Source organism: Electrona antarctica (genome assembly GCF_951216825.1).
Source record: "Electrona antarctica genome assembly, chromosome: 10".
In the NCBI taxonomy this organism is placed as follows: Eukaryota; Metazoa; Chordata; class Actinopteri; order Myctophiformes; family Myctophidae; genus Electrona; species Electrona antarctica.
In genome coordinates this window covers 11,768,216-11,912,394 of record NC_136791.1, presented here as the reverse complement: position 1 = coordinate 11,912,394, position 144,179 = coordinate 11,768,216, and the positions used below count along the sequence as shown (strand labels likewise).

The 144,179-nt window shown below is 41.7% G+C and overlaps 2 protein-coding genes across 4 annotated transcripts; both read right to left on the bottom strand.

Moving 5' to 3' along the window:
• Positions 1-48,812: 48,812 nt before the first annotated feature.
• On the bottom strand, positions 48,813-77,375 carry prkg2l (protein kinase cGMP-dependent 2, like). 3 transcript variants are annotated; one of them, XM_079512124.1, is made up of 20 exons: positions 77,209-77,375; positions 76,654-76,900; positions 75,921-76,298; positions 74,561-74,727; positions 73,937-74,050; positions 73,391-73,496; positions 72,424-72,487; positions 72,237-72,314; positions 71,713-71,807; positions 71,387-71,455; positions 70,066-70,164; positions 67,042-67,189; positions 64,148-64,284; positions 62,585-62,674; positions 60,917-61,058; positions 58,220-58,383; positions 57,361-57,483; positions 55,773-55,835; positions 52,970-53,036; positions 48,813-50,184 (listed from the first exon to the last, which is right to left on the bottom strand). In XM_079512124.1, exons 2-20 carry the CDS (start codon positions 76,776-76,778, stop codon positions 50,089-50,091), a joined length of 2,325 nt encoding a protein of 774 aa, XP_079368250.1. In that variant the 5' UTR covers positions 76,779-76,900; positions 77,209-77,375; the 3' UTR covers positions 48,813-50,088. The 3 variants fall into 3 exon arrangements, with proteins under 3 accessions (XP_079368250.1, XP_079368249.1, XP_079368251.1); XM_079512123.1 differs by having other exon boundaries at positions 76,654-76,788; XM_079512125.1 differs by lacking the exon at positions 62,585-62,674 and having other exon boundaries at positions 76,654-76,788.
• Positions 77,376-79,849: 2,474 nt separating this feature from the next.
• col13a1 (collagen, type XIII, alpha 1) lies at positions 79,850-131,473 on the bottom strand. The gene is made up of 39 exons (XM_079511524.1): positions 131,443-131,473; positions 130,067-130,093; positions 127,012-127,062; positions 123,340-123,375; positions 122,574-122,600; positions 122,256-122,282; positions 120,440-120,466; positions 120,326-120,352; positions 119,963-119,989; positions 118,304-118,378; positions 114,528-114,611; positions 113,763-113,804; positions 113,628-113,645; positions 112,870-112,896; positions 112,312-112,356; positions 110,369-110,395; positions 109,568-109,612; positions 105,456-105,491; positions 104,270-104,305; positions 104,104-104,157; positions 102,925-103,011; positions 101,331-101,366; positions 101,082-101,138; positions 100,941-100,964; positions 100,726-100,779; positions 99,716-99,760; positions 98,926-99,060; positions 98,100-98,159; positions 97,739-97,780; positions 97,573-97,623; positions 97,344-97,370; positions 97,135-97,221; positions 94,009-94,044; positions 92,702-92,755; positions 92,208-92,261; positions 91,992-92,027; positions 87,719-87,805; positions 85,658-85,696; positions 79,850-82,222 (listed from the first exon to the last, which is right to left on the bottom strand). The coding sequence occupies exons 1-39, from the start codon at positions 131,461-131,463 to the stop codon at positions 82,190-82,192; spliced, it is 1,803 nt and encodes a 600-aa protein (XP_079367650.1). The 5' UTR covers positions 131,464-131,473; the 3' UTR covers positions 79,850-82,189.
• Positions 131,474-144,179: the final 12,706 nt, after the last annotated feature.

The window sequence follows — 144,179 nt, the reverse complement described above, 5'->3', positions numbered from 1 at the left end:
TTTCATTATTTATGACCATGGGCTATAGCCCATATCGGACGGCATACTATAGCATGCCGTTTTCCATCATTTTTGAGGATTTGAAAAAAAGACGAAAATCACTCCGAGACCATGGGCTATAGCCCATCGTCTCGGAGTCATTTTCGTCTTTTTTTCAAATCCTCGTTTTTCATCATTTATGACCATGGGCTATAGCCCATATCGGACGGCATACTATAGCATGCCGTTTTTCATCATTTTTGAGGATTTGAAAAAAAGACGGAAATCACTCAGAGACGATGGGCTATAGCCCATGGTCTCGAACGGCATACTATAGCATGCCGTTTTCCATCATTTTTGAGGATTTGAAAAAAAGACGAAAATCACTCCGAGACCATGGGCTATAGCCCATCGTCTCGGAGTCATTTTCGTCTTTTTTTCAAATCCTCGTTTTTCATCATTTATGACCATGGGCTATAGCCCATATCAGACGGCATACTATAGCATGCCGTTTTCCATCATTTTTGAGGATTTGAAAAAAAGACGAAAATCACTCCGAGACCATGGGCTATAGCCCATCGTCTCGGAGTCATTTTCGTCTTTTTTTCAAATCCTCGTTTTTCATCATTTATGACCATGGGCTATAGCCCATATCGGACGGCATACTATAGCATGCTGTTTTTCATCATTTTTGAGGATTTGAAAAAAAGACGGAAATCACTCCGAGACGATGGGCTATAGCCCATGGTCTCGAACGGCATACTATAGCATGCCGTTTTGCATCATTTTTGAGGATTTGAAAAAAAGACGGAAATCACTCCGAGACGATGGGCTATAGCCCATGGTCTCGAACGGCATACTATAGCATGCCGTTTTGCATCATTTTTGAGGATTTGAAAAAAAGATGAAAATGACCCCGAGACGATGGGCTATAGCCCATGGTCTCGGAGTGATTTTTGTCTTTTTTTCAAATCCTCAAAAATGATGAAAAATGGCATGCTATAGTATGCCGTCTGAGGCCATGGGCTGAACTTGAACCCACGACCTGTGGCTCACATAGACAGCAGCTTATCACAGAGTGCCACCATGCTTTCTGAGAATCTCCACAGCTTTCCATCTCTTTCCAGTTCTCTTCTGGATGTTATTCTCCAAAACATGCTGCAGAGTGAAAGTAGGAGGAACTCAGCTGGATTTGAACTCACAACCTCTGGCTCACATGGACGTCATCTTAAAAAGGGTGCCACTGAGCTCTCAGTGATATATAGGTTGTAAGTTGTTCTTCTTGGTGTCACTTTTCAAATGGGGCCTGGGATCATGTACAGAGCATTTGAATGAATGGTGCTGTGCATCAAAGGTGTCTTTAGTGCTTTTAAGTGTTATCGTGGATGTTAATCAGATAATAATCTGATAGTGATAATAATCACTCCGAGACGATGGGCTATAGCCCATCGTCTCAGAGTCATTTTCGTCTTTTTTTCAAATCCTCGTTTTTCATCATTTATGACCATGGGCTATAGCCCATATCGGACGGCGTACTATAGCATTCCGTTTTTCATCATTTTTCAGTATTTGAAAAAAAGACGGAAATCACTCCGAGACGATGGGCTATAGCCCATGGTCTCGAACGTCATACTATAGCATGCCGTTTTCCATCATTTTTGAGGATTTGAAAAAAAGACGAAAATCACTCCGAGACCATGGGCTATAGCCCATCGTCTCGGAGTCATTTTCGTCTTTTTTTCAAATCCTCGTTTTTCATTATTTATGACCATGGGCTATAGCCCATATCGGACGGCATACTATAGCATGCCGTTTTCCATCATTTTTGAGGATTTGAAAAAAAGACGGAAATCACTCCGAGACGATGGGCTATAGCCCATGGTCTCGAACGGCATACTATAGCATGCCGTTTTCCATCATTTTTGAGGATTTGAAAAAAAGACGAAAATCACTCCGATACCATGGGCTATAGCCCATCGTCTCGGAGTCATTTTCGTCATTTTTTCAAATCCTCGTTTTTCATCATTTATGACCATGGGTTATAGCTCATATCGGACGGCGTACTATAGCATGCCGTTTTTCATCATTTTTGAGGATTTGAAAAAAAGACGGAAATCACTCCGAGACGATGGGCTATAGCCCATCGTCTCGGAGTCATTTTCGTCTTTTTTTCAAATCCTCGTTTTTCATCATTTATGACCATGGGCTATAGCCCATATCGGACGGCATACTATAGCATGCCGTTTTTGATCATTTTTGAGGATTTGCAAAGAAGACGGAAATCACTCCGAGACGATGGGCTATAGCCCATGGTCTCGAACGGCATACTATAGCATGCCGTTTTGCATCATTTTTGAGGATTTGAAAAAAATACGAAAATGACCCCGAGACGATGGGCTATAGCCCATGGTCTCGGAGTGATTTTTGTCTTTTTTTCAAATCCTCAAAAATGATGAAAAATGGCATGCTATAGTATGCCGTCTGAGGCCATGGGCTGAACTTGAACCCACGACCTGTGGCTCACATAGACAGCAGCTTATCACAGAGTGCCACCATGCTCTCTGAGAATCTCCACAGCTTTCCATCTCTTTCCAGTTCTCTTCTGGATGTTATTCTCCAAAACATGCTGCAGAGTGAAAGTAGGAGGAACTCAGCTGGATTTGAACTCACAACCTCTGGCTCACATCGACGTCATCTTAACAAGGGTGCCACTGAGCTCTCAGTGATATATAGGTTGTAAGTTGTTCTTCTTGGTGTCACTTTTCAAATGAGGCCTTGGGATCATGTACAGAGCATTTGAATGAATGGTGCTGTGCATCAAAGGTGTCTTTAGTGCTTTTAAGTGTTATCGTGGATGTTAATCAGATAATAATCTGATAGTGATAATAATCACTCCGAGACGATGGGCTATAGCCCATGGTCTCGAACTGCATACTATAGCATGCCGTTTTCCATAATTTTTGAGGATTTGAAAAAAAGACGAAAATCACTCCGAGACCATGGGCTATAGCCCATCGTCTCGGAGTCATTTTCGTCTTTTTTTCAAATCCTCGTTTTTCATCATTTATGACCAGGGGCTATAGTCCATATCGGACGGCATACTATAGCATGCCGTTTTCCATCATTTTTGAGGATTTGAAAAGAAGACGGAAATCACTCCGAGACCATGGGCTATAGCCCATCGTCTCGGAGTCATTTTCGTCTTTTTTTCAAATCCTCGTTTTTCATTATTTATGACCATGGGCTATAGCCCATATCGGACGGCATACTATAGCATGCCGTTTTCCATCATTTTTGAGGATTTGAAAAAAAGACGAAAATCACTCCGAGACCATGGGCTATAGCCCATCGTCTCGGAGTCATTTTCGTCTTTTTTTCAAATCCTCGTTTTTCATCATTTATGACCATGGGCTATAGCCCATATCGGACGGCATACTATAGCATGCCGTTTTTCATCATTTTTGAGGATTTGAAAAAAAGACGGAAATCACTCCGAGACGATGGGCTATAGCCCATGGTCTCGAACGGCATACTATAGCATGCCGTTTTCCATCATTTTTGAGGATTTGAAAAGAAGACGAAAATCACTCCGAGACCATGGGCTATAGCCCATCGTCTCGGAGTCATTTTCGTCTTTTTTTCAAATCCTCGTTTTTCATTATTTATGACCATGGGCTATAGCCCATATCGGACGGCATACTATAGCATGCCGTTTTCCATCATTTTTGAGGATTTGAAAAAAAGACGAAAATCACTCCGAGACCATGGGCTATAGCCCATCGTCTCGGAGTCATTTTCGTCTTTTTTTCAAATCCTCGTTTTTCATCATTTATGACCATGGGCTATAGCCCATATCGGACGGCATACTATAGCATGCTGTTTTTCATCATTTTTGAGGATTTGAAAAAAAGACGGAAATCACTCCGAGACGATGGGCTATAGCCCATGGTCTCGAACGGCATACTATAGCATGCCGTTTTGCATCATTTTTGAGGATTTGAAAAAAAGACGGAAATCACTCCGAGACGATGGGCTATAGCCCATGGTCTCGAACGGCATACTATAGCATGCCGTTTTGCAACATTTTTGAGGATTTGAAAAAAAGACGAAAATCACTCCGAGACCATGGGCTATAGCCCATCGTCTCGGAGTCATTTTCGTCTTTTTTTCAAATCCTCGTTTTTCATCATTTATGACCATGGGCTATAGTCCATATCGGACGGCATACTATAGCATGCCGTTTTTCATCATTTTTCAGGATTTGAAAAAAAGACGGAAATCACTCCGAGACGATGGGCTATAGCCCATGGTCTCGAACGGCATACTATAGCATGCCGTTTTCCATCATTTTTGAGGATTTGAAAAAAAGACGAAAATCACTCCGAGACCATGGGCTATAGCCCATCGTCTCGGAGTCATTTTCGTCTTTTTTTCAAATCCTCGTTTTTCATTATTTATGACCATGGGCTATAGCCCATATTGGACGGCATACTATAGCATGCCGTTTTCCATCATTTTTGAGGATTTGAAAAAAAGACGAAAATCACTCCGAGACCATGGGCTATAGCCCATCGTCTCGGAGTCATTTTCGTCTTTTTTTCAAATCCTCGTTTTTCATTATTTATGACCATGGGCTATAGCCCATATCGGACGGCATACTATAGCATGCCGTTTTCCATCATTTTTGAGGATTTGAAAAAAAGACGAAAATCACTCCGAGACCATGGGCTATAGCCCATCGTCTCGGAGTCATTTTCGTCTTTTTTTTAAATCCTCGTTTTTCATCATTTATGACCATGGGCTATAGCCCATATCGGACGGCATACTATAGCATGCCGTTTTTCATCATTTTTGAGGATTTGAAAAAAAGACGGAAAATGACCCCGAGACGATGGGCTATAGCCCATGGTCTCGGAGTGATTTTTGTCTTTTTTTCAAATCCTCAAAAATGATGAAAAATGGCATGCTATAGTATGCCGTCTGAGGCCATGGGCTGAACTTGAACCCACGACCTGTGGCTCACATAGACAGCAGCTTATCACAGAGTGCCACCATGCTTTCTGAGAATCTCCACAGCTTTCCATCTCTTTCCAGTTCTCTTCTGGATGTTATTCTCCAAAACATGCTGCAGAGTGAAAGTAGGAGGAACTCAGCTGGATTTGAACTCACAACCTCTGGCTCACATGGACGTCATCTTAAAAAGGGTGCCACTGAGCTCTCAGTGATATATAGGTTGTAAGTTGTTCTTCTTGGTGTCACTTTTCAAATGGGGCCTGGGATCATGTACAGAGCATTTGAATGAATGGTGCTGTGCATCAAAGGTGTCTTTAGTGCTTTTAAGTGTTATCGTGGATGTTAATCAGATAATAATCTGATAGTGATAATAATCACTCCGAGACGATGGGCTATAGCCCATCGTCTCAGAGTCATTTTCGTCTTTTTTTCAAATCCTCGTTTTTCATCATTTATGACCATGGGCTATAGCCCATATCGGACGGCGTACTATAGCATTCCGTTTTTCATCATTTTTCAGTATTTGAAAAAAAGACGGAAATCACTCCGAGACGATGGGCTATAGCCCATGGTCTCGAACGTCATACTATAGCATGCCGTTTTCCATCATTTTTGAGGATTTGAAAAAAAGACGAAAATCACTCCGAGACCATGGGCTATAGCCCATCGTCTCGGAGTAATTTTCGTCTTTTTTTCAAATCCTCGTTTTTCATTATTTATGACCATGGGCTATAGCCCATATCGGACGGCATACTATAGCATGCAATTTTCCATCATTTTTGAGGATTTGAAAAAAAGACGGAAATCACTCCGAGACGATGGGCTATAGCCCATGGTCTCGAACGGCATACTATAGCATGCCGTTTTGCATCATTTTTGAGGATTTGAAAAAAAGATGAAAATGACCCCGAGACGATGGGCTATAGCCCATGGTCTCGGAGTGATTTTTGTCTTTTTTTCAAATCCTCAAAAATGATGAAAAATGGCATGCTATAGTATGCCGTCTGAGGCCATGGGCTGAACTTGAACCCACGACCTGTGGCTCACATAGACAGCAGCTTATCACAGAGTGCCACCATGCTTTCTGAGAATCTCCACAGCTTTCCATCTCTTTCCAGTTCTCTTCTGGATGTTATTCTCCAAAACATGCTGCAGAGTGAAAGTAGGAGGAACTCAGCTGGATTTGAACTCACAACCTCTGGCTCACATGGACGTCATCTTAAAAAGGGTGCCACTGAGCTCTCAGTGATATATAGGTTGTAAGTTGTTCTTCTTGGTGTCACTTTTCAAATGGGGCCTGGGATCATGTACAGAGCATTTGAATGAATGGTGCTGTGCATCAAAGGTGTCTTTAGTGCTTTTAAGTGTTATCGTGGATGTTAATCAGATAATAATCTGATAGTGATAATAATCACTCCGAGACGATGGGCTATAGCCCATCGTCTCAGAGTCATTTTCGTCTTTTTTTCAAATCCTCGTTTTTCATCATTTATGACCATGGGCTATAGCCCATATCGGACGGCGTACTATAGCATTCCGTTTTTCATCATTTTTCAGTATTTGAAAAAAAGACGGAAATCACTCCGAGACGATGGGCTATAGCCCATGGTCTCGAACGTCATACTATAGCATGCCGTTTTCCATCATTTTTGAGGATTTGAAAAAAAGACGAAAATCACTCCGAGACCATGGGCTATAGCCCATCGTCTCGGAGTCATTTTCGTCTTTTTTTCAAATCCTCGTTTTTCATTATTTATGACCATGGGCTATAGCCCATATCGGACGGCATACTATAGCATGCCGTTTTCCATCATTTTTGAGGATTTGAAAAAAAGACGGAAATCACTCCGAGACGATGGGCTGTAGCCCATGGTCTCGAACGGCATACTATAGCATGCCGTTTTCCATCATTTTTGAGGATTTGAAAAAAAGACGAAAATCACTCCGAGACCATGGGCTATAGCCCATCGTCTCGGAGTCATTTTCGTCATTTTTTCAAATCCTCGTTTTTCATCATTTATGACCATGGGTTATAGCTCATATCGGACGGCGTACTATAGCATGCCGTTTTTCATCATTTTTGAGGATTTGAAAAAAAGACGGAAATCACTCCGAGACGATGGGCTATAGCCCATCGTCTCGGAGTCATTTTCGTCTTTTTTTCAAATCCTCGTTTTTCATCATTTATGACCATGGGCTATAGCCCATATCGGACGGCATACTATAGCATGCCGTTTTTGATCATTTTTGAGGATTTGCAAAGAAGACGGAAATCACTCCGAGACGATGGGCTATAGCCCATGGTCTCGAACGGCATACTATAGCATGCCGTTTTGCATCATTTTTGAGGATTTGAAAAAAATACGAAAATGACCCCGAGACGATGGGCTATAGCCCATGGTCTCGGAGTGATTTTTGTCTTTTTTTCAAATCCTCAAAAATGATGAAAAATGGCATGCTATAGTATGCCGTCTGAGGCCATGGGCTGAACTTGAACCCACGACCTGTGGCTCACATAGACAGCAGCTTATCACAGAGTGCCACCATGCTCTCTGAGAATCTCCACAGCTTTCCATCTCTTTCCAGTTCTCTTCTGGATGTTATTCTCCAAAACATGCTGCAGAGTGAAAGTAGGAGGAACTCAGCTGGATTTGAACTCACAACCTCTGGCTCACATCGACGTCATCTTAACAAGGGTGCCACTGAGCTCTCAGTGATATATAGGTTGTAAGTTGTTCTTCTTGGTGTCACTTTTCAAATGAGGCCTTGGGATCATGTACAGAGCATTTGAATGAATGGTGCTGTGCATCAAAGGTGTCTTTAGTGCTTTTAAGTGTTATCGTGGATGTTAATCAGATAATAATCTGATAGTGATAATAATCACTCCGAGACGATGGGCTATAGCCCATGGTCTCGAACTGCATACTATAGCATGCCGTTTTCCATAATTTTTGAGGATTTGAAAAAAAGACGAAAATCACTCCGAGACCATGGGCTATAGCCCATCGTCTCGGAGTCATTTTCGTCTTTTTTTCAAATCCTCGTTTTTCATCATTTATGACCAGGGGCTATAGTCCATATCGGACGGCATACTATAGCATGCCGTTTTCCATCATTTTTGAGGATTTGAAAAAAAGACGAAAATCACTCCGAGACCATGGGCTATAGCCCATCGTCTCGGAGTCATTTTCGTCTTTTTTTCAAATCCTCGTTTTTCATTATTTATGACCATGGGCTATAGCCCATATCGGACGGCATACTATAGCATGCCGTTTTCCATCATTTTTGAGGATTTGAAAAAAAGACGAAAATCACGCCGAGACCATGGGCTATAGCCCATCGTCTCGGAGTCATTTTCGTCTTTTTTTCAAATCCTCGTTTTTCATCATTTATGACCATGGGCTATAGCCCATATCGGACGGCATACTATAGCATGCCGTTTTCCATCATTTTTGAGGATTTGAAAAAAAGACGGAAATCACTCCGAGACGATGGGCTATAGCCCATGGTCTCGAACGGCATACTATAGCATGCCGTTTTGCATCATTTTTGAGGATTTGAAAAAAAGATGAAAATGACCCCGAGACGATGGGCTATAGCCAATGGTCTCGGAGTGATTTTTGTCTTTTTTTCAAATCCTCAAAAATGATGAAAAATGGCATGCTAAAGTATGCCGTCTGAGGCCATGGGCTGAACTTGAACCCACAACCTGTGGCTCACATAGACAGCAGCTTATCACAGAGTGCCACCATGCTCTCTGAGAATCTCCACAGCTTTCCATCTCTTTCCAGTTCTCTTCTGGATGTTATTCTCCAAAACATGCTGCAGAGTGAAAGTAGGAGGAACTCAGCTGGATTTGAACTCACAACCTCTGGCTCACATCAACGTCAGCTTAACAAGGGTGCCACTGAGCTCTCAGTGATATATAGGTTGTAAGTTGTTCTTCTTGGTGTCACTTTTCAAATGAGGCCTTGGGATCATGTACAGATTTGAATGAATGGTGCTGTGCATCAAAGGTGTCTTTAGTGCTTTTAAGTGTTATCGTGGATGTTAATCAGATAATAATCTGATAGTGATAATAATCACTCCGAGACCATGGGCTATAGCCCATGGTCTCGAACGGCATACTATAGCATGCCGTTTTCCATCATTTTTGAGGATTTGAAAAAAAGATGAAAATGACCCCGAGACGATGGGCTATAGCCCATGGTCTCGGAGTGATTTTCGTCTTTTTTTCAAATCCTCGTTTTTCATTATTTATGACCATGGGCTATAGCCCATATCGGACGGCATACTATAGCATGCCGTTTTCCATCATTTTTGAGGATTTGAAAAAAAGACGAAAATCACTCCGAGACCATGGGCTATAGCCCATCGTCTCGGAGTCATTTTCGTCTTTTTTTCAAATCCTCGTTTTTCATTATTTATGACCATGGGCTATAGCCCATATCGGACGGCATACTATAGCATGCCGTTTTCCATCATTTTTGAGGATTTGAAAAAAAGACGAAAATCACTCCGAGACCATGGGCTATAGCCCATCGTCTCGGAGTCATTTTCGTCTTTTTTTTCAAATCCTCGTTTTTCATCATTTATGACCATGGGCTATAGCCCATATCGGACGGCATACTATAGCATGCCGTTTTCCATAATTTTTGAGGATTTGAAAAAAAGACGAAAATCACTCCGAGACCATGGGCTATAGCCCATCGTCTCGGAGTCATTTTCGTCTTTTTTTCAAATCCTCGTTTTTCATCATTTATGACCATGGGCTATAGCCCATATCGGACGGCATACTATAGCATGCTGTTTTTCATCATTTTTGAGGATTTGAAAAAAAGACGAAAATCACTCCGAGACCATGGGCTATAGCCCATGGTCTCGGAGTCATTTTCGTCTTTTTTTCAAATCCTCGTTTTTCATCATTTATGACCATGGGCTATAGCCCATATCGGACGGCATACTATAGCATGCCGTTTTTCATAATTTTTGAGGATTTGAAAAAAAGACGGAAATCACTCCGAGACGATGGGCTATAGCCCATGGTCTCGAACGGCATACTATATAGCATGCCGTTGTCCATCATTTTTGAGGATTTGAAAAAAAGACGAAAATCACTCCGAGACCATGGGCTATAGCCCATCGTCTCGGAGTCATTTTCGTCTTTATTTCAAATCCTCGTTTTTCATCATTTATGACCATGGGCTATAGCCCATATCGGACGGCATACTATAGCATGCCGTTTTTGATCATTTTTGAGGATTTGCAAAGAAGACGGAAATCACTCCGAGACGATGGGCTATAGCCCATGGTCTCGAACGGCATACTATAGCATGCCGTTTTGCATCATTTTTGAGGATTTGAAAAAAATACGAAAATGACCCCGAGACGATGGGCTATAGCCCATGGTCTCGGAGTGATTTTTGTCTTTTTTTCAAATCCTCAAAAATGATGAAAAATGGCATGCTATAGTATGCCGTCTGAGGCCATGGGCTGAACTTGAACCCACGACCTGTGGCTCACATAGACAGCAGCTTATCACAGAGTGCCACCATGCTCTCTGAGAATCTCCACAGCTTTCCATCTCTTTCCAGTTCTCTTCTGGATGTTATTCTCCAAAACATGCTGCAGAGTGAAAGTAGGAGGAACTCAGCTGGATTTGAACTCACAACCTCTGGCTCACATCGACGTCATCTTAACAAGGGTGCCACTGAGCTCTCAGTGATATATAGGTTGTAAGTTGTTCTTCTTGGTGTCACTTTTCAAATGAGGCCTTGGGATCATGTACAGAGCATTTGAATGAATGGTGCTGTGCATCAAAGGTGTCTTTAGTGCTTTTAAGTGTTATCGTGGATGTTAATCAGATAATAATCTGATAGTGATCATAATCACTCCGAGACGATGGGCTATAGCCCATGGTCTCGAACTGCATACTATAGCATGCCGTTTTCCATAATTTTTGAGGATTTGAAAAAAAGACGAAAATCACTCCGAGACCATGGGCTATAGCCCATGGTCTCGGAGTGATTTTCGTCTTTTTTTCAAATCCTCGTTTTTCATCATTTATGACCATGGGCTATAGTCCATATCGGACGGCATACTATAGCATGCCGTTTTTCATCATTTTTCAGGATTTGAAAAAAAGACGGAAATCACTCCGAGACGATGGGCTATAGCCCATGGTCTCGAACGGCATACTATAGCATGCCGTTTTCCATCATTTTTGAGGATTTGAAAAGAAGACGAAAATCACTCCGAGACCATGGGCTATAGCCCATCGTCTCGGAGTCATTTTCGTCTTTTTTTCAAATCCTCGTTTTTCATTATTTATGACCATGGGCTATAGCCCATATCGGACGGCATACTATAGCATGCCGTTTTCCATCATTTTTGAGGATTTGAAAAAAAGACGAAAATCACTCCGAGACCATGGGCTATAGCCCATCGTCTCGGAGTCATTTTCGTCTTTTTTTCAAATCCTCGTTTTTCATCATTTATGACCATGGGCTATAGCCCATATCGGACGGCATACTATAGCATGCTGTTTTTCATCATTTTTGAGGATTTGAAAAAAAGACGGAAATCACTCCGAGACGATGGGCTATAGCCCATGGTCTCGAACGGCATACTATAGCATGCCGTTTTGCATCATTTTTGAGGATTTGAAAAAAAGACGGAAATCACTCCGAGACGATGGGCTATAGCCCATGGTCTCGAACGGCATACTATAGCATGCCGTTTTGCAAAATTTTTGAGGATTTGAAAAAAAGACGAAAATCACTCCGAGACCATGGGCTATAGCCCATCGTCTCGGAGTCATTTTCGTCTTTTTTTCAAATCCTCGTTTTTCATCATTTATGACCATGGGCTATAGTCCATATCGGACGGCATACTATAGCATGCCGTTTTTCATCATTTTTCAGGATTTGAAAAAAAGACGGAAATCACTCCGAGACGATGGGCTATAGCCCATGGTCTCGAACGGCATACTATAGCATGCCGTTTTCCATCATTTTTGAGGATTTGAAAAAAAGACGAAAATCACTCCGAGACCATGGGCTATAGCCCATCGTCTCGGAGTCATTTTCGTCTTTTTTTCAAATCCTCGTTTTTCATTATTTATGACCATGGGCTATAGCCCATATCGGACGGCATACTATAGCATGCCGTTTTCCATCATTTTTGAGGATTTGAAAAAAAGACGAAAATCACTCCGAGACCATGGGCTATAGCCCATCGTCTCGGAGTCATTTTCGTCTTTTTTTCAAATCCTCGTTTTTCATCATTTATGACCATGGGCTATAGCCCATATCGGACGGCATACTATAGCATGCCGTTTTCCATCATTTTTGAGGATTTGAAAAAAAGACGGAAATCACTCCGAGACGATGGGCTATAGCCCATGGTCTCGAACGGCATACTATAGCATGCCGTTTTGCATCATTTTTGAGGATTTGAAAAAAAGATGAAAATGACCCCGAGACGATGGGCTATAGCCAATGGTCTCGGAGTGATTTTTGTCCAAATCCTCAAAAATGATGAAAAATGGCATGCTAAAGTATGCCGTCTGAGGCCATGGGCTGAACTTGAACCCACAACCTGTGGCTCACATAGACAGCAGCTTATCACAGAGTGCCACCATGCTCTCTGAGAATCTCCACAGCTTTCCATCTCTTTCCAGTTCTCTTCTGGATGTTATTCTCCAAAACATGCTGCAGAGTGAAAGTAGGAGGAACTCAGCTGGATTTGAACTCACAACCTCTGGCTCACATCAACGTCAGCTTAACAAGGGTGCCACTGAGCTCTCAGTGATATATAGGTTGTAAGTTGTTCTTCTTGGTGTCACTTTTCAAATGAGGCCTTGGGATCATGTACAGATTTGAATGAATGGTGCTGTGCATCAAAGGTGTCTTTAGTGCTTTTAAGTGTTATCGTGGATGTTAATCAGATAATAATCTGATAGTGATAATAATCACTCCGAGACCATGGGCTATAGCCCATGGTCTCGAACGGCATACTATAGCATGCCGTTTTCCATCATTTTTGAGGATTTGAAAAAAAGATGAAAATGACCCCGAGACGATGGGCTATAGCCCATCGTCTCGGAGTCATTTTCGTCTTTTTTTCAAATCCTCGTTTTTCATCATTTATGACCATGGGCTATAGCCCATATCGGACGGCATACTATAGCATGCCGTTTTTGATCATTTTTGAGGATTTGCAAAGAAGACGGAAATCACTCCGAGACGATGGGCTATAGCCCATGGTCTCGAACGGCATACTATAGCATGCCGTTTTGCATCATTTTTGAGGATTTGAAAAAAATACGAAAATGACCCCGAGACGATGGGCTATAGCCCATGGTCTCGGAGTGATTTTTGTCTTTTTTTCAAATCCTCAAAAATGATGAAAAATGGCATGCTATAGTATGCCGTCTGAGGCCATGGGCTGAACTTGAACCCACGACCTGTGGCTCACATAGACAGCAGCTTATCACAGAGTGCCACCATGCTCTCTGAGAATCTCCACAGCTTTCCATCTCTTTCCAGTTCTCTTCTGGATGTTATTCTCCAAAACATGCTGCAGAGTGAAAGTAGGAGGAACTCAGCTGGATTTGAACTCACAACCTCTGGCTCACATCGACGTCATCTTAACAAGGGTGCCACTGAGCTCTCAGTGATATATAGGTTGTAAGTTGTTCTTCTTGGTGTCACTTTTCAAATGAGGCCTTGGGATCATGTACAGAGCATTTGAATGAATGGTGCTGTGCATCAAAGGTGTCTTTAGTGCTTTTAAGTGTTATCGTGGATGTTAATCAGATAATAATCTGATAGTGATAATAATCACTCCGAGACGATGGGCTATAGCCCATGGTCTCGAACTGCATACTATAGCATGCCGTTTTCCAAAATTTTTGAGGATTTGAAAAAAAGACGAAAATCACTCCGAGACCATGGGCTATAGCCCATCGTCTCGGAGTCATTTTCGTCTTTTTTTCAAATCCTCGTTTTTCATCATTTATGACCAGGGGCTATAGTCCATATCGGACGGCATACTATAGCATGCCGTTTTCCATCATTTTTGAGGATTTGAAAAAAAGACGAAAATCACTCCGAGACCATGGGCTATAGCCCATCGTCTCGGAGTCATTTTCGTCTTTTTTTCAAATCCTCGTTTTTCATTATTTATGACCATGGGCTATAGCCCATATCGGACGGCATACTATAGCATGCCGTTTTCCATCATTTTTGAGGATTTGAAAAAAAGACGAAAATCACGCCGAGACCATGGGCTATAGCCCATCGTCTCGGAGTCATTTTCGTCTTTTTTTCAAATCCTCGTTTTTCATCATTTATGACCATGGGCTATAGCCCATATCGGACGGCATACTATAGCATGCCGTTTTCCATCATTTTTGAGGATTTGAAAAAAAGACGGAAATCACTCCGAGACGATGGGCTATAGCCCATGGTCTCGAACGGCATACTATAGCATGCCGTTTTGCATCATTTTTGAGGATTTGAAAAAAAGATGAAAATGACCCCGAGACGATGGGCTATAGCCAATGGTCTCGGAGTGATTTTTGTCTTTTTTTCAAATCCTCAAAAATGATGAAAAATGGCATGCTAAAGTATGCCGTCTGAGGCCATGGGCTGAACTTGAACCCACAACCTGTGGCTCACATAGACAGCAGCTTATCACAGAGTGCCACCATGCTCTCTGAGAATCTCCACAGCTTTCCATCTCTTTCCAGTTCTCTTCTGGATGTTATTCTCCAAAACATGCTGCAGAGTGAAAGTAGGAGGAACTCAGCTGGATTTGAACTCACAACCTCTGGCTCACATCAACGTCAGCTTAACAAGGGTGCCACTGAGCTCTCAGTGATATATAGGTTGTAAGTTGTTCTTCTTGGTGTCACTTTTCAAATGAGGCCTTGGGATCATGTACAGATTTGAATGAATGGTGCTGTGCATCAAAGGTGTCTTTAGTGCTTTTAAGTGTTATCGTGGATGTTAATCAGATAATAATCTGATAGTGATAATAATCACTCCGAGACCATGGGCTATAGCCCATGGTCTCGAACGGCATACTATAGCATGCCGTTTTCCATCATTTTTGAGGATTTGAAAAAAAGATGAAAATGACCCCGAGACGATGGGCTATAGCCCATGGTCTCGGAGTGATTTTCGTCTTTTTTTCAAATCCTCGTTTTTCATTATTTATGACCATGGGCTATAGCCCATATCGGACGGCATACTATAGCATGCCGTTTTCCATCATTTTTGAGGATTTGAAAAAAAGACGAAAATCACTCCGAGACCATGGGCTATAGCCCATCGTCTCGGAGTCATTTTCGTCTTTTTTTCAAATCCTCGTTTTTCATCATTTATGACCATGGGCTATAGCCCATATCGGACGGCATACTATAGCATGCCGTTTTCCATAATTTTTGAGGATTTGAAAAAAAGACGAAAATCACTCCGAGACCATGGGCTATAGCCCATCGTCTCGGAGTCATTTTCGTCTTTTTTTCAAATCCTCGTTTTTCATCATTTATGACCATGGGCTATAGCCCATATCGGACGGCATACTATAGCATGCTGTTTTTCATCATTTTTGAGGATTTGAAAAAAAGACGAAAATCACTCCGAGACCATGGGCTATAGCCCATGGTCTCGGAGTCATTTTCGTCTTTTTTTCAAATCCTCGTTTTTCATCATTTATGACCATGGGCTATAGCCCATATCGGACGGCATACTATAGCATGCCGTTTTTCATAATTTTTGAGGATTTGAAAAAAAGACGGAAATCACTCCGAGACGATGGGCTATAGCCCATGGTCTCGAACGGCATACTATATAGCATGCCGTTGTCCATCATTTTTGAGGATTTGAAAAAAAGACGAAAATCACTCCGAGACCATGGGCTATAGCCCATCGTCTCGGAGTCATTTTCGTCTTTATTTCAAATCCTCGTTTTTCATCATTTATGACCATGGGCTATAGCCCATATCGGACGGCATACTATAGCATGCCGTTTTTGATCATTTTTGAGGATTTGCAAAGAAGACGGAAATCACTCCGAGACGATGGGCTATAGCCCATGGTCTCGAACGGCATACTATAGCATGCCGTTTTGCATCATTTTTGAGGATTTGAAAAAAATACGAAAATGACCCCGAGACGATGGGCTATAGCCCATGGTCTCGGAGTGATTTTTGTCTTTTTTTCAAATCCTCAAAAATGATGAAAAATGGCATGCTATAGTATGCCGTCTGAGGCCATGGGCTGAACTTGAACCCACGACCTGTGGCTCACATAGACAGCAGCTTATCACAGAGTGCCACCATGCTCTCTGAGAATCTCCACAGCTTTCCATCTCTTTCCAGTTCTCTTCTGGATGTTATTCTCCAAAACATGCTGCAGAGTGAAAGTAGGAGGAACTCAGCTGGATTTGAACTCACAACCTCTGGCTCACATCGACGTCATCTTAACAAGGGTGCCACTGAGCTCTCAGTGATATATAGGTTGTAAGTTGTTCTTCTTGGTGTCACTTTTCAAATGAGGCCTTGGGATCATGTACAGATTTGAATGAATGGTGCTGTGCATCAAAGGTGTCTTTAGTGCTTTTAAGTGTTATCGTGGATGTTAATCAGATAATAATCTGATAGTGATAATAATCACTCCGAGACGATGGGCTATAGCCCATCGTCTCGGAGTCATTTTCGTCTTTTTTTCAAATCCTCGTTTTTCATCATTTATGACCATGGGCTATAGCCCATATCGGACGGCGTACTATAGCATTCCGTTTTTCATCATTTTTCAGTATTTGAAAAAAAGACGGAAATCACTCCGAGACGATGGGCTATAGCCCATGGTCTCGAACGTCATACTATAGCATGCCGTTTTCCATCATTTTTGAGGATTTGAAAAAAAGACGAAAATCACTCCGAGACCATGGGCTATAGCCCATCGTCTCGGAGTCATTTTCGTCTTTTTTTCAAATCCTCGTTTTTCATTATTTATGACCATGGGCTATAGCCCATATCGGACGGCATACTATAGCATGCCGTTTTCCATCATTTTTGAGGATTTGAAAAAAAGACGAAAATCACTCCGAGACCATGGGCTATAGCCCATGGTCTCGGAGTCATTTTCGTCTTTTTTTCAAATCCTCGTTTTTCATCATTTATGACCATGGGCTATAGCCCATATCGGACGGCATACTATAGCATGCCGTTTTTCATAATTTTTGAGGATTTGAAAAAAAGACGGAAATCACTCCGAGACGATGGGCTATAGCCCATGGTCTCGAACGGCATACTATATAGCATGCCGTTGTCCATCATTTTTGAGGATTTGAAAAAAAGACGAAAATCACTCCGAGACCATGGGCTATAGCCCATCGTCTCGGAGTCATTTTCGTCTTTATTTCAAATCCTCGTTTTTCATCATTTATGACCATGGGCTATAGCCCATATCGGACGGCATACTATAGCATGCCGTTTTTGATCATTTTTGAGGATTTGCAAAGAAGACGGAAATCACTCCGAGACGATGGGCTATAGCCCATGGTCTCGAACGGCATACTATAGCATGCCGTTTTGCATCATTTTTGAGGATTTGAAAAAAATACGAAAATGACCCCGAGACGATGGGCTATAGCCCATGGTCTTGGAGTGATTTTTGTCTTTTTTTCAAATCCTCAAAAATGATGAAAAATGGCATGCTATAGTATGCCGTCTGAGGCCATGGGCTGAACTTGAACCCACGACCTGTGGCTCACATAGACAGCAGCTTATCACAGAGTGCCACCATGCTCTCTGAGAATCTCCACAGCTTTCCATCTCTTTCCAGTTCTCTTCTGGATGTTATTCTCCAAAACATGCTGCAGAGTGAAAGTAGGAGGAACTCAGCTGGATTTGAACTCACAACCTCTGGCTCACATCGACGTCATCTTAACAAGGGTGCCACTGAGCTCTCAGTGATATATAGGTTGTAAGTTGTTCTTCTTGGTGTCACTTTTCAAATGAGGCCTTGGGATCATGTACAGAGCATTTGAATGAATGGTGCTGTGCATCAAAGGTGTCTTTAGTGCTTTTAAGTGTTATCGTGGATGTTAATCAGATAATAATCTGATAGTGATCATAATCACTCCGAGACGATGGGCTATAGCCCATGGTCTCGAACTGCATACTATAGCATGCCGTTTTCCATAATTTTTGAGGATTTGAAAAAAAGACGAAAATCACTCCGAGACCATGGGCTATAGCCCATCGTCTCGGAGTCATTTTCGTCTTTTTTTCAAATCCTCGTTTTTCATCATTTATGACCATGGGCTATAGTCCATATCGGACGGCATACTATAGCATGCCGTTTTTCATCATTTTTCAGGATTTGAAAAAAAGACGGAAATCACTCCGAGACGATGGGCTATAGCCCATGGTCTCGAACGGCATACTATAGCATGCCGTTTTCCATCATTTTTGAGGATTTGAAAAAAAGACGAAAATCACTCCGAGACCATGGGCTATAGCCCATCGTCTCGGAGTCATTTTCGTCTTTTTTTCAAATCCTCGTTTTTCATTATTTATGACCATGGGCTATAGCCCATATCGGACGGCATACTATAGCATGCCGTTTTCCATCATTTTTGAGGATTTGAAAAAAAGACGAAAATCACTCCGAGACCATGGGCTATAGCCCATGGTCTCGGAGTCATTTTCGTCTTTTTTTCAAATCCTCGTTTTTCATCATTTATGACCATGGGCTATAGCCCATATCGGACGGCATACTATAGCATGCTGTTTTTCATCATTTTTGAGGATTTGAAAAAAAGACGGAAATCACTCCGAGACGATGGGCTATAGCCCATGGTCTCGAACGGCATACTATAGCATGCCGTTTTGCATCATTTTTGAGGATTTGAAAAAAAGACGGAAATCACTCCGAGACGATGGGCTATAGCCCATGGTCTCGAACGGCATACTATAGCATGCCGTTTTGCAAAATTTTTGAGGATTTGAAAAAAAGACGAAAATCACTCCGAGACCATGGGCTATAGCCCATCGTCTCGGAGTCATTTTCGTCTTTTTTTCAAATCCTCGTTTTTCATCATTTATGACCATGGGCTATAGTCCATATCGGACGGCATACTATAGCATGCCGTTTTTCATCATTTTTCAGGATTTGAAAAAAAGACGGAAATCACTCCGAGACGATGGGCTATAGCCCATGGTCTCGAACGGCATACTATAGCATGCCGTTTTCCATCATTTTTGAGGATTTGAAAAAAAGACGAAAATCACTCCGAGACCATGGGCTATAGCCCATCGTCTCGGAGTCATTTTCGTCTTTTTTTCAAATCCTCGTTTTTCATTATTTATGACCATGGGCTATAGCCCATATCGGACGGCATACTATAGCATGCCGTTTTCCATCATTTTTGAGGATTTGAAAAAAAGACGAAAATCACTCCGAGACCATGGGCTATAGCCCATCGTCTCGGAGTCATTTTCGTCTTTTTTTCAAATCCTCGTTTTTCATTATTTATGACCATGGGCTATAGCCCATATCGGACGGCATACTATAGCATGCCGTTTTCCATCATTTTTGAGGATTTGAAAAAAAGACGAAAATCACTCCGAGACCATGGGCTATAGCCCATCGTCTCGGAGTCATTTTCGTCTTTTTTTCAAATCCTCGTTTTTCATAATTTATGACCATGGGCTATAGCCCATATCGGACGGCATACTATAGCATGCCGTTTTTCATCATTTTTGAGGATTTGAAAAAAAGACGGAAATCACTCAGAGACGATGGGCTATAGCCCATGGTCTCGAACGGCATACTATAGCATGCCGTTTTCCATCATTTTTGAGGATTTGAAAAAAAGACGAAAATCACTCCGAGACCATGGGCTATAGCCCATCGTCTCGGAGTCATTTTCGTCTTTTTTTCAAATCCTTGTTTTTCATCATTTATGACCATGGGCTATAGCCCATATCAGACGGCATACTATAGCATGCCGTTTTCCATCATTTTTGAGGATTTGAAAAAAAGACGAAAATCACTCCGAGACCATGGGCTATAGCCCATCGTCTCGGAGTCATTTTCGTCTTTTTTTCAAATCCTCGTTTTTCATCATTTATGACCATGGGCTATAGCCCATATCGGACGGCATACTATAGCATGCTGTTTTTCATCATTTTTGAGGATTTGAAAAAAAGACGGAAATCACTCCGAGACGATGGGCTATAGCCCATGGTCTCGAACGGCATACTATAGCATGCCGTTTTGCATCATTTTTGAGGATTTGAAAAAAAGACGGAAATCACTCCGAGACGATGGGCTATAGCCCATGGTCTCGAACGGCATACTATAGCATGCCGTTTTGCATCATTTTTGAGGATTTGAAAAAAAGATGAAAATGACCCCGAGACGATGGGCTATAGCCCATGGTCTCGGAGTGATTTTTGTCTTTTTTTCAAATCCTCAAAAATGATGAAAAATGGCATGCTATAGTATGCCGTCTGAGGCCATGGGCTGAACTTGAACCCACGACCTGTGGCTCACATAGACAGCAGCTTATCACAGAGTGCCACCATGCTTTCTGAGAATCTCCACAGCTTTCCATCTCTTTCCAGTTCTCTTCTGGATGTTATTCTCCAAAACATGCTGCAGAGTGAAAGTAGGAGGAACTCAGCTGGATTTGAACTCACAACCTCTGGCTCACATGGACGTCATCTTAAAAAGGGTGCCACTGAGCTCTCAGTGATATATAGGTTGTAAGTTGTTCTTCTTGGTGTCACTTTTCAAATGGGGCCTGGGATCATGTACAGAGCATTTGAATGAATGGTGCTGTGCATCAAAGGTGTCTTTAGTGCTTTTAAGTGTTATCGTGGATGTTAATCAGATAATAATCTGATAGTGATAATAATCACTCCGAGACGATGGGCTATAGCCCATCGTCTCAGAGTCATTTTCGTCTTTTTTTCAAATCCTCGTTTTTCATCATTTATGACCATGGGCTATAGCCCATATCGGACGGCGTACTATAGCATTCCGTTTTTCATCATTTTTCAGTATTTGAAAAAAAGACGGAAATCACTCCGAGACGATGGGCTATAGCCCATGGTCTCGAACGTCATACTATAGCATGCCGTTTTCCATCATTTTTGAGGATTTGAAAAAAAGACGAAAATCACTCCGAGACCATGGGCTATAGCCCATCGTCTCGGAGTCATTTTCGTCATTTTTTCAAATCCTCGTTTTTCATCATTTATGACCATGGGTTATAGCTCATATCGGACGGCGTACTATAGCATGCCGTTTTTCATCATTTTTGAGGATTTGAAAAAAAGACGGAAATCACTCCGAGACGATGGGCTATAGCCCATCGTCTCGGAGTCATTTTCGTCTTTTTTTCAAATCCTCGTTTTTCATCATTTATGACCATGGGCTATAGCCCATATCGGACGGCATACTATAGCATGCCGTTTTTGATCATTTTTGAGGATTTGCAAAGAAGACGGAAATCACTCCGAGACGATGGGCTATAGCCCATGGTCTCGAACGGCATACTATAGCATGCCGTTTTGCATCATTTTTGAGGATTTGAAAAAAATACGAAAATGACCCCGAGACGATGGGCTATAGCCCATGGTCTCGGAGTGATTTTTGTCTTTTTTTCAAATCCTCAAAAATGATGAAAAATGGCATGCTATAGTATGCCGTCTGAGGCCATGGGCTGAACTTGAACCCACGACCTGTGGCTCACATAGACAGCAGCTTATCACAGAGTGCCACCATGCTCTCTGAGAATCTCCACAGCTTTCCATCTCTTTCCAGTTCTCTTCTGGATGTTATTCTCCAAAACATGCTGCAGAGTGAAAGTAGGAGGAACTCAGCTGGATTTGAACTCACAACCTCTGGCTCACATCGACGTCATCTTAACAAGGGTGCCACTGAGCTCTCAGTGATATATAGGTTGTAAGTTGTTCTTCTTGGTGTCACTTTTCAAATGAGGCCTTGGGATCATGTACAGAGCATTTGAATGAATGGTGCTGTGCATCAAAGGTGTCTTTAGTGCTTTTAAGTGTTATCGTGGATGTTAATCAGATAATAATCTGATAGTGATAATAATCACTCCGAGACGATGGGCTATAGCCCATGGTCTCGAACTGCATACTATAGCATGCCGTTTTCCATAATTTTTGAGGATTTGAAAAAAAGACGAAAATCACTCCGAGACCATGGGCTATAGCCCATCGTCTCGGAGTCATTTTCGTCTTTTTTTCAAATCCTCGTTTTTCATCATTTATGACCAGGGGCTATAGTCCATATCGGACGGCATACTATAGCATGCCGTTTTCCATCATTTTTGAGGATTTGAAAAGAAGACGGAAATCACTCCGAGACCATGGGCTATAGCCCATCGTCTCGGAGTCATTTTCGTCTTTTTTTCAAATCCTCGTTTTTCATTATTTATGACCATGGGCTATAGCCCATATCGGACGGCATACTATAGCATGCCGTTTTCCATCATTTTTGAGGATTTGAAAAAAAGACGAAAATCACTCCGAGACCATGGGCTATAGCCCATCGTCTCGGAGTCATTTTCGTCTTTTTTTCAAATCCTCGTTTTTCATCATTTATGACCATGGGCTATAGCCCATATCGGACGGCATACTATAGCATGCCGTTTTTCATCATTTTTGAGGATTTGAAAAAAAGACGGAAATCACTCCGAGACGATGGGCTATAGCCCATGGTCTCGAACGGCATACTATAGCATGCCGTTTTCCATCATTTTTGAGGATTTGAAAAGAAGACGAAAATCACTCCGAGACCATGGGCTATAGCCCATCGTCTCGGAGTCATTTTCGTCTTTTTTTCAAATCCTCGTTTTTCATTATTTATGACCATGGGCTATAGCCCATATCGGACGGCATACTATAGCATGCCGTTTTCCATCATTTTTGAGGATTTGAAAAAAAGACGAAAATCACTCCGAGACCATGGGCTATAGCCCATCGTCTCGGAGTCATTTTCGTCTTTTTTTCAAATCCTCGTTTTTCATCATTTATGACCATGGGCTATAGCCCATATCGGACGGCATACTATAGCATGCTGTTTTTCATCATTTTTGAGGATTTGAAAAAAAGACGGAAATCACTCCGAGACGATGGGCTATAGCCCATGGTCTCGAACGGCATACTATAGCATGCCGTTTTGCATCATTTTTGAGGATTTGAAAAAAAGACGGAAATCACTCCGAGACGATGGGCTATAGCCCATGGTCTCGAACGGCATACTATAGCATGCCGTTTTGCAACATTTTTGAGGATTTGAAAAAAAGACGAAAATCACTCCGAGACCATGGGCTATAGCCCATCGTCTCGGAGTCATTTTCGTCTTTTTTTCAAATCCTCGTTTTTCATCATTTATGACCATGGGCTATAGTCCATATCGGACGGCATACTATAGCATGCCGTTTTTCATCATTTTTCAGGATTTGAAAAAAAGACGGAAATCACTCCGAGACGATGGGCTATAGCCCATGGTCTCGAACGGCATACTATAGCATGCCGTTTTCCATCATTTTTGAGGATTTGAAAAAAAGACGAAAATCACTCCGAGACCATGGGCTATAGCCCATCGTCTCGGAGTCATTTTCGTCTTTTTTTCAAATCCTCGTTTTTCATTATTTATGACCATGGGCTATAGCCCATATTGGACGGCATACTATAGCATGCCGTTTTCCATCATTTTTGAGGATTTGAAAAAAAGACGAAAATCACTCCGAGACCATGGGCTATAGCCCATCGTCTCGGAGTCATTTTCGTCTTTTTTTCAAATCCTCGTTTTTCATTATTTATGACCATGGGCTATAGCCCATATCGGACGGCATACTATAGCATGCCGTTTTCCATCATTTTTGAGGATTTGAAAAAAAGACGAAAATCACTCCGAGACCATGGGCTATAGCCCATCGTCTCGGAGTCATTTTCGTCTTTTTTTCAAATCCTCGTTTTTCATCATTTATGACCATGGGCTATAGCCCATATCGGACGGCATACTATAGCATGCCGTTTTTCATCATTTTTGAGGATTTGAAAAAAAGACGGAAAATGACCCCGAGACGATGGGCTATAGCCCATGGTCTCGGAGTGATTTTTGTCTTTTTTTCAAATCCTCAAAAATGATGAAAAATGGCATGCTATAGTATGCCGTCTGAGGCCATGGGCTGAACTTGAACCCACGACCTGTGGCTCACATAGACAGCAGCTTATCACAGAGTGCCACCATGCTTTCTGAGAATCTCCACAGCTTTCCATCTCTTTCCAGTTCTCTTCTGGATGTTATTCTCCAAAACATGCTGCAGAGTGAAAGTAGGAGGAACTCAGCTGGATTTGAACTCACAACCTCTGGCTCACATGGACGTCATCTTAAAAAGGGTGCCACTGAGCTCTCAGTGATATATAGGTTGTAAGTTGTTCTTCTTGGTGTCACTTTTCAAATGGGGCCTGGGATCATGTACAGAGCATTTGAATGAATGGTGCTGTGCATCAAAGGTGTCTTTAGTGCTTTTAAGTGTTATCGTGGATGTTAATCAGATAATAATCTGATAGTGATAATAATCACTCCGAGACGATGGGCTATAGCCCATCGTCTCAGAGTCATTTTCGTCTTTTTTTCAAATCCTCGTTTTTCATCATTTATGACCATGGGCTATAGCCCATATCGGACGGCGTACTATAGCATTCCGTTTTTCATCATTTTTCAGTATTTGAAAAAAAGACGGAAATCACTCCGAGACGATGGGCTATAGCCCATGGTCTCGAACGTCATACTATAGCATGCCGTTTTCCATCATTTTTGAGGATTTGAAAAAAAGACGAAAATCACTCCGAGACCATGGGCTATAGCCCATCGTCTCGGAGTAATTTTCGTCTTTTTTTCAAATCCTCGTTTTTCATTATTTATGACCATGGGCTATAGCCCATATCGGACGGCATACTATAGCATGCCGTTTTCCATCATTTTTGAGGATTTGAAAAAAAGACGGAAATCACTCCGAGACGATGGGCTATAGCCCATGGTCTCGAACGGCATACTATAGCATGCCGTTTTGCATCATTTTTGAGGATTTGAAAAAAAGATGAAAATGACCCCGAGACGATGGGCTATAGCCCATGGTCTCGGAGTGATTTTTGTCTTTTTTTCAAATCCTCAAAAATGATGAAAAATGGCATGCTATAGTATGCCGTCTGAGGCCATGGGCTGAACTTGAACCCACGACCTGTGGCTCACATAGACAGCAGCTTATCACAGAGTGCCACCATGCTTTCTGAGAATCTCCACAGCTTTCCATCTCTTTCCAGTTCTCTTCTGGATGTTATTCTCCAAAACATGCTGCAGAGTGAAAGTAGGAGGAACTCAGCTGGATTTGAACTCACAACCTCTGGCTCACATGGACGTCATCTTAAAAAGGGTGCCACTGAGCTCTCAGTGATATATAGGTTGTAAGTTGTTCTTCTTGGTGTCACTTTTCAAATGGGGCCTGGGATCATGTACAGAGCATTTGAATGAATGGTGCTGTGCATCAAAGGTGTCTTTAGTGCTTTTAAGTGTTATCGTGGATGTTAATCAGATAATAATCTGATAGTGATAATAATCACTCCGAGACGATGGGCTATAGCCCATCGTCTCAGAGTCATTTTCGTCTTTTTTTCAAATCCTCGTTTTTCATCATTTATGACCATGGGCTATAGCCCATATCGGACGGCGTACTATAGCATTCCGTTTTTCATCATTTTTCAGTATTTGAAAAAAAGACGGAAATCACTCCGAGACGATGGGCTATAGCCCATGGTCTCGAACGTCATACTATAGCATGCCGTTTTCCATCATTTTTGAGGATTTGAAAAAAAGACGAAAATCACTCCGAGACCATGGGCTATAGCCCATCGTCTCGGAGTCATTTTCGTCTTTTTTTCAAATCCTCGTTTTTCATTATTTATGACCATGGGCTATAGCCCATATTGGACGGCATACTATAGCATGCCGTTTTCCATCATTTTTGAGGATTTGAAAAAAAGACGAAAATCACTCCGAGACCATGGGCTATAGCCCATCGTCTCGGAGTCATTTTCGTCTTTTTTTCAAATCCTCGTTTTTCATTATTTATGACCATGGGCTATAGCCCATATCGGACGGCATACTATAGCATGCCGTTTTCCATCATTTTTGAGGATTTGAAAAAAAGACGAAAATCACTCCGAGACCATGGGCTATAGCCCATCGTCTCGGAGTCATTTTCGTCTTTTTTTCAAATCCTCGTTTTTCATCATTTATGACCATGGGCTATAGCCCATATCGGACGGCATACTATAGCATGCCGTTTTTCATCATTTTTGAGGATTTGAAAAAAAGACGGAAAATGACCCCGAGACGATGGGCTATAGCCCATGGTCTCGGAGTGATTTTTGTCTTTTTTTCAAATCCTCAAAAATGATGAAAAATGGCATGCTATAGTATGCCGTCTGAGGCCATGGGCTGAACTTGAACCCACGACCTGTGGCTCACATAGACAGCAGCTTATCACAGAGTGCCACCATGCTTTCTGAGAATCTCCACAGCTTTCCATCTCTTTCCAGTTCTCTTCTGGATGTTATTCTCCAAAACATGCTGCAGAGTGAAAGTAGGAGGAACTCAGCTGGATTTGAACTCACAACCTCTGGCTCACATGGACGTCATCTTAAAAAGGGTGCCACTGAGCTCTCAGTGATATATAGGTTGTAAGTTGTTCTTCTTGGTGTCACTTTTCAAATGGGGCCTGGGATCATGTACAGAGCATTTGAATGAATGGTGCTGTGCATCAAAGGTGTCTTTAGTGCTTTTAAGTGTTATCGTGGATGTTAATCAGATAATAATCTGATAGTGATAATAATCACTCCGAGACGATGGGCTATAGCCCATCGTCTCAGAGTCATTTTCGTCTTTTTTTCAAATCCTCGTTTTTCATCATTTATGACCATGGGCTATAGCCCATATCGGACGGCGTACTATAGCATTCCGTTTTTCATCATTTTTCAGTATTTGAAAAAAAGACGGAAATCACTCCGAGACGATGGGCTATAGCCCATGGTCTCGAACGTCATACTATAGCATGCCGTTTTCCATCATTTTTGAGGATTTGAAAAAAAGACGAAAATCACTCCGAGACCATGGGCTATAGCCCATCGTCTCGGAGTAATTTTCGTCTTTTTTTCAAATCCTCGTTTTTCATTATTTATGACCATGGGCTATAGCCCATATCGGACGGCATACTATAGCATGCCGTTTTCCATCATTTTTGAGGATTTGAAAAAAAGACGGAAATCACTCCGAGACGATGGGCTATAGCCCATGGTCTCGAACGGCATACTATAGCATGCCGTTTTGCATCATTTTTGAGGATTTGAAAAAAAGATGAAAATGACCCCGAGACGATGGGCTATAGCCCATGGTCTCGGAGTGATTTTTGTCTTTTTTTCAAATCCTCAAAAATGATGAAAAATGGCATGCTATAGTATGCCGTCTGAGGCCATGGGCTGAACTTGAACCCACGACCTGTGGCTCACATAGACAGCAGCTTATCACAGAGTGCCACCATGCTTTCTGAGAATCTCCACAGCTTTCCATCTCTTTCCAGTTCTCTTCTGGATGTTATTCTCCAAAACATGCTGCAGAGTGAAAGTAGGAGGAACTCAGCTGGATTTGAACTCACAACCTCTGGCTCACATGGACGTCATCTTAAAAAGGGTGCCACTGAGCTCTCAGTGATATATAGGTTGTAAGTTGTTCTTCTTGGTGTCACTTTTCAAATGGGGCCTGGGATCATGTACAGAGCATTTGAATGAATGGTGCTGTGCATCAAAGGTGTCTTTAGTGCTTTTAAGTGTTATCGTGGATGTTAATCAGATAATAATCTGATAGTGATAATAATCACTCCGAGACGATGGGCTATAGCCCATCGTCTCAGAGTCATTTTCGTCTTTTTTTCAAATCCTCGTTTTTCATCATTTATGACCATGGGCTATAGCCCATATCGGACGGCGTACTATAGCATTCCGTTTTTCATCATTTTTCAGTATTTGAAAAAAAGACGGAAATCACTCCGAGACGATGGGCTATAGCCCATGGTCTCGAACGTCATACTATAGCATGCCGTTTTCCATCATTTTTGAGGATTTGAAAAAAAGACGAAAATCACTCCGAGACCATGGGCTATAGCCCATCGTCTCGGAGTCATTTTCGTCTTTTTTTCAAATCCTCGTTTTTCATTATTTATGACCATGGGCTATAGCCCATATCGGACGGCATACTATAGCATGCCGTTTTCCATCATTTTTGAGGATTTGAAAAAAAGACGGAAATCACTCCGAGACGATGGGCTGTAGCCCATGGTCTCGAACGGCATACTATAGCATGCCGTTTTCCATCATTTTTGAGGATTTGAAAAAAAGACGAAAATCACTCCGAGACCATGGGCTATAGCCCATCGTCTCGGAGTCATTTTCGTCATTTTTTCAAATCCTCGTTTTTCATCATTTATGACCATGGGTTATAGCTCATATCGGACGGCGTACTATAGCATGCCGTTTTTCATCATTTTTGAGGATTTGAAAAAAAGACGGAAATCACTCCGAGACGATGGGCTATAGCCCATCGTCTCGGAGTCATTTTCGTCTTTTTTTCAAATCCTCGTTTTTCATCATTTATGACCATGGGCTATAGCCCATATCGGACGGCATACTATAGCATGCCGTTTTTGATCATTTTTGAGGATTTGCAAAGAAGACGGAAATCACTCCGAGACGATGGGCTATAGCCCATGGTCTCGAACGGCATACTATAGCATGCCGTTTTGCATCATTTTTGAGGATTTGAAAAAAATACGAAAATGACCCCGAGACGATGGGCTATAGCCCATGGTCTCGGAGTGATTTTTGTCTTTTTTTCAAATCCTCAAAAATGATGAAAAATGGCATGCTATAGTATGCCGTCTGAGGCCATGGGCTGAACTTGAACCCACGACCTGTGGCTCACATAGACAGCAGCTTATCACAGAGTGCCACCATGCTCTCTGAGAATCTCCACAGCTTTCCATCTCTTTCCAGTTCTCTTCTGGATGTTATTCTCCAAAACATGCTGCAGAGTGAAAGTAGGAGGAACTCAGCTGGATTTGAACTCACAACCTCTGGCTCACATCGACGTCATCTTAACAAGGGTGCCACTGAGCTCTCAGTGATATATAGGTTGTAAGTTGTTCTTCTTGGTGTCACTTTTCAAATGAGGCCTTGGGATCATGTACAGAGCATTTGAATGAATGGTGCTGTGCATCAAAGGTGTCTTTAGTGCTTTTAAGTGTTATCGTGGATGTTAATCAGATAATAATCTGATAGTGATAATAATCACTCCGAGACGATGGGCTATAGCCCATGGTCTCGAACTGCATACTATAGCATGCCGTTTTCCATAATTTTTGAGGATTTGAAAAAAAGACGAAAATCACTCCGAGACCATGGGCTATAGCCCATCGTCTCGGAGTCATTTTCGTCTTTTTTTCAAATCCTCGTTTTTCATCATTTATGACCAGGGGCTATAGTCCATATCGGACGGCATACTATAGCATGCCGTTTTCCATCATTTTTGAGGATTTGAAAAAAAGACGAAAATCACTCCGAGACCATGGGCTATAGCCCATCGTCTCGGAGTCATTTTCGTCTTTTTTTCAAATCCTCGTTTTTCATTATTTATGACCATGGGCTATAGCCCATATCGGACGGCATACTATAGCATGCCGTTTTCCATCATTTTTGAGGATTTGAAAAAAAGACGAAAATCACGCCGAGACCATGGGCTATAGCCCATCGTCTCGGAGTCATTTTCGTCTTTTTTTCAAATCCTCGTTTTTCATCATTTATGACCATGGGCTATAGCCCATATCGGACGGCATACTATAGCATGCCGTTTTCCATCATTTTTGAGGATTTGAAAAAAAGACGGAAATCACTCCGAGACGATGGGCTATAGCCCATGGTCTCGAACGGCATACTATAGCATGCCGTTTTGCATCATTTTTGAGGATTTGAAAAAAAGATGAAAATGACCCCGAGACGATGGGCTATAGCCAATGGTCTCGGAGTGATTTTTGTCTTTTTTTCAAATCCTCAAAAATGATGAAAAATGGCATGCTAAAGTATGCCGTCTGAGGCCATGGGCTGAACTTGAACCCACAACCTGTGGCTCACATAGACAGCAGCTTATCACAGAGTGCCACCATGCTCTCTGAGAATCTCCACAGCTTTCCATCTCTTTCCAGTTCTCTTCTGGATGTTATTCTCCAAAACATGCTGCAGAGTGAAAGTAGGAGGAACTCAGCTGGATTTGAACTCACAACCTCTGGCTCACATCAACGTCAGCTTAACAAGGGTGCCACTGAGCTCTCAGTGATATATAGGTTGTAAGTTGTTCTTCTTGGTGTCACTTTTCAAATGAGGCCTTGGGATCATGTACAGATTTGAATGAATGGTGCTGTGCATCAAAGGTGTCTTTAGTGCTTTTAAGTGTTATCGTGGATGTTAATCAGATAATAATCTGATAGTGATAATAATCACTCCGAGACCATGGGCTATAGCCCATGGTCTCGAACGGCATACTATAGCATGCCGTTTTCCATCATTTTTGAGGATTTGAAAAAAAGATGAAAATGACCCCGAGACGATGGGCTATAGCCCATGGTCTCGGAGTGATTTTCGTCTTTTTTTCAAATCCTCGTTTTTCATTATTTATGACCATGGGCTATAGCCCATATCGGACGACATACTATAGCATGCCGTTTTCCATCATTTTTGAGGATTTGAAAAAAAGACGAAAATCACTCCGAGACCATGGGCTATAGCCCATCGTCTCGGAGTCATTTTCGTCTTTTTTTCAAATCCTCGTTTTTCATTATTTATGACCATGGGCTATAGCCCATATCGGACGGCATACTATAGCATGCCGTTTTCCATCATTTTTGAGGATTTGAAAAAAATACGAAAATCACTCCGAGACCATGGGCTATAGCCCATCGTCTCGGAGTCATTTTCGTCTTTTTTTTCAAATCCTCGTTTTTCATCATTTATGACCATGGGCTATAGCCCATATCGGACGGCATACTATAGCATGCCGTTTTCCATAATTTTTGAGGATTTGAAAAAAAGACGAAAATCACTCCGAGACCATGGGCTATAGCCCATCGTCTCGGAGTCATTTTCGTCTTTTTTTCAAATCCTCGTTTTTCATCATTTATGACCATGGGCTATAGCCCATATCGGACGGCATACTATAGCATGCTGTTTTTCATCATTTTTGAGGATTTGAAAAAAAGACGAAAATCACTCCGAGACCATGGGCTATAGCCCATGGTCTCGGAGTCATTTTCGTCTTTTTTTCAAATCCTCGTTTTTCATCATTTATGACCATGGGCTATAGCCCATATCGGACGGCATACTATAGCATGCCGTTTTTCATAATTTTTGAGGATTTGAAAAAAAGACGGAAATCACTCCGAGACGATGGGCTATAGCCCATGGTCTCGAACGGCATACTATATAGCATGCCGTTGTCCATCATTTTTGAGGATTTGAAAAAAAGACGAAAATCACTCCGAGACCATGGGCTATAGCCCATCGTCTCGGAGTCATTTTCGTCTTTATTTCAAATCCTCGTTTTTCATCATTTATGACCATGGGCTATAGCCCATATCGGACGGCATACTATAGCATGCCGTTTTTGATCATTTTTGAGGATTTGCAAAGAAGACGGAAATCACTCCGAGACGATGGGCTATAGCCCATGGTCTCGAACGGCATACTATAGCATGCCGTTTTGCATCATTTTTGAGGATTTGAAAAAAATACGAAAATGACCCCGAGACGATGGGCTATAGCCCATGGTCTCGGAGTGATTTTTGTCTTTTTTTCAAATCCTCAAAAATGATGAAAAATGGCATGCTATAGTATGCTGTCTGAGGCCATGGGCTGAACTTGAACCCACGACCTGTGGCTCACATAGACAGCAGCTTATCACAGAGTGCCACCATGCTCTGAGAATCTCCACAGCTTTCCATCTCTTTCCAGTTCTCTTCTGGATGTTATTCTCCAAAACATGCTGCAGAGTGAAAGTAGGAGGAACTCAGCTGGATTTGAACTCACAACCTCTGGCTCACATCGACGTCATCTTAACAAGGGTGCCACTGAGCTCTCAGTGATATATAGGTTGTAAGTTGTTCTTCTTGGTGTCACTTTTCAAATGAGGCCTTGGGATCATGTACAGAGCATTTGAATGAATGGTGCTGTGCATCAAAGGTGTCTTTAGTGCTTTTAAGTGTTATCGTGGATGTTAATCAGATAATAATCTGATAGTGATCATAATCACTCCGAGACGATGGGCTATAGCCCATGGTCTCGAACTGCATACTATAGCATGCCGTTTTCCATAATTTTTGAGGATTTGAAAAAAAGACGAAAATCACTCCGAGACCATGGGCTATAGCCCATGGTCTCGGAGTGATTTTCGTCTTTTTTTCAAATCCTCGTTTTTCATCATTTATGACCATGGGCTATAGTCCATATCGGACGGCATACTATAGCATGCCGTTTTTCATCATTTTTCAGGATTTGAAAAAAAGACGGAAATCACTCCGAGACGATGGGCTATAGCCCATGGTCTCGAACGGCATACTATAGCATGCCGTTTTCCATCATTTTTGAGGATTTGAAAAGAAGACGAAAATCACTCCGAGACCATGGGCTATAGCCCATCGTCTCGGAGTCATTTTCGTCTTTTTTTCAAATCCTCGTTTTTCATTATTTATGACCATGGGCTATAGCCCATATCGGACGGCATACTATAGCATGCCGTTTTCCATCATTTTTGAGGATTTGAAAAAAAGACGAAAATCACTCCGAGACCATGGGCTATAGCCCATCGTCTCGGAGTCATTTTCGTCTTTTTTTCAAATCCTCGTTTTTCATCATTTATGACCATGGGCTATAGCCCATATCGGACGGCATACTATAGCATGCTGTTTTTCATCATTTTTGAGGATTTGAAAAAAAGACGGAAATCACTCCGAGACGATGGGCTATAGCCCATGGTCTCGAACGGCATACTATAGCATGCCGTTTTGCATCATTTTTGAGGATTTGAAAAAAAGACGGAAATCACTCCGAGACGATGGGCTATAGCCCATGGTCTCGAACGGCATACTATAGCATGCCGTTTTGCAAAATTTTTGAGGATTTGAAAAAAAGACGAAAATCACTCCGAGACCATGGGCTATAGCCCATCGTCTCGGAGTCATTTTCGTCTTTTTTTCAAATCCTCGTTTTTCATCATTTATGACCATGGGCTATAGTCCATATCGGACGGCATACTATAGCATGCCGTTTTTCATCATTTTTCAGGATTTGAAAAAAAGACGGAAATCACTCCGAGACGATGGGCTATAGCCCATGGTCTCGAACGGCATACTATAGCATGCCGTTTTCCATCATTTTTGAGGATTTGAAAAAAAGACGAAAATCACTCCGAGACCATGGGCTATAGCCCATCGTCTCGGAGTCATTTTCGTCTTTTTTTCAAATCCTCGTTTTTCATTATTTATGACCATGGGCTATAGCCCATATCGGACGGCATACTATAGCATGCCGTTTTCCATCATTTTTGAGGATTTGAAAAAAAGACGAAAATCACTCCGAGACCATGGGCTATAGCCCATCGTCTCGGAGTCATTTTCGTCTTTTTTTCAAATCCTCGTTTTTCATCATTTATGACCATGGGCTATAGCCCATATCGGACGGCATACTATAGCATGCCGTTTTCCATCATTTTTGAGGATTTGAAAAAAAGACGGAAATCACTCCGAGACGATGGGCTATAGCCCATGGTCTCGAACGGCATACTATAGCATGCCGTTTTGCATCATTTTTGAGGATTTGAAAAAAAGATGAAAATGACCCCGAGACGATGGGCTATAGCCAATGGTCTCGGAGTGATTTTTGTCCAAATCCTCAAAAATGATGAAAAATGGCATGCTAAAGTATGCCGTCTGAGGCCATGGGCTGAACTTGAACCCACAACCTGTGGCTCACATAGACAGCAGCTTATCACAGAGTGCCACCATGCTCTCTGAGAATCTCCACAGCTTTCCATCTCTTTCCAGTTCTCTTCTGGATGTTATTCTCCAAAACATGCTGCAGAGTGAAAGTAGGAGGAACTCAGCTGGATTTGAACTCACAACCTCTGGCTCACATCAACGTCAGCTTAACAAGGGTGCCACTGAGCTCTCAGTGATATATAGGTTGTAAGTTGTTCTTCTTGGTGTCACTTTTCAAATGAGGCCTTGGGATCATGTACAGATTTGAATGAATGGTGCTGTGCATCAAAGGTGTCTTTAGTGCTTTTAAGTGTTATCGTGGATGTTAATCAGATAATAATCTGATAGTGATAATAATCACTCCGAGACCATGGGCTATAGCCCATGGTCTCGAACGGCATACTATAGCATGCCGTTTTCCATCATTTTTGAGGATTTGAAAAAAAGATGAAAATGACCCCGAGACGATGGGCTATAGCCCATCGTCTCGGAGTCATTTTCGTCTTTTTTTCAAATCCTCGTTTTTCATCATTTATGACCATGGGCTATAGCCCATATCGGACGGCATACTATAGCATGCCGTTTTTGATCATTTTTGAGGATTTGCAAAGAAGACGGAAATCACTCCGAGACGATGGGCTATAGCCCATGGTCTCGAACGGCATACTATAGCATGCCGTTTTGCATCATTTTTGAGGATTTGAAAAAAATACGAAAATGACCCCGAGACGATGGGCTATAGCCCATGGTCTCGGAGTGATTTTTGTCTTTTTTTCAAATCCTCAAAAATGATGAAAAATGGCATGCTATAGTATGCCGTCTGAGGCCATGGGCTGAACTTGAACCCACGACCTGTGGCTCACATAGACAGCAGCTTATCACTGAGTGCCACCATGCTCTCTGAGAATCTCCACAGCTTTCCATCTCTTTCCAGTTCTCTTCTGGATGTTATTCTCCAAAACATGCTGCAGAGTGAAAGTAGGAGGAACTCAGCTGGATTTGAACTCACAACCTCTGGCTCACATCAACGTCAGCTTAACAAGGGTGCCACTGAGCTCTCAGTGATATATAGGTTGTAAGTTGTTCTTCTTGGTGTCACTTTTCAAATGAGGCCTTGGGATCATGTACAGATTTGAATGAATGGTGCTGTGCATCAAAGGTGTCTTTAGTGCTTTTAAGTGTTATCGTGGATGTTAATCAGATAATAATCTGATAGTGATAATAATCACTCCGAGACCATGGGCTATAGCCCATGGTCTCGAACGGCATACTATAGCATGCCGTTTTCCATCATTTTTGAGGATTTGAAAAAAAGATGAAAATGACCCCGAGACGATGGGCTATAGCCCATGGTCTCGGAGTGATTTTCGTCTTTTTTTCAAATCCTCGTTTTTCATTATTTATGACCATGGGCTATAGCCCATATCGGACGGCATACTATAGCATGCCGTTTTCCATCATTTTTGAGGATTTGAAAAAAAGACGAAAATCACTCCGAGACCATGGGCTATAGCCCATCGTCTCGGAGTCATTTTCGTCTTTTTTTCAAATCCTCGTTTTTCATCATTTATGACCATGGGCTATAGCCCATATCGGACGGCATACTATAGCATGCCGTTTTCCATAATTTTTGAGGATTTGAAAAAAAGACGAAAATCACTCCGAGACCATGGGCTATAGCCCATCGTCTCGGAGTCATTTTCGTCTTTTTTTCAAATCCTCGTTTTTCATCATTTATGACCATGGGCTATAGCCCATATCGGACGGCATACTATAGCATGCTGTTTTTCATCATTTTTGAGGATTTGAAAAAAAGACGAAAATCACTCCGAGACCATGGGCTATAGCCCATGGTCTCGGAGTCATTTTCGTCTTTTTTTCAAATCCTCGTTTTTCATCATTTATGACCATGGGCTATAGCCCATATCGGACGGCATACTATAGCATGCCGTTTTTCATAATTTTTGAGGATTTGAAAAAAAGACGGAAATCACTCCGAGACGATGGGCTATAGCCCATGGTCTCGAACGGCATACTATATAGCATGCCGTTGTCCATCATTTTTGAGGATTTGAAAAAAAGACGAAAATCACTCCGAGACCATGGGCTATAGCCCATCGTCTCGGAGTCATTTTCGTCTTTATTTCAAATCCTCGTTTTTCATCATTTATGACCATGGGCTATAGCCCATATCGGACGGCATACTATAGCATGCCGTTTTTGATCATTTTTGAGGATTTGCAAAGAAGACGGAAATCACTCCGAGACGATGGGCTATAGCCCATGGTCTCGAACGGCATACTATAGCATGCCGTTTTGCATCATTTTTGAGGATTTGAAAAAAATACGAAAATGACCCCGAGACGATGGGCTATAGCCCATGGTCTCGGAGTGATTTTTGTCTTTTTTTCAAATCCTCAAAAATGATGAAAAATGGCATGCTATAGTATGCCGTCTGAGGCCATGGGCTGAACTTGAACCCACGACCTGTGGCTCACATAGACAGCAGCTTATCACAGAGTGCCACCATGCTCTCTGAGAATCTCCACAGCTTTCCATCTCTTTCCAGTTCTCTTCTGGATGTTATTCTCCAAAACATGCTGCAGAGTGAAAGTAGGAGGAACTCAGCTGGATTTGAACTCACAACCTCTGGCTCACATCGACGTCATCTTAACAAGGGTGCCACTGAGCTCTCAGTGATATATAGGTTGTAAGTTGTTCTTCTTGGTGTCACTTTTCAAATGAGGCCTTGGGATCATGTACAGAGCATTTGAATGAATGGTGCTGTGCATCAAAGGTGTCTTTAGTGCTTTTAAGTGTTATCGTGGATGTTAATCAGATAATAATCTGATAGTGATCATAATCACTCCGAGACGATGGGCTATAGCCCATGGTCTCGAACTGCATACTATAGCATGCCGTTTTCCATAATTTTTGAGGATTTGAAAAAAAGACGAAAATCACTCCGAGACCATGGGCTATAGCCCATGGTCTCGGAGTGATTTTCGTCTTTTTTTCAAATCCTCGTTTTTCATCATTTATGACCATGGGCTATAGTCCATATCGGACGGCATACTATAGCATGCCGTTTTTCATCATTTTTCAGGATTTGAAAAAAAGACGGAAATCACTCCGAGACGATGGGCTATAGCCCATGGTCTCGAACGGCATACTATAGCATGCCGTTTTCCATCATTTTTGAGGATTTGAAAAGAAGACGAAAATCACTCCGAGACCATGGGCTATAGCCCATCGTCTCGGAGTCATTTTCGTCTTTTTTTCAAATCCTCGTTTTTCATTATTTATGACCATGGGCTATAGCCCATATCGGACGGCATACTATAGCATGCCGTTTTCCATCATTTTTGAGGATTTGAAAAAAAGACGAAAATCACTCCGAGACCATGGGCTATAGCCCATCGTCTCGGAGTCATTTTCGTCTTTTTTTCAAATCCTCGTTTTTCATCATTTATGACCATGGGCTATAGCCCATATCGGACGGCATACTATAGCATGCTGTTTTTCATCATTTTTGAGGATTTGAAAAAAAGACGGAAATCACTCCGAGACGATGGGCTATAGCCCATGGTCTCGAACGGCATACTATAGCATGCCGTTTTGCATCATTTTTGAGGATTTGAAAAAAAGACGGAAATCACTCCGAGACGATGGGCTATAGCCCATGGTCTCGAACGGCATACTATAGCATGCCGTTTTGCAAAATTTTTGAGGATTTGAAAAAAAGACGAAAATCACTCCGAGACCATGGGCTATAGCCCATCGTCTCGGAGTCATTTTCGTCTTTTTTTCAAATCCTCGTTTTTCATCATTTATGACCATGGGCTATAGTCCATATCGGACGGCATACTATAGCATGCCGTTTTTCATCATTTTTCAGGATTTGAAAAAAAGACGGAAATCACTCCGAGACGATGGGCTATAGCCCATGGTCTCGAACGGCATACTATAGCATGCCGTTTTCCATCATTTTTGAGGATTTGAAAAAAAGACGAAAATCACTCCGAGACCATGGGCTATAGCCCATCGTCTCGGAGTCATTTTCGTCTTTTTTTCAAATCCTCGTTTTTCATCATTTATGACCATGGGCTATAGCCCATATCGGACGGCATACTATAGCATGCCGTTTTTCATCATTTTTGAGGATTTGAAAAAAAGACGGAAATCACTCCGAGACGATGGGCTATAGCCCATGGTCTCGAACGGCATACTATAGCATGCCGTTTTGCATCATTTTTGAGGATTTGAAAAAAAGACGAAAATCACTCCGAGACCATGGGCTATAGCCCATCGTCTCGGAGTCATTTTCGTCTTTTTTTCAAATCCTCGTTTTTCATTATTTATGACCATGGGCTATAGCCCATATCGGACGGCATACTATAGCATGCCGTTTTCCATCATTTTTGAGGATTTGAAAAAAAGACGAAAATCACTCCGAGACCATGGGCTATAGCCCATCGTCTCGGAGTCATTTTCGTCTTTTTTTCAAATCCTCGTTTTTCATCATTTATGACCATGGGCTATAGCCCATATCGGACGGCATACTATAGCATGCCGTTTTCCATCATTTTTGAGGATTTGAAAAAAAGACGGAAATCACTCCGAGACGATGGGCTATAGCCCATGGTCTCGAACGGCATACTATAGCATGCCGTTTTGCATCATTTTTGAGGATTTGAAAAAAAGATGAAAATGACCCCGAGACGATGGGCTATAGCCAATGGTCTCGGAGTGATTTTTGTCTTTTTTTCAAATCCTCAAAAATGATGAAAAATGGCATGCTAAAGTATGCCGTCTGAGGCCATGGGCTGAACTTGAACCCACAACCTGTGGCTCACATAGACAGCAGCTTATCACAGAGTGCCACCATGCTCTCTGAGAATCTCCACAGCTTTCCATCTCTTTCCAGTTCTCTTCTGGATGTTATTCTCCAAAACATGCTGCAGAGTGAAAGTAGGAGGAACTCAGCTGGATTTGAACTCACAACCTCTGGCTCACATCAACGTCAGCTTAACAAGGGTGCCACTGAGCTCTCAGTGATATATAGGTTGTAAGTTGTTCTTCTTGGTGTCACTTTTCAAATGAGGCCTTGGGATCATGTACAGATTTGAATGAATGGTGCTGTGCATCAAAGGTGTCTTTAGTGCTTTTAAGTGTTATCGTGGATGTTAATCAGATAATAATCTGATAGTGATAATAATCACTCCGAGACCATGGGCTATAGCCCATGGTCTCGAACGGCATACTATAGCATGCCGTTTTCCATCATTTTTGAGGATTTGAAAAAAAGATGAAAATGACCCCGAGACGATGGGCTATAGCCCATCGTCTCGGAGTCATTTTCGTCTTTTTTTCAAATCCTCGTTTTTCATCATTTATGACCATGGGCTATAGCCCATATCGGACGGCATACTATAGCATGCCGTTTTTGATCATTTTTGAGGATTTGCAAAGAAGACGGAAATCACTCCGAGACGATGGGCTATAGCCCATGGTCTCGAACGGCATACTATAGCATGCCGTTTTGCATCATTTTTGAGGATTTGAAAAAAATACGAAAATGACCCCGAGACGATGGGCTATAGCCCATGGTCTCGGAGTGATTTTCGTCTTTTTTTCAAATCCTCGTTTTTCATCATTTATGACCATGGGCTATAGTCCATATCGGACGGCATACTATAGCATGCCGTTTTTCATCATTTTTCAGGATTTGAAAAAAAGACGGAAATCACTCCGAGACGATGGGCTATAGCCCATGGTCTCGAACGGCATACTATAGCATGCCGTTTTCCATCATTTTTGAGGATTTGAAAAGAAGACGAAAATCACTCCGAGACCATGGGCTATAGCCCATCGTCTCGGAGTCATTTTCGTCTTTTTTTCAAATCCTCGTTTTTCATTATTTATGACCATGGGCTATAGCCCATATCGGACGGCATACTATAGCATGCCGTTTTCCATCATTTTTGAGGATTTGAAAAAAAGACGAAAATCACTCCGAGACCATGGGCTATAGCCCATCGTCTCGGAGTCATTTTCGTCTTTTTTTCAAATCCTCGTTTTTCATCATTTATGACCATGGGCTATAGCCCATATCGGACGGCATACTATAGCATGCTGTTTTTCATCATTTTTGAGGATTTGAAAAAAAGACGGAAATCACTCCGAGACGATGCGCTATAGCCCATGGTCTCGAACGGCATACTATAGCATGCCGTTTTGCATCATTTTTGAGGATTTGAAAAAAAGACGGAAATCACTCCGAGACGATGGGCTATAGCCCATGGTCTCGAACGGCATACTATAGCATGCCGTTTTGCAAATTTTTTGAGGATTTGAAAAAAAGACGAAAATCACTCCGAGACCATGGGCTATAGCCCATCGTCTCGGAGTCATTTTCGTCTTTTTTTCAAATCCTCGTTTTTCATCATTTATGACCATGGGCTATAGTCCATATCGGACGGCATACTATAGCATGCCGTTTTTCATCATTTTTCAGGATTTGAAAAAAAGACGGAAATCACTCCGAGACGATGGGCTATAGCCCATGGTCTCGAACGGCATACTATAGCATGCCGTTTTCCATCATTTTTGAGGATTTGAAAAAAAGACGAAAATCACTCCGAGACCATGGGCTATAGCCCATCGTCTCGGAGTCATTTTCGTCTTTTTTTCAAATCCTCGTTTTTCATTATTTATGACCATGGGCTATAGCCCATATCGGACGGCATACTATAGCATGCCGTTTTCCATCATTTTTGAGGATTTGAAAAAAAGACGAAAATCACTCCGAGACCATGGGCTATAGCCCATCGTCTCGGAGTCATTTTCGTCTTTTTTTCAAATCCTCGTTTTTCATCATTTATGACCATGGGCTATAGCCCATATCGGACGGCATACTATAGCATGCCGTTTTTCATCATTTTTGAGGATTTGAAAAAAAGACGGAAATCACTCAGAGACGATGGGCTATAGCCCATGGTCTCGAACGGCATACTATAGCATGCCGTTTTCCATCATTTTTGAGGATTTGAAAAAAAGACGAAAATCACTCCGAGACCATGGGCTATAGCCCATCGTCTCGGAGTCATTTTCGTCTTTTTTTCAAATCCTCGTTTTTCATCATTTATGACCATGGGCTATAGCCCATATCAGACGGCATACTATAGCATGCCGTTTTCCATCATTTTTGAGGATTTGAAAAAAAGACGAAAATCACTCCGAGACCATGGGCTATAGCCCATCGTCTCGGAGTCATTTTCGTCTTTTTTTCAAATCCTCGTTTTTCATCATTTATGACCATGGGCTATAGCCCATATCGGACGGCATACTATAGCATGCTGTTTTTCATCATTTTTGAGGATTTGAAAAAAAGACGGAAATCACTCCGAGACGATGGGCTATAGCCCATGGTCTCGAACGGCATACTATAGCATGCCGTTTTGCATCATTTTTGAGGATTTGAAAAAAAGACGGAAATCACTCCGAGACGATGGGCTATAGCCCATGGTCTCGAACGGCATACTATAGCATGCCGTTTTGCATCATTTTTGAGGATTTGAAAAAAAGATGAAAATGACCCCGAGACGATGGGCTATAGCCCATGGTCTCGGAGTGATTTTTGTCTTTTTTTCAAATCCTCAAAAATGATGAAAAATGGCATGCTATAGTATGCCGTCTGAGGCCATGGGCTGAACTTGAACCCACGACCTGTGGCTCACATAGACAGCAGCTTATCACAGAGTGCCACCATGCTTTCTGAGAATCTCCACAGCTTTCCATCTCTTTCCAGTTCTCTTCTGGATGTTATTCTCCAAAACATGCTGCAGAGTGAAAGTAGGAGGAACTCAGCTGGATTTGAACTCACAACATCTGGCTCACATGGACGTCATCTTAAAAAGGGTGCCACTGAGCTCTCAGTGATATATAGGTTGTAAGTTGTTCTTCTTGGTGTCACTTTTCAAATGGGGCCTGGGATCATGTACAGAGCATTTGAATGAATGGTGCTGTGCATCAAAGGTGTCTTTAGTGCTTTTAAGTGTTATCGTGGATGTTAATCAGATAATAATCTGATAGTGATAATAATCACTCCGAGACGATGGGCTATAGCCCATCGTCTCAGAGTCATTTTCGTCTTTTTTTCAAATCCTCGTTTTTCATCATTTATGACCATGGGCTATAGCCCATATCGGACGGCGTACTATAGCATTCCGTTTTTCATCATTTTTCAGTATTTGAAAAAAAGACGGAAATCACTCCGAGACGATGGGCTATAGCCCATGGTCTCGAACGTCATACTATAGCATGCCGTTTTCCATCATTTTTGAGGATTTGAAAAAAAGACGAAAATCACTCCGAGACCATGGGCTATAGCCCATCGTCTCGGAGTCATTTTCGCCTTTTTTTCAAATCCTCGTTTTTCATTATTTATGACCATGGGCTATAGCCCATATCGGACGGCATACTATAGCATGCCGTTTTCCATCATTTTTGAGGATTTGAAAAAAAGACGGAAATCACTCCGAGACGATGGGCTGTAGCCCATGGTCTCGAACGGCATACTATAGCATGCCGTTTTCCATCATTTTTGAGGATTTGAAAAAAAGACGAAAATCACTCCGAGACCATGGGCTATAGCCCATCGTCTCGGAGTCATTTTCGTCATTTTTTCAAATCCTCGTTTTTCATCATTTATGACCATGGGTTATAGCTCATATCGGACGGCGTACTATAGCATGCCGTTTTTCATCATTTTTGAGGATTTGAAAAAAAGACGGAAATCACTCCGAGACGATGGGCTATAGCCCATCGTCTCGGAGTCATTTTCGTCTTTTTTTCAAATCCTCGTTTTTCATCATTTATGACCATGGGCTATAGCCCATATCGGACGGCATACTATAGCATGCCGTTTTTGATCATTTTTGAGGATTTGCAAAGAAGACGGAAATCACTCCGAGACGATGGGCTATAGCCCATGGTCTCGAACGGCATACTATAGCATGCCGTTTTGCATCATTTTTGAGGATTTGAAAAAAATACGAAAATGACCCCGAGACGATGGGCTATAGCCCATGGTCTCGGAGTGATTTTTGTCTTTTTTTCAAATCCTCAAAAATGATGAAAAATGGCATGCTATAGTATGCCGTCTGAGGCCATGGGCTGAACTTGAACCCACGACCTGTGGCTCACATAGACAGCAGCTTATCACAGAGTGCCACCATGCTCTCTGAGAATCTCCACAGCTTTCCATCTCTTTCCAGTTCTCTTCTGGATGTTATTCTCCAAAACATGCTGCAGAGTGAAAGTAGGAGGAACTCAGCTGGATTTGAACTCACAACCTCTGGCTCACATCGACGTCATCTTAACAAGGGTGCCACTGAGCTCTCAGTGATATATAGGTTGTAAGTTGTTCTTCTTGGTGTCACTTTTCAAATGAGGCCTTGGGATCATGTACAGAGCATTTGAATGAATGGTGCTGTGCATCAAAGGTGTCTTTAGTGCTTTTAAGTGTTATCGTGGATGTTAATCAGATAATAATCTGATAGTGATAATAATCACTCCGAGACGATGGCCCATGGTCTCGAACTGCATACTATAGCATGCCGTTTTCCATAATTTTTGAGGATTTGAAAAAAAGACGAAAATCACTCCGAGACCATGGGCTATAGCCCATCGTCTCGGAGTCATTTTCGTCTTTTTTTCAAATCCTCGTTTTTCATTATTTATGACCATGGGCTATAGCCCATATCGGACGGCATACTATAGCATGCCGTTTTCCATCATTTTTGAGGATTTGAAAAAAAGACGAAAATCACTCCGAGACCATGGGCTATAGCCCATCGTCTCGGAGTCATTTTCGTCTTTTTTTCAAATCCTCGTTTTTCATCATTTATGACCATGGGCTATAGCCCATATCGGACGGCATACTATAGCATGCCGTTTTCCATCATTTTTGAGGATTTGAAAAAAAGACGGAAATCACTCCGAGACGATGGGCTATAGCCCATGGTCTCGAACGGCATACTATAGCATGCCGTTTTGCATCATTTTTGAGGATTTGAAAAAAAGACGAAAATCACTCCGAGACCATGGGCTATAGCCCATCGTCTCGGAGTCATTTTCGTCTTTTTTTCAAATCCTCGTTTTTCATTATTTATGACCATGGGCTATAGCCCATATCGGACGGCATACTATAGCATGCCGTTTTCCATCATTTTTGAGGATTTGAAAAAAAGACGAAAATCACTCCGAGACCATGGGCTATAGCCCATCGTCTCGGAGTCATTTTCGTCTTTTTTTCAAATCCTCGTTTTTCATCATTTATGACCATGGGCTATAGCCCATATCGGACGGCATACTATAGCATGCCGTTTTCCATCATTTTTGAGGATTTGAAAAAAAGACGGAAATCACTCCGAGACGATGGGCTATAGCCCATGGTCTCGAACGGCATACTATAGCATGCCGTTTTGCATCATTTTTGAGGATTTGAAAAAAAGATGAAAATGACCCCGAGACGATGGGCTATAGCCAATGGTCTCGGAGTGATTTTTGTCTTTTTTTCAAATCCTCAAAAATGATGAAAAATGGCATGCTAAAGTATGCCGTCTGAGGCCATGGGCTGAACTTGAACCCACAACCTGTGGCTCACATAGACAGCAGCTTATCACAGAGTGCCACCATGCTCTCTGAGAATCTCCACAGCTTTCCATCTCTTTCCAGTTCTCTTCTGGATGTTATTCTCCAAAACATGCTGCAGAGTGAAAGTAGGAGGAACTCAGCTGGATTTGAACTCACAACCTCTGGCTCACATCAACGTCAGCTTAACAAGGGTGCCACTGAGCTCTCAGTGATATATAGGTTGTAAGTTGTTCTTCTTGGTGTCACTTTTCAAATGAGGCCTTGGGATCATGTACAGATTTGAATGAATGGTGCTGTGCATCAAAGGTGTCTTTAGTGCTTTTAAGTGTTATCGTGGATGTTAATCAGATAATAATCTGATAGTGATAATAATCACTCCGAGACCATGGGCTATAGCCCATGGTCTCGAACGGCATACTATAGCATGCCGTTTTCCATCATTTTTGAGGATTTGAAAAAAAGATGAAAATGACCCCGAGACGATGGGCTATAGCCCATCGTCTCGGAGTCATTTTCGTCTTTTTTTCAAATCCTCGTTTTTCATCATTTATGACCATGGGCTATAGCCCATATCGGACGGCATACTATAGCATGCCGTTTTTGATCATTTTTGAGGATTTGCAAAGAAGACGGAAATCACTCCGAGACGATGGGCTATAGCCCATGGTCTCGAACGGCATACTATAGCATGCCGTTTTGCATCATTTTTGAGGATTTGAAAAAAATACGAAAATGACCCCGAGACGATGGGCTATAGCCCATGGTCTCGGAGTGATTTTTGTCTTTTTTTCAAATCCTCAAAAATGATGAAAAATGGCATGCTATAGTATGCCGTCTGAGGCCATGGGCTGAACTTGAACCCACGACCTGTGGCTCACATAGACAGCAGCTTATCACAGAGTGCCACCATGCTCTCTGAGAATCTCCACAGCTTTCCATCTCTTTCCAGTTCTCTTCTGGATGTTATTCTCCAAAACATGCTGCAGAGTGAAAGTAGGAGGAACTCAGCTGGATTTGAACTCACAACCTCTGGCTCACATCGACGTCATCTTAACAAGGGTGCCACTGAGCTCTCAGTGATATATAGGTTGTAAGTTGTTCTTCTTGGTGTCACTTTTCAAATGAGGCCTTGGGATCATGTACAGAGCATTTGAATGAATGGTGCTGTGCATCAAAGGTGTCTTTAGTGCTTTTAAGTGTTATCGTGGATGTTAATCAGATAATAATCTGATAGTGATAATAATCACTCCGAGACGATGGGCTATAGCCCATGGTCTCGAACTGCATACTATAGCATGCCGTTTTCCATAATTTTTGAGGATTTGAAAAAAAGACGAAAATCACTCCGAGACCATGGGCTATAGCCCATCGTCTCGGAGTCATTTTCGTCTTTTTTTCAAATCCTCGTTTTTCATCATTTATGACCAGGGGCTATAGTCTATATCGGACGGCATACTATAGCATGCCGTTTTCCATCATTTTTGAGGATTTGAAAAAAAGACGAAAATCACTCCGAGACCATGGGCTATAGCCCATCGTCTCGGAGTCATTTTCGTCTTTTTTTCAAATCCTCGTTTTTCATTATTTATGACCATGGGCTATAGCCCATATCGGACGGCATACTATAGCATGCCGTTTTCCATCATTTTTGAGGATTTGAAAAAAAGACGAAAATCACTCCGAGACCATGGGCTATAGCCCATCGTCTCGGAGTCATTTTCGTCTTTTTTTCAAATCCTCGTTTTTCATTATTTATGACCATGGGCTATAGCCCATATCGGACGGCATACTATAGCATGCCGTTTTCCATCATTTTTGAGGATTTGAAAAAAAGACGAAAATCACTCCGAGACCATGGGCTATAGCCCATCGTCTCGGAGTCATTTTCGTCTTTTTTTCAAATCCTCGTTTTTCATCATTTATGACCATGGGCTATAGCCCATATCGGACGGCATACTATAGCATGCTGTTTTTCATCATTTTTGAGGATTTGAAAAAAAGATGAAAATGACCCGAGACGATGGGCTATAGCCCATGGTCTCGGAGTGATTTTTGTCTTTTTTTCAACTCCTCAAAAATGATGAAAAATGGCATGCTATAGTATGCCGTCTGAGGCCATGGGCTGAACTTGAACCCACGACCTGTGGCTCACATAGACAGCAGCTTATCACAGAGTGCCACCATGCTCTCTGAGAATCTCCACAGCTTTCCATCTCTTTCCAGTTCTCTTCTGGATGTTATTCTACAATGGGGCTCAATGGCAGATATTGGCACGTCAAAAAAACACTTTCACCTAGAAACTGCATTCACACTGTTTCAAATTCAGCTTACTGTGGAGACACATGCTGGAACTCTTTACTTTGAAATGTTTTGTAGTTTGAGTGATTTGTCTTTTTTTCAAATCCTCAAATGATGAAAAACGGCATGCTATAGTATGCCGTCCGAGGCCATGGGCTATAGCCCATGGTCTCGGAGTGATTTTCGTCTCTTTTTTTCAAATCCTCAAAAATGATGAAAAACAGCATGCTATAGTATGCCGTCTGAGATGGGCTACAGCCCATGGTCAAAAAAGATGAAAAACGAGGATTTGAAAAAAAGACGAAAATCACTCCGAGACCATGGGCTATAGTCCATTGTCTCGAGTGATTTGCGTCTTTTTTTCAAATCCTCATTCACTAGTAAGAGACCACACCTTCGCTCAAGATTAACAGTTTATTGAAACAGAATGAGATGAATGCGGAATGGAGTGAGGAACCCAAGGTAGGGCCGGGCGAGACTCAGGATGGGGGGGTAGTCTCTGGAGCTGACGGTCATCTTTGCTCTACTCGGAATGAGCGGTTGGTCGTCTCTGCTCCGTCACTGCCCCCCCTGGATTCCTAGAGAATCGAGGCGGAAGGAGGAGGTTGGGGTGGAGGAGGATGGCGAATTTGAAGAATAGTGAAAATAGCCGATCTACAAGTGCAGTACTCACAACCCATGTTTGGTCTGTCGTGGAGTAGACCAAACAACTTGGTTGAGAGATCGCAGGTGTATTTATACTGTGGTGATTGCACCGGGGATTGGCCGGGTGATAATGAAAGGCAGGTGAGTTTGATAAGGAGGGAGGAGTGGTTGATAAGGAGGGAGGAGTGGTTAAGGTCAAGCGGAAAAAGACGAAAATCACCGTGGGCCATGACCATGGGCTATAGTCCATTGTCTCAAGTGATTTTCATCTTTTTTTCAAATCCTCAAAAAATATGAAAAAAGCATGCTATAGTATGCCGTCTGATATGGGCTATAGCCCATAGTCAAAAATGATGAAACACGAGGATTTAAAAAAAAGACGAAAATCACTCCGGCCTCACCAAGGGTTTTTGGGCTTCCTCTTCACGGAGGACACAGGCTGGGGCGCTAACCCATACTGCTCACCTGGGTGCCGTCTACATTCCGGCTGTCACCCGTCTCTCCGGTGGTCACCAGACTATACCTGGTTGTCACATAGTTTATTCCTATGAGTCACTATAAATAGAAGAACTATATTAAACAAAAACTGAGTTCTGAGTTATTGAACTTAAATGCCCAATGCATTCTCAAAGGAAATAGCACAAACTATTGTAAATAGATTTCTATTTACAATATCTATTACTAGATTACAATGATAGATAAGATTTGTTTACACAGAGAACTGTCTGGTTCTGCTAAGTAGTTACTATAGGCATGTCCCGATACCGATACTTGTATCGGAATGCCCTCCGATGCCCTTATTTGGTCATCAGAGCTGACAGTTATTATTACTTCTCACTGCTTTTTCAATTCTAGTCTTTAGCAGTTCTTATGGACAGCCATAAGAGGGCGACATTGCATTATGTTCACAGTTTGGGCCACTTAGTTGTCATAATATTATCATATTATGATACCATCAGCCTCCACAGATGATTTAAAACATTTTTTTTATTTGTTTTAGTGAAGATAATTAGCACATATATGAATATTTAAATCAATAATTAGGTCAAACGTTCTATGTTCAGTGATACATATTTAGTCAAACAAATGTACGTGAGTAGGAAAATTACAGTACAGATAATAATTAAACAGCCATTTGAGGTTAAGAATAACCTAGGGTCCATTGTATAAAAATGTAGACATTTATATTTGTGGTCACACCACCCTAAACACAAATAAAAGCCTATTTTGTATTTTTTTTTAAAATAGAATTATGGCTTCACATTCACCACAACCTGCTTTACCCTTTTAATTATTCTCCTGCATAATAGTGTGATAATATTGTGTCCTATGCTATCAATCTGGTGTCTGCTCATTTTATAAATGACCAGAGACCAGATTGATTGATTCTCGATTACATATTGGTGCTCCTTAAAATTTGGTGGGTGCTCCTAATTTCTTTCTGGTGGTCCTTCCTTTTGAAATTGGTACTGTAGCACCAGTGCTACCAAGTAAAAGAGTTATTTTAAGCCCTGTTTATGTTGAGACCAGGAAGTTGTACATGCACAACTTCCTGGTCTCAATTGCGCATGTTTCTTTCCTTCCAGGGAGCAACATGGAGTCCACCGTACGGTCTTCGCTTCCTAACATTATTTAATTAACCTTGGAGGAAGGCAGGAAGAGCATGCAGTCTAGTGAGCTTAAGTAGCCCGCCCAATTGGTCAGCTGACTGCCACATCAGCGAATGATGTGTGGGACTTGCACACACTTATACACCCACATAGTAATGCAGCATGTTAACCCCTTGAGTATAGTATGCGCCTTTGAGCATGGCATGAACCCCCTCGAGTATGTCTGACTGAACTAACTCTGCAGGCTACGCATCATTTAAATAAGCACAGAATGCTGGTTTTATCACTAGTGAATGAAGAGATAATGGGTATTGGGAAAAAATGCTCCCAATGTCGTCTCCCAACTTAAGTGCACTGTCACATCTCAGCAGGGGGAAGGTAGCGTCCTGCCATTCTGACACGTTGAAGGGAAGCGATTTTGATAAATGGCACATCTTTGAGCATAAGATAGTAAAGAAAATAAAAAACACAACATTTCTGTTGCTGGTGGTTAGACACTGCCACATTTCGGATAAAATACAAAAAAAAGGTCAATACATTTTTATTTTAAATGTGACAAATTTGTAAATGTTTAGTAGAACAAATATAAATCAATCAATCAAACAAACAAACAAACCAAAAACGCTTCTGTATGTAAAAATGTGACTTGTTTGTATTTACATCCAGTGTATAGTTTTGAAAGTGTTGGGCTTTAGAAGTCCTTGTCCCAGCCAGACAGTTCATTGGGAGGTTCATCCAGGTCGGGGGGGAACAGGTCAAAGTGACTGTGGTCCATGGGCCCTTTTACCTGAAGGAATTACATTTTATTGATTATATAATTGTCTGTTAACCACATTGTAAACCCCATAATCAGTGGTGTAAAGTAACTAAGTACATTTCCTTAAGTACTATACTTCAAGTAATTTTTTTGTACTTTACTTGACTATTTCCAATTTCCAGTACGTTTACTTCTACTACACTACATCTCAGAGGCTAATGCCACCTTGTTCAAACATAATCAACTCTTTGTGTCCAGGAAACACATGGGAGTGTATTTTTGTCTCCCGCCCTGCCCGCCTGCCCGCACGGCAGGCTAAGATTGGCCTCCAAAGTTCGCAAGAGCGCTCCATTTTGAACAAAATGCTGCAAATCATGATGATGCCATGATGATGATATTACTCCTTTGCGCAAATTACGGTAGACACGGGGCCCAATTATACATTTTTTTCAGGTGCGCCCTTCATATTATGCAAGTTGTGCTGAATGCACACACATATGGCATACCACTTTCCTGCATATTTTAGCATTGGGGGAGTGTCCATATGTTAATTATATTCGATTTGTGCTATCTGCTATTATGCCCCTTGACCAAAAAAGAGTAAGCGCATACCGATTACACCTGGGTCTGACCACCTCTTAAATGCAAAAGGCAATGTTTGATTTGACACAAGAGCGATCCGTGCGCTCAGCAGTGTTGCCATGTCTGTTTATATATAAGCGACTTTGGGCTTCTTTTTCTGTAACGTTGCTTGTAAATATTGGTAGTTGTGGTTGCTTTTTTTGTTTCTAAAGTGCTTATTTGGGCTTTTCTCCTTTAAATCAGTGATTCTCACACAGTGACATTGCCATGTCAAGGACCCCCAGGTGAATGCATTTGCCCAACTAAGGACCCTAGAATCTAAAAATATTTTGGGCCAGGGACCCCCATGACAGATTTGTGTATTTAAATGTTTCAATAAAATGTTTAAAAAATATTCCACAATTGTCACTTTTTTTTCCAAGATTCCTTTTGAAAATAGCAGATCTACAAGCTCACAATGCATCACATCAAATAGCAGATCTACAAGCTCACAATGCATCACATCACGACGCGTTGTGAGCTTCATGGACACCAGTGCCACATTAGCACAAAGGAGGGTGACCACTGAGTATTGTCGGTTTAAACATCTATAGTCAAATAAATGAAGTCCCCCACATTTGTATGTAAATTACATTCTGCACAGCACATTCTATACATTCCTTAAAACTATGAACCCTGGGCAGACATTGGGGAGGTACTGGGGAGGCACTGGGGGACACTTTCTTTTTTTTTTTTGGCGTGGCCGTGCCAAGTTCCAACTGTCTCTAAACTACTTAGAATTCACTACAATGTGTTCTATAAACATTATTGATGACTTAATGGCTGTTGGTTTTTGATATTACGTTAAGTTTAATTGATCATATCTACAGAGTGTCTCTACCAGGCGAGTAAACACTGCGCCGCGGTAACACAATGTTTTGTAACATGGAGGGAGAGGGAGATTGAGAGGCATGTCCGATTTCAGTGGTGGTTATGCTTGTGCAACTTGACGCATGCAATAAAGAGATAAGGATACTCTGACTATAAACCACTTGAACCCCAGGTCCCCAGCATAAACCAAAAAAAACGCAAAAACAACGCGTCGCAACGCGCTGTGAGCTCATGGTAGCCCTGGCCTGGACTGAAGTGTTTTACGCACATTCTCCATTTACAGTCCTTACGGCAGCTTACACCTACACAAATGTTCAGATTATAAATATAAAGTGCTCACCCCAGGGCCATACAATTCTGCTAGGGCGGGAATAAGTACCGGTATCTTCCGTATTGTTCAATAAAAAGCAATGTTTAATCAGTTTTTGGCCATGCGCTTTCAACTATGCGCCCCTATCGGTTGGTGCATTATAACTCTGATAAAATGGCCACCGATCGGATTAAACCGCTTTTTATTGAACAATGCGGAAGATACGGGTACTTCTACCCGTCCGAGGAGGATTGTAACATCCGTGCCTCTGGGGCGAGCACTTTATATTTGAAATCTGAACATGTACTGTATAGACGTTAACGTTCTAAATGGGAAAAGTGCATAAAACAGGTTGAAGTTCCGCCATGACAGACGAGCGCCATGTGAACCATGGCTAAATCGTCTCGTATACGTAATAATAAGTCAACTTTCCGAGGGCGAGTGTTCCAGATGTCCTTCTGATGGATTTTTCTTGGCTGTTAATATTTCTATCATCCAACAAATCGCTCTGAAAGTGATCCAAAGGATCGTACGCTATTATAACTCTATGGGGAAGACCATTTTGTTTACCCCGGGCTAAAACCGGATGTGACATTTGTGGGCGTTCCTGTCTAGCTTGGTGTGAATGTATTGTATTGTCGATTGGGCAACATTCAATGTAATTCCCGGTTGGGACATCATCCAAAGTGGTCCCCCTCCATTTTAATGGATGGGATGAAAAATCTTAAAACGTGAATAACTCTTGATCTAAATCAATGCTTCCAATTCTAACCAAAGATTATGTTTTTGACGGCCCATCGCGGTCCCATCGATTGTCACGTTAGAAGTAATCAAACCTCTCGTTGTTGTCGATCCCCATCGGGGGTGTTTTGGCTACATCTAGCTACTTCTAGCTACTTCCAAGATGGTGTGGAGCGACCTTGGAATAGGCTCTGAAGCTGTAAATCCCTGCCCTGATTTAATGGTTCCAAATACCCCCGGGCGGTCAATCAATCAAAAATCAATCAAAGTACTCATTGTTGAGTAACATGAATGTATTGGTAAACACTTCACCTCTCTTTTCAGCGGAGACAGGAGCTGCCGATGCCTCAGGCCCACCCAGTTGAAGCCCTGGAACCATCTGTAAAACATCACACAAGAGCCAATTACATTTACCGAAATTAGAGAAACTACCTAACTACCCCAACTCTCTACCTAACTATGATACTGATACCGACATGATACTCTACTGACCATGATACCGACATGATACTGAACAAGATGTTGACATGAACTGACTGTCGTCGAAATGCATGATTTTCATCACCCACTATTTGGAGCACGCCGAATCGAATGGTGTAGGTCTCGATTATTTCAGACCTTTAGAAAGTGGTTAAATCAAGCATTGAGGGGCTAGCAACCAAAACCAATTTTTTTACCATGAGGTATGGAGAATCCATTGCTGCTATTCCCGAGAGGCTACACCCTGCCAAAATGAAATGGCCCTAGTCTTATAGGGCCATTTTCAAGAATCGTCGAAAACCATGAAAAACAACATGATACTGACCATGATACTGACATTATACTGACATTATACTGACCATGATACTGACCATTTTACTGACATGATACTGTCATGATACTGACATTCAATTAAATTAAATTGTATTAAAGTGTCAAATCACAACAAGTTGTCTCAAGACACGTGTGTGTGTGTGTGTGTGTGTGTGTGTGTGTGTGTGTGTGTGTGTGTGTGTGTGTGTGTGTGTGTGTGTGTGTGTGTGTGTGTGTGTGTGTGTGTGTGTGTGTGTGTGTGTGTGTGTGTGCGCGCGTGCGTGCCTGTGTAGCAATCTGGCCACGCTGAATCACACGCGGTGAACCGTCAGTTCAGCGCAGTCAAGCAGGACTCCTTTCCATGAACTTCAATTGAAAGTTACGTTTGGCAAACTTAAATAATTGTGACAATAGTCACAATTATTGTGACGTTTTTCTAACATGAAGGATCTGGCTCTTCTCTGCGTGGCACGTTTCTGTCGCCTGCGTGCCGTCAAACATGCAGTCGAGTGCAAGCGCTGTAGCTCTGCCCCTAGCCGATTTACAAGTCCACCTCACGTCACTGTTGCAACACTGTGTGGGTTTATAGGTCAGCTAAGCTGTATTCTATAAAGATATTTTTTTGCGGCTTATGCCTTTTATTGGTTTTTGAAGGGACAGACAGTAGGCTGACAGGAAACGGGAGAGAGATGGGGGAAGACATGCAGTAAAGGCCGTGTCGGGCTCGGGAGTCGAACCCGCGGCACACTGCGACTGGATTACCAGTCGGGTGCCCAGACGGTTACGCCACCGCCTGGGCAGCTCAGCTGTATTCTATATGAGAAAAAGCAGCAGGCTCCTCGGCTGCTCTGGACCGGAGCGTGCACAGAGGCATAAAGCAGTGTTTTTTAATACAGTACCTGCAAGGCAAGTAGGGGTGATGTGATGGCCCCATACAAAGCCATAAATTACCATTTTTCGAGGTTAGCTTCACTAAATGGACAGGCGATTGTCTGTGTGTCCGTGATCCCTTTCAAAAAGGTGCACTCAGTAGAGCACTAATCTTAATAATATTGTTGATGTATAAACTATGCAGATAAATGTAGCGTGATGAGCAGTCAAAAAAAGTGAAAGATTTGGAATATCTTTGAAACATCGATCGACATCGATCGGGGGTAAGGTGTTGACAGTTACACTATGGCAAGTAAATAAAATGTTGCGGCATGTGGAGCTTGCTTTGGAGTTGCCCCAACTGCAAGTGCACATTTGAGTGAGGAGTCTGCTATAAACACGTGCACAACACGAGATATATAGCTAGATAGCTATTCACAACACTGGTATCGGTATTCGGTATCAGTATCGGCTAACACAGAAATTGTGGTATCGGGATCGGATTGAAAACGAAAAAAGTGTATCGGGACATCCCTACTTATTACACTATACACTATGCCATCAAACAAATGACATACTTGCTCTATGTTGTCAATAAAGTGTCATACAGTACTACAGTATGTTATAATTCTTTCATTGGTTATTTCATTTTTTATATTCCCAATATGTTGCTTAATTTGCACTGCTACACACTGTGCCCCAAGTCTCCATTCTCTTGTCTCCTACTATGTTATTATAGTGAAGTGGCAGACTGATTTCTGCAAGTTTCACCCTCAATCTGCACTTTAATTGTTCCCCTGTGGGAACTGCTTGCTGCTTGTTACGCAATGTTGGCTAAACAGACAATGTGTGGCAAGCACTGTCCCTGCCAGCTCACCACGTGACACTCGGGAAAATGGTTGGGGCCGGGGGCGTCATAGAATAATGGCCTGAGAGTAGCTGACAGCAAGAAGATTGTGTTGAGGTAGTGCATATTAGGGCATTAAGCAACTAGTCGACTAGTTTACTAGTCGACTAGTAAATCCACTAGTCGACCTTGTTGGTACTAGTTGACTAGTTGATAAGAGAAAAAAATATATATATATATATTTATTTATTTTTTTCCCGATTTTGTAGGCCTCAAGATCAGGTAGATTATAGTTATAGTCACCATGTACATAGTTTTTCAATGTACAAATATTTATAAAAAATATATATATATTTAATTTTTTACATAATAGGTAGTTAAACAACTAGTCGACTAGTAAACTAGGCAACTAGTCAACTAGTAAAAATTACTAGAAGTGAATGCCCTAGTGCATATGCAGTACGTGATCTTCAGTTATTTAAATATTTACCTTTTCATTATTTCCTGAAAGCATTATGTAAACTTTTATTAACGAAAAGTGACAAAAGTACTATAAAACATTTGTGTGATTCAGTTCAAGTATGTTATTATTGAGAGTAAACGTACTTGTGTTTTTTGATGTCGACGATGCCGTTCTTTTTATTGCCAAGCCGGTCCACAGGGCTGAGCCTGAGGGGAGAGAGTAATGTGTATGGTGGTGTTATGTCTGTCTTTAACAACCATCTGGATCTAACGTTACAGCAATAAAAACTAAAAAATACTTTTCACCAGGACACACACACAACATTTAATTATTTGATTAAATGACTTGAAAACATTAGAGGAGCTAAAGGTCTACCACAACCCCCTGAAATGGAGCCAGGTAATACTAGTTGATAATAACAGTGATGGAAGAAGAGAAGGAGTCTGGTTAAAAAGTCCTCATTATGCAGAAGGTCCCATTTCAAGTTTTCAAATGTATAAAACAATGTATTACAATGCTTTGAAAATAGCACATCTACGAGTTCACAACGCAGGTCTGAAGAGGTTTCGTAATAATAATCCAAATCTACAAAGTAAATGGTAAATACAAATTTCAAATAATTTTAGTGGAGTAAAAAGTACAATAATGCCTTTGAGATTCAGTGGAGTAGAAGTAAAGTTATTGAAAATTGGCAAGTAAAACAAAAAAACAAAACAAAAAAAACACCTAAAGAATTTACTTAAGTACAGTACTTGAGTAATTGTACTTACTTTCCACAACCGATTGATATGACACTAATGGATATGATGCCATATTTGTATGACTGACGTGAGCAACAACACTACAAGGCCACCATCTGCCAATTATTCTAAATGATGCTGCTTGCAGGCTTTTAACACAGATGCACTGCAGGCAGGTGCTACAGCAAACACTGTTCAGATGTGTAATGTGTAATTACAAGCATTTTATGTATCACTGTATTTCAGATAACAAACAGCAGTTATTTTGACTGTAACATATGATTACACTAACTTTCAAATTCATGTTAAGCCTCAATATTCTTCATTTGAAAATGTGTGATTTATTTTCGTCGAGTGTTATTATTTTGTACCCACGTAGCCGAGACTGACTACTTAGGGAACTGCATTGGTTGGTGGAACTATTTTCTGCCATTACATGATAATTACGTTTGTTGTAGAATTGCACGAGAACTGTAAAAACAATATCACAGGTCCTGCGGTTGTACTGAATCACAATCACGGCTGGGAGTACGCGTCTGCATCTTAGCACAATCAAGGCTGTACTGTACTGTACTGCAGGGGTTCTCAACGTTTTTGGCCGGGGACCCCCGAAAATGTTTTGGCTACGCCTCGGGACCCACGCCCCGCCCCCTCCCCCCAATATAAATTGACTGCTACAATAACCTTAATAATAGAGACAATACACCATAAATAAATACTGAAACCAGATATAATCATTAGGGAAGGTGTATGCATGTACTATGTGTACTATATGTAAACTCTTCATTTCCATTTTCCAGCCATTCAGTTGCATTGAGAAAAAAAAAATGTAGGGACCCCCCAAAATAATTTGGCGACCCCCCGAGGGGTCGCGACCCACGGGTTGAGAACCCCTGCTGTACTGTACTGTACTGTACTGTACTGTACTGTACTGTACTGTGCAGCACAGAACATAATTCATGAGTAACTGAATAACTGAAGTTGAACATACTTGCAGAGTCTCCTGATAAGGTCATCTGGACGCTTCCCTACATTCTTGGGAAAGTCTATTTTCTCCATGCCATGGAGAACCATGGTGTAGATTTTCATGGGGTCTGAGCCAACAAAGGGGGGACTGGTGGAATAGACCACAAAATGAAAGCAGAACAAAGAGAGTATTAGATAACATAGGCCATGCGTGCATGCTACTGCTGACTCAGATGGTAAAAAAAGCAAAAGACAGAAAAAAACAGACTGACAGACTGAAAATAGGAATACCATAGGTATGAAAGAAGTACATGAGTGAAAAAGAAACAAAAGCATTGAACATTGATAATTGATCACATAATGACATTTTAACCAAGAAGAATGATTCAGCTAATCTTGGCTGTATGTTCTATGTTCTATGACTCCATAAATAAACTAGAAACGTGTGCTCATCTGATCACAGGTCTCCGCCAGGCCAGGTTGCCTTGCCAGCCCCAAACGTGAATCGGCATGTTATAGTACCACTATGAGGCGATTTGAAATGGCATTTATTGGCATTTATTCCTTGTCGTAATGGGAATGTCCTTGCAAAGTTTCACAGCAATCGGACACTGGTGTTCATGCTTTAGTTTAGTAAAAAATTGGGGCAGAGGTCCTTGTCCAGACGGTTCCTTGGCCTCCAGGGAGTGTGCATGCACAGTTTAACCCAATCTGTCCAGGTTAGACGGACGGACGGAAGGACTGAAAATGGGGACAGGGGTGAAAACAGACTCTGCCACACCTTCGGCCTGGTGGAGACAATTAGGGTTTCTCCTATATAATGTAGGGCACTCTGAAATGTGAATCTATCACATTAATAAATTCATTCTGCCATAATGACTCACTTGCCAGTCAGGAGCTCAAAGATGAGTATGCCTAAAGACCAGCAATCGGCTCCAAAGTCATGGCCTTTGTTCATGATGACTTCTGGTGCCACATACTCTGGAGTCCCACAGAATGTCCATGTCTTCTTCCCCAGGCCGAGCTTCTTAGCAAAGCCAAAGTCAGCCTGTAGAATGCATCATATGTAATAAAAACATATAATATTACAATGTTTGGAGTTATGAGCACCCTCAGATTTAGGGACAGAATTTGAGGACCGAGTGGCATACACAAGTAAGACGCGCGAACGCGGGAAGCGAACGCAGCTCGTAAATTGCAAAAACAACAATTAGAATAAATTACGTAATTTTGTAAGGTTTTTTTTAAGTTCTCTTTTTTTGTGTTTAAGTTTTTTTCTTAAGTTAATTGTGTTTAAAGTTTTTCTTTCCTTTTAAAGTTTTTCCTTTTTAAGTTTTTTTTTTAAGTTAAGTTTTTTTTTAAGGTAAGTTTTTTTTAAGTTTTTCTTTCCTTTTAAAGTTTTTCCTTTTTAAGTTTTTTTTTTAAGTTAAGTTTTTTTTTAAGTTAAGTTTTTTTTAAGTTTTTCTTTCCTTTTAAAGTTTTTCCTTTTTAAGTTTTTTTTTTAAGTTAAGTTTTTTTTTAAGTTAAGTTTTTTGTGTGTGTGCGTTTTTCCTTTAAGTTTTTTTTTTAAGTTAAGTTTTTTTTTAAGTTAAGTTTTTTTTTAAGTTAAGTTTTGTGTGTGTGTGCGTTTTTCCTTTTACGTTTTTTTTTTAAGTTAAGTTTTTTTTAAGTTAAGTTTTTTTTTAAGTTAAGTTTTTTGTGTGTGCGTGCGTGCGTGCGTGCGTGCGTGCGTGCGCGCGTGTGTGTGTGCGTGCATGTGTGTGTGTGTGTGTTTTTGTGTGTGATACAGCTGCGCCCTCTGGTGGTGGGCGGGTGGTGTTACAGCGTGACACACAGACAGACACACACACACACAGACGTGATCTGCTGGGTCTCATAGTAAATGCTCACTGCGTTCGCAATTACTGTACATGCGTACTGCAAACACACAGGGTCTTTACAATCTTCTATCTATAATTATGCACCAAGTCTCTGTCTGTACGTCTGTCTGTGTCTAATCCACGTAACTCGAGAACCGTTCGCCCCACTGACTTCAAATTGGACACACGCGTGCCCGGTGTCGAGTCGGTCGGACCCACGGTTGTCCAGTCTGGACAGGGCCCGTGCGCAGGGTCCATATATGGAGCTTGCCTGTTCTGACATCATTCTGACGTCAGCATGTACTCCATATTTGGGCATGCCTGACAAAGAACTCCATATATGGGAACCAGTAAGACGCCTTAATAAAGGCGAGGAGCGACCGCAGGGCTGAGACCGATACCGGAATAATGTCACTTCATTATGTCAGCACTACAGCGGAGCGAACAGACGGTTAAATCTCTACCGAAGTCCTGATGTCACTCGCTCATCCCCTGGTCCAGGGCCATAGAAGTTTCATTTGAAATTGTAGTTTCCAATTAGTGGTTCAACTAATAATATTTATAACTAGAGTTATATGTTTAGAGTAATATAAATATAGTGTGTGTGTGTGTGTGTGTGTGTGTGTGTGTGTGTGTGTGTGTGTGTGTGTGTGTGTGTGTGTGTGTGTGTGTGTGTGTGTGTGACGCGGCTTGGCCTGTTGTATCGCCACCATGAGGCTGATTTGAAAACTGTCAAGTGGCATTTCTTCCTCAGGGAATATGCATGCACAGTTTCACCGCAATCGGATGCTGGGTTGAGTAGTTGTGGCGATTTGAACAAAACGGGTACAAAGTGGGCTACTCCTGAAAGGTTTAGAAGCCAATCATAGCCAATGAGGGTGGATTATGAGAAATCAAACAAACCCGTCTTGATCACATGACTATGGAGAGCATGTGTACCGATTTGCATGAAATTTGGATAAAATCTGAAGGAGTAATATTAGAAAATGTGTTTTACATATGTCGGCCTCCTGGTGGCGCTATAAAGAGCAGATGTGAAAAATTCCAGGCAAAGGTTTTTCCTTGGCCTCTAGGGAGTTGACATACAAAGTTATCCACAGATCCGTGCAGATAGAGGTAAAAACACTTTTCGGCCAGTTATAGCGCCACCATGAGGCTGAGTTGAAAATGTTCACGTGGCATTTCTTCCTCAGCCTAGTGGGAATGTGCGTGCACAATTTCACGGAAATCACACGATGTGTTCATGATTTGCAGCATTTTGTTTGAAACTGAGCACTCCTGCGAACTTTGGAAGCCAATCTTAGCCAATCAGGATGGAATCTGAGAAATCTGAAAGACCCGTTTCGTTGAATGGCTCGAGAGAGACTGTGTACCAATTTGCGTGATGTTTGGACAAAATCTGTAGGTGTACTGTCCAAAAACTTGTTTTGCACAAAGCGGCCTCCTGGTGGCGCTATAACAGGCCGTTCTGGACATTTTGGGGCAGAGGTTCATCGTTGGCATCCAGGGAGTGTGTGTGCAAAATTTGGCATCGACCGGGTTAAAGGTGCCGGAGATTAGCTGTTCACAGACGGACGGACGGACACACGGACACATTGACGGACGGACGGACGGAGTGCAAAACATACTCTCTCCCCATGCCTTCGGCCTGGTGGAGACAATAATATGCATGCACTGCAAAGTAAGACTTATTGAGAGCATAATAAACAAGATGTTTATTACCATTTTGACGTAACCCGCAGAATCCAGCATTAAGTTTTCAGGTTTCAGGTCTCTATAGACAATTGCTCTGGCGTGGAGGTAATCAAAGGCCTCTAAGACACAGCCAATGCAGAATCGAGCTGTGGGTTCATCGAAGCAACTCCTTGGTGAAAAGATAAAAAATACAATATTGTAGTAGCCACTTGATTAGGAAAATGCCAATTACAATTCAACCATTGTATGGGTGTATACTGTATAGTAATACTATATTTACATGCACGCACGTGAAAACACACGAAAGCACACACACACACACACACACACACACACACACACACACACACACACATTTTAACCATTTATTTATGTCCACACAAAGGAATGCATACAAGGACACAAATATTATAGGTGCATTCAAGTTACATCTGCAAAGTCATGGTATGTGTTTTCATGATACAACAGGCATGTCACACAGTACTCTATGGGTATAAGTAACAGCGTCTCCGCCATATATGACGGCTGCCAATTATAGCAGAGACACCACAATACTTTGCCAGCCTTTTTGCCTCCTTTTTGGGCATCCCAAGTTGTTGGAACCCTCTAACAACCAGTCTGTGTGTATGCCCTAGGCTGCCAAATATAAAGACAAATAGTCTGCACCTATAGCCCAGCTCTGAGATGTTATGTAGAAGTGGTTGGTATTTTATGACCTTGGTCATAAAGGCTTCCTCTAGGCTGTGGTCAAAGGTGCAGGCTATCTCTAATACAGACACTTCTCTGGACTCTTCATCAACAACAACAATATCTGGTGTATTAGCTGCTAGAGATGTAAAGGTATCTGAGTTATCACTGAGTTGGAACATGGATGGAATGACCCTGGAATGTTTGTACATTCTCACTGAAGATGCATGGTATTTTGATATATCCTTTGCTATGAGTTCCACTATTCTATCATGGCGTGCTATGTACATTCCTTTGTAGGCATAACATCCATTCAAGATGTACACACACACACACACACACACACACACACACACACACACACACACACACACACACACCCTTTAAGGTCACATTCTCACCTAATACTTCGGTAGACTCGATGAGAATGGGCGGAGAAGTTGGGATTCTTGCATATTTAATTTGCTGCGGTTTGCCTTCACACTGGCTGTGCACAAGTGCAGCAAGGAAACGCAGCAGGGAATTTTATCAATGTGTTCAATTCATAAACTATAGCCTACACAGTGAAATCTATGGTGTTAAAATGATACTCATAGTCATAAGTCATAACGTGCATGTTTCGTGCCGTCGGGGACTGGACCTCTCTCTCTCTCTCTCTCTCTCTCTTTCTCTCCCCTTCCGCACGCACTGTTCCTTTGGGCATAGAGGCACAGCGCGCTCAGCGCACTGAGCACAGACAGAAAAAGTCCCTGGCCTAAGTCCGAATCGTAATCAAGTGCGATTGGAAGCGAAGCAAAACCCCCGTTTTTGGTCGGAGTAGAATGCGGTTCTTTGATGCGCATTAGGATTCGAATGATGCTTCACACCTGCCAAACGAAACGCACTTTCCGACAACGTGCAGCAGGATTCGTTTTAATCGCAGTAAAGCTTTCTGGTGTGAAGGTCACCTAAGTGACACAACTGGCTCTGCCAAAATGCATTTCCATGAGTGCTGGTGATTACACTCACATGTCCCGTAGTACACTCCATAACTCCCCACCAAGACAAGCTTCCAACAGCAAGTAGACAAACTTCTCATCTCGAAATGTCCTGAATAACCTGAAATAATGTCAAACATCCAAGAGAATATTTCACTGCAGTGAATCAAAAGTCTGATTGATGCTCATTGACAAAGTAAGTGAAACCTTTAAAGCCAACTCTATTAACAAGTAGTATTTATCTGCATCAAACTGTGCTCCTTTGTATTGCATAAACATCATATGGTTTCTCTGCATGAATCAACATTCTTCCTTAAAAACAAAATAAATTGAAAGCAGTCTCAGGAAAATGGAGACACTGAGAGTGAGAGAAATTGAACATCACTTTGCGGCTGAACCTTTCCCTTGAGTGACAGCTGATTGCAGTGTTTGCTTGTGGCTTTTGTCTTTGAATGCCACAGGACAGTTAAGTCGACCCTGCCATGGTGGGACGCATCACAAAAAGACATTCTCTAAAGAGGCTCCTTAGCAACCCTACTGGGAAACAACATGAGTAGTGAGGACTCCCTTTTCACTTCACTGAAGAAACACCTCAATCGTAACCTCGTTTTTCAAGGACAGCAGTCTACCTGTCAGTCTTGTATAATGATGTATACGGCCTGATGTCATATCATATCTGTACGTCAAAGTTATATTTTTCTTTTCAATGTTTAGACTTATTTTGTTGTATACAAGCTCTGATCTGAAGTAATGTGGAGAGAAGACTGAGTAGAATATTATTTCATATTAATTTCATTATCTTATGAGGTTACATGGCTACAAAGAAGGTACAAAATTGTTCTTGTTTTTCCATTTGTGACTTTGCTCTGTTATACCCATCAAAATATAAATGATTCATTTGCCACTGCAAGACAATATGAATTAATTTCTCTTTTATGTCTAACAGATTTAGACAATGGATGGAACTGTCCCTTTCTGAGCTGTTCTTTTATTCATTCTGTGGAAATAACTCAAGGGCTCTCGGCATAAATTTGCAGATAATGAGCCATGCACAGTATGACCATTGTGTCCTATTGCACAATTCTGAACTGACCAACAAGACAAATACCAGCCATTCAATTTCACACTGATAATTTTGCTTCAACATTTGGATTTAGCACTTTGTATAATTGTGGCATATTACAGTATAATGCACCATATGCTATAGGTTTTCTATCCAGATCCCAAGGTGGAGGCTACACTGAGCAAACTAGTCCATTCTAATATTTACTATTAAACTGCACAACGGAGCAAAATAATTCATGGAATGGACTAGTTTGCTCATAACAAGGTAAGAAAACAAACCCTCTTTCTGAGGTCCACACATGCTACAGCAAATATATTTATTGACACCGCTTAACCATTTTGACCCGCATTGAGAGCTTGACCAGGATCCTTACTTAGTAACTGTCGCTAACGGGGTATTGGCCAAAAACGGGCTTGGGTGGGACTTAGCGAACGGCTAATTGTCGCTTTTGCAGCTTTTCTTAAAGACTGCCGCTTTTAGGCAAGCGACAGTCATTCTATTGAGTAAAAAATGAGGCTTAAGACACACCTGACTATAAATTGCGAGTTGGTCTGCTGAAGAATGTTCTTCTCAGAGTAGATGTGCTCCTGCTGTCTTGTGTCTACAATGTGCTTCTTCTTGATGCACTTCAGAGCAAAGGTGGTGTCCTCATCCTTCAGTTTGACCTGAGAAACAACAGGAACAAAATGCAGAGTCAGGAGATATACAAACAAACTAGTTTTATAACCCAGTTCAGTAATTGGCAAAAGGCAAAACACGGATCCCTCACGCATTAGAAGGCCAAGATCAGTCACCAGAACCAAGGACGTGTGTTTTCATTTAATCTAACATGGTCTAAAATGGAGTTTGAAGTTACAAAAGCCTGAGTAGACGTTAAAAGGACTCCAAACCGGTTTGTAAATTAAATATCCCATTAAATGTCTAGAGAAGACTTGAGTTACAACTGTACTTGGATCTCTTTTCCTTATCTGCACCAAATCTCTTCGTCAAAAATAGCTGATCTACAAGCCATCTGCTATGTTTTAGCTATTGTTCCCCCCAGAATACGTATGCTGGGGTTCAACTGGTTAAGTCTTTCTGGGAGGTGTTCCAGGCAGAGGGGGGCAGCATGTTTAAAGGGTGGGAAGCACCCCTAAGGATGTCCAGTTAAAAAAACGATTTAGAAAAAATAAAATATTTAGGCACAGTTGCAGTTGCAGTCAAAGTAAGTCCAAAGTATAGTTAGCCAGTAGATGGCGCCATTTCACCATGTTGATGACGTCATAAATATTATGTGAACACAGCTCCGCTTTCACAACGCGCCTTTGGTATGGACAATGTTCAGGTCAAGATTGATTGACATTTTTATTCACAGAATGGGTACGGTTAGAAGGTACAGGTCAATACAAAAACTGATCTGAGGTTAAAACCAGAAAAAGCAGTAAGACTACATCAAGGTTCTCCATTTTCAATTCATCAGGAAACGATGACAGCTCAGTCATAAATATATTCTGGTTTAGAGGGTTAGGGGGTTAGGCTGTAGTGTAAATCAATTAATATTCAGATCGACAGGAAAATCAACATAACACTTTGATGATGATTGGTTGCCATGGTTGGTCTCTGCATGGCTGGAAAATGTACAGGAAAAAAACAGGCAGAATAACTTTGTGCATGTAAGTAATATAGCCTAACGATGCTTTGAGTTTGATGCAACAAGAATATTTATGTTGTATGGTTAGGCTACATGTATGAATTATTCCAATGGGATGACGTAGGGGAGATACTATCGATGACACACTGTTTTGGCTCGGCCCTCTCCGACGCGGTGGGAGAGTAGTGGCCACTAGCCCGCCCCGACTTCACACAGCATTGAACAGGCTGTATAGAGCCTTATAGTTGCATTTTCGATTATTATCACAACTTTGTCATAATTAAACTCAGACAAAGTAGATGCCAGCGTGATACTCTGCCTTTAAGGCTTTTCTTCCTCCAGCTCTGTACAAGCATGTGGAACAGTCAGCCAAGGACGTTGTAGTGTCCCTAAGATACAAATGTACAGATAATTAGGACCCAAACCAAGCAGAGCTTTAAATATAAATCTCAAGGAAAGGATATGGCCAATCTGCTTTTTCATACAACGTGCAATGACGTGTAAGATGTTTACAACCATGTACATCTTTCTATCAAAGAATGTTGTCATATAGGATATCATCAATGCTTCCTTTGTTTATTCAAACAAAGTGACCCTTGCTCAGTGACCACCATGTGGAAGGAGGCCTCATATTTGAAACCGGTGCCCACACTGGCTTCACATGTTTGTGCCGACCAGGAGGTGTGGGTTGGGAGTCTAATGATTAGCGAGGCCCGCTACAGAGCTGGCAGCCAGAATGGGGTTTTCTGGCTGTATTAGCGCCTGATTCTATTCTACGTCCGAGCATAGACATGGTAACGCCCCGCCTGCCTCTGATTGGCCTACCGACACTGCCAGCCTTACCAGACTTTCCTCCGAGGTGGATAGTCTGCCGCGAGGTTACTCCGTGGTGGGAAATAAATAATACAAGTACGATATAATACAAGAGAATGACTGCTTAGTAACAGTAACTTTTATTTTTATAGAAGAGGCAAACTAATATTGTTTATGCCGTTTGCTTTGATGGAAGAATTGATTGAACACGTACGCCGTAATATGATTTGATGTGGGTGTGTTCTAAATAAAGTGTGTTGATTATTGTGTAATTTATTTGTATGTGTAAACTTGAAAGTCTGGTAAGGCTGGCAGTGTCGGTAGGCCAATCAGAGGCAGGCGGGGCGTTACCATGTCTATGCTCGGACGTAGAATATAATCAGGCTGTATTAGCATGTGAGAATGGCACGCCCCGTGGGTGCTCTAAAGCCGTAGCCAGACCTACCAGACAGGCCTCGGCCGTTTTCTCTGTCGGCCAGCGTCTTTTCCGGGTTTTTAAACAGCTGGTGGATGGAAATTAAGCTCCAACCCCGCTGACTGCCGCGGGGGCAAGCGTTTCCGGGAAAAAACCCCAGAAAAGACGCTGGCCGACAGAGAAAATGGCCGCGGCTGTCGGTTAAGGTCTGGAAACGCTGTAATACTTCCTACTACTTCCTACTACTATGGATGTACTACTAGTAGTGCTCACTGGTGACATTTCTGGTAAGAAAAACAGGTTGGCCTCCCAAACACACACACACAAGCTGAGCACCACAGAGGACAGACACTCTCGGCTGATATATATTTTTGTACTCCACAAAAATGTAATACAGGCTTTAGTGGTTAATTAGTCTAATCGATTTAGTCGATTAGTATTACTATTTCAAAAATAAAGTTATTCAATTAAACTACATATTTCCGGTTAACTGCCCAGCCCTATATTAAAGCTAGCAACTCCTTCGCTCTTGCCACAGAAAGTAATCAGCAGATGATATCTCACCAGCTCCACTCTCCCAAAGCCACCCACACCCAGCGTGGCGATGACTTCCAGGCCTTGGAACGGCTGCTGATGAAGCAGGAGAGCTGTTCTCTCACGCAGCCGCTTCATCTCCGGGGCGTATTTTGGGTCTATCGGCGGGGACTGGGGCCTGTGAGAAGACAACAATACAGTATGTGGATACAGTACATGCTTACTGTATAGATGAAATTGGTCCAATTGGTTTTTCTTTACTTTTCTATTTTTTTCCTATTTTATGTATAAGCTTTTTGAAAATCAGAATTTATTTAAAGAGTTATAACTATAATTATCTTGAAAGTGGTTAATTAATGTACTGTAGACCCAACCAGAAGCAGCACTGGACAACTGACAAGTGTTCAGATACATACTTGCATATCATTTTGATATACACCCACTTCATACATTAAAATCTCATCAACATAGGGCCTACAGTATTTTTGCTTAATTTTTAGTACAAGCAAAAGAAAGGGGTCTACCGACTCTACCTCAAACAAATTGCAACACAAACTCTTTCAACTTCTTTTGTTTCATAAATATGTTAGTAATAATAACATATCAAAAGTCCTAAGAAATCCAAGTAGGGGAACATATTGAACAATTCTGAAATAGGTGATTCACAATTTCCCATTGACGCCCATGTTAAACAATGATTTTAACATGTTTTCTTGTCTAATTTTCACACAAAAGGTTCAATACTGTCCACAATCAAACATAAACTGTGTTGGATGCAGTACAGTGCTTGTAACCCTTCAGTGCCATTTCTGTATATGCATGTTTATGCACTCAGTTTTCATATTAATTTCATTACGTGAAGCACTTTATGCTGGATTTTCTGTATGAAAGTGAAATATATATTAATAATAATTATAATAATTAATACAATTATTATCATTATTATTATCATTTTTCAATGATAAAAATCTCAGGGCAAGCGAGTAATGAAGACTATGCTGCAACCCATGCCACTCCCAGACAAAAGGAAAAAATAAAACATTTTCTCCCCTTCATATCCCAATTTGATAAGTGAGCCAATTTCCCGTTCCCCAGCCTCTCTGCGAGTACTCCATCTCTATTTACCCTCCCAATAAGTCATTGGGAGGGTGAAGATATAGCCTCGGGTCTCTTCTAAATTACCTACCGGATATAACCGGTAGGTCTAGAAAATATGGTTACGTGGACGACCTAGCCATCATGCCGTGATGACCAACATGGAAGCAAAGACAACAGGGTGGCCGTAGATGAATGGGCAGAGAGCTTGCCTTGGAAGCCCTGGCTAATTAGTGAGGAGTCCCTATGTAATACACACTAATTGAAAACTAACAGGTTTAATTATTATTGAAAGTGATAGCCTACCTCCGGAGGTTGCATCTGTTGCTCAGCATTGGCAAAATCAAACATGTTTGTTTAATTAATTCAAGCAAGCCCCACCTCAGAGTACATCTAGATAGGACACTGTCCTTCAAGCAACACTTAGAAGAAGTTAAGACCAATACAAGGTGTCATCAAGGATCTCACTGCATGACCTGCACGGCGAGTCGCCGCCAAGACACTGGATTTACAATGCAGCGTCTCATCCAAGTGCTGAAGTCCACATGTCAAAAAGGGTGACGTTGCCATCAACAGCTCCCTCCACATGGTTGCCTGTAGCCCACCCTGTGTTCAACCTGCCAGTCCGCATGGGATGACACCAGCCATCGATGGGAGGCTGCTACCCTCGCCCTGGCAAGGAAAGCCCAAAACATGACTAGCACATCCTGCATGCTACCACAAGGACAGCAGCACTTCCATGCACTCAAGTCCTGCCATCCCTACAATAAGGCAGCACAAGAGATGCTCCGTTCTATCCCCAAGGATCTGTCTATCAATGCATGGCTGACGAGATCTTGGAAGCAGGAGTGGGAGACAGCCGGACCCACACAAATCCATCAGTACATCCGGTACCCAGGGGATGCCATCACAGTTGAAGACAATGGACCCTCCTGAACCATCTACACACTGGGGTTGAATGCTTCAAATCATCAATGAAGTGGGACTTGGAAAACACCCGCATAAGCCTGCCTCTTCGACGTATAGGACCAGAGACGAGGGTATGGCTATGTGATGTTAAGCTGGACATCTGATAATATATACATCAGATCCTCTTGAGTAGCTTGAGTGATGGTACCACTAGACATATTGGATGTGGTCCACAGTACATTTATACCAGACAGTTAAAGTTAAGTTCCTAATTCGGGGTTTAGTAAAACGAAATGGTCTGATGATGATGATAATGATGATGATGACGACGACAATGATGATAAACATAATTATTCCTTCATACAGACAATGCGGTGCATTCCATCAACAAAATCACATGAACAGTACTTCACATAATAATGCATATGAAATTAACATAAAAACCGAGTGCATGCTGTAAACATAATAGCCTACAGAAATGGTACTGGAAGGTTTTTTTTGTTTGTTTTTGTTTTTCACAAGCTGCAGTTTCTGGTTGATTGTGGACAGTTCTGAACCTTTTGTGTGAAAATGTGACAACATTTAAACCACTGTTTAACATGGGCGTCAATGGGGGAAACCTATTTTGGCATTTTTCTATATGTTCCCCTACTTGGACTTTTGATATGTTATTAGTGACATATTTATGAAACAAAAAAAGTTGAAAGAGTTTGTGTTGCAATTTGTTTGAGGTTAAACCCTAGATTGTCTGTACTGTTTATTAAGCTGTCATATTCTTGTTAGCCATCTACAGTACACTTTTATTTAGCTATCCTGCTGTCTGCAATACCCTCATTTCATGGTATGCTACCAGCATCATTATCATAACTTTATAGCCAACACAAAAAGGCATGTAAAGAAGCTTGAAAGCAATGTAGCACGATAGCAAGTGTTCGAATGCTGTAGATTGCCAATGTGACTTCATCTTCAACAAAGTCTGTACATTAGAGGTGAAATGATTGCAGTGACATTTTAATCTCATCATCTTAGATGCGTTTTCACTTTACTCACAAAGCATTTCTCCTCTCATCACTCCTGGACAGTTCTTCAACGTATTCTTTCAGGTAAGTCTGAAGTTCTTCATAGGTTCCCACCATCTGATTGAAGTTACTGGGGAAAGGAGGCAATATCCAATTCAGAAAGAGACGTGTGTGTGTGTGTGTGTGTGTGTGTGTGTGTGTGTGTGTGTGTGTGTGTGTGTGTGTGTGTGTGTGTGTGTGTGTGTGTGTGTGTGTGTGTGTGTGTGTGGGTGGTGTGCGGCGTGCGTGTGTGTGTGCAAAATGATTGAAAGGAAGATCATGATGTTAGATGTTTCAATTTAATCATATTAAATCATTGCACATTCTCTCCCTTTTTCATTTCACTAATCGTATCAAGCCGAACTGAACCGAATCTTGCGACCCACCACACCCCTGTGATGGACCCCTTTCAGTGTGAGCACGGGTGCACCACAAGGTTGCGTGCTTTCCCCCTCCTCTTCTCCCTGTACACTAATGGCTGTGCCTCTTGCCGTCTGTGAAATAGTAGAAGCTTTACCAAACCATCTGTAGTGGACATGCGGTTGGCACAGGGAGTCAAGAGTGTGCCACCAACGGTACAAACATGTTCGATCACCATCCGTAGAGATCAATGCATTTTTATTGCTATTATTATTATAAATTATTTTTTACCTTTTATTTAACCAGATGGGCAAGATTCTTATAACTGCAGCCTGGCGGTTCCACGTAATAAGCTTAAGTTAAAAGGTTACCAAGCCTTTAAGGTCACGCTCCAAACCTGTGGAACAACCTACCCCTAACTATTAGGTCTGCACCCTCATTGGACACTTTTAAAAGCAGACTGAAAACAGCACACCTGTTCTCCCAGGCCTAATCCTTACCTGGAAATTAATAATAGTAATACATTTTATTTATAACGCACTTTACATTTGAAGCAAATCTCAAAGTGCTACAATGCATCAGTGCTACAATAGTGCTACAATTGGTTGGACACTTTACTGGTTTACCTGATTTATATTTTTATTTGATGCTTTATTTAATTGTATTTGTTGCCCTTACTTTTTGTGTTTTCTAATGTTTTTTAACCTTGATGTGTTGTGTAATAGGTGATGCTTTTTCTTGTGCAATGTGTATTATTTGATTCTACTCTTGGTGTACAGCACTTTGGTCGGCTGGTGGCTGTTTATAAATGTGCTTTCTAAATACAATTGACTTGACTTGACTTGGCGTGACTGTATTTAAGGGCGTTTGCAAATAAAATGTTGACTGAGATCTGTTGTGAGTGTGTTATCAATAGGCTATTATACTGTGTACTCTCATAGTGCATTACTCACTCTCTATCCACCACCAAGCACTGCGTGTCATTCTCAGTGCAGAGTACGTTGGCGGAACGCACATCCTCACTATGGAGACACAGGACAACATTGAGTCAATACTGCAATACTGAAATCAACACTACTTAAATGCAATGCAATGCTAATATGCCATTACCACTGCTCCCCTGCATACTACACAAGAATGAGAGGCATCAGATAGCCTGAAGCTTAATTAATTTTCATTTTATAAATTCCATACAAGCGAGAGAAAAAAGTATTTGCAGTATTTTGTCAATATATTCTTGTACTATTTTCTTTCAAACACAATCAGTGTGAGATTTTACCTTATGAGGGCTTTCTCTCCAAAATAGTCCCCTACCCCCAATGTTTTAATTTCCTGGGGCTCGTTACAGCCTTCTGTAGACTGAGTGACTGACACCTGTAGAATGAAGGCACGAAATATCATAGCAAATGAACAATCTTTTTTGTTTTGTTTTTTGTGGTTGTTCATCATTTCACAGCTTCAGTCATTGCAAACGATATGGATATTATTTCAGTCTCTTCAGACTCTTGGATTTAATTAAATATTTGTACTGAGCTGAACTGTACCTGTAAGCATGAAAAATGTACAATTAAGAGATGTACCAAATAGAATTACAGGAAATTCATTAAGTTAGCTGCCTGAACACTTCTTTTGTTTCGTTGTAAGACTTAAGGCATATCAAGTACCATTCATTGGGTATTTATTTTCTGCCGTATGGTTTTAAAGCGATACCCGATGCATGGTTTGGACTTTGGAGGTCAGATATTTAATCGAAAAAACAATAGGACTGCTTATCCAAGAGAAAAAGAAAAGCAGATATCTCACCTGTCCTTTTGCTATAATAAAGAAAGTGCTGCCCTCTTCACCTTCTCGAATAATATACTCCCCTTTATCAAAATAGTCCTAGAAAAACATGAGGGTAACTTCAGTGTTGTCAATTCAAATGTCAATACCATATGGAAAGTAAATACATCACACACATCACATACAACACATTTTTGGAAACACTCACAATTTCCAGACAATCAACGATCTTTGCCAGTTTCTCCTCTGGTAGTTCTCTGAGTATGGACACACTTTGGGACAAGCACAAATATGCCTTAGGTGAAAGACACAATTACAGCAATTCTGTTACATCTTTGAACCTGTGACAGTATTTACTGTCCTGTGCTAAACTATGAACACCACAGGTTCTCAACTTGCGGTTCAGTAATCTCTCAAGAACAGATTCTATGCTGCGCTACTGAATCTGTCAGCAAGGCCATACAGAACGTGTTGATAGTGGGAATGAAAACACAGGCACACCACAGGAAGTGGAGGGCTGAGGCCGGGCCAAATGGGCCAACATCCTGTTATACACATTCTACTGGGAGAGGGTGCTGTTTTCTTTTTAAGTGGTGCAACCACTCCAAGGAACAGCAATGTCCGTGTTCAACTATGTGTGTGACTATTTATATGTGTGTGACTATGTTTGTGTGTGACGTTAATGAGCACCAGTACCAATGAGTACCAAAAGTGGCGCTGTTGTGCCAGAAACAGAGAGAGAGAGATAGTGCTGCACTGTTGCCTGCTAATGAGAGAGAGAGAGAAGGGGGGGGGGGGGATTTGCACCACTCAGTTCACACGGGTGTGATTTTTTTTGGACGATTGGTTCCCAGATTGGCGAGTCACAGTACTATGAGGGTTCCCATGTAAATGGTTTGGTAATGGTACATTTCGACATATTAATGCTTATAGCTACTTTAAAGTGGGTTATCGTTATTTCATAGCATCATATGCTAACTGTGGTTTTGTCTTGCAGTTTTCTAAGTAAGATGCTGTAGTCAGGTAAAGGGAGTACTTGGATTCAGAAATCATGGAAAGGGGATACTGAAACCAAAGAAGTTTGAGAACCAGTGGCCTATTACATTTGCATATCGGGTTCCTTGAAATGAAAAGGGTTGTGAATCACTGGTATATACAACATCATCAGTGTCTACCTGCGTAAGAAGCTGAAGTACTCTTCATGCCTGGCCTGGGTCGTTCTCATCATAATAGTCTGGAACGTCCGCCGATCCAATGCCCAGATATGAGACTTGGTTACAGCTACACAAAGAGCAAAACCATTATCATAGCACTATGGCTATCATATCAGCACAAGCACATCATAATGGACATGCACAGTCAAATCCTAAGTGTGAATTTAACTGAATGTGTACAAACAAGGTTGGCATCACCTTGGAAAGACTGCTTTTAAGTTGTGTGCCCCTGCATAACTTTACACTGTACTGTATGTACTGTAAGTACCATTCCCTTGCTCTCCTGGGGCAGCTTCAGTCAGATATATCAAGTCTGCTTATCCTAAACACCCATTTAGCCATTTTAAATGATGTACTTGTGTGGATGAACCTATGCAATGTGGCTTTAGAACTCTCTGTTTAGTCATTTAATTTCCTTGAGTCTTTCATGTTGTTTTGTGTTTTACTTGGAAACGAGGTTCTCATGTCTTCAGATAAATAAAATAAAGCTTGTGTTCTGCAGATCACCTTTGACAGTTGCAGTTCTCTTACAGTTGTACAGTATGGCCAATTCTCCGAACGCTGTTCCTGGACACATCTGACCTAACAACTTTCCATTCTGTATCACCTCCAGCAAACCCTCTGCAATGTTGAAAACATTTAAAAAACAATTAAGGCATTTGTTGCACAATTGAAAATGTATTTGACAATCTATAATACTCAAATTCCCTAATAGCCTATCATTTTGTTTGTTTTTTTAATGTTTTTTTTGTGGCTTTCGCCTTTATTTTATATATTTTATGGAGGGACAGACAGTAGGCTGACAGGAAATGGGGAGAGAGACATGCAGTAAGGGCCGTCGGGATCGGGAGTCGAACCCACGGCACACTGCCAGACTGGATTACCAGCCAAGGTGCCTGGACCACTGAGCCATGGCCCAGGCCACAGTTACTGATTGTTTTAATCCACCATTGACAAACATGATAATATAGATTATAGGCCCATTACAGTCTCTGTAATTAGTGTGTAACAAGGAAAGGGGGGAAAAAAAGAAACGAAAGGGAAAAAAGAAAACAAATCTTAACCCATGAAATGGTACATTCAAAGACATTGCAATGACTGCAATAGAAACAGGTATTATGTTGATCTGACCTGCAAGCACATACAGGTAGTTTCCAGACTCGCCCTCTTGGATCACAAGCTGGCCTTCGGTGTAGATGTTTTCATACATACTGTCAACCATCTCCCTCGTATGCTGTGGCTCCAGTTTCTTTAGAAAGTCATTATTCATGAGTGCGTCATTGATGAGTTTCTTGGTACTGCAGGAGATGAAGCAGACATTCAGTGCTACTGTAAGTGTTAATCAATATTGATGACAAGTCCCTTCATAGCTTTCTGTTTTTACAAGAAACTTTGTGTTACAGTGACATGAACTACCTGGTATTCGAACCCGGGTGTCCTACCCAACACCAGGGTTTACATTTCTTATTGAAAAACCTCCAAAACCAGACTTATCAGGAGGGGGAAATATGGGACCAGGCATTGAATGAGAGCAGGGCAGACTGCAACTGCGGTTCCTTTACAGAAATCGTGCAGCCATACAAAAGCACTTTCTCCTATGCAGGTGATCAGACAGGTGCTTGGGCACAGGTTTGCTCCTACTGTATGTGTGCAGTGTGCACGTGCCTGCGCCTGTCACAGAACTGGCCAAACCTTTCAAATTTGAGCTCCAATCCATATCTCTGAAGTTGGTACCAATTCAACCTGCAGGTTTCCCTGGGTGTTTGTCCGTCCTCCTTCAAGTCCCCTGATTACCACATCACACACAGATGATATGCATGCCCGTTAACCAAGAAAGGAGCTCTCTGAATGGGTCTGAGAGTAGTGGGCAGGGGAAGCAGTCTGCGTTATGTAACTGAAGCCCATAATGGCCCAGCACATGTGTTTAGATCCTGTCACCTTTTGTTTCCTTGTATGTCTTGCCATTATCCTCTGATGCAAATACAGGCTTTCAGATTAGCAGAAAAGCACTGACACTACAAAGGCCTGACAGAGCTCTATTGCGTTTCTGCCACTGTTTGGGAGGAAAACCTGTCTAATTTGAATACTATCAAAATAAACCAGGCTTTGTGGATTTACTGAACTTCTCGACAGCCATCAGTATATCGCATTGTACCATAACAGCCTACTTATATAACGTCTTTTAACCACTTGAATCCTAGCGTCCTTATTCTAAGGCAAACATTTGGCAAAAATAGCTGATCCACAAGCTCACACCAAAGAGATTTGGTAGAGGGAAATACTAGCTGACATACAGGTAGTATAGAGAGCAGTGGTTCTCAACGTTTACAGGCCGCGAGTCGCGACACCCCAAAAATAATCTTATGTGAACTGGGGACCCCCCACCCTGATAAGCACTTGCATTGTAGGAGTCAGCATTCAATTTAGTTTGACTTGGTTCCACAGGTTGAGAACCACTGGCATAGAGCCCCAGGGGACCCCGCTCACTTACTGCGAGTCTTTGCGGACCCAAGCCCGGCTCTCGACGGATCTGTGCGTGCTACTCAGCCCAACGCAAAAGTTCTCTGACGTGGGCTCAGCGGACACGCCGTCCTTGGCTTTCAGCCTGTGGTGGACCTCCACGGCCACCTTGTGGAAGCGACTGGGGCCCTGGTTGATGACACTGAGCAGGCGGTGGCTGTGGCGGCCAGGGGTCGGCGGAGAGCGCCCCAGAACATTGTGGTGGTTGTAGCCGATGGCATCCTGGAGCTTGTCGATCTGGCAGACCTTGGCCTCCAGCTCCTTCTGGAGATGTTGCAGCTGGTGCTCCTGGGCGCAGAACTCCCTGTTCCGCCGAGCGAGCTCCTTCTCCAGGTGGGCAATCCGCTGCCTGAAGTATAAGATGAGGTAAACTATAGAAGCAGCCAGCAAGGCACATTGGTAGGATATGAAGAATTTGTACCGAGAAATTCACCAGGTCAGCTATCAAGATGTTACTACATTATGCATTGTAAATAGTAAAAGGAGTAGTTCTATCAACAATTACACACCCATGAAGCTGAATTCATGGATTTATTTTAATTTATTCCTTTAGATTTCTGAGCCAATAATTTGATCATCGGTCATCAAATTATTGGCTCAGGAATGTCACAAAAACAAAAAATCTCCATGAATTCAAGGCTCCATGTGTGTAACTGATAGAAAATAAGTCATTTTTTGAGTGAACTAGTCCTTCATGGGCTCACCTGAGGGGCTCTGCATCCCAACCGGGGGGGTCCTTACTGTTGGAGACCAGGCAACTGTTCTCTTCAGCCCTAGGGGCTTTTATTGAACCGTTGCCCATGGCTAGGTGTAAGTGGCTGGCCACCATAGGAACGGCCCTTTAAGTCAAGCAATTACGTCTGAGAAATCTCTTTGATTATTGTTGGACAACCTATTGCACTCTGTTCCTTGACTTCCCTGGCTGTTGGTTGTCTCACATGCTAAAAACTGCTGTAGAAAAATAAAAGACAAGCAGAAACAGGTTGAAAGAAAGAATCACAATATGACGAGTCACACGTACGTCACAAGACTGCAAGTTTGAGACATAAATTAGACTACTATACACACCATCTTTACATTAACTAATGATGATGGAAAATATCGCGTTAAATAGTGAAGAATTCCCCGAAAAGGCGTTATTTTGCCACGCAGTGAACAGGATACATGTGTCCCAACTTAAGTTAACACTTTTATCATCTGCCTGCAATACTGAAATAATCGCTGGTGAGGTGATTCACCAGCAGTGGTGATATACTTACGAGGATGACGTTCAAGCAGCAGTTGTATGTGGACCAGACTGTTCTCGGCGCGCGCATGTGTCCGTTCTTTTAGCTCAACCTCATGAATCGGTGAAGTGCTTCCTAAAAAACGCAATAACAAAAGGCTCGGGGATTAGGACCAGCAGTGTGTGACATCTCTGAAAGCTTGTCCCCTCCGTTTGGAATTAAGTGACGAGAAGTGTACTGTCTGTAGCCTGCAGTAGGACATGTACTATGTACGTTACACTTACAGTGAGTAGGCTGTATCAGTGAGAGCAAGTTGAGCAACAGCTACCCCTTGTGGTCGCACAGTGGTTTACATCAAACACGCCTGAAACGTACCAACTACCAGATGTGCTCTCACACAGGCAGTGATGGTCGAAGTACAAGTACAAGTATCAGTATCTGCAGTGTAGTAATTCTGTTACAAGTAAAAGTCTGGTATTCAAAACGTACGTTTTTTATTGCAGTGGAGTAAAAACTGTACAATATTAGCCTCTGAGATGTCAGAGTAGAAGTAATAAAAGTATTGAAAATTGGACATAGGCTACTCCTGTAGAAATAGTTCAAATTTGTACTTACTGCGTACAGTATTTGAGTAGGCCTACATGTTACTTTAAACCACTGAAGGCAGGACATAATTGAATTTAACAAAACAAAAAAAGAGTTTTACAGGCAGATGAAAATGTAATTCTTTATTTTGAATCATTGACAATGTTTTCAAGATTCACTTAGTCTTGAACAGTGAATCTGTCTTTGGCTATCAGTGACAAAAGCTGCCGTTGTATGGATTATAAAAAGTAAAAACAAATTTTGGAAAATAAAAACATCATCATTTAGTCTATAAACATTAATTTCTTACACCACTCAACGTTACTAAATATATACTAAATTGTGGATTGCATTTAATCAGTCAATTGCTGATAGGCCTACAAACTCACATTGAATCTGGGGAAATAAACTTACATCTCAATTCAATGTTCCAATAGCACTATACCAGAAATCTGAACAGTAGAGGAAAATGGTAATGGTCACTCAACTGACAGATCTCCCCATGATGTGCATAAATAGCATATAAAATACCACAGTTTGTGTTATTGAAACGCACAAAAAGTCAGGTTACATTGATGTTGCTAATAAAGTTAACAAAGTGCTTCTAATATCAGCATGCACATTGTTTTAACATCAAATGCACTGAGATAAAAAAAAATGCCCTTTTATCCATTTTCAGCTATTTTACAGTAGTATTTGGTTAAATTATAAATATACAATTTTCACACAAAATGGTTTCATTATATTATACATCTTGATCTCTAGTATAAACCTATTAAAATAAAGTTAAATAGGTCACAGTAGACTACTTTCATGTCCTGATGTACATGCAAATGAGGGTCTAAAGAAGATATTGTGCATTCATCTAATGAAAAATTTAAACAACACTTTACTTGAAGTAGTACAGTGAGAGGTACAGTACCATAAGCACATTTTAAGCATATTTTATATACATGTATAAGCCTATACACACACACACACACACATATACATACTGCTGTATATATGCATCTGTAAAGCATATACGGTAATGCATGTTTCTTGATTTGTTTGTAGTAGGGGTGTTGTAACGATAGTAACTGCATCGAAAAGTATATTGTTATGGCAACATATCGTATCGTTTGACTTTGTATCGTATCGTTTTGCAATTCAAATAATCGGTATTGAATCGTTTTGCAATACAAATAATCAATTGTATCAATACCAAGTACTTATACCTTGTATTTAGCAATTTTAAGAAGAAAAAAGAAAAAGAGGGGGTTAATTACTTTCCCATTCAATATCGCTGCACTTGGTCTATTGATAAATGTGTGTATTCTCTGTGTTCATGTCAAGGTCCATGTGTTAAAAAAAATGTTTCCCTTAAAAAACCTGCACTATCCACATGTTTCACACAGATTTAATTTATTTGCTAAATATGAAATAGTTACTGTATTGATTTGAAATCATTGAATCATATCGTATTCTATCGCCATAAATGAACCAATATCGTCCATGTATTGTATAGTATCGTCAACCATGTATCGTTTTACACATTGTAATGCTGTTAACATGTATCGTTACACCCTAGCGTAAAGACTTGCATTGTGGTACGTATCTAAACATGACATATTCCATTATTGTGTCATAAATTAATGTACATTCTAGCAAAGATCCTTAACTGTTTTGAATTATAATGTCCTTATAATGTATTTTCTGTACCTTATGACCAATTCTTCAAGCATCGTGAAAAATACATATATATACATAGAGCACAGACTCAGAGTTCATCATAAACATATCTGCAATGCTGACCAAATGTTGGGAGATTCTTTGATTACTCCAAAAACCTGTGTGCTCTTCATATAAAATGTGAATCTAGAATTGCTTCGAGGGCTTATATCAATGTTAAAATACTCGTATATTACGACTACTTTACTTCTTAAAGGTTTGGGAATTTCCCTTGGGCACCAGACTGCTATTCCATCATAATAATTTTACATTCTACCATTTTTTCTCACAATTCCCCAGAGGTCAGGTTAGTCACTTGAACTCACTTCACTTGCACAAAGTTTATGGGGATCTAACCTGTGGCCATTATACCATGCTTGCACTTCAGTCTTATTAAGATATTTTCAAATTTCCTCAACGTTTTCCAAAAGTGTTCACAAGAATTTAAAAGCAATTACAGGGAGGAAAAAAAATCAGGGTAAGGCAAAGTGGATAAAACAACTGTGGTGGCTAAAATGTAGTTACTACTGAGAATCTGAATCAGCATGCCATTATAGGTGGCTGAAAACTGTTACTTGAATGTCCTTACATTAGAATGAAGGAATTTGATATACGATACAAATAAATCTACATATATATACAGTACAGGGCCCAAAAGCCATTATGTGCATAGATAAAACAATAAAATGTCATATCCTGTAAGCTGAATTCATGCATGAAACTATCTTGATGCATATCTTAGCTACAGTATATTACATGAAGAGTACAGTATACTGGCCTACTGAGTTAACAATAAGTAATGTATACATTCAAGACACTGAATTTGTTTTTGACAAGAGGGAAATGTACAGTCAAAAAAACGACTCCTAACAATGTCCATAACCATTCAAATTAAAGTTTAGGTTACCTCCAGCATTGTGCAAAAATAAATGAAAAATGCCTAAAAACCTTCAGGGATTACACCATCAGGCAAAACCAACAACACATTATTAACAATAAGAGTCTAAATCTGATTCAGCGTGCATATTAGGAATATGAACTAAAAGAGTGAAGATATTTCTGTTTGAAACATTTAAATATGTTTTTGTTGCTTGTATGCTTGCTACTGTACGGTTGTATAACTGCATGGTGTTCAGCATGATGTCATTCTCATGAAAACAGTTACCTTACAAAACTCTTAAACATGGCCAGGGTTAAATCCCAATATCCAAAAGCTTTTGACTGAATTGTGGAGTCAGAAAGCAAGGTGTTGATCATAGCATTTCGTCAAGCCTGCTGGAGAATCCATATTTACACACGTTACATTTTACATTTCATACACGAAACACTGTATGGTGTTTTGAAAAAGGTATAGTAAATTTGAACCAACCACTCTACCCTTCATCAATCCACGCCCCATACAAAAATGACTCACCCTGGAAAAGAAAAAAAACTAAATAAAATAAAGAAATGCTATATTGACTCACATCTGTTGATAAAACAGATGTCAAAATGGCATAAGGAATGCTGCTGTTCATTGGATTTCAATGAAACAGGAAAGTTACTTTTAAACATATGGCTGATGTACATACTGTATGTAATAGGCCATTCAAAATATTCTGTTTTCACACAAAACTAAATTTATAAAGAAATAGTAAATAATTTTAAAGGCAAATCTGCTGCCCAGTTATTCAAAATGTGTAATATGTATATTAATGTGTATTATTCATCACATCTAAAGGTGATATGACAATATGAGCCAATTGATTAACAGTGAAAATGCCAAATGAAGGAGCGTGAAAGGGCTACCATCATATTATAAAAACTCAAATGATTTGGATACAAGCTCCAAATTATAGCAGCTATGATCTGCAGTCATCTCATTTATAATTACTGTGCATGCACTGTGCTTAGTACAATACAATAGTCTTCTAAAGTCAAATACTGCCAAATGTGGATGCTAGTAATTATGTATGTGATACAATTACATAGTGTATGCACATAGTAATGTTATTTCTTTGATATTGTACAATACTTACAATTACAGCATTGATTTCTGGTGTCCTCCAACACCCAGATAAAGAATGTAATGCTATTTGTGGCAAGGGATGTATACAAACATACACACCTTCATATACAATTATATGGCAGGTGTCAAAGTCTTTACTTTAGCAGCAGATTACATACTCAAGCAGAATTGAATAGCTGCAGGCTAAATGGTATTTGAAAAGGCAGTGAGTTTGATCATGTTAATAAGGAATCATCAAAATAGTGTTTCCCTTGGTTTTTGGCCTGTTGGAAACACATGAACATGGAGAGGTGGCATCTATCTGTCCTGTGAGCTGCTCTGAATTCTCAATCACAGTTACGTACACTAATATGGTGTCAGATAAAACAGGAAAAAGTCTTCATGCCAAGTTTTCACACAGTCAATGATCCAGAGATCAATGCATGAAGTGAAGAAACAAACAAATGCGATCTCCTTGTGACAGTGATGGCGTTCCCATCCGAGGAGCCTTCGCCAAAAGAACTGAAACCTATGGCAAACATCCTCTATTTCTAGTCTTATCGAAGTTGTTCTGCTCACCGCTGCCACTGGAGCCTCCCAACATCACTGGCCCCGTGGTCCAGCCTCCTGGAAGATCCAGGTTTGGGTAAAACTCAAAGATATATCCAAAATGTCTTCAAGTTTCCACTCTGCAGGTCCTGTATATTAAAATCAAGAAGACCTCTGGTACCTCTACTTCTTGGCCAGTTGGAAAGGATGTTGACCCTGTGAAACAAGAAAATGTTATTCTTCAGTGTGTTTTTGTCAGTTAAGATACAGGAATCAAATGTGACGTCATGGAGTAATGAGGTTCCACAAAAAGGCATCATACATACCAAACCACATGGAAATATATCTGAAGTGTTAAATGTGTTTACTGTGAGATGAGCAGTGTACAGGTAGGAACTAAATGACTACCCTGTTATTGCCCAAACAGTTCTGGTGTTGTCTCGGAAAAATACAAATGGGCGAGGTCCAGGAGGTCGACAAGCAAATTGGCGGCTTCGAGCCGAGTCCAATGATACGGTACCCACAATGCCCTCTGTGGCCCAGGAAGGTCGGCCACCAATTGGTATGACAAGATCATCAGTTTTTCCTTGCTCCGTGACAAACATTTCCTCAAAGTTTAGTTTTATTTTATTTTTTTCCCACACCAGTGCAGACAGGCAGGAAACCAAGGGCAGAAAGAGAGGAGAGACACAATGGGGATCATATCCGATCTAGTTTGTCGTGTTACATGAATCCATTTGGAATATATGTGCCATATTGATAAAGTTTGGAGTGGAGATAAAACCCCCATCCAACTCCATTGGCAGAGGTAAATAAGAGAAGTTGAAAACACTCACCTCAACAAACTCATTCAATTCATGCAATGAGGTAGGCCTACACAACTTGAAATCTCAAGAGATTAGAGTTAATAAAAAAACACACACACAAAGTTAATTAGCTCCCGCTATTAGTGCTCGAATTCCATTGCATTACCACCAGAAAAATATAAATGCTATATACAACACATTTACTGAAAATCGCAGGGAATTAAACGGATCCCTTCCCATTGAGGTGAGCATACATCAATGCTTTAAGACTCTTAGAGAACAAAACAATCCTTTAGAAATGAATATTTAATTCTGATTGTCATTTTGAACACAATCAACATATTAACATTTCAGACATGTTTGGACAAATCCATGTGTATTCGTGATCAACACAATAAATGCCAACTAGTAGTGACTATAGGCACATGTTAGCATGAGGTACTGTACTGTAAAGGGACCTGATGAATAGTTTATTGAAGGCAAGGATCTGACAATCTCTTGTGGCAACAATTCCAGGCAGAGCAATATACAAACATAGCTTTTTACAAAGAGCAGCAAACAATGGATTAAGTTCCACTCTGGGGCCCCCCCATCCATTTCTTCAACACTGATTGAGTTTTAACATAGTAAATGAGATTAGCTTAAAGAACATAGCTATTCCATATAAAAAGGCCTTGGATCAGATTTGTCGGTAGTTCTTAATAAACAGATCTTCATTGTCCAAATAAGCTTAGAGCTTTCTTCATATCAATATAAATGGATGAGGCATTCATGGGCAATGAGGCATCGTGTCTGTTGCAGCAGCATGCCTTAAGGGTGAGCAGCAATAATGCAGTCATCCAACAAAAAGCTTTATGAGTTGTATACTGTGCCACAGATTTTTAAAAAAATAAAAGAAACAATGAGACACACAAACAATAAAAAACAAAGTCCAAACACTATAGTTAAAGACAGCCTGATAGTCAAAAAGCAAGAGGTTGGCTGCCGTTTACACGGGGCAAAAATAAATTATTTACAAATAACTTGAACAAATTGAGACCAGAAGGATCATCAATCATTCTTGATAAGAAGCAAACTTTTTAATGATGTTGAATTTTGGCTGTACAACTAAACACTTGTTTTTTCAGTTTCTTTCACACCTTGGCTTCAAAGCTCCAAATGGTAAGGCAATCTCGGTTGAAACCCTCTTCCAATGATACAAATGTTTAGATTGGAGATGCAAATCTGATTGTTTGGAATAATGTACTTTCAGATGATTGTGTTAAATATCAAATACAAATCAAATAAACTAAAAAATATAATGCTGTCCCTTTTACCATTTTTTGGCTATATCTATCTGGCTATCCAAACAACTCCAATTTCTAAAGCCCAAAATATTACTTGTAAGGACAGCATTATTATAATAAAAGCTTTGGATCTTTAATGTATGGCTCCAATGTTTCAGTATGCGCACACAATCATAAAACAAAGTGCAGACTTAAAACAGTGCTGTCTGCTACTGTTCATTGTGTACAAAGAAGTAACCCCAGTACTTATTTAATGTAAAATACTGTACTTGCAGTGCTTGTCAACAACATTTATGTTTAACATCTTATCACAAAGAGGAGAGTTCAACTAAGAATTTAAAAGGCTAACACTTCATCTTTCCAGCCCCACATCAGTGCAGCATGGTCTATAGAGCGTCGCAGTCCCGCCTCCTACCCTGGACCAGGAAAGGAAACCCAATGCATTTTTCCCATAGACATTTCTTAAAGTATTTATTTAAAGACGATTACGCCGCGGACAAAGCCAACTCGAGTCGTGACAACTCATGACAACACAAACAATATTTTGGACCAAACAAATAATTACAAAGAAGAAAAACAACAAAAAAAGTGTTGTAACCTGCCGTTTTTTTCTTCTTTCTAATTATTTGTTTGGTCCAAAATATTGTTTGTGTTGTCATGAGTTGTCACGACTCGAGTTGGCTTTGTCCGCGGCGTAACCGTCTTTAAATAAATACTTTAAGAAATGTCTATGAGGAAAATTCATTGGGTTTCATTTCCTGGTCCAGGGTAGGAGGCGGGACTGTGACGCTCTATTACAACAGAACAAAACAACATGATACAATAAGTTAATAGGCAATATCCACTTCACATTATGCACAAATATCATGCATATGCAGCCACATTATAATTCTTCGTTGTCCAAACATATCAAAATAATGCATAGATATAAAATCCAGTACATAAACATGATCATACGTATTAAAAATAAACAATCTGTACAAAATATCCTGCCAAATCTTTATGATTTTCCATCTTTTTTTCCCCCCAACAGTATAACAGAGCAGATAAGAAGTACAAAAATAAATATTCTATGTACAATCACTCAAGCCATTCCGAAGTTACGGTCACTGCAAGGAGAAGAGCAAAAAGCAAAACATAACGCATTAGTCCAAAGTCCAAACCAGAGTTATATGTGGTGAGTGAGCTCACCACCTGCTATGGGTCTCATCCCTAGTAATGAGGGCGACTGTGGTTGGTCATTGTGGATCTATGTGTGTGTATATAGCTATGTGGCTAACTATTATCAGAAGAAGGTCTTTGACCGAAACGTTGCCAATAAAGTTCGTATTGCAAGTGCAGACGGTGTGCGGGTCTTCTGAAGTTATATGTGGTGAAATCTAACTTTCATACTTTATACTTAGTTGCGTGTTGCACACTGATATTAGATGATCTACAAGCTCACAACGCATGGCGCTGTGATGCGTTGTTAGGTTGTACAGTAGATCAGCTTAATGTACAGTAACAAAAAACATGCAAACACAAATGCACAGCTTCAACCACTCCAATCGCAAACTTACTTTATTCCAGCACCCTGGTACAGGTAAGCCATCATCACCCTGGAGAAAGACAGACGACATGTGAGAATAGAGATACCATGCCAAAGAGAATGACAATGAAATCATGCAAGCATAAGCCCACATACACATACAAAAGCAACTCGCTACACCAGACAAAATACATTTCAGTCTAAATTAGTATGCCATTGCAGGTGTTTAACTATATTTTTTTAACTATATTTTCAGGTTATAGCAGATGCATGTGAGGTTTATAATGACATTCAATAACAAAACAAAACAAGGTGAAACAAGTTCTTATTTCACCTACAGTACTGCTCATGAATCTGTGTGGACCCATTGGACCCTTTCAGTACCTGTGAAACATCTCAAATAATCTTCTACAATAAGTCTCAAAATGAATTCCCCTCTGCTTATGTTATCCAGGCTTGTGAGAGGAGAGAACCTCGCCCTACCTTAATTAATCTACCTCATACCTACTCTTCACCACTCAGGGTAGTCTGTTGCCTCACTAGGTAAGAAAAAGGCTGGATAATACATGGTGCCCCATGCAAGAGATGGTAGAGGAAAGTTCAGTATTAAAGTATGTTTCTTCGTCTAGGTGAAGTTATTGGTTTTTTAGATCAGGTTGGTTCTAGTTATGTTACTGGTAAGTTACACACAAATCATCATGCAAATTTGATGTACACTGGTTAGCAATGATCCTTGTATAATATTAAGTTGTGAGTTGTAAGTTATTGTCAAATAGTGATGGTTACTTTGGTTGTAATAATATACATATTATTTGTACTTACAGTAGGTGGTTAAATAGACATTATTGTTAGTAGTAGTAGTACAGACAGCAGGTGCCTCAAACTGTGACACTGGGCCAGTTAAACAAACTATTAACCCACAGTGAGTTTATTTTAATTATCATACCGACATGCAAGTTTCACTTAAGAGGTAGTAGTTACGGGTGTGGTTAGAGAGAGCTAAATGCATGCAAGGAAAGGGAGGGGAGAGAGAGCACCATACCACAGCACAAGGGGCATCCAGCCCGTCCAGGCCTGGCAAGCCCGGTTCACCCTTCTCTCCTTTAAAGCCTCGGAAACCCTGTTTGTGAAATCAACCATTTAAACAGCTGTTGCTTTGCACCTCTCTTACAGCAGGGGAGTGTCCCCCGCCCCCCCTCCTGCTGTTTGTTGGCGGGCAGATGTGCAGGTTCTCTGGTGGTAACTCTGGAAACAGGTGTGCCTAAGCATGCAGGTCACCTCGGACATCCAGGAACCGGGCTCGCAGAGACGAGATAGCATAGGGCCAGGTCTATGAATTGTTTGGGTGTAGACAATGACGACAGAATACTGTGGTTCTTTGGCAAATGTCTGCAATAATGGTGATGGAGTCTCGGATCTTTGTCCGAGACGGCATGCTGATTCTGTAGAAAGCTGGACCCCGCATCATCAGCAAACTGATTCAACTTTTGATTGTATACTCATTATTCAAGCTGGGCGGGTGTGGTAGTCAAGATTTGCAGAAATGAGAGGGTGAGGTCACGGAGTGTCATCACTGGACATTTTCCATTTGTGCTCAGCCTGTCATGTCTGCTTTCAGAGAGAGCACAAGACTGCAGGGCTGCCGGAGGGATGTTGAATCTCAATGACAGTGCAGCTAATAACTTTGACATCTGTTGCTACTCATCAACAGTGGTTGCCTGGTTCCTGTATGTCTCATCCCTGGAAAGAAAAGATCCCTCAAGCAGAGTTACGGCCTGTGGTCCACTGAGTGTAGTTCACCAAACCATCTTTTATTTGATGAATCGTTTCATATCGGTAGACTATCTCTTTTGCAGAGAACATGCATTTTCTTTTAAAAATTAGACCAATTAGAATTAGCTGAAGTGGACACTTGTGGACCTGGACCTGCTTGTTTGAGGGTTTATTAGAACCATTGCACACCAGGGGCAAAAGGAAGTCAGCCTCAGAATACAAAGACTTCTGGGAATTGAAGTTCTTGGTAGCTATGTTGTATTCTAAGGTTGTGCTCCTTCCCTCTGCCTCCTGGTTACACATTGTACTACAGACATACCAACGGACAGGGGGCATCTAATCCAGGTGCTCCTTGGTCTCCCTTATCCCCTTTGATCCCCCTGTTGCCTTTCTTGCCCCTCTCTCCCTGCGAACAACAGCGCATTAAAAACAAAGACAAACTTTAGTCCTCCTGGTCAATCTGCCACACAGTAAGCAAATATGTTGGTGTTGGTAAAAGCATAATCATCTGCCTGTAATGTCCTACCTACTGTATGTGTAATTAATTTAATTACCGTTAATTATGATATTCTATGATCATAACAGTGATGTTTGATGTGCTTGTTGGTGTTTTAAAAGACAATGCATTACTATTAAAAATTGTAGGAAGGGGAAGGTAAGTAGAGGGAGTTAGGGAGAAGGGATTTGCAGTGCACTTGGTGAGCAGGTTTCATTGATGCAACTTGCGCTGATTCAATTTATTTGAATGTACTTCATTGCTACTAATTAGAATCAATATATAAAACTACAAACAAACTCTAGAGAGCAGCTATCAACATGGCATTGTTTACCAAAACAAAGAACGGTTGGCTACATCCCGAATTTAAAGCGTTAGTCACCCTGACAAAGATGAAGTTCTTTTTTTTAATAAATCACCCATCTTTGGATTTTCACTCATCTGCCAGAAAGATCAGATCACTGAGAAAGATCAGATCTCAGTGTGTTTTTAGTGTTGTTGGGGGGTAACGCATTATCTTATTATTCTGTAAATGTCCCCACTCTCAAGCTTGTATTATTTACATAACTCTTCACAGCTGGAGTGTGAATGTTTGGTTAATTATGGGTGTCCGAGGACCTCTTGTGGTTGAGATGAGGTCTCGAACTTTATTCTAAATAGTTTTAAACAATGTTTACATTCTTATTTTTGCATTAAGATGATAGGATCATTTTGTGTACATATCTTTATGTTTAGTAGTATTTGTTTTCACTAAGAACACAAGCGTGTGTCGGCTGTGGCTCTTATTTGACCTGTGTTTATTTGAGTTCATATTCGAAGGGTATAATAGTCGAAGGGTTGTGTGGCATCAATGCGCATGCGCAAGCTGGCTGTGGTCAGTCGGAGAAAGTTTACAGAGTGGACGGTCCAGTGTGTGAGTATGAGTTTAAATGCCCATGAAAATATACTTGTTGACGTAATTACCATTATATTATACTCATTTGTAATTGTTGTTGTCGTTGTTATGTCCGATGTTTATAGTGTTTTCTTTTGTGCTTGTGTTTCAGTATATTACCTGCTACTGCTACTGCTATTGCTACTACTGAAGCTCATGCTAATAAATGCAAAATCAACCACGTGTAGAATGGACACGGGTCGGTCTAGGAAACTGTACACAGTATAGTTAGAGTGTGTGTGTTTGTGTATGAGTGTGTTTTATAAATAAATGACGAATTGTTGTTTATTCAAGTGTGGCAATATTGTGTGGTTGTGTTGGTTGAGTAATACCATTGATGTCCAACTGTAGACTCCCCCATGCGGAGGGCCTTTAGTTAAGCTAATGTTATGTTTAAGGTTCATAAGTTGGGACCAAAAGCATAGGGAGAACTTAGTTTAATAATATCCGTACAGTGAATGAAGGATTCAGATTTCTGTAACGTAATGACATAATGACGTACATGGGGTTCCAGGGGGTCCCCAGCTAAATTATTTAATCACAATCACAATCACAATCAGTTTAACCACTTCAAAGGAATATGCATCAGCTATTTCAAAATAGCAGATCTATAACCTGTTGTGAGATCTGCTACAGTAGGCTATATTTAAAACATCTTGACAACCACTGATCCTTGAGAGGGTTCCAGGTGGTCCCCAGCTAATTGAGGGAGAGTTGGTAAGTGGTAACCAAATGGACCGTTATTATGGATCTTTAACTCTTGAGAGTGTACAATGAAACCAATTGGATCCTTATGAGTCCATTTGGTTAAATGTTACGCTCTCAAGAGTTAACTTATTGTTAAAGATCTGCATTACTTAATTTACAAGACGTCTACACAACTAGAAAATGTAGAAGAATTGTTATTTTGATCAATGTTTGCCTGTTATCTCTCCTATGGTATCAATCAATACAACATGGAATTGTGGACAAATTCTTATCCAACGACAACAAAATATTTTAAGTTTTGGGTCTGAGAGGCTAATCTCATTCTGCTCAAATGTAGAATAAAAAATGGACCTTGATATGAAAAAAACATTGAAAACCACTATTGGCAACTTTAGGCAACAATTAAGCACTTTATCTGTAACATGTGTGAATGACTTTATAGTGCATTTGCTGGATATTTTTCATCCAGTAATGTTATGAATTCCATGTGGGAAAGGGTCTGTAATTAATTTGTTTCAAGAGTAACAAAGTAATATAAAACACATTACTGTAGAGCACCGAGTCGGTAATGATGGAAGTTGGAGATCCATGCCCCACCCGGCTATGCAATACCCGTTGTACCCGTGTCAGAGTACCTTGCTTGAAAACGCAGCAATATGAACACTGATCATCATCAATGTCTGCTCACCAAGGTTAAAGGCTTTAAGGGATCAGAGTAAGATTAGATTATAGGAGAGTTTGTTGATAAGGAATTATGATAGGAAACTGCCTGACTGACAAGTAATGTTCTCCCAACATTGTCACGATGTTACCTGCGCAACTAACCCTCCAACATTAATGTTGGCAAATGTTGGGGAAAACATTGCTTGTTAGCCAAGAGCAGTGGAGATTACAGGAAGGAAGAGGCTTGCAAGGAGGAGGTCAGTAGTAGGAGTAAAGGATTCATTCATGCTTCGCCATGTGAGCGCGTCATTCAACAAATGACATGTCATTTCAACAGAAAAATGTGTCGACGCCAGCTGTGTCGAAACGTTTTCTGGTTGAAATGACAGCATTTACATCGAGCAATGCGGTCAGCGTGGCTAGGTATGAATTCGCCTTAAAGGGTGGTGGGTGGGTGTAGGAGGAGAAGATTAACCCAGGACTAGAATGCAGGAGGAAGAGGAGCAGCCGGAGGCCAAGGTTTGTGAGAGGGAGAGAGGGCAATCCCGGCAATAAAAAGAGCCACGGGACACAGTGCAAGGTGGAGGGAAGGAAAAGGGAATAGGAAGACCTGCGGAAACAAAGGAAGACAGGACAAAGAATAAAAACAGCACAATCTCATAGCTATGTCTGCAACACCTTCAACTGGACATCCGTGGAGACGTTTATGAAAGCGTGTGAAGGTTTAATTACTTTATTGTTTATAGTTTGAATCAGTTGGTTTAGCCAACTGAACAGACATTTGGAATTAACCGATATTGAGCAGTGCAAACAAATGTGTTACTTTTGACTTGAGACCAGTTGAATGTGCTGAGAGAGCTAATGAAATGTCTCTGAAAGACTTTTTTTTAAAAATGGGAGTAAGAATATTAAAACAGTCATAGGTTAATAGGAAGGAAACAGACATTCTCAGACAGGAAGGGGTAAACAGGAATGGAAAACAGATTCTCTGATACATTGGCAACCTGTGGATAGAGTCCATCATTTTAAACAGACACCTTTGATTGTCTAGGGCTATTTTACCATGCAATGATGATGATTAGTGATACAAAGAGAACAGAAGAGAGAGGAAGAGAATAGGAAAATGCACGATGGCATCAACAAATTACAACAACAAAAAAAGAAAAAAGGAAAAAAAAGTGATCTATTATTGTCTGAAGCACAAATCTGGAATCTCTTTTAATCTGTTACAGTTTATTTTTAAGTAAAATGTGTGTGGAGCCACTGCAAAACAAATGCATTAGCCAAAATACGTCTTTACACGAATCATCCAATAACCACAATAAAACAACACAAAGCTAATCTGGTTTTCTTTCTGGCAACCTACAGTATCAAACAGGACACTTGATTGGACGATTGGATGTTTATTTAATTAAGTCTTTGAACCCTCCATAATTATGCTTGAATTAACTTTTACGGCCCTACAAAGGCAGTCACAATAATAATGGCGGAGGTTAGCTAATGCATTTGATTTGAAAATAAACACTAGCTCGATCTGCTCTTTGATAACAATAAATAAAGAATGCTACTAAGTTTAGTAAAGCTGTCATAGAGTAGTAGTACACAGCAAAATCCTGAGTTTTAATGTAACCATTACAGTCCATTGTTACACATAGTTAAATGAACAGGATTTTACTGTGAAGTGGAGGTAATTTTGTATTCCACGTCGTGCCTATTTGACAGAACCACGCCCACTGATCTAAACAGCATATGAACATTAGAGAAAGCAAAGAGTTAAGAGAGTTATCTTACCCGGTTCCCTTTGAATCCTTGTGGTCCTAATAAACCCTAAAAGAGAAATGACAAATAATATGAAGGTAGTAATAATATTCAGAAACAATCAGAGATGAGATGGCTGTGCCACCATTAATCAAATCAAAATCCCTCCAACCTCTGTGGAGAGGTTCCAAGTGCCATCTAGAAATGACCTGTGGGATTATTTAGAATGAATGCGACATAATGGCTTACAGGGATGCCTTGAGGCCCAATTGGTCCTGGAACGCCTGCGTCCCCTTTGGTAGCCTGTGATGAGAGAGAAGAGAGGATTCAAATTGCATGTGCTGCACCTCTCAAATCAAATGTTTCAATTTGTGCTTGTGGACACACCCACACACTCACACACAGTCATATTATACTACCCTTGTGAAATCTGATTGATTGATTGATTGATTCTTCATCTTCTACTATACTGCCCTACAAAGCCACAGTGTAGTAACTACGTTTTTTTGGACACACGACTTAATTGTGTATCCCAAAGGTGAAATTAGCCTTTGTTATTTTTAGGGATAAACAATTACCTCAGGAACATATTTACAATTAATGTAATATCACTTATTTGCCAATATCTCATTTGGCTGACCACTTTTAAACCCATTATCGGCCAATATTCTTTCCCGTAGTTACTGCACTTTGGCTTTGTAAGGCAGTACAGAGTACAGTATACACACACATACTGTACTCACTCTCTCTCCCTTTGGTCCTGCCGGTCCTGGAACCCCTGATGGTCCAATAAGACCCTGAAGAAGAACAAATCAAATGCACTTTGTTATGCATCTCACCAGACAAACAATGATAAGAGCAAGCAGAACATGATCAACCGTCTACTGTCAGTAGATCAACAAGCTTCTTGGTGGATGTGAACAGTTGTCAACAACACTGTCAGAGACATGTCGACCATTCATTTAGATCTCATCGTTTATCCTAGTAGAGCAACAGAAAACCAGGCTCAGCTTATGGTTGGATATTAACTCCCACTGTGGGGTTCTGTTCCCAAGCGCACCAAGCTTGTTGAACTACAGAATCAGTTATCGTTATTAAAAAAAAGGAGGGAAGAATGAGTAAAATATATATTTTAAAAGAGTTCTGCTGCGGCTTGCTTTCTGAGTGCACTGTAAAATCTTGTGTGTTCATTTCAAAATGTGTCCTTAAACAAGTAGTTCACCCCCCCAAACATCTTATTTTCTATAAAATTCAGACCCCATAAAGCCTTGAATTCATGTCGATTGTTTTGTTTTCGTTACATTCCTAACTAAACCAATAATTTGATGATCGACTAAGTCATCAAATTATTGGCTTAGGAATGTGACAAAAACAAAAAAATCTCCATGAATTCAAGGCTGCATGAGGAAATTGATAGAAAATAAGAAATGATTTTGGGTGAACCAATCCTTTAAGGGTCTCTGAGTTAAATGAGAACTCCATATTTTACAGTGCAGTGGTCAGGAACGGAGGAGAGGACCTTGCATCTCAGGCATATCCAGTGTGTGCAGTGCTGTGCAGAGTAAAACAGGAGGACGGCCATATTGTCCTGCTGTACTGTAATAGATGTCCGCATGCAGCCTCTCCACATGCTCTGCCTGCCCTAAAGCAATGGCGGCTCAGAGTTTTACAGTCCACTGCGGGTTCACAGGATCAGGAGGCAGGAAACTGTTTAGGTATGGTTGAGGATTGGGTGGATTTGCATTGCCTCCAACAGAAGAGACAACGCTGCCTGTCGAAATGCCTCTTCCCCACACCAATGCATCCTCAAAACACAGCACTAAACAGAACCGCTCTCTCTCTCTCTTTCTTCATATAACTAGGAGGGAACGAGACAGGACGAGCATGGAAGGTAAGAAAGCAAGCAGACAAGACAGCAATGCAGACAGACAGACAAGGCAGGCAAGCTGTCAGGAAGCGGGGGAGGGCGGGGGGGTGGAAGTGGAAGTGGAAGTGGAGGAGGAGAAGGAGAAGAGAGAGGGGGAGCCGGAACAGGACTTGCACCACTCACCACTGGACCTGGTCTGCCGTCTAACCCATGAGCCCCCTGTATAGCGTGTACACAGTTAGGGAGCGGAGATGATGGAGAGATGGTGTGGAGGAAGAGGACGAGAAGAAGGAGAAGGAGGAGGAGGAGGAGGAGAAGGAGGAGGAGGAGGAATTGTGGAGAAGGGTGGGGGTGGGGTGGTTGGGGTTGTGAGTGAAGCAGTGACTCCAAAAACACATTCAGGTGTTGATGAATAAAAGGGTGATAGTGGTGGAAGTGGTTTTGGTGGTGGTGATGAGGATTGATGACGGTGATGGGTGAGGTGAGTGACAGCAACGTCAGTAACTCCTGTTCTACAGTACTCCATTCTGACTTCATATTGTGGTCAAAAAGCATGGTAAGAAATAAACACGGTCGTACATGATGCTTTGTAGACAGTTTTGGTCAATCTGTACAATCATGAAAACACATTTCAAACCGAGTTTCATTCTCTCCCAAATCATTGGCACTCACTGTGGTGGTCCGTGTCACTGCTAACCCACCACTGTTGGCCTGGGGGGCAATGGGTGCACAATCTTCACATGGTACATAACTGAGGAAAATGCACCACCCAGATGCCCTCATGACAATAATATTGTGGCTACAATATCCTTCACAGATGATATGACAAACTGTATACTATAATATGACTAATATAACTCAACACCTTTCAACCTGGAATTGGGGCATGCCATAATTAGCAAATAATTCAAAACAGGTGAAAATAGCGGATGTACAAGCTCGATTTGACACGATCGAGATTTGGCCTTTTTTCACCATTTTCGTTGTACGGCGAACTATAAAATAGGGCTTGAGTGGTAAATCCATGTTTTCATATTTACAATATAGGTACAGTATATATATCATGCAGTGCTACTTGCTCAATAATGCCCATAATAACATATCGTATAGAGCGTTGCAGTCCTGCATCCTTTCATGACGACGAGCGCCCCGGAAGACAATTTCCAATTAATTTTTCCCATAGACGTTTCATAAAGTATTTATTTAAAGACCTGTAACCCTCGGTCAAAGCCGGATCGTGACAACTCATAACAACAAATTTACCTTGCCCTTTCTTTCTTCTATCTAATTATTTGTTCGGCCCAAAAAATTGTGTTGTGTTGTCATGAGTTGTCACGTACCGAGTTGGCTTTGACCGATTGTTACAGGTCTTTAAATAAATACTTTATGAAACATCTATGGGAAAAATGACTACGACGCAATAGAGTTGTGTAACTCTATTGAGTTACACAATATGACTCAGAATGTCTCTGTACAAAAGGAGTTACTGTGCTGTGATGATGTGTCTATGATAGTACCATAGATATAAAAGTATAGATAGGTCTACTACTGTGTTCACAGCACCTACTTTGCTCGGGGACCCAGTGACGCTTATTGCTATGGATAAAGTATAACCGACTCATATTCATATCGCCATGGAAGTATCCTCACGATTGATTATTTTGTGTTTGAGACGGAAGCATAGTGTAGCTACAGTATGAACGTAAACTTCGTTCCATACATTGTTTGTATGGATAGTAGAGTACATATCAATGAGAACCAAGAAACTTAAATCTGTTATGTTCGGTACTAGTACTAATAATAGACACTGATAGACATAAAGCACTATAAGAATAACAACAGAAATATAAAATGTGGCATGTGTGAAATCATTTGTACAGAGAAAACCCTAATGCCCCTAATCATTTGACATCCCCCTGGCAGTTACAATGAATCCCTGATGGGATGTTAAGACCTGTCATGTTAGTTAATTGCTCTGACATGATACAGTCCACCCATCCATGCAACATTTGGACAGGATTATGACAACATAAAAGCAACTACTGAGGCATAAAACCTATCCTTTGAGGGTTAGGCCTGAACTCAAAGCCACACATGATGTGACAGCATTATGGCAGTCAGTCTCAAAACACATACAACTCCCATCTACAGCAATACAGGGGTGCAACAGTTGTATTCGATTATACAAAATAATAATCGATTTTCAAAGAAAATCGGCAAAAACAGAAAACTACGCAAGCTCACCGCCCATGTAGATTGGCTATTGTCGCAAATTTTCATCATTGTATGACTACAATAGTGGTTAACACCTTGCTTGCCCGGACCTATTTAATCCATTTAATCCATGTGCCCATCATTTATAGCGCCCGGACCACTTTTACCGGCGCACCGGAAGTTGTTGTGCATGTCTGTGTAGCAGCTAACAATAGCCATACCACTCTAGAGTCGATCGACAACAACGGGAGGTAAGAATAAATCTATCAGAATTAGACGGGATGATTTAGATCGGGAGTTATGATCGTTTTAAGATTTTCGTTTTCGTCAGCTTGTTTAGCTGACGAAAACGAAAATCTGGGCAGGGAACATTTTCGATGACGTGTCACTGTTTGACACGTGATCGGATTGGGCAACAATCGCTCCTAGGCTGTGGAGCGAAGCGATCGGTTTTGATATCATTGAGGCCCGGGGATCTCCTCCCCGGGCCTCCATGGTGTTAACACTTAGCCCGCTAGCATTTATTGAAAAATTAGGATCTAATTCACGCCAGCATGTTTTTAATTTGAGCTCTTATTTTGAAAAGCCGCATTTCCGGTCCACTAGCAGTAGACATAACCTAGGAATCTACACGGAGCTGGGCAGTCCTTGTTTACAATGTGAATCCAGACCGGAGCTCTGGAGAGCTCCACATCGTCGGCTCTGCGCCGTCAAAGAAACGTTGTTTTGACCAAAAAGGCCATCTGGGACAAGGAATAGGAGATACAGGCGATTGAAAGAAAGGGATAGAATGGATTCTTATGGTGCCGATGATCTAAGATGGGCGACGGAGTCTTGTGACAACAACAGCTAGCTACCCGATGCTAACGTAAGTAGCATTATGGCTTGGTCGATCGAATGCACTATAAAAGCGCAATTGCCATTGATCTTCGGCAATGGCGTTAAGCGTCAGTATCAAAATTAGGCTTCAATTGACAAAGGACTTCGGCAATGGCGAAGTGTTAATCAGAATAATAGATTTAGTTGTCTTGTTTAATCTCACTGATTTAAAAAGATAAAGTCTTTACAGAATGGAATGAAAGTCCAGTCACTTACAGGAAGTCCAAGATGGCCTCTGTCCCCCTTGTCACCCTTATGACCAGACGCTCCCTTCTCTCCTCTGATTCCCATGCCCGGCTCCCCCTGGTAGAGAAACAAACCAAACGCAAGAGGTTTGTTGTATTGTATTGTAAGTGTGAATTCTAAAATATATGAATGAGCCAGTATGTACAGCCAGGTTACTGTACAATGGAACACAATCTCACCTTTGGCCCTGAGAATCCTGGAGGTCCCTGGAGGATAGAAATAAAATGTTCACACTTACTGCTATAGCTGCTGTGACACCTGCATTTCCACATGGGCATCAATCAAAGTTTATCTCATCTTCTGTCAAATACGGTGTAACTTCAGGATACTTAGGTAGCCTATAAAATATGCCAAGATGCATGTATTGTTCAATAACACCAATGACTGACTGGACTCAATTAAACTCACTGCTGGGCCAACTGGTCCTGGAGCGCCGGCCGGCCCTGGAGGGCCATAGACCTGGAAAAAAAGAAAACACACACACTTTTGATCCAGGTACTGTACTTTTGCTTTCACTGCAAAAATATCCACCAGAAACGCACCATTAAAACTATATGCACAGTATAATCCTCACCATTTCTGATCTTCCTCCCTCACCGGACTCCCCTTTAGGACCCTGTGATGGTGGTTGTGAAAGAATAAAGAAGTTGACAATACATTCTTTCATCACTGGAACTATGAAAAAGGCCTTTTTTTCGACCTTCGCTACGGGTGAACCTATACAACTCGATTTATACTTCGTTGCGCACCGTATTGCGTGCCAAAAATAGCAGATTTACAATGTCACAAAGCATCGGGCTACCAGTATGTCACATTGTGAGCTTGCCGATTATTTTTGGCACATGACACCGGTGCACACAGTAAAATTCAAGCCTTAGGAATTGCATAGATTCAGACACACAGGGTGCTTCAGTCTGAAGGGCACCATTGCGTACCATTGTGCCAGGTAATCCAATGGGGCCAACCCCCTTTTCACCAGTAGGGCCATCTAAACCCTATAGAACAGGGAAGGGGGAGATAAATAGCACCATAATGGCAGAGAATTTCCATTCCATTCAATTCAGTTCAGTTCAATTCAATTCAATTCAATTCAATTCAATTCAAGATTCAATTTTCATGCATAGTAAAATAGTGAATATTCGAAACAGAGGATTGAAAGAGCCCTTTTTCTCCCTTTTTTGCGGTAGCTATTCAATGCCAAAACATGGAACTTTGTACGAATTGTTTGTGTAACAATGTAAAAACCTATGTCTTGGCATTAATGACATAAAATAGTGAGGGACGCAATGCTGCCCATCCTAACACACTTACACCAGAAATGTTTGAGTGAAACCAACAGGGCCAGTTGGCCACATCTAGCCGACTGCAGGCTCCACTAGATTATATATAGTACAACATTACATATAATTATTATTATTGGATCACACTTAGGATCCAAGAATTCTAAAGCTTAATTTATATTCCATCGTCCAAAGGTGTCGCTTGCCAAAAAGAACCGATCTCAAGCTAACAGTGTTGTTAACTTGTAAATTAGACCAGTTCTTTTTGGCAAGCGACACCGTCTATGGCGCATAAATGAGGCCTAATTTACTGTCATCCTTGGGTCCTTTCCATGTCACTAAGTCTCTAATTAGATAATAAGAGAGTGGCCCTACAAGCTACGGACTTCCCTCCCCTCAGCATAATGACAGATGGAGGCTTGGAGGAGCTTTGGTGTGGGAGGCTCAAGCAGCGGTGTGATGTGGCTCAGTGGTTACTCACAGGTGATCCAGAAGGGCCCATGTCCCCCTTGTCTCCTTTGGGTCCTGGGAAACCCATGAGCCCACCCTCCCCCCTGGGACCCTCAGGACCGGCTGGGCCGTTAGGACCGATGTCTCCTGGCTTCCCTCTGGGTCCCTGCACATATAATACATACACATAGCTTTAGGACCGATGTCTCCTGGCTTCCCTCTGGGTCCCTGCACATATAATACATACACATAGCTTTTTAGCTAGGCAAGGGATGATGAACGACTGAGGTGTCCCAATATCGAGTTGAGGGTGAACTCCATGACGTACAGTTCTCTCCACAGAGTCTATTTTCCATTATTAGGACAGAAAATATGGGCATTATCACATAATTATACCATGGCCCCTTGGTATGGTTACATGCCGTTTAATATACTAAGCTGGCAATGCCACGCCTCGTAACATGTTCAAGCTTGTTCAGGCAAAGTAATTGGTACCCAAGCATTGATCGGGTTATTGCATGAGTGAAACAAGCTCTCTCTACCCGTTATCTACAATATTCGCCATGATGAAGAGAGGAAGAAGAATATTGCACGGATGGAATAGTAGGGCAGTGAATGACATGAGTCATCTCTATGACATAATCTTGTCGACTACAGCAGTGTTTCTTACTGCTGTACTGCCATGGCAACTGGTTTCCCTCAGTGAGATCAATACAGCTCTGTCTGTCCGTTAATAGTGATTCTATCATATCTCAGCATATGTATTTGAAGTCTGATGCGTTGCTAGAATTATGAAGTTGTGATAAGAAATAACAACTTGCCTTCTCCCCATCATGTCCAGGAGGACCTGGTAGACCAACTTCACCCTGGACACACACACACACACACACACACACACACACACACACACACACACACACACACACACACACACACACACACACACACACACACACACACACACACACACACACACACACACACACACACACACACACACACACACACACACACACACACAGAACATTTAAATTATATTGTAATCTGATCTACAGTATTTTCTACTCAATAACAAACATCTATTCTACACAGAAAAGTTGAGACAACTGTTTTTGATTCTAGTAGTAGAAATTGGAATTGGAATTATCAAGGAAGCTAAAGAGTAAAACCTAGAGGCAGACCAATATATTATCGGGTGGCCGATCAATGGGCCCATACTTTTACTTCTACTCCACTACATCTCGGATCCAAATATTTGTTGTTTACTACATTTATTTGAAGGGTGCCGGCCCGGTTCCGGCGAGCCGGCCGCATCCGAAATGGTTGAGAAATAACAGAGTTATCGTGTGGGGGTCCCCAGGGGGTCCCTCTACTTTACTGTACTGTACTGTCACACCCAAAATCATCAATTAATTAAGTTAATATGTGTCAAAAACTGTGCTGTCAAAAACTAGACTCAAATGTTAGTGGAGAAGAGATCCAGTAGTAGAACTAAAACAACCAATGCTTGATTGTGTGCAGGTGTCACTCTCCGAAAATGCCAATCTACAAGCTGCTTGTAGATCTGCTACTAAAACACCTGCTCACAACCAATGATTGGTTGTGTGCAGGTGTCACTCTCCGAAAATGCCGATCTACAAGCTGCTTGTAGATCTGCTATTTTCGGCATACCGCTGAGTGTAAATCAGGCATTGGTATGTAGTACTAGTCACCTAAAACTAGACAAAACTAAAACATTTCAGATGAATAAAATACGACTGAAACTAAATGGAATTGTATTAAAAAAACTATGACTAAAACTAAATAAAAATCACCACTGGAAACCACCTACCTTTGTGCCAGGATGTCCAGCAGGGCCTGAAGGACCTGGCAACCCCGGCGGGCCCTTGGCAGGGAGGGAAATTAAAAGATGGATTTAACACATAACCTTGGAACTAGTGTATTTGTTTATGACATAAAGTCATTACATTTTTCTTTTGAGTTAAGAAAAAATCTGAACCACAACAAATAAAGGACCTCATAACAACATACTGCAGAGGGACCTACCATCAGAGGTATGTTGCGGATATCCTGCGGATAAATATTGGATGAAAGGTTTGTTTTAAAAACGGAATTATTCTGAAACCGCTCTGTTAATTTTGAATGCTTATAATAATAATAATAATAATAATAATAAGAGTGACATACATTTTCATTGTTTTGGATTTCTGCCTTTCCCGGCTCACCCGTTGGCCCGGGAGGACCCTACAAAGTTGTTCAGAGATTAAAAACATTTCCTAATGTGTCCCAACAATCAACAAAATGTATTGGTAAACATATATTTTGTATGTTTATGAAATATAAATACATTTGTAAACAAGTGAAATACAGTACTGACATTTTTGTGTTTGTGAGGGAAAAAAAACACATTATAAATCTAACACAATCTTGACTTACTCTGGGTCCAGCTGGGCCATCAGAACCTGCTTCCCCCTAGAGGTGGAATAAGGTTATGACAGTTAGATTATCTAGCTCAAACAAAACAGTGTTGGGAACATGTTGTTCAGGAATGTTTTCTTTTAAAGAGTGGGTGATCCTTAACCTGACTCCGCCAGATGGGGCAGCAGAGAGTACACTGGGTCCCCCCCTCCTGCTCCCATCTGGGAACTCTCAGGCAGACTTGATGCCCGGCCACAAAACGGCCTGGCCAATCAGCGGCAGCTAGAGGCGGGATCAAGGCAGCACTGTGATGCCCTGAGAGTTCCCAGATGGGAGCAGGAGGGGGGAACCCAGTGTACTCTCTGCTGCCCCATCTGGCGGAGTCAGGTTAGGTGATCATAGCCTGTCACTGAATATTTTTTTTTTTTTAAATGCTAGGGTGATCCCACACTTTCATAATGAACTAAAAATGTTTTGTCGCCTCTGTCACCCTGTCAAAGAAATATCATGATGTTGACTATTGCAGGATGTAATTCTTAAAACTACTGTAGTAGTTCAAACCGAAGGCACTGATAATATTGAGTCATTTAATGTACACGTCTATAAGGTACCATACTAGTGTCAATACATTTGATTGTCTATTCACAGCTTCTATTCAGCTATACAGTACATATACTGTAGACATAGACCAATGGCTTAATTTTTTGATATATATTTTCATAGTCACTAAAACATTACCAAACAGAAAAGGCATCTTTAGTCCAATGAGTGAGTGTGTGTATGTGTGGCGTGTGTGCGTGCGTGTATGTGTGTCTGCGTGCGAGTAAAGCTGTATTTTATACTCCATCGCATCAGCTTGAAAATCTATAGTTGTCAACAAGTAATACGTCGTAATATGGAATAGAAATTATACAAATATTATAATATAAATATAATATTATCAAAACTTTAAAAAATGTCTAAAATAGCTGATCTAAAGACGCACATTTGCTATTCATTGTACAGTGATTTATATGTTGTCGCTGTCGGGAGGAAACCATCTAACTCCAGCACCTCTCCCCAATCTCACGCAAGTAATTGACTATACAAGTAAGACGCGCGAACACGGGAAGCGAACGCAGCTCCTAAATTTCAACAATTAGAATAAATTACGTACTTTTTTTCCCTTTTTTTACGTCCTTTTTCTTTTAAAGATTTTTTTAAGTTTTCTTTTTTTAAGTTTTCTTTTTTTAAGTTTTCTTTTTTTAAGTTTTCTTTTTTTAAGTTTTCTACTGTGTGTGTGTGTGTGTGTGTGTGTGTGTGTGTGTGTGTGTGTGTGTGTGTGTGTGTGTGTGTGTGTGTGTGTGGTGCGTGCGCGTGTGTATTTTTTTGTGTGATACAGCTGCGCCCTCTGGTGGCGGGCGGGTGGTGTCCCAGCGTGACACACGCAAGCACAGACAGACAGACAGTGCTGGGTTCCATAGTAAGCTGCTCACTGCATTCGCAATAAAGTCACAATACCAACTTTGATGAGGCAACTTTGAAAAATTTACATTTTGGGGTTAGGTGGTTTCTCCCCAACAGCAGAGATATAGAGCTTAAATATGTTGTAAACATTCTGTCATTATTATACCTTAGGTCCTGCTTGGCCTTGGAATCCTGGGACCCCGGGTTCCCCCTTGATTCCTTGACCAGCTGCACTGGGGTCTCCCTTGTCACCCTGCCAGAAACACAAAGACAAGGTCAATACACAGTGCACAGTAAACACTGCTTTAATGAAAATAACAGTATGGTCAAATGAATTATTGGTAAAACAACATGAAACTCAAATTACAATTTGAGATTAACATCACAGATCAGCGGGCAAAGAGCAAAGATGAACCCATGTTCATTCTTTGTTGGGTTCATCCATCTCAGTGGTTCTCAAAGTGGGGTCCGTGGACCCCCAGCCCCACAGGTAACCTGGCTACAAGTTGACCCAGTGGAAGAATGATTATTCAGATCATAGGTTTCCCTCTCTCCACTGTAATCTCCCCACCTGCAGTATAGAGCTGTAGAATGTACAAAAACTAATCTAACAACAAAACGTCCTTATGGGGATCCCTGGCAAAAAAAATCTTTTCAAATGGGGGTTTGCTCTTGCTGCCTATTACGAATCAATTTGGGTGTCTTTGACATGGATGCCTGATGAAGGTCTGAACGACCGAAACGGTGCTCAATACAAAATAATGCTGTAAGTGAAGACAGTGTGCGGGATCCCATTTTGTCCACTTCTCCAGTTCCAGTTATCCAACCGCACCTGTCCTCTGTAGGTGTGCATAAGGACTTTTTTCTTCTAAGGTGTCTTTGACATGAAAATGTTTGAGAACCACGTGATCCATCTGTGCAACATCAACAGCACACGCACATACTGAATAATCACAGCACATCTCCCAGACATCCTAAGCCATTCTGTGATTATGCGCTGCTGAGGTGTTAATAATCAACTGTCAGTCATTACTGACACACAGCACAATGAGAGGTCACCATGTGAATGACACATCAGTACAGCAAACAGTCCACCTAAATTAGGATTAGCCCTTAAGGCTGGTTAATCATACCAGCTATTAGGATTAAAAACACTTCAGCCAACTGAAACATGTTATTTGGGTGAAAGTTAAAGAAGCAAGTTGTGAATTATTCACAGCTTTGATTGGTTACAAAGGCAAACACTGAGGACTGAGGTCCACTGTCCAGGCACTAAGACACACAGATGACTGACAGGTGGAGCAAAACATTTAGGATGCCATTGCCTACTCCATGCCAGGCCTACCCTATAGCCCCTCTTGCCGGGGATACCAGGGGTACCAGGAATGGCGGCTTGCCCCTTTCCAATGGAAGGAAGATTGAAGTTATGACAAAGAGATGGGATCATTGATTCTATTCTTTACTGCAATGACACAACAAGAAGCCACAGTCACCACTCCAAGCTAATTTACCTTACGTCCGGGGGTGCCTGGAAAGCCTGACTCTCCCTATGGTGGTCAGCAAGGCACGACAGAGATAAGTGGAGAGAAAAGCAGGAAAGGAAGCAGATAGGAAGTGATGAGAATATATATTATCTCAACGAAAGATAATGGGCAATGAGCGGAAATCCTATATTTTCCCCTTGAAAGAGTACATGCACAAACATGCACACTAGCACACAAACACAGATTGCCCAATCAGCTCAATCCATCCATCCATCCATCAAGACATATACAAACGGGCAGGCAAGCATGTACGCAAATGAACAGAGGTTTTTAACAACTCTGCTTTGAAATGACAAGTATATTTCCTATATTTTCTCTACAGTTTTGAGTCTGGATGACTACAGTAACTGTCGCATGATCATCATCCGTCAAGAGGCAGCCGCAAGACGATTAACTCTCGGAAATTGGTTGTTATAAATAGCAGGGAGCACATGAGAGTCATTTAATTCGTCTGTGTGTTTGCTGCCCTCATCAATTGGCCAGATTAACAAGTAGACGTGCCAAAGATGATATACAGTCACAGCTGTGACCACAGACGTACAGAAACGGTACACAGACCGCCTTGAAGGAGGAGCATGCAAGTCCTACTATTCTAGTTGTCCCACTGGATTTGGTATAATGTGGAAGGTGTGTCTGCTGAGACATAAATACCTTATACTGTACATGTAAATATATAGATAGATGTATAGAGGTTGGGTTTAAAGTGTGTTTAAAGTCATACAATAATACATTATAATATAATTGAAATTCAAATAATCCATGAAAATGGTCAATGTTATCTTAATAACTAATAATTTAAGTAATTGTGTCCTCAAAATTTGAGGACGGAATAATTTGAGGACTGAATTTGAGGACGGAATCGTCTGCACGTATTGCGCACTGTGATTGGCTGGAAGGTGTCATTCTGCGCTGTGATTGGCTGAGCATCGCATAACGGATGTGCCACATGGGTCAATACGCTGAAATATAACCATATAAAAACTATCAATTAAATAGGGAGCGCACTGTGCACAGTACAGTCATAATTTCATCAGATAAGTGCCAGAGTATACAAGCCTTTAACAAACACTCAACAACAGTTAGGAAATGGACTGTTAGTGATTCAAAGTGCTCCAATTGAACAATTTCTGGCTAAATAAATTGCATTAACTACCTTTAGTCCTTGTTTCCCTGGCATTCCCAGTTCTCCCTAAAAGCACATAATTACAACTATGAAATACACACTGTAAGCTACAACAGCTTTCATTGGTAGCTAATAGCTATAGCTACTAGCTATAGAACATGGCAGTTAGTGTTAAAAGGGAAGAAAACAAGGTGAAACCCAGCATAGCAAAGCACCATCAGCACATCAAAACATGCCTAGTAAAACTTTGACCCTGAATAAAACTCTTATAAGAAAGCCAGATGGGGCATATTGATGCCCGGCCACAAAACGGCCTGGCCAATCAGCAGCAGCTATCCCGCCTCTAGCTGCTGCTGATTGGCCAGGCCGTTTTGTGGCCGGGCATCAAGTCTGCCTGAGAGTTCCCAGATGGGAGCAGGAGGGGGGAACCCAGTGTACTCTCTGCTGCCCCATCTGGCGGAGTCAGGTTAGCAAGGTATGGCACTACAGGCAAAAGTAAAATCCGGAGCGTTCATTTTGACTCTTGAGAGTATAATATGGACCTGTAAGGGTCTCAAGAGTTAAATGGACACTCTGGATTGTAATGGTGTGTAGACACTGAGAACTGGGCTCCTGCTGGTCTGAGGGAGGACATGCAGATCATAGTTCGCAAGTCGGCAGATCTTTAGACCATGGATCTCCCCCATGGTCCTTTCTGCACTGACAGACAAACACTCAACAAGTGACTGGAGCTCCTAACAGGTGCTGTGGTGGCATGTGGGGGTGGTGGTGGGAAGGGGGATGGGGAGCACAGCGAGAGGACGGACAATTAGACATGGGAGGGATGAGGAGGCGGGACCCACACCTAACTCTGAGAGTGTACAAACTCTGAGAGAGTGCCAGTGGCTCTGTTTGGTTTGTGCAGAGGGAGTGGGTTGAGTCGAGGGATATGGTGGGTGGGACAGTGGGGTGTGTGTGTGTGTGTGTGTGTGTGTGTGTGGGACTGACTCATATCTCATAATCACACTCCTCTGTCAAGTTGGGAGGGGTGAAGGGACCCTTTCAGGATAGAGTGTCTGATACCTAGCATACGTTTCTAGAAAGATGAAAGCATTGTTGGACCCCCTCCCCTTATCCGAGTCGTCCCACAGGAGGATGCAAGCGGTGATGGCTGTAATCACGTGGTGGGGTCCCTCAGAGGCTCACCCGAACCAGCCCCCCCCTTAAAACAGGAACCGGAGCCTCTCTTTGATCTATGGCTCCACCAATAAGCTTGCAGCATTCCACTCATGCACTCAATGGTCCGTCCCCCATTCCCTCTGCTAGCTTCTATTTTAACATTAAAGTAAAGTGTGTGTGTGTGTGTGTGTGCGTGCGTGCGTGCGTGCGTGCGTGCGTGCGTGCTTGCGTGCGTGCATGCATGCGTGCGTGCGTGCGTGCGTGCGTGCGTGCGCATGGCTCTATGCTTGTGATGCTCAATTGGTGTAGGGCAGCATGTACCTGTCAAATTGGCATGCCGAGCCATGATTTATCAATTTGATAATCTCTTTATTGAAGCCGTGCGGACAGAGGCGTTCCACTTCAGAGGAAATGTAGCGACAGACAGACGCGGCGAAACAGATCAATGACCACCCCACACGGCTTTTAAAGAAACGGTAATGATCCCCCCACTGATGCTGCCAGGCTTATAGTTGTTTAAAATCTGTTTGTGCTGCAGCCAAGTTTAAAATGTGTTTGTGCTGTCGACCTCATCTAAAGTCTTCCAGTGTTTCCATCATGACCGGGAAGTACACTTTCCACTAGTGGTCTAAAACAGAGCAATACTAATGCTGGCAACAGCTGGACAGGGTAATAATCAGAGAAGTTGGGCGATAAAAATGGCAAGTCTAGTTTATGATTCCCTGTGATATTACTGCAGTTCACGTTTCATGCAGGTTTTTATTATAGGGGAATAAACACAGTTGTGCCAATCTGTTCGGTGGTGCAAATGAAACCCGATTCATAGTATGGGAAATTCTGCGATTTTTCTCTGCAAAGTTGTAATGCTTCATTTAGGCTATTCTCTGTGGAATGATGGTGTCACAAGATAAAAATAACTGATCTTCAACCTCACAACTCTTTGCATCAGCGACATGTTGTGAGCTCATAAATCAGCTATTTGCGGGGCACAACACAGCCGTGCGTGAAGTATAAATTTGGCTTAAAGTGGCTTAATCTCATTGCAAATCTTGGTCTGAATCTGAACAAGGCTTTAGAGTTAGTGCATGCAGAGCTAATAGCTACAGTACAATGAACAATAATAAGACTAGGTGGGTGATCTCGGAATTTAATTGCTTGTCTTCCCCATGGTTCATAATGTTCTTTCCAGCTGCGTTTGGCCATTGCCTCTCTCATTTCCAGGAGGGCAGGAAGGTCTATTCAGTCAGCCTGAGAAAAGCAAGAGCAGCTTCCCCACAGACCCCCTCTTTCTCGTCATTAAGCCCATCCTTCTATCATCCAACTTTCCTGGCCAGAGTGGACCCCACTCACTGACTCGAGGGGGAACGGAAATCAAAGACCCCTTTAAAGACAAAGCTTATTGAATTAAGCTGAAGTAGACTCGGGGACACACATCCGTGATGATGACATTAAGGCTGATATACACTTGTAAGTGTCTGTCGTCGCACAGTTAATGTAACAGATTCTCAAACGAAAGTATATACTTTGTTGTCCGTGGAATAGCAGATCTACAAGCTCACCAGAGTGTAGAGTAGGAGAGTTGCGACACGCTCTGATCTCGCCGCAAAGCGGGTGCCTATGGTATGGGCTACAGTATAGTTCCAAACATTTCTCCTATGGCTGGAACTATCCCATTGAGATAGAATGAGCACTTCCGCAGACAATGGGAGTCAACGCTAGTGTCGCCACTCTCTGAAGCTAACAACACATCGCGTTGTGATGCATTATTTTCACAGAATGATCACCTATGTGCCAAATGTTCACCTATTATGATATGCCCAGAATAGGGACGCTAGGGTTCTTGTGGTTAAGAATGATCCACAGTGTTGTAACGGAGACACGGTCTACGAGTGGTATAGTCTTGTCTGCTTCCTCTATGACTGCATGTGGAACTGCAGCCTGCTGTGCGCTTTGGGCTTGAAGTGGTTAAGGGTGTGACGCCGTCATCCATTGCGGTCGGCACCATGCAGATATTAATTGTTATGACTTATGCCGCAAAATCTCTACCTGTTCCACTTTATTTCTGTCTAGTAGCAGGAACAGCCAGCCAGCTCTGTGTGCTTATATATAGAACAGAGATCCCTTGGGTCAGTTGAGAACCACAAATCCTCTGGTGACCATACAAAAACTTTGAAGGGTTGGCCTGCGAAAGCACTTTCTCTTTATTATAAAACAATAAAAGCCTTTCCAGCTCGCTGTTTCCCGTGGATACCACCGTCTTGATATGTGCTTTCCTTGAAGTCTCTCTCTTTCTTTCCCCTCTCTCAATCTGTCCATGTGAAGGGCTTAATGCAGAAAACACACGGGCCTGTGCCGCTACTGCTAGCGCTACCGCGGCAACAAGATCATTTGCCATGGTTACGGGACAACTGAGCTTCCTGGATGGCGGAGGCAGGAAGATGAAAGGTGGAGAATTATGTTCACTGCAGGATCTGGACACTGTTCAGCTACTGTAGTTGTAGAAATATATGCTGATACACATGTTCTAATGGCTGCTAGTGATTAACTTGAAATCCTAAATGTGGACCCTGATAGATATCAGGGACCCTGATAGATAACAATTTTTGAGTGTTGTGGATGGGGCCAAAAAAGGGGTCAAGGGTCCTACAGGCTGAAGAGGCTACACTACATAAGCTCCGAAACTAAGCTAAAACAAATCTGAGAATCTGTTCATGTTCAAAAACAGGCAACAACAGTTACTATTTTCATGGGGAAGGAATGCCTCTGATAGTTGATGTGGTTTACATGCATAGGATTATGTGACGAATTAAATAAGGACAGTTTTTAGACCACAACATACAGCCCATTACAACTTTCTGTCAAATAAATCGAGGAATGACATTTAAATCATCTCCAGGGCCGACATGAGTAATGTTTCCATGCAGATCACCATCAAAAACTAAACAACATGCCACGCACAACTTCATTCATGGCTTTCTCTGTACCTTTTCTCCTTTCTCCCCAGGGAAACCCTGTTGTCCTTCATCTCCCTACAGCGCGGATGGAGACATCATTTCAGAAAGGCAAGGTGGGCAAAAACAAGCCCACCATTTCAACCAGGAGAGAATCAAAAGACTATCAACGGCCCAGGGGGAAAAGGAGTGCTCCCACATGACACAAGCCTGAAACAAGGTCACATAAATCTTCCTCTTTAGAGATGACACCAGCGCCGTTCTGCACGGGCCTTCTATCACGGTGGTCCATGGACTGGAGAACGAACTTGTGGTCTTTTGGTGGAAATGAATATTCCATCAATCTTTGGCCAAAGGGGAATTAAAACTGGACAAGGCCGAAGCATGTGGGGCGGAGGGAAAGCTTTTGAAGTGTGCTGATATCTCGCCCAGACCTGGCAATCGAGCTTTCACTGTGTTAGTGTACAGTACATTCACAGATTGAGCCACAGACATCCGGTTTATTCTAGATATAGGGCGACAACCTGACAGCACACGCCCTCACTCACAAATGTTTTCAATGGGAGGCTCCTTTCCCGCAAGGTTGTCAGTGGAGATTATGTCCATTCATAAAACAAGCAAGTACAAAAAAACAACTAAAGAACTAAAGTCCATTGTGGGCTGTGTTGTACTTTGGTAGGCATGCTGAATTAAACTAAAGCCAAATTACTTCAAGAACAAGAATATTCCCTGCAAGAACATTCCCTGAAGTAAAATATGCAAAATAAATGCATAGGCTAAGTTAAATTAAGTAACCAACACTGCTCTGGATTATAAATAAATGCATGAAATTACCTTAATTCCTAGGTCTCCCTTCAGTCCCTGTGAGAGGACAACACAAATACAAAAGACATATTATTGCCGTTGTTGTGTATACGTTTGCTTTAAAAACAGAGGTACAAAAAAATAGATGACTAATTGCTACAATGTCTGAGAAGCCTAGTCAAAATAAATGTTATTGTAAAGTACAGTACCTGTACACAAGACCACGTAACCTTTTTACTGTCACTACAGTACACAATAAAATAGATTGCACTGATGGTACAATGGTACCTTCATCGTATTGTTGTAAATGACAATTTCATAGTCAACCACTAGATGGCAGAATATAACCTGCTGCAAGCATTATCTGGCCCCATGCACACAGAGCCATACATACAGAGCACTTAGTTGTTTTTTACCTGACAATGGATTAAATGAATTTATAGGTAGGAACTATAAGCCTATCTTTATATACATTTTTCAATAGCTGATGTTTCTGCAAATGTCAGAATAAAGCAACCTGGGAGTGTGGAGGAGGACACACTGTAGTACCGTAACGTACTGTATCGTACACAATGTTTTCATGAATGAATCAATGTGTAGAGCTTGAATAAGATTATAAAACCATAATAGACCCATTTAAATCAATCACTTCCCCTGGCCTTTCAGCAACCTACAGTACAGTGGAGCCACCGTCCTCATAAACCCCACAATTCATACAGGCTTTCCTGGGAGGATTTCCTGGGAAAACGGAGAGAGATGGGGAGACTACTATAGCTGAGGTTTAACAGGGCAATAATATGCACAGGAGCTCAGAATAGCAAAGTTCTTCCAGTGGCCAGAGTCCCAAGAAATCAATGTATAGTATTAAAACCATACAATGAAAGGGTATTTTGTCGACTATAAAAAGCTCCCACATTATAAATCAGCAATTTTTATATGTGGCATCAGGTAATAATCACTTCATGCATCACGTCATGGATTTATATACAGTGGTTTTGTTGTGACAGCAGCAGCCAAACAGTTGGACGTTACTCGGGGGCTGAGACTTTTAGCCGGCCCGCGGGGCTTATGTAGAGGTGACCCTGTGGCCAAAGGAGGCAGGCATTTCCCCCATTTTCAAATGAGAATCGGTTATTTTTGTCGAGGGATGCGGTCGTATGACAAAGTCTAAAATTATTAGCCATTTCTTGGCACATACTTTTTATGATTTAATGTCCTCCACTCTGCCCGGCTGCTCCATTCTCTATTAAGTTCCATTTAACGTTCTTTATTTCCTACCTTTTGAAACCCTACAACTCTCTCTCTCTCTCACCTCTGTCTGTCTGTCTGTCTGTCTGTCTGTCTCAGTAGTCACGTTGTATGTGATGGCTCAGCTTAGGGTCAGCTTAGTGCAGAACAGTTGTGAGTGTGTGTGTGTGTGTGTGTGTGTGTGTGTGTGTGTGTGTGTGTGTGTGTGTGTGTGTGTGTGTGTGTGTGTGTGTCCCCGCCAGAGGAAGTCCATTAAGCCATGGAAAAGTGGTGGAGGACAGCCACGTGGATGGTTTAATGGGCATAGCTCTCTCTCTCTGTGTCCTCTGCAGGGCTTCAGCCAAGGTTAGCTCCCAGAATTGGCCACTGGGACCATGTGAGTATGTGTGACTGTGCCTGCTTATGTACTATGCATGTTGTGTTGTTTTTGTCTCTTAGGTTCATTATTTATTTCAGATAGGTCAGAGACAGGAAACCAAGGGCCGAGAGAGAGAGGAGAGACATGGGAGACAAGATTGAGGTTGGCTTCGAACCTGCGGTCTTTGCACTCATGAGAGACCACATACTGTATCTACCACTGCTCGGTGAGGGGAGATATTTATTGTGCTATGGGCTCCAGTCAGTGCTAGTTGTCAATCCGTCAGCTTGCTACCCGACACTCCCCATGCGTAAGTGAGGAATTGAGATATGAATATTGTCAAGAAAGGCATAGAAACATAAAGTACCTTCAGGCCTTCTGGACCTACAGCACCAACGTCACCTTGATCGCCCTGTGAAGAAAGACAAGGCAAGGCAAAGTTGATGACGACGACAAGAAACAACATAACGAAAACGCAGGAATTCATTGCATCAGGTATCAAGTCTTTGCTGATTGAGGCCTTGTTCAAAGTTCAATATAATGGCAGGTTTCTTACAGATATATCATTCCCTTCCAAAAATGCCAGGTTATTGCTTACAGACACGTATAAAACCCATAAACAGTCTGTGGGACATTTTCAAATAAGTCATATGACACAGAGATGAAATATCACCTCACTATATCCCTGTATTAAATTTTAATCCAAGCCGATACTTGAAAGCAGATGGACCCAGAGAAATTGCTGCCCCCCCTCCATATCTACTGGCAGTGATATATGGTTATTATTTTCACTTTGTGATGTAAAATCCATCTGTTGCCCAGTAGGCAATTTGTAGATCACGTACTGGAACTACAGTGTGTATCTCTGGTCACTGACACAACAGTGAATATCTCTCATACAAAAGTTATAATTACACAGACTCACCTTTGGACCTGCTGAACCCGCTTCACCCTATAAAGAGAAACCAATATTCATCTTTCACTTATACTGTGAAATCCTCTATGTTGTCTTCAATGTCTACAAATGGGACCAAATGGACCGTCTTGGGCCAAATGTGGTTCCATTCTTTTACACTCTCATAGTGTAAATAGCACTGACAAGTGAAACATGTGTTGTACACCATAGTATCATTACACAGACAGGTTTGACAGTACAGGAGACCTAGCAGGTGGCCTGTGTGCTGTCTTGTATTGAGGAGATCAAAGTCATATTTTCCAACCAGATGGCTTTGGGCCTGCTGTAGACCAGCTGAGGGATGCTATTGCTCATTGTTTAAGGTCCCATGAAGTGAGAAACACAGTGAACCTTCAAGCCCCTGCTGTGATATGAACTTGTTACTTTTTCTTTCGTAAAGACACAGCCGTTTTACAGGACTCTGCTGTTCCATGACGTGACAATCAAAGATTCTTCCTCTCAAATTATCCATGACAATTAATGCATCATCGGAGGAAAAGTATTTGCTCTGTCCAAAAGAAACACATCACTACCGATGAGGTCTCTTTCTGCCGTGTAGGTTGGGGCTGTGCACACAGCTGCAGCAATAAGAGAGAGGAAACAACTCAACTCCATCTAATCCACCTTTTTCATCTCGAGTTAAATCAAAGATCATCATGAGAGTCCACTGAGCTGCTGAAGAAAATTAACGATAATTGTGTTTGTAAAAACAAGAGCGATTTGTTTACCTTCATTCCTGGTAGAAGCTACAAAGAGAATAAAGAAGAAAATTAATGTCATACCGATACAGTATTTTCACATGTGCAAATCTAGTAAAAATAGAATAATAATAATAGTAGAGGTATGACAAAACTAAAGCTCACCCTCGGGTCTTTTCCTGGTTTGCCTGGTTCACCTGGTTTCCCCTTTATTAAGTAGAACAAAGAGGCTTTATGAGTGAAGACTTAATAATCAAAATGTCTATTTTCTATTAAAACAGTTGAGATAGAACTAGAAAATATAAATTCTGCAATTCTATTTTACATTGAGTAACGAAAACACTTAAATTATGACAGTTATAACACCTCTTGACTGCCAAACAGGAGGCTCTCTAAGTTAAAGGGCAACTTCAGCTGTATTTAACGTGAATCCTATTCTTCCACTGTGAGAAAGACGTGAATAATGATCATAACAATTCCCAACTGCGTTACGTGTGTCAACAGTTTACTCTCTCAGAGTCAGCACTGGAAAAGCGCTGCCAGCCTATGTAATATGACATATTTTCACAACATTTATGTACACTTTTCAGCACAAAGAGAGCTTGTGAAACAGAGCATAATAGGGAAGTGTTATGTCAAATATTCATGTCGTCCTCACGACATGACTCACATTAAATATCAGTGAAGTTGCCTTTCAAGCACATCAGTTTGTTTACCAAAATGTTTTGGTATCGGAATGGAAATGGAATGGTAGAATGATGACATTGAATGATTTCATTGAATACACTGACCACGGTTAACAAATCACACTGGGCCACATTTAAGTACAATAGTACTTCCTGCCTGAGGTTGTGTAAAGTTCTGATTGAATTGCAATCGCCATCTACTCTAGACATTCATCCGGCGCTCTGTACTATGTAAAGAACTCACCGGCGGGCCACTGACTCCGTTCAAGCCGGAAGGCCCTGGGGGGCCAGGAGGTCCTGCTGGGCCTTGCGCTCCAGGCTCGCCCTGCTGAGAGACCTTGAGTTACAACCTGCCATGCTAGAGCCAGCCTTCCCACAGCAAACCATGCCAACACAACAACCTCAACACTGCACTGCACATACATGCAATAACTGGATGAAGAGGTTGTTGCACAGAGAAATGTTAGAGAGGAGCAAGACAAAGCGTTGTATTGCCGTTACTGTTTTCAACGAGTACCTTGGTTTGGAGAGTGTGGCACTGTGGATGGGTAAACTGTGGATTCTAAATGCAATCTCAATGCCATCGCCTTGCAGACTTACGTTGTCCACTACAGTGTTAACCGTTTATATTCAAATGAATGAATGGAATTGTGTCATTATTTTTTCCTGCACCCGACAAGCAACTCATCTCTTTGTGTGATTGCTCTGTGAACTCGTCCACTAAGAGCCAGAGAACAGGAAATGATCTATAACACAAGCGAAGACTAAACAAATCAAATCAAGGTAAATGGACAATATGGAGAACTGACATGATCTTGCCTGCAGGCACAGATCCTACGGTTTTAAGAGTTTACTCTCCGATCATACTCCTGGAATTCATCTCACGCACTTAATAAGACCACTATGATCTCCATGATTCTTAGGTCTGACTCTGGATTTATATTCATTGTCATTTCAATAGAAAGGAACAGTTTGACATGGCATGAGATGATTCAACCACAGTATACGATTTATTAGCACACGCGGTCCAACTGAAAAATAATGTAATAATACAAGGCACTGGCCTTGATCCAAGTACTCCATAATCACAGAGTAACTTTATAAAGAACATACATTTACAGTAGCTCATGCTCAGTGTTGCCAAGTCTAACAGTGGGTCTACCCTGAGATAATCCGGAACATATCCGTCCACATCAGATCCATATTTTAGCATTCCCCACTGTGGAACAAAGTTTGTGCAGCTATGATTTATGTCGCCGGATACAGGACTTAAATGAACACATTCCTCTATGGTACACCAGATTGGATCCACGCAGGGCTTTTTTTTTTTTTTTTTTTTTAAACAAAACACAGCCAACCCAGTTAAGGGTGGTATTTCCCTTTAGATTTTTTGCTCTACTACAGTGTGCAGCATTGTCTCCAAACAAGGTATTCTGTCCTGGCACAGAGCGGACTGCACACCTGGGGGGAAAAACAAGATGAAGGGCGGATGCCAACTCGGGTCTACCTGTGCCAGGAGGCCCTCTCACTAACAGGGTAGGGTGCCCGCTGAAGCACATGGCAGGTAAGCTGAGGCTCTTTCAGAGAGTCAGAGGTGAAAGTTCACTGTGAAGATCAGGCATTATACTTGCCATGATCGGGCTCTGATTTGATATTTCCGGCTGTCAAGATACTGCTGTGTACAGTACATGATCTGATTGCAATGTTGTAGATTGTTCCACATTCGATCGAAAACCGTGGGTTCTTTGACTATAACAACAGGACAGCCATTCACTTTGAGGTTTTTGTTTCACCTTAATTAATGGTAAATAAATGGCACACTATTTGTATAATGTAAAAAATGAAAATAAAAACTTTATCCATTTGTATGCCACTGGCCACCTCCACATTGTTCTTAAATCAATAGATGGTTATATAATTTTTAATGTTAAGATTAATCATGTTTTATTATAACCAATTAAAAACAATACAGACCACTTTCATATCAAAGCAATAGCACTGATTCCAGATAAGGTGTAACTTCGCTCAATCTAGGATAAGGTCTGTCACTAAACAGCAAAATACATTAAGAGTGAGAAGGAATGAAATGAAGCATTACAGAAATGCCTGATTTATAGTTGCACGATGGCTTCATGCACTGAAAATCGCCGATCTACAAGCTCACAACGTGTCGCAGATTGTGATCGGCAACTTTCAACGTGCGACATATAGTGACAAATATAACTCAGACTTTAGCGGCGTTCGGCGACGGTCGACGGCAGTTGGCATCCACAGGACAGAGAGGCACGAGACAGACAGGCTCAGAGAGAAATAGTACCTTGAGGCGCTTTAGGATTAGAGGGCTTATTGAGGGCATGTTGCGCACGGTGATGGGCAACATCTGGGGTTCACAAAGCACAGGTGGCCAGCGGTGCAAAAAGGTCAGGCAAAGGTCACCAGGAGTAGGAGAAGGAGGCCAGGGAAAGGAGACGGGGAAGGGAACCAGAAGTTGGGGGGCAAAGAAGGGAGGAAGGAAGGAGAGAAAACAATAAAATGAGAGTGAAAAGCAAGGAAAATGGCAAGGCAACGGAGAGAAAGAGAGGAGGCTGAAGAAAGAAAAACACAGTTGCCAGTCCTGCAAACTAGAGGCTACAGTAGGTGATGGTGGCAAAAGGGGAGTGTTGACATACTGTACCCGCATACCCAACACCATTATTTCACAAGCATGTGAAAGGCATGCACATTTCTCATGTACAAGCCATCGGCCATAGGCTATTCATAATGGGCCTGCACATATTTCTTTATATATACTGTGTATATATATCTATGTTTCTATTTTTTAAATTTTTTTGCACCAACTCCCCTCATCAACAACACTCTGGGCCCCTAGATTGCAGCTGAGCAGAGATCAGGTGGGATTCAGTCTTGCCACAAAGAGAGTACAGTACGTCGTACAGCAGTAGCTACAGCACAGTACACATCCAGACTTACTGTGGCCAACTGTCCAACACAGGGCTGTACAATACGTCGCTTCTGTTGAGATGACCAGCATTGTCAGATACAAGTTAGAGAGAGAGGAAGCGTAAAGGTATGATCCCACTGACATCCCCATGGCCTAGTTGACACAGGCTACTGGAGCGAGCTGTGTGCAACTTGCCTACTTTTTACATACGGTATATATTTCCATTTTGAATTTTGAACAAAAGGAGAATGCTTTTCCTCACTATATGATCAATAGGATAATTATTATCCTACGTATATGACTTTAATCATTGACTTGTTTAACAGAGAAATATTGATTACATAGTTACATGATGAGGAAATATATACAGCATGTGATTTATGAGTAAAGGGGAGGAAATGGACTAAAAGTAGGCAAGTGTGCTGCTACAGTTGTATATAACCCCACCATGTTCAGCGATCCACCACATCTGCCCCCATGCTGTAATATAGTGTGTTACCACCGACACCACCAGCTCACAAGATCATCGCTCTATTGCTTTAACCACATTCATTCTAGGGCGAAGATTCTGAAAAAAATAGCTGATGTACAAGCTCACAATGCATGCTTGTAGATGGGCCATTTTCGGCGAAGAGGTGGTGTACAAGAACAGAGGAGAGGATCAGGTATAGAGCCACCCCAGTCAACAAATCATATAGGATTTAAGTGATTAAGATCTGAGTGAAACAACATTACCACTAGGTACCCAATGTCAAAGCTCTCATCTTAACAAAAACAAACAGTGAAAGCCTGCTCTATTTCTGTTCTCAGAGTCTCAGCTGAAGGTAAGGGGATTACAGCGTGGAAAGATGTCAGATTGTTTCGTTAGAAACCAAAACCTCCTCGCTGCACATTGCTACTGTAGGTTGGGAGGCCAGTGACATTGATTGACTGGCTCTTTCTTGGAGGGGTGGGGGGGTGGGTGGAGAGCAGAGGTTTGAGGAGCACCTGAGTATTTTGGAGCACTGTGTCTCTTTGCGGCATGACTGTGTGGAGACCACTTTCGAGGATATGGGGGTGTTTTAAGGGCACCCACAAACCTTAACCATCATCAGAGCCTGACTGGAGCGCAAGGCAGCCAGGGTTTTCAGAGGGAGTTCTTGCACAGAGACGCCCTGCATACCAGGTAAGGGGTCAGTTTTGAAACTCAATAACATTTTAACATTTGCTCAACAGCGGTAATGGTGATTATGATTTAATCGAGTGTAGATCTACTGACGGGTCAGTCATGACTTAAGATCACTTTCGTCTTCAGAACATTTAAATCAACACAATGGGTCAGCTACAAACACGCACGCAGATTCGCAGAAACACACAAAAACACACACATGCACGCACGTGCGCGCGCGCACACACACACGTGCACACACACACACACACACACACACTGCACTTCCCATACCAGTAGGAAAGATTGCAGATCCACAGCATTGTATACCCTCCCCCCCCCCCCACACACACCCACGCGCGCACACGCACACATACCACCTAGTCTCCCCTAACACTGTCAACCCTGGTTGTTTTTAAATCTCTATAAATAAAATGGACTTGACTAGCACCCGCATCTTCATCATGTGAACTTGAGTGGAACTGCCCACCAACAGGGGACCTCCCGTGCAGATTGCTGCAGGAGACTCCAAGAACTGTATAAAAGTAATTAAACACACGCACATCAAGTGAAGCGGGGCACCAGTGCAGATTGAAGAATTTAGAACAGCCCCAAAGCATACTGAGTTCCACTTCCGCTGAACTCCACATTCTGAACTACTATGTTTATCTAACCCAAAAGCATTTGGTGGCAGGAGATGCATATCAGAGCCTAAGGAATTATCGACGACTTGTTTCAACATGGACTGTTATTGTACAGTGCTTTGATACAAAGTTTGACAGTGTAACAAACGTTTATGAAAACGTTGCTCTTCACATCTCCACGGCAGCCGTTAAATAGCTAGGAGTTCGGGTTACACTGGAAATGGACTTAGTTATCTGAAAAATCCCCCCAGTACACACAGGAGACTCTTATCCCATTTTGAGCGGGAACCCCTTATGGTGTTACATACATTATGTTATAATTTAGCTATTGAAAAATAGCAGATCTACAAGCTCATAGCGCGGCACCGAGTGCCGCGCTATGAGCTTGTAGGTCTGCTATTTTTGAAAAATCGTTAAAATGTGCCTCAAATCTTTCAGAAAATTGTCATAATTTAGAAAATATTTTTTTTTAATTTCGACGTCAAGCCTGAATGGGTTATTCTTGGCACCCCCACATACAGGGCCTTATCACATCTGAGTGTATGCTCCAGCAAGCAGCCTGTAATTGCCTTGTTTTCTCCCAAGCAGCCAAGCCCCAGAGACCCTGGGACGATCTGCATCACCCGGACGCCTGTTTGCATTTTATGCATGTGCTACCTATCACAGAGTCGTTTGTCTAAAGCCCCGCTTCTTTTTTTCTCCTGCTCCTCTTTCAAGTTCTCTCTCTATTCTCCTCTGTTATTACACTAGGTTCACCGCTGCCCATATGTCTGGACTCTGGACCTGTGAAAGATAAGTTGTTATATGGGAGAATACAGTATTATTCTGACGCCAGTTACCATCTATGAGGAGAAAGAAATGTCACACTTTTAATAATAAATTAAAAAACAGACTTCGCAAATAAGATGAACGAGCATAAATTGGATGAATGTAGGATGTCTTCTTACCCGGTGTGAATAGTCTCCACAGACGCCCTGGAGAAAACAGGAACACAGGAATGGATCAGAGAAAATAAATCTCCAGTCATTGCAGTAGTCAGGCCTCACACTATTCACCTCACCGGCCAAGGTTTGGTAAGATTTGGTTGGGGCTGGCTGTGTTAAGCTTGTCAAGTCTTATAATCGCATCAGGATATAAGTTTGAGTACAATCAGTGTAGTCTATCTTGATTTTATTGCAGAAATTGAATTGGCTGGTGAAATGCTATTTGCTTTAGTCAGTAAATAAAATGTATGTGTTACACACTGCTTTTAATACTAACATATAATAATAATAATAATAATAATAATAATAATAATATAAAAAACTCACCTTCTCGCCTTTGGGACCAGGTTCACCCTGGAAAGTAGGAGAAGAGGTGAGCAAAATAGGGTGATGAAAATACAGACATTCAGTATAGACGAATAGCAGACTTCAAAAACTTACTGGGATTCCTTTAGGTCCACGGTGACCCTAAGACAATAAACAGAAATAGAACAATCAATCATTGATGGATGTATGCATACTTATACAAGTTAACTATACCTCAAAGATTTAAATTGAACAGGATTTGTAAACATGTATCCCGGTAAAGGTTATCAGATCAGTAATGGACTGAATCTAATCTGATGACTTGCCAACTACATATGTCGATTCCACTCTAGTCAAAGCCACTCAATATGACTTCCCATCAGCTCCTGGGGTGGGTGCCTGTCTAGCTAGCTGTCAGAGCCTGGTGACTGGTTGATTAATGGACTCGGGGAAAGGGCCCAGTTGGACACATCCAGCACACCCCACGCCTGTGACCCCGCTGTCACAAGAGTGCCAAAGCTACTTTGTGAAGGGGACACCATCTCTATACATTTACCAGATGACCCCTCAAAGCCTTTTTCAATGCTCCTCGACATTCGTCAGGAAGGGGGTTCGAAAGGGGAGCTCATTATAGGGCCATTCATCAACATTCAACATTATTTCAACATTATCCAACCCCACTTGGCCTCCCGGACGGACGTGCCATTTGTGCTGGCCCAGAGATCCTCCCGCGTGTGCAGAGCTCCAATGAAGAGGAACCACTCCACACACACTCGGAGCTCCACCACCACTCATAAAACAAACCCCTGCGTGATAGCCCCGCCTCCTCCAAGTCTGAGCAAGAGTAATGGTTTTCAAACAAAGGTACTAACATCACCAGCGGGCATGATAAAAACCAGAGCATCAATGTCATAACGGCTTCCAAGCTGCTCTACGCTACGGACAGCATCCAAGAAGAACACAGAGCTCCTTCTTTCTTTCTTTTTTTAAATAAAATATATCTTTATTGAGGCTGTAAAAAAAATCCAATAAGGATCAAAATCGGTGAGAGAAGTTGTCAATAAAACCATGATTCCAAGTCCCAGGTGAGGCATAGTGAGAGCCGTCCAGCGGTCAGATAGATGTGGTGGGGGCAGTAGCGTTTTAACAGTGGTGGTGACTCAAGCCGAAGGCGCGCTGGGAGCCTATGGGATTGATGGGGGCCAGTAAAGGTGTCTGGAGGAGAGGGGAATCCATCTCTTTTCTTTGGCTCTCCGGCAGGGTAGAAACGCGAGCATCACAAAGCCAGGGCAAGTCATTGTCAGATCATTGGTCACGGTATGAAATGGATGAATTTCAGAACTTAAACGTTGCTTTGTAAGGTGTCTCAGGAACAGTGTTCACAGCACGGACAATAAAACAAAACTGGGATTTGCCCACACTGTATCTTTTTTATTTTAACGTAGAGGAAAATGCATAAAGCATATGCATTCACGGTTCATGCATCTTAAGTCAGTGCAAAATCCCTTTGTGTCCATGTCAGTTATACTGCGTTTTACCTACTAACCCTGATTGAAACCCAGAGTGTGCATAACAGCTCCCATCAGACGCACCCTCTCTACTAAATATGGCCCGGCATTCTCCTTGTCACTATAACAGGAGGCCTACTGCTATCCCGTTACTCTGTACATAAATCAGCCCACTAGTCTGTTTTCCCAGTGAATTTGTGTGGCTACACTGAGGGCACAAAGTAAACAACCAGGTAATGCAATGCCATAATACCAAAAGAGAGCTCACACCGTGTTATATTTGCGTAAAGCTTTGTTTATGGTAATCGTATGTAATGCATCTAAAATACATAGCTAGTCTGTTTCTACAGGGCCAAGCATTTATTGTGAAGAAACAAGATGTACAATATATATGCACAAAAACAAATGTGAAAAATCTCATGAGGCATTTGAGGAGCACTCACCATGTCTCCTTTCAATCCGTTCTGCCCCTGTATGAACATAACACAGTGAGTGCAGGTGGACAAAAAGAATCAAATTGATCCCAACAGTTACCTGGACTTGATTTCCTTGGGAAAACGTCTTAGGAATATCAATAACATGTTTAACTCCACCCTGTAATAACAGTAATGATGCTAATAGAGATTTTATTACAATAATGACCATAATCATTCTTAACTTAATTATGCTCATTACCATCATAAGGTGGCAGGTTCTGGGCACTAAAAAACACTAAATTGCGCAATTATTTCACATTTGTCAGGAAGTGGGTGGAAACTCACAGGCTTGCCGTCCAACCCGATTGGACCCTATAGGATAAAAGAAGAGAGCAATAGATTTAAAAGCATAATAATGGTTGATGCATTGCATAGCTAACATTATACTAGCTCTGTGGTGTGGACATTTTCAAGAGGCAGTCAAAGTATTTTCAAGTCACGTAATGGTAATGGGTTAGGAGCATCTGTGCTCCGAACCGGGTGAAAACAGGATGAGTGCAAGTGGTCAAGGGAACTACTGCACTGTGTTGACCCATTAAGGGCTGACGCCGATTCTTCAAAATGCCTTCTAAATCAGTTATTCTCACACTTTCAAGATTTTTCAAAAATGTTAAAAAATAGCAGATGTACAAGCTCGCTGTGAGCTTGTATATCTGCTATATTTGAATAGCAAACGCAAATAATCTAAAATGACACGGATGATTTCCCGGTATTATTAATGGGTGACTTTGAGTCAAGTATCCAGTGTCTCACAACACTGGTTAGGTATATTCTGTATGATGCATGATTAATTTCCATGATTGCAAAATCATGGAAATGAATCATGCATCATACAGAAGGCCTACCTGAAACAACTACTGTTTGGCAGTAACACTTCAGTACATGGGACACTTACGTACTTAAGTCATTTACCGACACTTCTTTTGCTTATGAGGGCCACTTAGGTACTCAGAGCAAGTACTTGCTTAATATGGCCCCATTTAATAAAATCTTCATCTATAACGACTGACCACCACTTATATAAAGGATAAACGGCCCAGCTTTGACTTACTGGAAAGCCTGGAAATCCTCTGGTTCCCGGCTGCCCCTAAAGAGAAACAGAAACAAAATCACGGTGTGTTTTTTTGACTTGTGGAGGACTGACGTGGAAATCTGCTGAAAGGAGGTCAGTGTACAAAGTCATGGCTCCATTCTCCCCCTCCTTCTGTGCAGAAAAGCTTTTGGGCAGTGTGCTGTAATTGACTTTGACAGCGGGAGTGATACCGTAGGCAATGGGGAGTAACTTCAGCGTGGGTTGTGAAGGGAGAACGAAAAAAAGAAAAAAAAAAGAGAGGAGTACCGCGGAACACGCTGAAACACAACACTGAATAGAGAGATCCACAAAGAGATTTCGCTTTTCCAATGTAATAAATACGGACTAGTATAAAGAACAAGGTCGAATACGCTCAATTAACATACGTCAATAGCAATTAACATGTTTTCATCAGAGCCTGCAGGCTGGCTCTGATGAAAACGAGGTGGATTTGAGCTGTGGACCGTGCGCTTCAGGGACTGACTGGTAAAGGCCAATCTGTATCCCAGGGGAAAAGAGTGAGGGGGGGGGGGGGGGGGGGGGGCAATAAAGACAAACAGGAAGAAAATGACAAGGAAGGGGTGAATGTGGCTAATGGAACAGATTGTATGTCTGTGACCAGAAGTACTTATATGCAGGCTTGCATGTTTTCTCTCCCGGGAGAATCTCGAGTCTGTTATGAAAAACATTGTAGAACATGGCTTTGTTGTATTTTACATCGGCCTTACAAGGGACATGGGATATTGACTATTGACAGCACGGAGCACGCTATGATAAATACGCATACACAGTGCTGCCTTGATCCCGCCTCTAGCTGCCGCTGATTGGCCAGGCCGTTTTGTGGCCGGGCATCAAGTCTGCCTGAGAGTTCCCAGATGGGAGCAGGAGGGGGGAACCCAGTGTACTCTCTGCTGCCCCATCTGGCGGAGTCAGGTTAGCTCAAACTGCCGTTAGTGGGACAAAAACATCTAAAACTAGTCAGGGCTCTGGACTTTGCCGGTGGGATAGGCCTACTGGAACACTTGCCTCAAAACACAGTCACACCGGGCATACAGCCGGCGGAACTACATATACTCAGCCTGGTTTTCCTAAACATAACCTCAGTAAACTATGCCTAAACGTAAACGGTTAAATCTAATCTTATTCCTAACGGTGCCAAAACCTGAATCTATGCCTAACCCTAAACCTATTCCTAAAAATGTCTCTCAGTAAGAAGAAAAGAAAAACAAATGTTTGTGTGTTTTAAGGTGAGCATTCCAGTTACCTGACCAGATATCTTGGGTGTAAGTGGAAAATTTGGTAGGCATTAGAAGAAAGGCCATGGGGTGACTTTGGGCTCCCCAAAATATGTAGATGCCATCCTTTGGGGAGCATGAAGGTGTAGAACCGATTCGAACCAGTAGTTTGAGAGATACGTTATGTAACCAAAGTGTTTGAGGCACTGAACACCTGACATTGCCATCCTTAGAGCCCCACTGCTAGCAGGGGGGAAAACATTGTTTGGTTTGCAACCCATGCAGCTTTCCACTATAGTGGAAAACCTTTCTTGCAGAAGAAAACCCTGCACCACTAATCTTCCACTATCTAAAATGACAGTGTGGCAGCGCAGCCAAGCCCACCTGGCTAGCCTAAGCTGTCATTTCCTCTCTGTTTCTCCCAACCTATCTGCCAAATTAACTCCCTTGTTCCATCTCAGGTCAAGACCAACCTCTCATGTCAATCTCACCTGCTGTGGGAAGCTATCTTTCAAGTACCTCATTCTGACTGCCCCTCTATGTTCAGAACCTGGCTCCTACTGCGCTTCACTTCCTCCCCAGCCTGCTATTCATTAGAAATGCCTATTACCCTTTCAGGAAGAGTGGGCACACATGCGCATGCACGCATGAACACACACACACACACACACACACACACACACACACACACACACACACACACACACACACACACACACACACACACACACACACACACACACACACACACACACACACACACACACACACACACACACACACACACACACACACACACACACACACACACACACACACACACACACACACACAGGTAGCCTATATATTGTAATAATCACCAATTTGAAAAACAGATGTCGGCTCCACTTAAGTGGCTAGACTATTGGCTGTGTATGTTACTGTTCTGCAACCGTAGACTGGAACAAAAGAGGAACTATGACTGAAGTGTCTTCAAAGAGATTTGAGAAAAGGGATATTCTGCCACACAGATTGACACACTATTGTTTTCCTGCTGTTTGAAAAGAAGAGGAAATATATAAAATGCACCAAAGCACGATTTGGTCCATTGATTTTTGACTCACAGGCTTCAGGGCCATAATAGAAAAGACCTTATTATGTGTCTCATGTCCGGTTAGAGTAGATCTGGTTAGATCACAATTTGTCACAATGTGACACATGAAGCTTGAAGATCGGCATTTCCTCCCAAGACTTAAATGGTTAAAGAATCAGGCATGTGAAATGATCTATTTTACCACCAAAACAATTATACAGCCCTCACCATTGTTAAGATATTCCCCCAAAATATGCATTTACAGTAGCACTGTCCTATTGTTTGGATCAGGTACATTCACCTACAATCTTAGTCCGCCGTAGTCTGAAAACCCACCTCTTCAGACTCCACCATGGCCCGTAGCACTTGCCCTAGCCTAGCCCCTTAGATAGCACATTATGTAGACTTAGATAGTATTTTAAACAGACTTATAGCTTGTTACGTAGACATCTCTAGAATTGCATTTTATGTAGTCATAGCACTTTATAGTACACATGTATAATATATAATATAGTATAGTATGTACAGGTATAGTTTACATAGATACTCCACTGTTATGTTCTTATTGTACGCATGATTCATGATAACTACTTTTTTTTATATGTGATGTATGCCATGCTTTTGTTATTGCTTAATGTAAATCGCTCTGGATTAACACATCTTGTGCCCAAGACGTCTGTGGACGTCCTGGGTATTGCGCAACGTGCATAGCCCAAGACGTCTGTGGACGTCTTGGGCTTTTTATTAAAAAAAATCAGAAAAATCAAAACATTTTTTTTTTTTTTTTTAACACGTGGTGCCAAAGTTTGTTTTTTTCGCCATTGAGAATGCATTTGGCGTTTAAATTAAATAACTCAGAAACTATAAAACATTTCAAAGTAAAAAGTTCCAGCATGTGTCTCCAGTCAGCTGAATTATAAAAAATGTGAATGGATTTTCTAGGTGAAAGTGATTTTGGGCAGTTAAGCGTGGGCTCTCAATGTGTTAAGAGCGTCTGCTAAATGCCTAAATTGTAAATTGTAATTGTAATCTAGGACAGTGACTGCTTGACTAACATTCTTAATCCTGGATCTCATATACTGTAACAAGAGCATGGACAGAAAATCTCAACAATTGTCCAATCACGAGCTGTAAATAGCAAATCTGCAAGCTTGGCTATTTTCGGCATGCAACACCGTCGTACAACGTAGCATAAAACAGGCATGAGTCCCAGAAGCATTAAGCAGACGTCTCCAGAAAGGGCAGCAAATAAAATGCTTAAGATTGCAGGCCCAAGTGTGCTGTGCAAGTGTTTAGAGATAGGACAGGAGTTTATGTGGTGTAAGGAGAGGTGAAGAGACTTACAGGAGGTCCTCTTGGCCCAATAATGGACAGGCCTGGCTCCCCTGGTGCCCCCTAAGGACAGACAGAAAGATAAACAAATGACATGGAGAAGATACAGTATAACAAAGGCAAGAGCAACAGAAAGAACAGCATTTTCTTTCCTGAAGAACCTCTACAGAAATCGAGCACTGTGACCAAATACATTCGTACAATAGCAAAAGAGGGGTGTTGGGAGGTGGGGGCAAGTGCAGTACATCAGTTACCATCTGTTAAACATAGGCCTACTGTATCTCCACCTCCAACACATGACTATATCCTCTAGGGCCAATCATGGGACAAGGTTAGCATGCATATGAGCATAATTGTTCTAATTTACTATCAATTTCAACCCAGCAAAAAGGGGTCTGATTTCAGGCCTATACTTTATAACTTGAAAATGTGACTCAAAAGGTCAACAGCACTGCTGTGCAAACAGTGAGAGAGCCTCTGGGCTTCAGCTCTGGCACAAAACAGATGATTTGCACCATGTCAGCCCTGGTCCCTGTACTATAGCACCACAGACCCTCCCAGTGAAATCCCACAAACCGCTGGGCCAGACTGGTTCAGCTCAGGTTTCCAGCACTTTCCCTAATTAGCTTCTACTGTGCACAAATCCCAAGCCCCGCCAACAACCCCCGAAGGAAACCCTATCACAAGGACATCTTTGATGGCCGAGCCATCCATCAAAAACACAGGTGATTCTAAATGTTTCTGAATAAATGCCTACTTGGGAAGGGGAAGTATTTGTTTTCACACTCTTGGTTAGATAGATTGATGGTGGATATATCACGCAGGTCGCAAGGGCAAAAAATGCCAAAGGTAACGGTGAAAAAGAGGTTTCCCGGTCAGGTTCCAGGTTACGGTTACTTTCTTGATCATCTGACGCTGCCGTAAACTGCTTAAAATGAGCCAGTATATCAAAGATCACAAGATCACTACTAAAACTAACACCAACCCAACACATGTGACTAGCCTAGTAGCCAAAAAGTGAACCTGGACATGTTGAGTACACCAACGTTTTATGTTGGAAATGTTTAGTATGGGTCCCCAGCAAAATTGGCATATGTGACCATACCATTAACAACCTATAAAAGGCAAAATATTCAAAATTTCATCATGCTTTATCTAGCATGTGATGTGTCAAACTAGGGGATTTCATGATGCTGAATCCATTCCAAGCATTAGGCTTAAAACGGCCATGCCCACTTGCCCAAATGTGCTGACATCATCAATTTGTGATGACGGCATTGGCCGTTTTTATACACATATTATGCCAATTATGAAAATTGCTCAACATATGCAAGTTAGCATCTGGCAGTTTCTACATGCTGGGGATCCATACTAAACATTTCTAACATAAAACCTTGGTGTACTCAACATGTCCGGGTTCACAATGGGGCTCTATGGGCCGACAACTAGACTAGACATAAAATACATATAGTAGAAATAACGGCTATGAAAAGTCCTTACAGACTTAATTTCTCCCAAAATGAACTCTTCTCCAGCCCATAAAAAGCAGATTGGTCATCTGTTGTGGTTCATGTGCTTTTTCTGCTAAACCTATCCATCATTTCTTTCCGTTTTGACTCTCAGACTGGTTCTATTTGCCAGTCACTTGCCCCACAAGCCCAACCCACAAAACCCACAAGAACCCATTTGTTTTAAGAGTGAAATGTTCTGGAAAAACTCATCTTCACTGTTTCTTTTTGTGTCTCACTGTCCGTCTTAATTTTAGCGAAGATGCTTTCCTATGTGCTGCTGAACAGCAGCCAAGTCTTACTGTATTTCCTTATAGTCTCTCTCCTGGCAACCACAGTGCAAAACCAACCACAGGGGAGAAGCCCCGGCTCCAATATGACCGTGTGCTTCCCTAAAACAACCGCTGCTTGAAGCAAATGGAAGCCGTTGGATTCTTTTGGATACAAATCTGTCAAAGAGTTACCAAAAACGTATACGCTACATCATCTGGATCTCCACTTAGCCATTCTGGTGGTCAGAACGCTATTTCTGTTTTCTCACTGGTCAATAAATGGCTCCTAGAGGGCCAACAGAACAACTGTGTTGGCTGACTGACGCTTGGCTAGTAAGTTTCTTTGTTATTACAGTGTGACAGTGCAGAATGTGACGCATGTTTCCCCGTTTCATCGCACATACATCTCAGCACGCTATAAATCACCTCACATTTGATGAAAAGTCAATCTGAAAAAGCTGCTGCTTCTGGCTTTGATACCAGCAAAAATATCGAAATGGATGAGATGATTGCTTTTGCAAATGTGGTGAGTCAGGATTCAGGAGGTCACAAAACTGGCAGGCACAATTCTTCAGAGCATGATAGGGTGCCGTGTCTCCAGCACGTCTTTGGGGTGCAAGTGAACACGTTGAAGATTTGGAGATGGAAATATGATGGAACATTTGCGCAACATACCTCACACTTCAGCCATCGTTATATCAATCCTCTGATACTATGCACGTTCCCCTCAGGGAATCTTCTCATGGACTCTGCTGTGGTCTCCATAAATGTCCTTCTACCTTCTCTGGGGAGTCTTAAATTAGAGCATTCAGACTCTGTGACAGATCTTTACTATTGTGTTTCATAATGTATAAAAGCTCAGGTAATCCAACCGGGCTGGGAAGCGGTTTGCAGAATGTGACCCTTATGCCCTTTTAAAAATACAGGCCCAGGTTCCCTGATATAAATCAATGCTACCTGTATACACTACACCATGCACAAGTATGCCCTGCTAACCACCAACACCGCCACCCACTAAGACAGAGATCTTAGCAATGTCTTGGGTGACACCCTATTTATACCACACTGAACCTTGACCTACTCATCCAACTACAGTATGTCCTATGGAAGAGTCTGTGACCATGACATGACCAAATACATTTTTCAAATGCCTCAAATCAAAACCTTGGAACTATGCAAACATGCATATAAGTTGTGATTTGTGTATATCTCCCCTGCCTTCTTCTCTATTATTCTGAAGATTATTCAACAGGTTCCTTGGATAATGGCAGACGCTCCTAAACTTACCTTCTCCCCTGCGTGTCCTTTTAAGCCCTGGAGTCAGTCACAGCAGACACAGTTGCATGCAACGAGGTGTGAAGTGAGGAGAGAACGACAAGAGAGAGAGAGAGAGCGAGAGAGAGAGAAAGAGAGAGAGAGAGAGGAATTGGTGTTATAGACATGGAGAGGGTATGGGGCATGCAGCGGTCTCAGTGTGGTGGTCAATGTGAGGGGTGGGCGCTAACGGGAGACGTGTTGTTTCGAGACAGACATTTCTTACATAGACATACATAAGCCATAAAAAAAAATCTAACTGCCTTTGAGGAATTGGTCTCACAGCGGGAGCTAGACGGCGAAAAGCCTACCGTATTGGAGCGGGAGTGTTTTGAAAGCCAGCAAAGTATTGAGTCCAAAGTGGCAGCAGAAGAACGAGTGTTGGATAAGTGAAAGTCCTCAGCTGAGAGATAGAGTGGTAAAATGTTGTCCATATGGTGTAGGGATATACTGTCTGCCTTGAAGAATTGAACAGACACAAATCTTACTGAATCTGTTTGCAATATAAGGGGAAGCTTTGGCTTGTCAGTAGAACAAAATGTGTTCTTTATATCTGTAAATGACAAATGCATGTTATCTCAAGGTGAAAGCTGAATTGGCTAAACAAAAGTGTGCAACCCTTCTTCCAAGACTCAAAAAGAAAAAGACAAATCAGTCATAAAGTTGATATACTGTATTGAAGACTAATGCATAACACAGATTATGTAAGAATTGGGCTTACTGTAGATGAGACATTAGGCGTGCAAACACTAATAAATTAAATGGAGAGGGAGACTGGAACTGGTAATGATAGTTTACAATCAAGCACAATGTGCTTGTTCTTCATGGCATGTTTGTAGACAGCTAACATGAAAACATAAACTATAACATAATATGTTAATACAATTACATGTTTGCAGTTATGAATGTCCTAACTGCAGGTTAGAGCTGTAGTGTAAAGTAAAGTTGTAGTGTCAGTGCAAAACATTCCCATAATGTATTGCAATATTTGTGATCCCTGCACCATTTATAAAAGGGGCACCAAAGGTGGAAATGATACAGTATAATATACATAATATACTGTACTATATTTATATTAGACTCTTTGTGGGATTATAGGCCCTACTAATAGTAGTCGTGCATATACCTGTACTAATGGAATATTAAGAAAAGGTAATAGAATAGCATGGTGGCATGTCTTTTGGTTCCCTTTTACTGAAGACAATGTCATCCTTTTCCTTTGAAGTCATGATACGGTCTATTCTTTATTAAGTCTTAAGCATTATGTATTTATTTACTGGAGTATTTGCTTATATGTGGATCTACACGCTAGTAACGCTACACCTTCTGCACAATCCCAAATCACTCACCATTCTTCCTGGGATTCCCATACTTCCTTTGTCACCCTATTCAGCAACGCAAAGTCAAAAGGACAGTTGTCAACAATAATAATAAAAACTAAAAAATTAACTCTTAAAGGGATACCATAACATTCTGAATTACAGTCTGTCACACTGTTTCTGTAAGCACTATTTAGTCACATTATGAGAAAAAAAAACTTCTGAAAACTGACAATTAGTCATATTTTAATTGGCACGTAAGCATTATTTGGAATTCATTCAACTATGATTCATTGAAGTAACAAAGCATTTCCCCCATATTGTGACATGCTTTTTAATTGTCATGACTAGAATTCTAAAAGCCATGGTATCCTTTTAAGTACCAACAAAACTAATACAATGGGTTAACTTTGCCACCTACCGTATAGAAAGCTGAACCAGTCTACCATGCCAACTACTTTGATGCAGCCATGCCCAAGAATATTGGTTTGCTTAAGAACAAAGTTCTTGTATACTGAAGTAACTTGAATCATAGATTGGCTAAGTTGCCTGAAATGAAGATTGCAAGCTGACCACACCTTGTCTGTACAGTTTTGATCACCATCTGCAAAGTCGATATTTCTCCTAAGAGGTCATGAGGGTTTGAAACAGTGGAGGCTGCGGTATGTATTAGACTCAAGTTTGGGACATGTTTTAAAAGCCAAACAACAACAAACAACAGCATCAGCCAATCGCATAGCATTCCGAAATGACCTGCCTTCTCCCTCGAGGCTTGCACGTCGTCTGGCCCTGCATATCGACTTCTTTCACACCATCCCAAACAACCATAAACTCACGTCACACTGAAATGACTTATCACATGAAGGTGCTCATTCCTGGAGCCCTTTAATATGCTGGAGCCGCCCGCGGCCCCAATAGCAGGCCTGCCCAGGGATCGGGGAGTTGGCTGGTGCTGACAGCTGTTTGACGGCTCACTCTTGTGACACGTCATGGAAAAAAACGGGCCTAGGAGTTTTTGGAGGGGGTAGTATAGGGTGGTTGGAGTTGGAGCCATCACAGGAGCAGAGCTGTAGCTACAGTAGTAGACCTACACGTTGGGCCAGGCTCCATAAACTATTGCAATGTTACCTCATGCTAGGACATTTACAACTTTGAGCAGAAGTCTGAGACAGTCTTATTATGAAACTCTAACTCTCTGATCATTAACCACACAAATCCAATTCTGGGGCATGCCATAATACCAGTAGGCAAACATTTCGCCCCAAAGGCCAAAACAGCCGAACATTCCGCGAGAATAGCAGATCTACAAGCTCACAACGTGATGCATAGCGGTGCGTTGTGACTGAGCTTGTAGATCAGCTATTATCGCTATTTGTCGTACAATGAAGTATACCGTAGGATTCAAGTAGTTAATACTGAAAAAAATATTAATTGATTCTCTCCTGAAAAACTCCATTGCGGTATATCGAAGCCAAACCAGATGGTGTGTGTCACCAATACGTGAGAGACATTTAAAAATAACTTCATGCTGTAGTACTACTGTCTCCAGAGACTGAAGTGGGGCTCTTTAAATCTCTGTCCAAGGTCCTGATTTGAGCCAAGGCTTTGGAACAACACTACCAATACCACAAGATTGTTTTCATTCAGAGTCGGGGGCTATATGAAGTGCCTAAAAGACCCACAGTGGTTATTTTCTATAACCACAAAATATAACCTTCACTAAAGTTGGTTTTCCACCCAGTGGGTGAGTTGTGTGCTCTCAAAAGCTCACACAGCCAAGCAGCCAAGTCTGTTTTTGTGTTACACAACATTCCGGGAGATCGCAGACAGAAACCTGATAACTCCCTCGGAGTCCCCACACAATTCCACTCCATGTGTCACTTAGCTGCCTCTATTGTTTAGGTCTTTCTCCTTAAAAAGATAAGGGTTACTTTACCGTTTACCCCCGCTTTATTCACACACACGCACACGCACGCACACGCACACGCACACACACACACACACACACACACACACACACACACACACACACACACACACACAATCGAAGCTCTCTTGTGTCACTCTCTTTTTGTATTACCTATCACTCTCTAGTCTGGTTCTCAGAGTTATTGGGGCTTCAGTAGTCTCAAATTCACTGGTGTCTGACCACACAGCTGACCACCCGTTTTCACACATACAAAACACATATATACGCGCACGCCTACAGCTGACAAACGCAACCCACACACGTACAGTATGCTCCCCTCCAGTCAGAAGGATTTATGCCGGCCCTTAGCAGTGCAGCGTTAAGGCCTCTCAGGCGTATTTACAGCAGTAATGAGACTCAGCTGGATCTTAGGCTCCTGTCCAACACACACACGCACGTGCACGTACGCGCACACACACACACACACACACACTCACGTACGCACACACACTGAAATACTATACTTGAGAGGACATCAACATTTTAGGACGACAATTAAAACCATTATTTACCCATTTTTAACTCTAAGACTAAAGCCTGCGTTATATTCAGCTGCATGCCGTGTTTCGGCGTTGCTGCGAGCTTGTCCTGTAGATGGCCTATTTTCATATGTGACACAGGGGTACAAGTATGCATAAATGTGCATAACTTAAAGCATTAAAGCCCCTAACCCCTAAATAACAAACAAAATGCAGTCTGACCCTATAACTCCAACCTGAGTCTTCAACACAATGCAGTCTGACCCTATAACTCCAACCTGAGTCTTCAACACAATGCAGTCTGACCCTATAACTCCAACCTGAGTCTTCAACACAATGCAGTCTGACCCTATAACTCCAACCTGAGTCTTCAACACAATGCAGTCTGACCCTATAACTCCAACCTGAGTCTTCAACACAATGCAGTCTGACCCTATAACTCCAACCTGAGTCTTCAACACAATGCAGTCTGACCCTATAACTCCAACCTGAGTCTTCAACACAATGCAGTCTGACCCTAACTCCAACCTGAGTCTTCAACACAATGCAGTCTGACCCTAACTCCAACCTGAGTCTTCAACACAATGCAGTCTGACCCTAACTCCAACCTGAGTCTTCAACTAGTCGTAACAAAATGCAGTCTGACCCTAACTCCAACCCGAGTCTTCAACTAGTCGTAACCCTAATAATTTTGAACCATTTCTCCAGTGAGGACCAGGAAATGTGTGCTAATAATGTCTGTTTCCCAAATTCCACTATACTTGTGGGGACATTTGCCCCTCACAATTATAGTAATACAAGCACACACACACACACACGCACATGCACACACACACACACACACACACACACACACACACACACACACACACACACACGCACACGCACACGCACACGCCTGCAGCAGCAGCTCCCACTCAACACTAAAGCTACTACTGGTAAAATATACACACAATCATATGGCTTTTGCTTCTATATACATTGATGACAGGGCATGGCTAAATGAACATCCCTGCAGGGCTTAGGGCACTGCAGTTTCAATAAAGTTACAGCATGATGATACATTAATGTCTTTTATGGTTGTAGCCCGGTTATGGTTCTTATTTTTTGGGCTGTAAGACAGCCCAGAGCTTAATTGTCCGTATCCATATGTAGTTTGAAATGTACAGTATGTGGAGATTTTGGAGAACTATGTGGCGAAGACACTGTATATTATATTTGTGTGTGTGTATGCGTGCGTACGTGCGTGCGTGCGTGCGTGCGTGCGTGAGTGCGTACGTGCGTGCATGTGGCCGCCTGCGTATTTGTGTGCAGTGTAAGACGAAGAGGGAACAACGTGCTTACAATCCATCCATCATCACTCAACAATTCTGCAGAAAAATCTACTATAACCACATTCTATGGAAACACTGCATACTGATTTGAAAGCAGACAGTTCCGCTTCCAAAACCACATCCTTCCCCTTCATTTACTCAAGGACCACTTGTGACTTCATTTCCAGCTTGCTGACAGGTATAATCAATCACAAAGTCTGGTAAAGAATCTCGTCCTATCTTTGACAAAAGGTGCTAGTTAGATAATCTGCTGTGAGAACGCCGTGTCCTGCCTCTGCTGACTGTTTCATAAGTCTGTTTCATAATCGAGCTAGTCAGTAACGGAGACGGGAGGTGGGGTGGGGGGTGGTTGCAAACCCATGTCAAAGATCTGATATTAGACGGTCTCCTGTTGCCATGCTGTGATGGAGACCAGGTGGGGTTTGGCCTGGGTCCATGGTTGTTAAGACATGTTAGAGAGATGGCTGGCTGATCAAGGGGGGGAGCTGTTAGGCCAATAGACACCGGGGAGGTGAGGTTTATACCAAACAGACTGCAATGATCATGACAAATCATGTTCATTTGCAAACTGCTTTGTATGCACACTAATTGTCTGTTGCATTGATGTCTCTGAGATCTACTGAGAAGCTGTCATATATTTAAAGTAATACATCTAGCTACAAACTAATCAAACCTGCAACTGATATTTTAATTCCAATCGTGATCACGTTAAATCTCTTATCATTTTCAATTCTATAACTCGTATCTCTTATTAATAGTACAGTTATAGCACAGTACATCTATCCATTTGAGAGTGTACAAAGGGTCCATTTGCTTACATTTTTGCACCCAGCACAGAAATGTGAGCTTCTCGGTAGAGTGTAGAAAGATCAATACTGGACAATACTTCACACAGGCAACCAGACGGAGATACAGAAAGGACACAAGTTAAAAGACATTTACCGGAAAGCCTGATCGTCCAGGAGGACCCTGAAAAAAGGGTGAGAGAAGATGGGTACAAAAAAGAGAGAGTAAATGTATTATAGAGAGAGTCTATATCATAAAAGGTAAAGAACAAATCACTGAGCCAGGCCAGAATAAAATAGCGTTGATAAGCATTACTGAAACCACAATTTCATGCATAATAATAGTAAAGGTTTTGACTTAAATTGTATGTGTACATTTTTATTTTGACCTTTGATGGTTCAGCAAAAACAGGCAGACAAAAAAAAGAGACAACACAGCATTCCATGACTGAAGAAAAACATACATGAGAAAGTAGCTACTTGAAGTGATTGATTTTAGTTGAATGCTAACTATGGCTAATGCAATCACATGCCTCTTTAAATCGAGGTCAAATGCTATAAAGAAAAGAAAAAGTACATATCAACAAATAAGATTTGCATGAACATTACAGATCACAACATTTTTTATCAGTATAGAAACATGCAAAGATTTTTGTGAAAGTGCATGCCACAGTATGCATTTTTAAACTACCTTAAAGGTATATTCAGTGATTTGATTTAATTCAAATATCACTTATTTTTTCTTTTTTTCTGGATAATTCTCCCTACTGTGCTGACCATATAAGGAGTTCCTCCCTGTCCCCAGTGAGCCCCTGGGGTCAAAAAACCCTAGTTTCAGTTTGGGCTTTGGGTGGCAAAGCCTTCATCCAATCAGGATGAGAGGGGCCTTCCTCCAATCATGATCGAGTGGGGGCGGGCCTTGGTGCACATGCTGTTGGCCTGTTGCACTTCCCCCCACTGTAGAGCGTGCATGTGCACATTTTGTTACCGGGGCGGACTGGGTGGTTTTCCAAATCACCCAAATCACTGAATGCTCCTTTAACTACAGACTAAAGCCTGATTTATTCTCTGTTGTGCTCCAGTATCTGCACCAAAAATAGCAAATCTTCAAGGTCACAATGGGTTTCAATGTGTGGGTTATTTTCGGTGCATGACAAGTATGCACAACCAAGTATAACTCAGGCTTAAACTCTCTTCTGCACCTGCACGACTGACCATGAACTTCCGAACACTGAACTCACTCTCTCTTAAGTGAAAGCCGAAATAAGGGCATTTCTGCTCAGTGACTTCCACAACAAACAAAGGCAGAGGAGGTACAATGTCAGTGAGTACAATAATACTCAATTACGGACGTCTTCAAGAAGTGGGGCCACATTGTCAATGTCAAGTGTGCTTTGTTTTCTCCAAGGTAGCAGAAAACAAATAAATGGTTCTTTTGTAAGTAAGCCTTTGGCAAAGGATGTTCAACTAATTGCCTGTAAGATTAAACAGGAACTCTTGACAATTTCTAAAAGGCAACTGTACCTAGACACACTGGCTGTTTACTAAGAAGTATGATCATTCTTTTGGAGTTCCTGGACTTGAATGTTGGCATTTCATCGCTATTCCTCCCTGAGGAGTCCTGAGAGACTTTGTTAGACCATCCCAATGTGTGTCTGTGTGTGTGGGTGAGTTCTGGCCGACAGCGAGAGAGGGGAAGTCATTATTCTTACTTCAATAATCCTAGAGGGAAGAGACATTAACACGCCTTTCATTTCTCATTGCGCTTTGATTCTGACAAAATGAATTAAATTAAGTAAGACCATATTTTGATGATATATTGCCTCTATGTGATAGGTCTTTCTGAAGAATCATTAAATTATCTACAATGCTTAGGAGTATAAGCTACAGTAAGGACAAAATTAAGTATGTACCGTAGCCTACAGTAGGAAGCCAAACATAAATATGTTTTACTCTTTTGTACCTGTACACAAGACACAGTTTTAATTTGTTAACTTTTTGAAAAATGTGATGTCATATCACCTAGCCCTAATGTCCAGTGCATACTCTAGAGTCTACGTGCTGTATACAGTAAGCAGCCCATCTATTGAATGTGACATGCTCTGCCAGACACAACAAGTGAGACCAATGACTAGTACTAGTGTTTGGTCAGAAGATGAGTAGTTTGACTAAAGCACCTTACGTACGCGGCACCGCACCGGCAGTCAGAGGGCAGTGGTGAGGTGCAGCGCCAGGTGCTGAGTGAGACACATGGGTGCCTGCCCATAAGCTACAGGGCCTCCAGGGGCCGTCTGCAGGGGTCAGGGGTTCCCTACCGCCGGAAGGAACTCTTCATTGGAATTACGCGGTAGCCCTGCAACATGTGGCTCCCATTTGGCAAAGTGCCGCTGAATGAATGAGAAAGGGGGTGGGATGTATTTGGCTATCATGCGGGCGATCTACAGTCTCCTGGGGTCTCTGGAGCCTCTGAGGAACTAGTTGGGATGTGTGGGAGAAAGGCCCGACTTAGCTGTACTCTGATTGGTGTTATTTTACCCAGAAACTGACATCAGAGCAATGTGAGGTGATGGCTAACTGACTATGAAAACGCATTTGGCAATTAATCTTTAATAAACATGCCCTCCATTTTCACCCATGATGGTGTTAAATGGTGGCTTACTGTGTTTGTTGAGATTGTGATTGACAGCTTTTGAAGGCGCCAATTTGGCAGCACTGTTCGGTTTTATTAGCGTTGGAGGGTGTTTCCCATCACACTTGATTGTTTTAGAGTGTGTTAAACGCACACGGCCAGAGCGAGGGCAGAGGGCCAGGCCCCTGTGATGTGACCTATGAAGAATGATAATGTTAGTGTGTGTTCGACAGCGCACGGTTTTCAGCAGAGCAGGAAAGGACTAATTTCACGTCATTTTACACTTGGAATCACGCGGGTAATTGTGTTAGCTTAAGCTTCTTATGTAAATAGATTCCTGGAATAATGTATACAAATTGTCTTGTCAGAACTTCCCACCCTTGTCAAAGTGCACATTTTCCAGTGTGTTAGAAAACTGATTTATGGAACATAGATTTAAAAAACAACAACTAAACTATCTATTTAAAGTTGATATAAGAGACTAACATACTGTAGTTTACTTGATTTATTCATAAGATGGTTTACTACTTTGGCTTGGTGAAGCTGGCTATTCCCAAGCTTAATTTAAAATCTATTCAAACAGCTTGACAGACATTACGTTTTGATCACAAAATAGGCACTGTATAATTCTATTGTAACTTTAGTTGTCTTATCAAACCATCTAACTAGCTGTAATTAATCCTCTTAGTTGACCTACCCACAACGGCCCAAATGGCTTCCTACAGAAGCCCTTGTGGTACACAGCCTGTCTACCCTGTCAGTCTCTGGCTATCCCTGGCTCTACCTCTTCCATCCTTCCCCCTGGCTGTCCCAGTACAATCCATCATTGCCTACGCAGTGACCTTCACCCTTGCTCAGTGCCAGGACGCAGCTGTCACAGCTGTGAGCAATTTTAGCACCCTGCCCAACAAGTTGCATACATCCCTCTTTAAGACACCAAAGGCAAAGACTGGCCTTACAGGTTAGCCTTGATACGCGACTGATAGGATGAGATACCACATCATAGGGATTTGGCATAAGGCAGACTAGGCAATTGGGCCCTATTTTCGTCAGTGCTAAACTCCATATCCCTAAACTTCTTTGCATTCTTTTACTATTTTGAAAAACATTTGAAAACTGTTCAACTATCCAATCTACATCGACACAAACTAGTAAAAAAAAAAGACAAATACGTTTAGGGATGAAAGAATCTTGCACCACCCCTTGCGCCATTTGCCATTTTTACTATTTTGAAAAACCTTTTAAAATAGTTCAAATAGCCAATCTACAAGCTCACAACGCGCCGATGTAGATTGGCGATTTAAAAATGTGTTTCAAAATAGTAAAAAATGGCAAATAAGTTAAGGGATAAACTTTACCCCTAAACTTATTTGCCATTTTTTACTATTTTGAAGATAGGGCCCTACCGTACACAGTACAAATCAGCGTTTAACACTGAGAATTTAACTGTGCAGGAGAGACGTTTAATCTGAGTATGTTTTGGAGTTTACAGTTGTCAGCTCCTGTGGTGTTGGAAGTGTACGCAAATGGAAAACGCGCCTCGTTGTCTGACATCATGTACCTTGGATATCTCCTCTATGAAATCACCCATCATACTTTCCAGGGAGGGACGTTTGGCTGAGGTGTGTGGATTAACGACTACAAATAAAGCATTCATACTCAATGAGCCTTTAGGACACTGTAATGAATGCATAATAGCAGTAGTTTAAGCACTAAATATCTAATTTTCAACTGTGATTGCTTGATAGACTGAAGTAGTTCTTAAAAAGTGAACTTGTGCGGCTATGTGGAAGTGTAATATAACATTATGACCACTTATACAGTATGAATGGGCCCTGTGCACACATCACACACCCAGATTCAAGGCAAGGTAAGACGCTGGTATCAAGCAACCTGAATACTCAACCTCAGAGAAAGTGCCTCCAGTCCACACCAAAATGCATAAAGAAAACAGTCACTTTACCACAATCGGGTCACACAAGGCTTCTCATCTACTTACTGGAGGTCCTGAAAGAGAAAGAGAAAGAGAGAGAAAAAAAGACTGTTTAGTTTAATGATTTAGAAAACAATTTACCTTAAGGATAGGCATTGAGAGTTTCAAACAATCTGCATTCAATTTGTTCAGAATCCAGTCAGTATTTCACCCATGCAAACTTCCCGTTTTTGACCGATTCATAGTAGAGTAAACTCAAATTGAGCACGTCTTGAGAACATTCTAACATTTACAAATAGGGTATTATAAAAGTGTTATGTCTGATTCAGCAAGACCTACAAAACTGGTGAGGAAAAGTGCTTTGAAATACAAGTCTTTGGCATCACCTGTTATAGTCCACTGCTAGAGGGTGACTCAGTGATGCCTTCAGTCTGTCTGTTGCCTTAATACTGTAGTACTTGGTGTACTGCAGGAGCTAATTCCACGCATAAAGCCAAGTGGTGCTTTCAAACCTATGTCGCATCATGTCATTGAAAGCACAAACCAATGTATCAATTTCAGAGGACTTGCCCTTAATGCAGTCAATCATCATACATCTGACAAATACTGTCAGTCGTCCCGTGGGTCAGCCTCGCCTTGTTGAAAACATTTCATGACTCATTTCATTTCTCATTTCATGAGGCTACACTGACAGATATTCTGCCTACCGATCAATCCTTGGATTGATTGATGAGAGAAGGCAGGAGATGGAGAGCAAGTAAGAAAGAGGGACATGGCGTGTGCCAGGGAGGTGCTGTCTGACAATACAATGCACAGCCTGTGCCAGAGATGAACAGGGTCGTTCCTTTAAGCACTTCTTCCACGCCCAGTCACAGATTAATTCAAGGCATCTGGCCAAAGCGGTGAGACCTTTTTCCATTCAGGGATAAACTCTAACTCTCAGTGAGAATATCTTAAACTACTCTTATATTGAACTCGATGAACTCAAATGTTAAAATGATTATTGCATTATTGCTGGTCCAAATGGCTTAAATTGGAAATGTATTGTTTATTATCTTTAGAGTCGGGTTATTCAAGGCTCCATAGAGAGAGACCAGATCAAAAGGCTGCCCTGCTGGGTAATACCAGGTTTTAAAATGATCATCAAAAACATATGGGAGGGACACATTGAGGCAGGGCTACACACTCAAACTCAGACTGCTCAGGTAGGCTTTTCACCCAAAAAGGGAACCGAATAATTTGCTCCCATGACGTTTTCACAAGTATAATCAGAAAGCCCAGAGTCATCCGACAAAATCAATTACCGATGATTCGTGACAGAGGCGGGGGGAGGGGGCAACTATATGCCATTACGTCAATCACAATGAGGCGAGGAAAACCACTAATGACAAATCACTTCCATGAAATGTCAACACAAATCCCCTGCATTATCTTCTAAACAGGCTTATTTTGTCTGCTCCTCAAGGTTTGGTCTGTCCCCGATGAAAGTCCCGCTGTCAGAACAATTTGTTCACTTTGTTCTGCCTTTAAATGAAAACCAGTTGGCACCGAGAAACGAGACAGTTTGAGGGATACTAAGAGGAGGTTATACAGACAGTTTGAAATAGAAAAGAGCGTAAAAAAATAGCAGTCATGATCATTTTCCTGCTAAATTGACTGCAGCCAGACGTGCAGACTAGCACTTGGTAAGGAGGAGACAGAAATAGGGCACTAGGGACACCAAGCGCCTTAATACGGTGCAACACTGTAACACAGGATGCCTAAGTCAAATTGTCTGTCATAAATCCTGCTTTAAAAGCACTCAGAGATTAAGAAATGTATGGTCTTTCAAAAAGAGACAGCCAACCATAAATCAATAACTTGCAAAAACTGACGAAGTGAGCATAAAGTAAAGGTCAGTGGTCACTACTGTAACCTGGTGAAATAGTCTGACATGAAGGATAACATTCAGGGGTTAAAGCATGATGCGGTCGGTGGTGACAAATATTCCCCCTTTTGGACCAGGCATTTTTCTTTCCTTTCCCGTTTTTTTTTTTTGCTGTGTTTTTCTAGTAATTTGAGATGGCATATTTCTCAGGTTTTGCTGACTGAAGTTTTTTTTTTCTTCCTTTTTTCCTTTTTGTTCACGCAGACTTGAGTGCAAACTACCGTCCAAACCAAAAGTGGGTGCTGAAACCCTCAGGTAATGGTGGGTTGCAGTAGAATGAATGGCTGCAGTACAGCATGTGGCATTCCTGGCAGAGATGTTTCACTGTGACTCCATCACAGAATGCAAGACTCAAATAGTCTTTAAATGAAAAAATCGGAAATGTGACAGATACAGTATATCACCACCAGAGAACATCTATCAAAACAGCACAGTACGGTTAAGTACAGAACAGTATACTAGCCTACATACAGACAGCTACACATAAAACAACCCACTAGGGAGAGTGCAACCTGAAATCTTCCCCTTCCCCCCCCTGTGTGGTTACAGAAGGACAGTGCATGTTGTAACACACGGGCAGGGTTCATTCATCCTACTGTACCTGGATGCCCGCGACCTCTCTTTCCTCTCGACCCAGGACGCCCTGGTTGAGACACAACCATCAGATACACATTAGTCACTGGCTAAAGCAATATCCCTTTACAGTAATACTTAACTTTGATAGAACCTTGAGTTATACAGCTGAATGGGCATTCTATATCTCAAAATTACAGCACACTTTTAGCACGTAGCCTAAACACAAAATGGATTCCAGCAATATATAAACATGAGCCTCTGCTTCTGGTTTATCACTCAAGGAGCACAAGAAACACATAAAGAAGACTGGCAATACCGTATTAAGCCTTAGATGTATATCATGCCCAGGTAAGTAGTATACAACACAAGGTTCTACCAAACTTTGTCACTTTAAACCAGAAATGGGCTATACTGTACAGTATGTCCAGTATCATGGCATTGCAGATGTATACAATAAACAAAATCTGCAATTTCCTAAGCTTAGAAGGTACCAGGAATATTTCATGATTTTAAGCCACTCCTGCACTAACCCACTCACTGTCTATAGCCACACAAGCAACTCAAATTTAAAGCAATGCATTTGCAAAACTCAAATCAAACAAGGAGATCAGTTACTGGTGGGAGGAGCAGATCATTTGGGGCGCTCCAGTCATTCTTGTGGTTGCGAGTCTGTCCCCAAAGCGTAAGCCTAAACCCTCTCTGCATGCAAGCAAGGGGAAAGCAAGTATGGAACCCAGATTCCAGTTGCATTCTGGGCCCACCATCACATCCTGTTGGCTGGAACCTTGGGCGAGGGGGGACATCTATAGACCACCTTGATCCAAAGGCACTTTGGGCGGAAGGGGTTTCAAATAAATATAGCCCAAGCGATGGTGCTTGCAGAGGGGCCACTCAAGCAAAAGCTTCACACGCAACAGGCAGTGAGCAACACATGAACCATACTTTACACACATACAGTACACATGGCATAAAAGGGGAAGTAGTTACACCGCATTGATATTATATATGCCCCGCCTTCACCTCCACTGGGCTTGATGGTGTACAGTTACAGTATCACTAACACCTGTTCCTTCTTACGTAAGAGCCTAGAGTAGGAAGTAGCTTGAAATGGGCATCCATCGAATATTGCATGCCA

What these genes read in the sequence shown, in the direction of transcription:
- prkg2l (XM_079512124.1), bottom strand. Translation starts at nt 76,778, where the DNA reads ATGGTGGCCAGCCACTTACACCTAGCCATGGGCAACGGTTCAATAAAA. An exon ending in TACTTCAGCTTCTTACGCAG is followed by an intron (nt 72,488 to 73,390) that starts GTAGACACTGAT and finishes CTTGTCCCAAAG; the next exon opens with TGTGTCCATACTCAGAGAAC. An exon ending in TGTCTCCGCTGAAAAGAGAG is followed by an intron (nt 50,185 to 52,969) that starts GTGAAGTGTTTA and finishes TAATTCCTTCAG; the next exon opens with GTAAAAGGGCCCATGGACCA.
- col13a1 (XM_079511524.1), bottom strand. Translation starts at nt 131,463, where the DNA reads ATGGGAATCCCAGGAAGAATG. An exon ending in GAGGCCATCTTGGACTTCCT is followed by an intron (nt 94,045 to 97,134) that starts GTAAGTGACTGG and finishes CACGCTATACAG; the next exon opens with GGGGCTCATGGGTTAGACGG. An exon ending in TAGATGCCCCCTGTCCGTTG is followed by an intron (nt 85,697 to 87,718) that starts GTATGTCTGTAG and finishes GTCTTTCTCCAG; the next exon opens with GGTGATGATGGCTTACCTGT.